The sequence below is a fragment of the Bufo bufo genome, chromosome 4 (assembly GCF_905171765.1).
Source record: "Bufo bufo chromosome 4, aBufBuf1.1, whole genome shotgun sequence".
Classification (NCBI taxonomy): domain Eukaryota; kingdom Metazoa; phylum Chordata; class Amphibia; order Anura; family Bufonidae; genus Bufo; species Bufo bufo.
Window position 1 is genome coordinate 31,652,070 of NC_053392.1, and position 144,179 is coordinate 31,796,248.

Sequence of the window (144,179 nt, forward strand, 5' to 3'; positions counted from 1 at the left end):
ATTCAGATAAACATAATCCTCAATTTTCCTAAGCACCATCATCCCCAAGTAAGGGGGAATCAAGAGTGAGGGTGCAAGCATCCAAAGGAAAATCAAGGGTAAAGTTGCCAGCATTCAAGAGAAAATCAAGGGTGACAGTGCCAGCATCCAAGGGGGAATCAAGGGTGAGGGTACCACCATCCAAGGGAGAATCAATGGTGAGGGTGCCAGCATCTAATGGGAATCAAGGCAGAGGGAGCCATCATCCAAGGGGAAATCAAGGGTGCGTGTGCTAGCATCCAAGGGGGAATTAAGCGCAAGGGTACCATCATCCAGGGGGAATCAAGGGTGAGGGTGCCAGCAATCAAGGGAAAATCAAGGGTGAGGTTGCCAGCATCCAAGGGGGAATCAAGGGCGAGAGTTCCAGAACCCAAGGGGGAATCATGGGAGAGGGTGCCAGCATCCAAGGGGGAATAAAGGGCGAAGGTGCCAGCATCCAAGGGGAATCAAGGGCAGGGGTGCCAGCATCCAAGAGAGAATCAAGGCCAAGGGAGCCAGCATCCAAATGGCAAACAAGGACGAAGGTGCCATCACCGCTTTAGAAATCAGGGGTGAGGGACCCCCATCAATCTAATAGTTATCCAGAATCCTGTAGATAGGGGAAGTTATACCATTAATGCCTGGTTTAATATTTACTTCCAGTGTTTAGTAGGATTCTTTATAAACATTCATAGGCTATCTTTAGGACAGTCCCCTGAGGAACCCTGTCAATCAGTACAGTGAAGAAGCCCCACATAAATGAAGGGGACAAGCTGCAGTTTGTGAAAGCAATGAGGGGCCTTGGCAGTGGACCAGCTGGCTGCTGTAACCCTCCTTGATCAGCTGATTCACTGGCAGTCGCTGTGTATAGTCTCCACTTACCCTCTAGTGACCACTACAGGGGAACTGTAGAACTACTTGGCAGTTGCCCAAATTAAATGTAATGCATTGGGTCCACCAAGCTGACACAGATGTGACAAGCAGGGGGCTCTGTTTATAATGTCCATATGCCCTAACAGAACATATTAACTGGGGTTGTCATGAGGAAACAACTGCTTTAACCACTTCCCGCAACTGTAACGCCGAAAGGCGTCATTGCGGCGGCTCCCCCAGGCTACGCTAACGCCAATAGGCGTCATCTCGCGTGAGCCGAGATTTCCTGTGAACGCGCGCACACAGGCGCGCGCGCTCACAGGAACGGAAGGTAAGAGAGTTGATCTCCAGCCTGCCAGCGGCGATCGTTCGCTGGCAGGCTGGAGATGTGTTTTTTTTAACCCCTAACAGGTATATTAGACGCTGTTTTGATAACAGCGTCTAATATACCTGCTACCTGGTCCTCTGGTGGTCCCCTTTGTTTGGATCGACCACCAGAGGACACAGGTAGCTCAGTAAAGTAGCACCAAGCACCACTACACTACACTACACCCCCCCCCCCCGTCACTTATTAACCCCTTATTAGCCCCTGATCACCCCTGATCACCCCATATAGACTCCCTGATCACCCCCCTGTCATTGATCACCCCCCTGTCATTGATCACCCCCCTGTAAAGCTCCATTCAGACGTCCGCATGATTTTTACGGATCCACTGATAGATGGATCGGATCCGCAAAACGCATCCGGACGTCTGAATGAAGCCTTACAGGGGCGTGATCAATGACTGTGGTGATCACCCCATATAGACTCCCTGATCACCCCCCTGTCATTGATTACCCCCCTGTCATTGATTACCCCCCTGTAAAGCTCCATTCAGACGTCCGCATGATTTTTACGGATCCACTGATAGATGGATCGGATCCGCAAAACGCATCCGGACGTCTGAATGAAGCCTTACAGGGGCATGATCAATGACTGTGGTGATCACCCCATATAGACTCCCTGATCACCCCCCTGTAAAGCTCCATTCAGATGTCCGCATGATTTTTACGAATGCACTGATAGATGGATCGGATCCGCAAAACGCATCCGGACGTCTGAATGAAGCCTTACAGGGGCATGATCAATGATTGTGGTGATCACCCCATATAGACTCCCTGATCACCCTCTTGTCATTGATTACACCCCTGTCATTGATCACCCCCCTGTCATTGATTACCCCCCTGTAAAGCTCCATTCAGATGTCCGCATGATTTTTACGGATGCACTGATAGATGGATCGGATCCGCAAAACGCATCCGGACGTCTGAATGAAGCCTTACAGGGGCGTGATCAATGACTGTGGTGATCACCCCATATAGACTCTCTGATCACCCCCCTGTAAAGCTCCATTCAGATGTCCGCATGATTTTTACGGATGCACTGATAGATGGATCGGATCCGCAAAACGCATCCGGACGTCTGAATAAAGCCTTACAGGGGCATGATCAATGATTGTGGTGATCACCCCATATAGACTCCCTGATCACCCCCCTGTCATTGATTACACCCCTGTCATTGATCACCCCCCTGTAAAGCTCCATTCAGATGTCCGCATGATTTTTACGGATGCACTGATAGATGGATCGGATCCGCAAAACGCATACGGACGTCTAAATGAAGCCTTACAGGGGCATGATCAATGACTGTGGTGATCACCCCCCTGTCATTGATTACCCCCCTGTAAAGCTCCATTCAGATGTCCGCATGATTTTTACGGATGCACTGATAGATGGATCGGATCCGCAAAACGCATCCGGACGTCTGAATGAAGCCTTACAGGGGCATGATCAATGACTGTGGTGATCACCCCCCTGTCATTGATTACCCCCCTGTAAAGCTCCATTCAGATGTCCGCATGATTTTTACGGATGCACTGATAGATGGATCGGATCCGCAAAACGCATCCGGACGTCTGAATGAAGCCTTACAGGGGCGTGATCAATGACTGTGGTTATCACCCCATATAGACTCCCTGATCACCCCCCTGTCATTGATTACACCCCTGTCATTGATCACCCCCCTGTAAAGCTCCATTCAGATGTCCGCATGATTTTTACGGATCCACTGATAGATGGATCGGATCCGCAAAACGCATCCGGACGTCTGAATGAAGCCTTACAGGGGCATGATCAATGACTGTGGTGATCACCCCATATAGACTCCCTGATCACCCCCCTGTCATTGATTACCCTCCTGTCATTGATTACCCCCCTGTAAAGCTCCATTCAGACGTCCGCATGATTTTTACGGATCCACTGATAGATGGATCGGATCCGCAAAACGCATCCGGACGTCTGAATGAAGCCTTACAGGGGCATGATCAATGACTGTGGTGATCACCCCATATAGACTCCCTGATCACCCCCCTGTCATTGATTACCCCCCTGTAAAGCTCCATTCAGATGTCCGCATGATTTTTACGGATGCACTGATAGATGGATCGGATCCGCAAAACGCATACGGACGTCTGAATGAAGCCTTACACGGGCGTGATCAATGACTGTGGTTATCACCCCATATAGACTCCCTGATAACCCCCCTGTCATTGATCACCCCCCCTGTCATTGATCACCCCCCCTGTCATTGATCACCCCTCTGTAAGGCTCCATTCAGACATTTTTTTGGCCCAAGTTAGCGGAATTATTATTTTTTTTTTCTTACAAAGTCTCATATTCCACTAACTTGTGTCAAAAAATAAAATCTCACATGAACTCACCATACCCCTCACGGAAACCAAATGCGTAAAATTTTTTAGACATTTATATTCCAGACTTCTTCTCACGCTTTAGGGCCCCTAGAATGCCAGGGCAGTATAAATACCCCACATGTGACCCCATTTCGGAAAGTAGACACCCCCAGGTATTCCGTGAGGGGCATATTGAGTCCATGAAAGATTGAAATTTTTGTCCCAAGTTAGCGGAACGGGAGACTTTGTGAGAAAAAAATTAAAAATATCAATTTCCGCTAACTTGTGCCAAAAAAAAAAAAATTTCTATGAACTCGCCATGCCCCTCATTGAATACCTTGGGGTGTCTTCTTTCCAAAATGGGGTCACATGTGGGGTATTTATACTGCCCTGGCATTCTAGGGGCCCCAAAGCGTGAGAAGAAGTCTGGTATCCAAATGTCTAAAAATGCCCTCCTAAAAGGAATTTGGGCACCTTTGCGCATCTAGGCTGCAATAAAGTGTCACACATCTGGTATCGCCGTACTCAGGAGAAGTTGGGGAATGTGTTTTGGGGTGTCATTTTACATATACCCATGCTGGGTGAGAGAAATATCTTGGTCAAATGCCAACTTTGTATAAAAAAATGGGAAAAGTTGTCTTTTGCCAAGATATTTCTCTCACCCAGCAAGGGTATATGTAAAATGACACCCCAAAACACATTCCCCAACTTCTCCTGAATACGGCGATACCACATGTGTGACACTTTTTTGCAGCCTAGGTGGGCAAAGGGGCCCATATTCCAAAGAGCACCTTTAGGATTTCACAGGTCATTTACCTACTTACCAAACATTAGGGCCCCTGGAAAATGCCAGGGCAGTATAACTACCCCACAAGTGACCCCATTTTGGAAAGAAGACACCCCAAGGTATTCCGTGAGGGGCATGGCAAGTTCCTAGAATTTTTTATTTTTTGTCACAAGTTAGTGGAAAATGCAGATTTTTTTTTTTTTTTTTTTTCATACAAAGTCTCATATTCCACTAACTTGTGACAAAAAATAAAAACTTCCATGAACTCACTATGCCCATCAGCGAATACCTTGGGGTCTCTTCTTTCCAAAATGGGGTCACTTGTGGGGTAGTTATACTGCCCTGGCATTCTAGGGGCCCAAATGTGTGGTAAGGAGTTTGAAATCAAATTCTGTAAAAAATGACCTGTGAAATCCGAAAGGTGCTCTTTGGAATATGGGCCCCTTTGCCCACCTAGGCTGCAAAAAAGTGTCACACATCTGGTATCCCCGTACTCAGGAGAAGGTGGGGAATGTGTTTTGGGGTGTCATTTTACATATACCCCTGCTGGGTGAGAGAAATATCTTGGCAAAAGACAACTTTTCCCATTTTTTTATACAAAGTTGGCATTTGACCAAGATATTTATCTCACCCAGCATGGGTATATGTAAAAAGACACCCCAAAACACATTCCTCAACTTCTCCTGATTACAGAGATACCAGATGTGTGACACTTTTTTGCAGCCTAGGTGGGCAAAGGGGCCCATATTCCAAAGAGCACCTTTCGGATTTCACAGGTCATTTTTTACAGAATTTGATTTCAAACTCCTTACCACACATTTGGGCCCCTAGAATGCCAGGGCAGTATAACTACCCCACAAGTGACCCCATTTTGGAAAGAAGAGACCCCAAGGTATTCGCTGATGGGCATAGTGAGTTCATGGAAGTTTTTATTTTTTGTCACAAGTTAGTGGAATATGAGACTTTGTATGAAAAAAAAAATAAAATCATCATTTTCCACTAACTTGTGACAAAAAATAAAAAATTCTAGGAACTTGCCATGCCCCTCACGGAATACCTTGGGGTGTCTTCTTTCCAAAATGGGGTCACTTGTGGGGTAGTTCTACTGCCCTGGCATTCTAGGGGCCCGAATGTGTGGTAAGGAGTTTGAAATCAAATTCTGTAAAAAATGACCTGTGAAATCCGAAAGGTGCTCTTTGGAATATGGGCCCCTTTGCCCACCTAGGCTGCAAAAAAGTGTCACACATCTGGTATTGCCGTACTCAGGAGAAGGTGGGGAATGTGTTTTGGGGTGTCATTTTACATATACCCATGCTGGGTGAGAGAAATATCTTGGCAAAAGACAACTTTTCCCATTTTTTTATACAAAGTTGGCATTTGACCAAGATATTTATCTCACCCAGCATGGGTATATGTAAAATGACACCCCAAAACACATTCCTCAACTTCTCCTGAGTACGTAGATACCAGATGTGTGACACTTTTTTGCAGCCTAGGTGGGCAAAGGGGCCCACATTCCAAAGAGCACCTTTCGGATTTCACTGGTCATTTTTTACAGAATTTGATTTCAAACTCCTTACCACACATTTGGGCCCCTAGAATGCCAGGGCAGTATAACTACCCCACAAGTGACTCCATTTTGGAAAGAAGAGACCCCAAGGTATTTCGTGATGGGCATAGTGAGTTCATAGAACTTTTTATTTTTTGTCACAAGTTAGTGGAATATGAGACTTTGTTTGAAAAAAAAAAAAAAAAAAAAAATCATCATTTTCCACTAACTTGTGACAAAAAATAAAAAATTCTAGGAACTTGCCATGCCCCTCACGGAATACCTTGGGGTGTCTTCTTTCCAAAATGGGGTCACTTGTGGGGTAGTTCTACTGCCCTGGCATTCTAGGGGCCCGAATGTGTGGTAAGGAGTTTGAAATCAAATTCTGTAAAAAATGACCTGTGAAATCCGAAAGGTGCTCTTTGGAATATGGGCCCCTTTGCCCACCTAGGCTGCAAAAAAGTGTCACACATCTGGTATTGCCGTACTCAGGAGAAGGTGGGGAATGTGTTTTGGGGTGTCATTTTACATATACCCATGATGGGTGAGAGAAATATCTTGGCAAAAGACAACTTTTCCCATTTTTTTATACAAAGTTGGCATTTGACCAAGATATTTATCTCACCCAGCATGGGTATATGTAAAATGACACCCCAAAACACATTCCTCAACTTCTCCTGAGTACGTAGATACCAGATGTGTGACACTTTTTTGCAGCCTAGGTGGGCAAAGGGGCCCACATTCCAAAGAGCACCTTTCGGATTTCACTGGTCATTTTTTACAGAATTTGATTTCAAACTCCTTACCACACATTTGGGCCCCTAGAATGCCAGGGCAGTATAACTACCCCACAAGTGACCCCATTTTGGAAAGAAGAGACCCCAAGGTATTTCGTGATGGGCATAGTGAGTTCATAGAAGTTTTTATTTTTTGTCACAAGTTAGTGGAATATGAGACTTTGTAGGAAAAAAAATAAAATAAAAAAAAATCATCATTTTCCGCTAACTTGTGACAAAAAATAAAAAGTTCTATGAACTCACTATGCCCATCAGCGAATACCTTAGGGTGTGTACTTTCCGAAATGGGGTCATTTGTGGGGTGTTTGTACTGTCTGGGCATTGTAGAACCTCAGGAAACATGACAGGTGCTCAGAAAGTCAGAGCTGCTTCAAAAAGCGGAAATTCACATTTTTGTACCATAGTTTGTAAACGCTATAACTTTTACCCAAACCATTTTTTTTTTTTACCCAAACATTTTTTTTTTATCAAAGACATGTAGAACTATAAATTTAGAGCAAAATTTCTATATGGATCTCGTTTTTTTTGCAAAATTTTACAACTGAAAGTGAAAAATGTCATTTTTTTGCAAAAAAATCGTTAAATTTCGATTAATAACAAAAAAAGTAAAAATGTCAGCAGCAATGAAATACCACCAAATGAAAGCTCTATTAGTGAGAAGAAAAGGAGGTAAAATTCATTTGGGTGGTAAGTTGCATGACCGAGCAATAAACGGTGAAATTAGTGTAGTGCCGATTTGTAAAAAAGGGCCTGGTCTTTAGGGGGGTATAAACCTGTGGTCCTTAAGTGGTTAAAGAGGACCTGTTACCTTTCCTGACATGTTTGTTTTAGTAATTTCTCTTGTAATAATTCTGGAATACGTTTTCTTAGGATGCTATATTGTTCAGTTCCTCTATTACTCCTACTAGAAGTTTATAAATGAATTGCCAGCAGTCTTCAATACAGTCCATCTGATGTTACCCATCAGCAGTACTGATTGGACAGTGTCAGACTGTCCATGGACACACTCACTACTGGTAACACCCAGCAGGATCTTTATTGTACACTGCCAGCAGTCAATTCATCTTCCTGTAGGTATAATAGAGGAACAGAATAACACAGATCCTCCATAATTGTTATTACGCAGGGAATGCAACTAGTTACTAAAACTGACCTGTCAGGAGAGGGGATGGCTCCTCTTTAAGTTCCAGAGAACCCAGTTACATCACCATTTACAATGCCAGATGGTTATTCCGCACCACTAGCATCCAGCCAACTGATAACAATAATGGCTTAGATATCACTATTTATTGATTATAACTGGAGCATGACCGCTGCTGTTTACTTAAGGGCAGCATGCGCTCCTGTTTGGGTGCGGCACCCTATAAACGCTCAAGAGGACATCAATCTCCCATAGAATATCATCAGCTTACAGTTCTTTATGACTTTCTTCCATCTGGCTAGTTTATTACCCTGTTCCCTTTTCTCCGTAGGGTGAGCTCAGGGTAAAGGGACCTCAAATTACTCAGCGATCGATGCTCTTTGTTGTGTGTAAGAGGATATGGGACCAGGGCCGGACTGGGATAGAAATTCAACCCTTGCATTTAAAAACACACAGGCCCACCTGCTACGTTGTGAATGTGAAATATGTATGTGCACGCCCGCCCAGTGCTAATGGCATATCTAATGACTAGAGTTGAGCGGAAACCTGGATGTTCGGGTTCGACGGGTTCAGCCGACCTTCACAAAAAAGTTTCGATGTTCTTTTCTGAGCCTACCATGTTGATCACGGTTAGCGGCGAATCAGGGTTCCACTCCGGAGAGGGAGCGTGAGAAAGGCAGACCACATCCAAGGGAGGTCAAAGGATGAAATTGAAATGTAATCGAGCTGAAATGTGCGACAAAGAATTTAAGCATAAGCTTCCTAGTTAAGGAGGGGGCGCGCGGCAATTACCCACTCCTGACTCGGAGAGGTAGTGAAAATAAATAACAATACAGCACTCTTAAGATGGCCTGTTATTTGAATGTTTAATTAAAAATTACAGGAAATGTCACTGCGGTATTTTGGATTAGGAAACGTTAGACAGGAGAGGCCCTGCTGTCGCTTTGTTGACTCTAGATAACTTCTGCCTGATCGCACGTCCCTGTGACGTCCACCATCCATTTGGATATCTTCTCTATCAACTTTCGATGTTCTTTTCTGAGCCTACCATGTTGATCATGGTTTTCAGAGAATCAGGGTTCCATGCCAGAGAGGGAGTGTGAGAAAGGGAGACCACATCCAAGGGAGGGTAATTGTTTCAAATTATATATGATAGAGCGGAAATGTGGGACAAACTATTGAAGTGCAAATGTGGGACAACTTGTTAAAGTTTAAGCATTGAATGAAAGGAGGTGGCGTGCATCAATTAAAGAAAAATTTCTGAAATTGGTGAATTTCACCCAAAAGTTTTACAAACAAATTAGTGAAATGACATAAAATAAAATCCGTACAAATAAAAAAAAAAATGTATTTATGAGGTAGAGGTCCATATGGAGTAGGAGTTTGAGGAGGCGGTGGACGTAGAAGCAGCAGTGAAGGAGGACGAGGTATCCAACACTGGATTTTGCTTTTAATTATTATTATTTTTTATTAGGGTACACTTCAAAAGAGTGTGAAATATCCAAAATCCAAGAATGAGCAATTGCGCTGTAGTATAAAATTGGCTGGGTAAGGCCGGTATACATGTCTATTCTGCACAAGGTACGGACAAGTCCTGTGGGATTCATGCCTGGTTCATTTTAATGAACGTGAGCTTGTCCACATTGGCTGTGGACAGGTGGCTGCGCTTGTCTGTGATGACGCCCCCTGCCGTGGTAAACACACGTTCAGACAATACAATGGCTGCAGGGTAGGCCAGCACCTCCAAGGCGTAAAGGGCAAGCTCAGGCCATTTGCCCAATTTAAAGACCCAGAAGTTGAAGGGGGCAGACCCGTCATTCAGTACGTGTAGGCGTGTGCACACATACTGCTCCACCGTGTTGCTGAAATGCTGCCTCCTGCTAAGACGTTCCATATCAGCTGGTGGTGCTGGTTGTTGTGGCGTGCTGACAAAGCTTTTCCACATTTTGGCCATGTTATCCCTGCCTTCTGAGGTTCTGGTGGTGCCCCAGCTGCGTTGGGGACCTTTTACTCCTCCTCTGCCTTCGCCTTGTGCTTCCACTGTGCCCCCGCTGTCAGGTGGGAATGCCACCAGCAGCGCATCTACCAACGTGCGCTTGTACTCGCGGATCTTACGATCACGCTCCAGTGACGGAATTAAGGTCGGTACGTTGTCCTTGTAACGGGGATCCCGCAGCGTGGCCACCCAGTAATCAGCACAAGTGAGAATGTGGGCAACTCGGCGGTCGTTGCAGAGACACTGCAGCGTGTAATCGCTCATGTGTGCCAGGCTGCCCAGAGGCAACGAAAAGCTGTCCTCTGTGGGAGGTGTATCATCTGTGTCCTCTGTATCCACCCATCCACGCACCAGTGATGGCCATGAGCTGGTCTGGGTGCCACCCTGCTGTGAACAAGGTTCCTCCTCCTCCATTTCCTCCTTCTCATCCTTCATATCGTCATTCTCCAGAACTGTGCCCTGGCTGGACAATTGTGCACCTGGTGTTTGTGGGTGCAGGAACCCACCCTCGGAGCCACTTGTGAATGACTGTCCGGAAACCCTACGAAATTATCCCTCTTCCTCCTCCTCCTCCTGTGCCACATCCTCTTCCATCATCGCCAGCAGCGTTTTTTCAAAGAGGCATAGAAGTGGGATAGTAACGCTAAGAACAGCGTTATCGGCACTGGCCATGTTGGTGGAGTACTCAAAACAGTGCAACAAGGAACACAGGTCTTGCATGGAGGCCCAGTCATTGGTGGTGAAGTGGTGCTGTTCCGCAGAGCGACTCACCCGTGCGTGCTGCAGCTGAAACCTTGCCTGGCACATGTGCTGTATTTGGTGGTGCAGAGGTCGCTTAAAAATTACCCCGATATGTCAGAGCTGCTGCATAAAGTGCGGGCAGACTGTGCGCACTTTCAGCGTTCTCACCCAGCTGCTGCTCGCCTGGCAGTGTTGCAGCGTAACTTCGGCCTTCCCACTCACCGCCTCTTATGCGACGTGCCCACAATGTGAAACTCCACCTTGCACATGCTGGCCAGACTGTGCAAGCAGCAGCAGGTGATAGTGGAGTTTCAGCTGCAGCACGCACGGGCGAGTCGCTCGGCGGAACAGCACCACTTCAACACCAATGACTGGGCCTCCATGAGAGACCTCTGTTCCTTGTTGCGTTGTTTTAAGTACTCCACCAACATGGCCAGTGCCGATAACGCCGTTCTCAGTGTAACTATCCCACTTCTATGCCTCCTTGAAAAAACGCTCCTGGCGATGATGGAAGAGGATGTGACACAGGAGGAGGAAGAGGTATCATTTCTTAGGGTTTCCGGCCAGTCATTCCCAAGTTGCTCCGAGGGTGAGTCCAGCCAGGGCACAGTTCTGGAGGATGACAAGGTGGAGGATTAGGAGATGGAGGAGGAGGAACCATGTTCACATCAGGGTGGCACCCAGACCAGCTCATGGCCATCACTGGTGCATGGCTGGGGGGATACAGAGGACACAGATGATACACAGTATTCTAACTTGTGCTGATTACTTTCATTCAGTGCTTAAACTTTAACAAGTTGTAACACATTTACGCTTCAATAACTTTTCTCACATTTGCGCTTCAGTAATTTGTCACACATTTGCGCCTCAATAACTTTTCCCACATTTCCGCTTCATCCCATTGCAACCATTGACCTCCCTTGGATGAGGTCTCTTTTTCTCACGCTCCCTCTCCAAGGTGGAACCCTGATTCACCGATAACCGTGATCAACATGGTAGGCTCAGAAAAGAACATCGAAAGTTGCTAGAGAAGATATCCAAATGGATGGTGGACGTCACAGGGACGTGCGATCAGGCAGAAATTAGCTAGAGTCAACAAAGCGGCAGCAGGGCCTCTACTGGCTAACGTTTACAAATCAAAAATACCCCAGTGTCATTCCCGATAAAAATGTTTTATTAATCATTCCAATAACAGGGCATCTTAAGAGTCCTGTATTGTTATTTATCGTCACTACCTCCCCGAGTCGGGAGTGGGTAATTGCCGCGCACCCCCTTTTTAACTTGGAAGCTTATGCTTCAATACTTTGTCCCACATTTCCGCTCGATTACATTTGACTTCATCCACAGGGGCGTAACTAGAAGTGACTGGGCCCCACAGCAAATATTTGTAAGGGCCCCTCCAGCGCGCTTCGCACCTCCCTCCTCCTGTGTAAACCCCACTCCTTTGGCACAGTGTAGAGGTATACTGTATATTGTGTGGCACAGTGTAGTGGTATACTGTATATTGTGTGGCACTGTAGAGGTATACTGTATATTGTGTGGCACAGTGTAGAGGTATACTGTATATTGTGAGGCATAGTGTAGCGGTATACTGTATATTATGTGGCACACTGTAGGCTATATGTGTATAACATAAACATATTTCATATGAAAACTTACAGTTACTTGACCCTTGGGGATCTCGGACACCACTTCAACACTTTGGCCGGGGGCTCGGCGGAGCGGATGTTGTGCTTTATCCTAATGAGAAAGATTTCATAATAAGGATTTGGAGAAGGGGCAGAGGGATAGCAGAGCAGGGAGAGGCTGGTGCTGCTACTAGGGGGTCATACCATGGGGGAGTAATAAAGCCCACTATAATGCCCCCCCCCAGTAGTAATAATTCTCCTTATAATGTGACAGTGCAAAAATACCCCCTTGTAATGCCCCCAGCTGAGCTAATGTCCCCATAGTGCCCCCATAATGTCCCAGTATAAAATACCCCTATATAGTGCCCCCAGTAAATTCCCCCATAGTGCTCCTCTCCCCCCTTCCTGCTAGTGCCCCCCATAATGTACCAGTATAAAATGCCCCAGTAGATGCCCCTCAGTGTCCGGCCTCTGATAGGCTGCCGGCCTAGTGTCCCCCATGATGCCCCCCAATAATGTGCCAGTAAGTGTCCCCATAGATGCCCCCCCCATGTGCCAGTATCAGGTGCCTCCCCCCCCCCCCCATGTGCCAGTATCAGGTGCCAACCCCCCCTCCCCCCCAGGTGCCAGTATCAGGTGCCAACCCCTCTCCCCCCCAGGTGCCAGTATCAGGTTCCAACCCCCCTCCCCCCATGTACCAGTATCAAGTGCCTCCCGCTCCCCCCATGGCAGTAACAGTCGGGTATTAAAAAAAAATAATAAACAAATTCTACTTACCTCCATGTCAGTGATGCGATGCAGCCTCTTCCTTTGTCCCGCCCTGTATGTCCATATATGGAGTCAGTGCTTGTATTTCAGAAAAGTTTCTTCTGGGATTCAAACCCACGACCTTTTGTATCAGAGGCAAAGCACCTAACCACAAGACCATAAGAGCTGCCTTGCTGCTGACTGAAAAAATATGAGACTTCTACTGTTATAGCTGGCTAAGTGTACATCTATATATTTCATATGAAAACTTACAGTTACTTGACCCTTGGGGATCTCGGACACCACTTCAACACTTTGGCCGGGGGCTCGGCGGAGCGGATGTTGTGCTTTATCCTAATGAGAAAGATTTCATAATAAGGATTTGGAGAAGGGGCAGAGGGATAGCAGAGCAGGGAGAGGCTGGTGCTGCTACTAGGGGGTCATACCATGGGGGAGTAATAAAGCCCACTATAATGCCCCCCCCCAGTAGTAATAATTCTCCTTATAATGTGACAGTGCAAAAATACCCCCTTGTAATGCCCCCAGCTGAGCTAATGTCCCCATAGTGCCCCCATAATGTCCCAGTATAAAATACCCCTATATAGTGCCCCCAGTAAATTCCCCCATAGTGCTCCTCTCCCCCCTTCCTGCTAGTGCCCCCCATAATGTACCAGTATAAAATGCCCCAGTAGATGCCCCTCAGTGTCCGGCCTCTGATAGGCTGCCGGCCTAGTGTCCCCCATGATGCCCCCCAATAATGTGCCAGTAAGTGTCCCCATAGATGCCCCCCCCATGTGCCAGTATCAGGTGCCTCTCTCCCCCCCCCATGTGCCAGTATCAGGTGCCAACCCCCCCTCCCCCCCAGGTGCCAGTATCAGGTGCCAACCCCTCTCCCCCCCAGGTGCCAGTATCAGGTTCCAACCCCCCTCCCCCCATGTACCAGTATCAAGTGCCTCCCGCTCCCCCCATGGCAGTAACAGTCGGGTATTAAAAAAAAATAATAAACAAATTCTACTTACCTCCATGTCAGTGATGCGATGCAGCCTCTTCCTTTGTCCCGCCCTGTATGTCCATATATGGAGTCAGTGCTTGTATTTCAGAAAAGTTTCTTCTGGGATTCAAACCCACGACCTTTTGTATCAGAGGCAAAGCACCTAACCACAAGACCATAAGAGCTGCCTTGCTGCTGACTGAAAAAATATGAGACTTCTACTGTTATAGCTGGCTAAGTGTACATCTATACACATGACAGCTGCTCATATATAGAGATATAGCAGAGCTAAGTGTGCTGGGACAGCTGTCATATAGAGATATAGCAGTGCTGGGTGTGTTGGGGCAGCTGTCATGTGTATAGATGTACACTTAGCCAGCTATAACAGTAGAAGTCTCTCTTTTCAGTCAGTTTCATTGCAGCCTTTATGGCTGTGAGGGTAAATTCTTTGCCACTGATACATTGGAGGTTGTGGGTTCGAATCCCAGACACATCAGGAAACTTTAGGAGACAGTAAGATTAGATCACATTAGCGAGGGGGCCTGGTCAGCCGCTGCTGCTGTGAAGGGGCCCTGAACATTAAGACAAGAATCGATATTTAACTAACTTGAAAATAAACGGTCACACACGCTGCCGGGCCCCCTTGGCAGCCCGGGCCCCGAAGCAGCTGCTTCCCCGGTAGTTACGCCACTGTCCATAGAGCTCCCTTGCATGTGGTATCCTTTTCTCAGGCTCCCTCTCCAGCCGGGAACCCTGATACCCCGCCACCCGTGATCACCATGGTAAGCGCATAAAAGAACATCGAAAGTTGATAGAGCAGATATCAAATTGGATCGTGAACATCACGGGGACGTGCGACATGGTGGGGCAGTAAGGGTGCACACGCCTACACGAACTGACTGACAGGGGTCAGCCCCTGCAACTTCTGGTTCTCCAAATCGGGCACATGGCCTGAGCTTGCCCTTTACCCCTTGGAGGTGCTGGCCTGCCCTGCATCCAGTGTATTGTCTGAACGTGTGTTTAGGACGACTGGAGGGGGTTATCACTGTAAGGAAATTATGTCTATATCCACACACGTTCACATATATATGTAATAATTCAGCCTTATATGCATGTATTAAATATGCAGAGTTCTTCTTTAAAGGAAATATTTTATACTCTTATGACAGCAAGGTCTAGTAACACAAGCTAAACAGGAAATAGAGGTCGGTAGCTTAAAACCGCATGGCTAGAAAGAGATATGCAGGCTTTAGCAAACAGATAGATTTTACATTGATACGGGTTATGTATATAAGCATTTTTGTATCTTGACGTTCACCTTTGGTTTAGATAAGTAAAGGACATTTTTTATCAGGTATATGTTGGTACAAAATAAACGAAGATAATTCCGCGAAGTATCTGAACAAAGCTAAAGTCAACAAAGATTATGGTTAGATATCTTAATTCCAAGAATTATAAATGCATCACATATGTATCTTGTTTCTAGGAAATTATCATGACTTTTTTACTAAGGTTGTATAGAGGTGAGATTAATAAATTCTTTACCTGATTGGATTAAGCTTAGGGGAGGTATATGATAATCTTGTGGTTTGTATCTATAAATTGCCTGCTATATCAAAATAAAGGACAACCATTTTAAACCTATCAACGTGTATTGGTCTTTAGTGGTTGCCCGGCCGGAGGTTCACCCACAGACAAACCAGGGGCCCTTTCAATTGGTAGCAGAGGATGGTTCACTGACTATCCAGGTGAGTAAATAATTTCTGCCACTATTTATGTTGTTTGGAATGTTTCTCTCCTGGATACAGTGAATGTCTGATGTATACTGGATGGCAGGTTAGTGACAGGTTAGTTTAGTGTTCATAGGACTGTGGGACAGACACGAGGCAGCACTCAGTGTTCTGCGTATCCTGATAGGAGCGGCGTCTCCTATAGGCACAGTGGTTGGCAGGGGATGTTGTTCCAGGAACATACATCATATTGATGGCAGGAAATTTTTCGAATGCAGAACTAGTCTCTTCGAACGTTGGCAGGGATTTTTCAAATGGGATTAGTCTCTCATTTGATGGTTTATTGAGTTAAAGGATAACTCTGGATTTATGTGATTGAGTTAAAGGATAACTCTGGAAATATGTGAAACAAGGTACCCGGAATATATGTATAAGGAAAAGGAATACATATGGAAAAAAAAAAGGGTGAGGGAAACGCATACATCTGAATGCAGATGTTGGTTTCTAACTCACTAGGATTGTCTGTGGAGTGAATTGTTTATTAAACATAACTGTACAGTTAAAACTTGGAAAGTGACATTGAATACTGCAGTCTATTAAGTTCGTAAATGGTGTTGCCCATATAAGATATTTTTACACGTGTTATAAGAGTATTGTGCTAGTGGAAAATCTGATTGTGCTGACTTAATTGATTCTCAACATAACAATACTAACACAATTACTTCCTGCTATTTGCTGCTATTTCCGCTTCATTGTTTGCTGCTTGAAAATATATGTATAGAGTTCATTGTCGATTTCATTATACATTATGGGTAACGGCGTGGGAAAGGATCTGGATGGTGAGCCAGAGACCAGACCCACACCGCTACATTTTGTATCAGGCACCTGTGGGATTAGTGTAACTGATCCATTTTGGGTAAATATCTGTGACCGCAGTCAGCAACTGCGTATTACGCAGATCAGCGATGTCGGTCCCCGCAATGAAAGTGACTGGGAAGAGGTTAAAAAAATGGTGGGGCTGCACCCAAAATATAACTATCCCGTTGGTGCCTGGGATGAAGAATATATGAAAACATGTTTTAAAAAATGGGAGAAGGCATTAAAAGAATACAGAAAGAGATTTCCACCAACCCATCACATATACCTAAAACAAAATAGAGAGACAATTAGTAAAAAGGAAGAAGTCCCATGGTCAGAAATTCTGCCCGCCTTGCCAGAAAAGCCACCGGCATATGATGTGACGGTATTAGAACCACAAAAGGCAATACTCCCAGCTGTCTCTACAGAAGACATGCTACAAGTCCTTTATGATAAGGTCCCCTGTCCAGAACAAGCAACCGCACCGGAATTATTATTTTCCGGTGAGAATCAAAAGAGAACCGGACTGTATCCAGATTTGGGGGATAGAGATTCCCTTTTGAGTACTGCAGTTATAGTGGCAGCAGCACTTATGGAACAAGCAGATGTGACTCCACAAGTCAAACAGGCTAAGGAAAAAAGAATTGAATATAGAGAAAGCATGGGCAGTTATGTACATGAGCTGATTCAACTGAGGGATAAACTAAGGAGAGACATAGTCTACATTAAACAACTTCCCCTTCAGGATGTCTTTCCCGTCATATATGATCACGAGGACCCAGATGATACAGACCTTCCTAGTGAGGAACAGATAGATGAATTAAAGGGCATTTTGGGAGGAGAGTGTGGCAGAACCAGAGCTGCAACTAACAAAAAAAAACAGCTGCTGACCGAGATAGGAAAACTAAGACAGGAGTACTGGAGGGTGAAGAAGGACTGGGAAACCAGGGCTCAGGAAGAGTACGATAGGAGGATAACAGGAATTGAAACACAGATAGAAGCGGACAGTTTAGAACATGGAATTCCCCTAGCAACCTCCAGTCCTAGAATACCTGGAATAATCCAACCCCTAGCAGATGAATTTTCCAAACTCACTCTAATACCTGAGGAAGGGAATAGAGAAGGCACACAACTGCGGCTTCCCATGATTACTGTGGGTAGCACTGAAGTCCATATCCCTCTTCCTTTAGGATTAATGAAGGAACTGAAAGATATGTGCCCCAATCCAAAAAAGGACCCTAGAGCAGCAACTATGTTTCTGCAGAAATATACCGCAGGGAGCCATTTAACTTTGGAGGATATTCAGATAATACTCTCAGCCATAGACCCAGACACTGGCTCTCAAATCGATCCAGAAAAGATAATGAAGGCATCAGAAAAAGAAGTTAGGGATGGAGGAGAAAGCGATAGGCCCAAGATTTGGAAGAAGTTTTGGGATAAGATAGGAGTAGAATGGATGAAAAGATACAAAGGGGATTCAGGCTTACACACAATGCTAAATACAAAACAAGAGCCGAAAGAGGATTTTTATAGTTTCTGTAAGAGACTGTTGGATCTCTACAGTAGTACAGGAATGAATTCACCTGAATTGTTCAAGACTACATGTATGACAAATGGGGACCCTAAGACGACACAGCTAATAAAATTAGTCAATAACGAATGGCTTACTCAAACAGTGACAGAATTTATGGATGACATAGCAAAACGCTCGGCTTCTGGTGTTTTCAATCAAAAGGGAGGAGTATTTCCATTGTTAGTGCAGCAGGACATACAACAAGAGTCTATATTGTCAGGTGGGGAAAGCAATTACATGATGATGTCAAGTTTCCCCCGGGGAAGGAATAATAGAAGAGGTCCGAAAAGTAGGGGCCAGGCAGATTACCTGGGAAGAGTAGAAAGAAATCAGAGACAGGGCTGTTTCATTTGTGGGAGTCTAGGTCACTGGAGGCGAGAATGTCCAAAGGTAAGAGATGAAGATAGGAGAGAATACAGAGGGAGAGGCGCCTCTGACTACCGAGGGGGGCCCAGACAACAGGAAAGACAGCAAGATATGACAAGAAGACAATCCCAGGGAGATCGTATTAACATACACTGGCCAGCACAGGATGGGGGGAGTAGACAACCCAATTTGCAATCAGACTTACAGAGGTGGTCTGAGCATGAACAGTACCCGTCCCCACGGGGGAACAATTACTACTAGGGGTGCCCAGAACAAGTCCCATCCTTCATTATGCATTTTGTTCCAACTGATTGGCAAGTCTTACCACAAGTACTACTGCAAATTGATGGTATTAAAGTTAAGTTATTGCTTGACACCGGAGCAACGACTTCAAGTGTAAACAAAATAGACTTCATTAATGATAAATGCACCGAAGGAAGTTCTATGGGTATAAATGGGACGACAGTGATACATAAGGTGACAGCACCGCTCCCGGTTTGTACTCTTACGGGGGAACTAGTGACGCACATGTCTTTTGCAGTCCTACTAGAGTGCCCCGTTTGCCTATTAGGAAGGGATTTAATGGCAGCATTACAGATTTCATTAGTCTTTGACAAAAAGGGCAGACTGACAGCAACCTCAATGAAATGTGACCTGACAAACCCAAAGAGACGTGACATGAATGGGTTCTTTTTAAGCATACCAATGTCCCTGGAAAATCATCCAATTTGGGCAAAATGTAAAGACTCAACAGGGAGGATTAACTGTGAGCCCTACCGGCCCTGTTTGAAGGAGGGGGTCATGCCAACCTTTCAAAAACAATACCCATTGAGTGAGGAAAAGTTAGAGGGTATAAAGCCACAAATTGAAAAATACTTGCAGATGGGAATTCTTAGGAAAATTGTCAGTCCCTGGAATTCCCCGATAAATCCCGTAAAAAAGGCTAATGGCACATGGCGGCTGGTACAGGATCTAAGGAAGGTAAACAAGGCAATTATCCCACTTCCCCCCTTGGTGGCAGATCTTACAGCTGTGTTCGGGGCCATTCCTGCGGGATCCAGATATTACACTGTACTTGACCTCAGTAATGCGTTCTTTTCCATACCAGTGCCTTGGGATGCACAAAATCTTTCTGCTTTTCAGTGGGCTGATAATGGTCAGGTGACTTGGACCCGTCTCCCTCAAGGTTTTGGGGATAGCCCAGCAGCCTTTTCTATTGTATTAAAGGCTACATTGGAAGATTGGGAACCAAAGAGGGGATCCACCCTAATACAGTACACAGACGACCTTTTACTCTCCAATTCGGAGTTAGAAGCCTGCGAAATAGATTCAGGGAGTTTATTAGACCACTTGGCAAGCAAAGGACACCTGGCCTCGAAGAAGAAAATCCAATATGCAAGTACCCAGGTAGAGTATCTGGGGTGCATAATAGAGGCAGGAGAGAGAAAGATCTCACCCGCTAGAGTCAAGGCAGTGACCTCCCTAAGCAGGCCGAGGGACAAAGCTACAATGCTGTCCTTTCTAGGGTCAATAGTGTATTGTAGGCAGTGGATTCCCGATTGCTCCCATTGGGATTCAATCCTAAGAAAAACTACACTCACAGAAGCACCAAAGGTAGTGGAGTGGACAGAGGACAGAGTAGAAGCCTTTGAGAGATTGATTCGGTCCCTGACCCAAGCCCCAGCCTTGGCCCTGGCAGATTATGGAAAGCCATTCAAATTATACTGCGTGGTATCTGGAGAAACCTATGCAGCGGTTTTGACACAGACACATGGGGGGAGAAACAGGCCAGTTTCATACCTATCAAAAAAATTACCTCCTGTAGTTCTTGGAATGCCTCACTGTCTCCAAGCATTAGCAGCCGCGGCTATGTCAGTAAAGGATGCTACCAAGATAGTCCATGGAAATACAATGGAACTTTTCACCACTCATACAGTCTTGTCCCTCCTTCAAAACATGACCACACAACACATGACAGCTCAGAGACTGTCCGGATATGAGACCATATTACTCAGTACGGCAAACCTGTTGATAAAGACATGTCCAGACACCTCACCAGTGATAAGATTGTTGCATACACTTTTGAGACTTAAGCGTGAAGGTTCTGACGAACAAGTAGACCCAATACCTGAACACAGATGTGATGAAATAATCTTGTCATGCACAACACCTAGGGAGGATTTAAAGGACACACCACAGACTGGCAGTATAGATGTTTTTGTGGATGGATCATGCACAAGACCAGATGACAGGACATACCAAACAGGTTACGCAGTAGTCATGCTCCCAAATCAAGTGATAGAAGCTGAACCAATTGTCACAACTTCAGCACAACAAGCTGAGTTGGTAGCGCTCACAAGAGCCTGTGAAATATTCGCAGGACACAAAGTGAATATTTATACTGATAGTAGCTATGCATTTGGAACAGTGCATGATTATGCATTAATATGGAAAAATAGGGGGTATATCTCAGCAGACGGGAAGAAGGTAGCAAATCAGAAATTGTCACTACCAGAGCTTTGGGACGTTCTCACAGCTCTGTTTCTCCACCCCTGTGATGATGTCACTACTAGAGCTGGGAGGAGTTCTCACTACTCTGTTTACTTTTGGTTTCTTTCACCACAGCTGTCCTTCATGTGTTTGATTTTCCTCTCTTTATATCACCCCTCCTCCTATGATAGGATGTGGATTATAGTTCTCACTTCAGTTGTAGCTCTGGCTTTAGTTTCTTCACTTGTAGCTATCAGTTCACTGGACCTGTGTTCTGCTGCAGCTAGCACTCTGGATATTGCCAGCCTGTCCTTGGATCCGTCTTCTCTGCGGCTGCAACACCTCCAGCTAAGTGTGCAGACATTGTTGTGTTCCTGTTTATTTTCTGACTGGATCTGAGGTGGCCACGGTTCCCTCCATATACTGAGTAGGGCACTGGTGGCCGTGCCCCTTCCACTATTGTAGGGGTTACAGTGGTCATTAGTCTTAGGCACGTGGGCATGCCTCTTTCCGCCATTTGGATCCGGGCATGTGCTTTAGCAGAATAGGGAGAGCGTTGAGGGTCGGACAGGGGTCACCCGTTATCCTCCCTAGTTCTGGGTCCAGTCAGTAGCTCTGTACTGTGTATTACTATTGTTGCCCACATACAGCCGTGACATTATAATCCACCAAAACCGTCCTTTTTTGACATGGATCCGCTTTCTGGCCTGGTTGACCGCATGCAGGGTCTTTCTTTGGAAGTAGCGGATCTCCGTCAATCTATGACTCAGCTTCAAGCATTGGGCCCTGCTCCGGCTCATGGAGTCTGTTGCGAGCCAAAGGTCTCACTTCCGGAGACGTTCTCCGGGGGCAGTGAGAATTTTGTTCGTTTCAGAGAGGCATGCAAACTCCATTTTTGCTTGTGTCCTCACTCTTCTGGTAATCAAGAGCAGAGGGTGAGGATTGTCATCTCCCTGCTCAGGGGTAATGCTCAGACTTGGGCTTTTTCGCTGCCATCAGGGGATCCCTCCCTTCGATCCGTGGAGGGATTTTTTGTGGCCCTGGGGCAGATTTATGATGACCCGGATCGTGTTGCTCTGGCCGAATCTAACCTACGTGTTTTATGCCAGAACAAACGGTCTGCGGAGCTTTATTGTTCTGAATTTCGGAGATGGGCAGCTGATTCGGGTTGGAATGATGCTGCACTCCGGAGTCAGTTCTGTCATGGTCTCTCGGAGAGATTAAAAGATGCGTTTGCTTTCCATGAGAGACCAACGTCCTTAGAGTCTGCCATGTCATTGGCGGTACGCCTTGACAGGCGTCTAAGAGAAAGAAACGAGACCTCTCTGTCCAGCCATTGTCAGTCTAGGGGAAGTGGTGCGGACTCATTCAGTGTGCAGGGGCCTCATCCTGTCTCGCTCCCCTCTGAGGAGGAGCCCATGCAGCTAGCTCGACTTGCCCCTGATAAAAGAGGATTTAGTCCTCAGAGTATGGTCTGTTTTTGTTGTGGGGGCATAGGTCATTTGGCAAATGTTTGTCCATCTAGGAGATTCTTGAACCGTACTAAGAGCGATAATAAGAGAAAAATCTCAAAAGGTAAATCATCAAGTTCTGCTTCATCTGCTACTTTGGGCAAAGTTGATGTAGGATTTGATGCTTTTCCTCTGACCTGCAGTTCCCGTTTTCTCCTGTCTGCCAGGGTGGCGCTAGAGAGCAAAGTCATTTCTTGTGAGATTTTTGTCGATAGTGGAGCGGCCGTCAATCTTATTGACACTCAATTTGTAGCCATGCATGGTTTTCAGGTTTGCACATTAGATAAAGATATACCTGTTTTTGCTATTGACTCTGCTCCGCTCTCACAGAGATCTCTGAAAGGCATTGTTCACAATATCCGGCTAGCTGTAGGTGACACTCATGTGGAGGATATATCTTGTTTTGTCCTTAACGGATTGCCGTCTCCTCTAGTTTTGGGGTTACCCTGGCTCACTAGACATAACCCCACTATTGATTGGCAAGGAAGGCAAATAAATGAGTGGAGTGACTTTTGTAGAGAGAATTGTCTCACAGCGACTTTTGCAGAGGTGTCTACTAAAACGGTGCCATCATTTCTCTCTGATTTCTCTGACGTGTTTTCCGAGAGCGGTGTTCTGGAGCTACCTCCTCACCGGGAGTTTGACTGTCCCATTAACCTCATTCCCGGCGCCAAGCTGCCAAAAGCACGCCTCTACAATCTCTCACAACCGGAAAGAATCGCTATGCGAACTTACATCTCCGAGAGTCTCGAAAAGGGGCATATTCGTCCCTCAAAGTCACCTGTGGCCGCGGGTTTTTTTTTTGTTAAAAAGAAAGATGGCTCTCTGAGACCTTGCCTAGATTTTAGGGAGCTGAACCGTATCACGATTCGCGATCCCTATCCCCTTCCTCTGATCCCGGACCTCTTCAATCAAATTGTTGGGGCCAAGGTGTTTTCCAAATTGGATTTGAGAGGCGCGTACAACCTGGTCAGGGTCAGAGAGGGGGATGAATGGAAAACGGCCTTTAATACCCCTGACGGGCATTTCGAGAATCTCGTTATGCCTTTCGGCCTGATGAATGCTCCGGCCGTCTTTCAGCATTTTGTTAATAGTATTTTCTATCATTTAATGGGGAAATTTGTATTGGTGTATCTTGATGATATTTTGATTTTTTCCCCTGATGTTCAGACCCATCAGGATCATCTTTTTCAGGTTCTGCAGATTCTGCGGGAAAATAAATTGTACGCCAAGCTGGAGAAATGTCTTTTTATGGTATCGGAGATTCAATTTCTGGGTTTTCTCCTCTCTGCTTCTGGTTTTCGCATGGATCCCGAGAAGGTCCGTGCTGTACTTGAGTGGGAGCTTCCTGAGAATCAGAAGGCATTGATGCGCTTTCTGGGTTTTGCGAACTATTACAGAAAGTTCATTTTGAATTATTCCTCTGTTGTCAAACCCCTCACTGACATGACAAAAAAGGGGGCGGATTTTTCCTCTTGGTCGGAGGAGGCGCTTGCAGCCTTTTCTAAGATTAAAGAGAATTTTGCGTCTGCTCCCGTCTTGGTGCATCCCGATGTTTCCTTACCTTTTATTGTTGAGGTGGATGCTTCCGAGGTGGGTGTGGGTGCGGTTTTGTCCCAGGGCCCTTCCCCTGCCAAGTGGCGACCCTGTGCCTTTTTCTCTAAAAAACTCTCCCCGGCAGAGAGAAACTATGATGTGGGCGATAGGGAGTTGTTGGCCATCAAGTTGGCTTTCGAGGAATGGCGCCATTGGTTGGAGGGGGCCAGGCACCCTATCACCGTTTTTACCGACCATAAGAATCTGGCATACTTGGAGTCGGCCAGGCGTATGAATCCGAGACAGGCCAGATGGTCTCTGTTCTTCTCCAGATTCAATTTTGTTGTTACATTCCGACCTGGGATAAAAAATGTGAAGGCTGATGCTCTCTCTCGCTGTTTTCCGGGAGGAGGAAACTCCGAGGACCCGGGTCCCATTTTGGCGGAGGGGGTAGTTGTTTCTGCTCTATATTCCGATTTGGAGGCCGAGGTCCAGGCTGCCCAGACTGAGACACCTGCCCGTTGTCCTTCTGGGAAGTTGTTCGTGCCTCCTGAGCTACGTCACAAACTCTTTAAGGAGCATCATGATACGGTTCTTGCTGGTCACCCCGGGAGTAGAGCCACGGTGGATCTTATTGCTCGGAGATTTTGGTGGCCGGCTCTTCGTAAGTCGGTGGAGGGTTTTGTGGCTGCTTGTGAGACGTGCGCTCGCGCTAAGGTCCCTCGTTCACGGCCTTCAGGTTCCCTTCTCCCGTTACCCACTCCTTCCCGTCCTTGGACACACCTGTCCATGGACTTTATCACGGATCTTCCTCGTTCCTCGGGGAAGTCGGTGATCCTGGTGGTGGTGGACCGTTTTAGCAAGATGGCTCATTTCGTACCTTTCCCTGGTTTACCCAATGCTAAAACGTTGGCGCAAGCTTTTGTCGACCATATTGTTAAATTGCACGGCATTCCCTCTGATATTGTTTCCGATAGAGGCACGCAGTTTGTGTCCAGGTTCTGGAAGGCTTTCTGTTCTCGCCTGGGGGTTCGGCTGTCCTTCTCTTCTGCTTTTCATCCGCAGTCGAATGGTCAGACTGAGCGCCTCAATCAGAATCTGGAGACATATTTGCGCTGTTTTGTTTCAGAGAACCAGGAGGATTGGTGTTCATTTCTCCCTCTTGCTGAGTTTGCTCTGAACAACCGTCGTCAGGAATCTTCTGATAAGTCACCATTCTTTGGTGCATATGGGTTCCATCCACAGTTTGGGACATTCTCGGGAGGGGCTCTTTCTGGTTTACCTGAGGAGGAGAGATTTTCCTCGTCTTTGTCTACCATTTGGCAAAAGATTCAGGGTAATCTTAAAAAGATGAGTGAGAGGTATAAGCGTGTGGCTGATAAGAGACGTGTGCCTGGTCCGGACCTGAATGTGGGTGATCTGGTGTGGTTGTCTACTAGAAACATTAAGTTGAAGGTTCCCTCCTGGAAATTGGGTCCCAAGTTTATTGGGCCTTATAAAATCTTGTCAGTCATCAATCCTGTTGCCTTCCGTCTTGATCTTCCACGGGTTTGGAAGATACATAATGTATTTCACAGATCTCTCTTAAAACCATATGTCCAGCCCACGGTACCCTCCTCTTTGCCTCCTCCTCCGATTTTGGTTGATGGCAATCTGGAGTTTGAGGTTTCCAGAATTGTGGACTCTCGCATGGTCCGCGGTTCTCTTCAGTACCTCGTTCATTGGAAGGGTTATGGTCCTGAGGAGAGGATGTGGGTTCCGGTGTCGGACATTAAAGCCACTCGCCTCATCAGGGCATTTCATAGGGCTCATCCTGAGAAGGTGGGTCCTGGGTGTCCGGAGTCCACCCGTAGAGGGGGGGGTACTGTCACTACCAGAGCTTTGGGACGTTCTCACAGCTCTGTTTCTCCACCCCTGTGATGATGTCACTACTAGAGCTGGGAGGAGTTCTCACTACTCTGTTTACTTTTGGTTTCTTTCACCACAGCTGTCCTTCATGTGTTTGATTTTCCTCTCTTTATATCACCCCTCCTCCTATGATAGGATGTGGATTATAGTTCTCACTTCAGTTGTAGCTCTGGCTTTAGTTTCTTCACTTGTAGCTATCAGTTCACTGGACCTGTGTTCTGCTGCAGCTAGCACTCTGGATATTGCCAGCCTGTCCTTGGATCCGTCTTCTCTGCGGCTGCAACACCTCCAGCTAAGTGTGCAGACATTGTTGTGTTCCTGTTTATTTTCTGACTGGATCTGAGGTGGCCACGGTTCCCTCCATATACTGAGTAGGGCACTGGTGGCCGTGCCCCTTCCACTATTGTAGGGGTTACAGTGGTCATTAGTCTTAGGCACGTGGGCATGCCTCTTTCCGCCATTTGGATCCGGGCATGTGCTTTAGCAGAATAGGGAGAGCGTTGAGGGTCGGACAGGGGTCACCCGTTATCCTCCCTAGTTCTGGGTCCAGTCAGTAGCTCTGTACTGTGTATTACTATTGTTGCCCACATACAGCCGTGACAGAAATACATAGATCACTTGCTACATGCAATTCAATTACCAGAAGCCATAAGTGTGATAAAAGTGAAAGGACACTCTGCAAAAGGAGATTATCAAGCTATGGGAAACAACCTAGCAGACAGAGCAGCAAAAATGGCAGCCAAAAGAGACACGAGAAGGGAAAGTAAGTTATTATTCATGACAGACTTTGAAAGTCAGTAGTATATCAACTTCAGAAACAGTCCACCAGTGAGGACATCAAGTACTGGAAATCTCAGGGACTGCAGACGACAGGTACAGGTATGTGGACAAAAGATCGGATATTGGGGGTTCCTACTGCATCAGCACCGCTCCTAATATCTTATCTTCATGGTCCTGGACATTTAGGAAAACAGTACATCTCAGAACATTACAAGTCACTGTTCTGTACACACCAGTTGCAGAGATTGATAGACGATCTGGTCGACTCATGCATGACTTGTGCACAGAATAATGTTCAAGGAAAAGCACACGGAAGACATGGGAATCTACCACCACCTACAGGCCCTCTGCAAGATTTGCAGATAGATTACACACACATGCCAAAGCAACCCGGGAATATAAGATATCTGCTTGTCATAGTCTGTAGGTTCTCTGGATGGTGTGTAGCCATACCTACTTCAGGAGAAACAGCTGGTGTGACAGCTAGGGCATTGATAAATCAATGGATTTCGCTGTATGGACTCCCTCGGGTAATTCATTCAGATCAGGGACCTGCTTTCCAATCCAAACTAATACAAGAACTGACAAAGATTTTGGGTTTCCAGTGGAAACTCAACATAGTCTACCATCCCCAAAGCGCTGGAGTAGTGGAAAGAATGAACAGAACCATTAAGGATAGGTTAAAAAAGGCTACTTCAGGAACATTGAAAGATTGGCTGAAATTTCTACCCGCCATTCTCTACCAAATAAGAACGACACCAAATAAACAAACAGGGTTGTCGCCTTATGAAGTGTTATTCGGTCGACCCCCTAATACCCGTGAAGAATCGGATACTGACAGTAACATTTTTGCCTTGCAGGAACATTACGTGAAACACTTGGTAGGTATACTCTCGGAAAATTATGATAAGGTTGCTGTCACCTTTCCTCCTCTTTCCACAGATCCAACTCATCCGTTCTTGCCGGGAGACAAAGTTCTGGTGAAACAACTAGCTGCCCGCCACAAGACTGGTCCAATTTACCAAGGTCCATTTGAGGTTCTAAGAGTGGCTCGAACGGCTGTCCTTACTGACCAGAGTCCACAGTGGATACACGCCAGCCGGCTCAAAAAGACGCCAGAAGTAGTCCTTAAGAAATTCCCCGGACAAACATGAGTCTTCCGGACAAGATGCCTACAAAGGAAATGGCTTTGATCATACCCCCGAGCCTGCAAAGTAGATATGAGCGATGGCTAAAAGGCTATCCAAAACCACTTAGTCCAAAGGATCCAAAGACTATGCTGGACTTGTATGAGGAAGAATTTATGTTCAGGGAGTATACCAATGAACTAGAAACTGATGAATTAAAAGATCAGAACTTTCCTGAACCGTTTAGTAAGCAGATGATTCAGAGAATGAAACTGTCAGATGGTGGGAGACAATGGATAAACCCTTTCTTCTTCCGAAGGGTACTGACATGGGGTGACAGGAGCAGGGTTGTCAAGGAAAAACCCCCTAAAAGAGAACTCCCCAGGCCACCCCAGTCTCCTTGTTCTACAACATCTTTTCTTGAAGAAACAGAGGAAAAAGAAACTCATACTGTTGATATAGACACTGAAGCAAAAACAAGTCGCAGGATCGGGATTATTAAGTGTCCATTACCCCTGTTGAACTGTTTGGCAATTATATGTACCCTCGCAATTCTCTATAGTCTAGTAGTGACAACTGTGAAAGTAGTTATGACACACACACCGATACAAGTGAATGAAACCTTACATGAGAGAACAAAAAGATCTATATCTATATTTAATAGGCCCAATTACAAAAAAGAGAAAATCACCTGTTGTACTAAAAGAGGAAATAAATTGTCACAATCAATGTTAGATAGAGTTATAGGTTGGCATGAGCAGAAGAAAGAAGGGGTATGTAAACTAGACGCTATAATCCTAATTATCAGGGCGTCCCCAAAGAATAGCTCCCTATGTCTATCACCCAATCCAAGTGACAAAGCCACTAGGAGGAAAATACAGGAATTAAAGGGACAAGGAACTCAGAAGAGAAGTCTCCTCTCCGAGACAACCTTCAAAATAGATAACATAGACACACCATCTTTCCCAAAAGATAACGTAGAATCATTAAACTGGCCAGACCCAAGTAATGTGCCACATCATTTCCTGCTAATGCATGAATTTGGTAAACAACAGTCAGAGGGAAAAGGAAACTGTTGGGTTTGTTCACACATGCATTCAGGGGAGCACATTTATCCAATGCTAGCAAAACCTGTGCGCCTTCCTTCCCTGATCGACATAACAGATCTAGAGACAGTACAAATCACAACAACTAACAAACCATTCTTAATACAAGGGTATTCCGAGTCTCCAAACTTTTGTTTTTTAAATGGTCATTATTATTCTAGGGATGTGAAATATTTTGCTAATGCTAAATTCTGTGCAAATACAGACGTTAACTTCACACTATTGGACATAGAGAGCTATATTACAAATCAAACAGTAGACATAAAAGGGCTCATAACAGTCGCCATTGCCGATGCCGATGAAAGAATAGAAAGAATGTTTCAGTACAATCTTACAGAATGTCCATCCTATAAGCCCCAGGTCAATCAAGGCCCATTAACCTCTTGGTTGAAGCAAATAAACAAAACGGACATTAAGTATGGAAGTACTGACCCTATTAACATAGTTCAATGGATGTGTTTAATGGGGCTAAGAAGTGGGCAAAATACCTTCAGTGATATTCCAGCACCTCGTCTACCAAAGGGCTGGATAGTGTGTTGTGGGTTATGGTGCCATACTACAATCCCTTTTCCTAAAGATACTAGTTCAAAAGGTTGGTGCACTATGGTCCAACTCTTCCCATACATGAGTGCTCGATCAGGAAAAGAAGTACGGATGGGACCAGCCCATGGGGTGCTCATGTTCCATAACACACACAGGAAAAAGAGGGCACTGACGAGCACATGGGAAAAGTTTTACATGAGCATCTTAGGTCCAACAGGAACTGCAATGGCCCTAGTAAGAGTAGATGCCTTCCAGGAATTAGTCGAGAGATGGGTTAATATCACCACAAAAGACCTGGGGATGATAAATGAGGAAATGAGAAAAATAAGGATGGAACAGGAAGTGATTAGGCAAAGACAGGAGAGACTAATGATGGCAGTCACGGGACTGTGTGATCAAACAGAAAACAAACAAATCTGTTGCATTTATTTCTCTAACTTCACCAAAGAGACAAGGGACATTGAGGTACCAGATTACTATGAAATAATCAACAGTCATCAAGAGGAAAGGGAGAGATTACAAGGGGAATTACATAATATGCCTGGGTCATGGAACCCTTTTGACTTGATAGGAGATTTCACAGGAGGTATCTTTTCCGGAATTTTCAACTTTTTCAGGAAAGCAGGCATTGTTATTTTAATGACTTTGGTATTTCTACTCCTTATATATTGTCTAATAAAGTTCACAATATGGGGAATGGGAAAAACCTCTCAATTGATAAAGCGTAAGAAACCACCAGAAGATTCAGGTGAATATGTCACCCTTAAAAAGGGAAGTACCCTGAGAAAGATACCGAGAATTGGTGTGTGGTATAAGGAGTGATCACATGGAATGGGAATTCCATATGATCAAAGAGGGGATTGTAAGGAAATTATGTCTATATCCACACACGTTCACATATATATGTAATAATTCAGCCTTATATGCATGTATTAAATATGCAGAGTTCTTCTTTAAAGGAAATATTTTATACTCTTATGACAGCAAGGTCTAGTAACACAAGCTAAACAGGAAATAGAGGTCGGTAGCTTAAAACCGCATGGCTAGAAAGAGATATGCAGGCTTTAGCAAACAGATAGATTTTACATTGATACGGGTTATGTATATAAGCATTTTTGTATCTTGACGTTCACCTTTGGTTTAGATAAGTAAAGGACATTTTTTATCAGGTATATGTTGGTACAAAATAAACGAAGATAATTCCGCGAAATATCTGAACAAAGCTAAAGTCAACAAAGATTATGGTTAGATATCTTAATTCCAAGAATTATAAATGCATCACATATGTATCTTGTTTCTAGGAAATTATCATGACTTTTTTACTAAGGTTGTATAGAGGTGAGATTAATAAATTCGTTACCTGATTGGATTAAGTTTAGGGGAGGTATATGATAATCTTGTGGTTTGTATCTATAAATTGCCTGCTATATCAAAATAAAGGACAACCATTTTAAACCTATCAACGTGTATTGGTCTTTAGTGGTTGCCCGGCCGGAGGTTCACCCACAGACAAACCAGGGGCCCTTTCAATCACAGGTTATATTTCCCAATGTTTTGGCGTGTACCCTAATTAAAAAAAAAAAAAAAAATTTAAAACCAAAGAGTAGTGTAGGCTACCTCCACTGCCGCTTCCACCTACACCGCCACATCCAACGCCTCCTCAACCTCCTACTCCATATGGACCTCATCCTCCTAGATCAAGATTATTATTATTATTTTTTTTACGTATTTTATGTTATTTAAAGTAATTTCCCTATCCACATTTGTTTGCAGAGCACTTGCCATGCTCTTAACCACATTTTGATGCCATTTGCAGCCCTCTAGCCTTTTCCATGACATTTTTACAGCCATTTTAGTGCTCAAAAGTTCGGGTCCCCATTGACTCCAATGGGGTTCGGGCTCAAGTTCGGGTTCTGAACTCGAACTTTTTTGTGAAGTTCGGCCGAACCCGTCGAACCCGAACATCCAGGTGTCTGCTCAACTCTATTCAAAATCCACTGTGGTAATGTACAGAAGAAAAATTAGAAAAATGTTGTCTGTCCAAATATATATGTTTTAGATTGCTTTTTAATTTATTTAGTTCAGCTAAAAGTATGTCAGACAGAGAAGTACCAGGCCATGCACAGAGGAGTGGCAGAGGCCTAAATGTATCTGATGCAGGCAGCAGTTGCAGCAGAGTAAGGGGGTGTGGCATCAGGAGTAGCAGCGAGAGGCCTGAGCATCTGGTGTCCTCGAGCGGTCATGTCTTGACCAGCAACCCAGCGGTTATTGATTGGTTAACTCTGTTATCCACTTAATCCCAAGTGACATCAGACACCCCCAGCCAACAGTCGTGGGTTCTTCAGACACAACCATTAGTTGGCATGGCCCGGTAGCATGCCCTGTGCCCTCACCTGTCCTCAAACTGCCTCTGTCCTTTGCTGTTTCCTCACCCAGAAAAGTATTGTATGCTGTGGGCTCAGCTCCACTATACAGCGAGGACGAGCAACTAGAGGACAGTCAGCAGCTACTGCCCTGCTAAGATCTGGAGGAGACATCCGCTGCTTCCTCCGCTAGGCGGGCAAGTAGTGATGACGAGAGTAGCATGGGAGGTGGTGTTGCGAGCGGTCAGGCTCCTGACCCAGACACCGTTGAGGATGACAACAGTGACGTCCAGACACTACTCGATGATGATGAAGCCAATTGCATTTGGGAGCCGGGTGAGAAGGGGCTTCATCATCATCAGGAGAAGAGGGTGGCAGCTTGCCTGTGAGGCAGCGGCTGATCCAGCATGGTTGTAGCATGGTTTGGAGTCAGCAGGTTGGCAGCAGTGGGAAGTCTGGAGCCAAACGTGCCCAGGGTAGACCATCTTCTTCACAGCAGCCTACCTGCCCGGAAGGTAGTTGTGCAGGGGTTCACAGAGGCAGTAGCAGTCAATCAGTGTGGACTGTTAGGAGGAAAATCACCTACTCGGCGGGTTTATTGTCAAGCCGCCCGAGGAGGTTAACATGGCCATATGTAGAATATGTGGGCTGAAGCTGAAGCGTGGCCAGGGTGCCAATGTTGGCACCATGGCCCTGCGTCAAAATATTCAGAATCACCTTGAAGTGGTGCGGGAGAACCATTGCTCCAATGTGGTGGTCCAGCCTGCTGCAGCAACAACTGCATCACCCAGTTGCACGCACCCGGTTTCAGAAAATCAGTGCTCAACCACCTCAGCTGAAGGAAGCTGTCTGTCATTCCCATCTTCTGTTGGTCCAGATGCTCCTGCTCCTCCTCCTCGTCAGTCATTCCGGCAGCAATCGATCACCGAAGCGATTGCCAAGAGACAGCAGTGTGCATGCACTCATCCAACGGCGCAGAAGCTGAATGTGCTCCTGTATAAGTTGCTGATGCTACAGCCCCTCTCTTTCCAAGTGGTGGACTCTGCATCTTTCAGAAAACTGTTGGCTTCTGCGAAGCCGAGGTGGAGAGTCCCAAGCCATCATTTCTTTGCGAAAAAGGCAGTACCAGCCCTGCACAAATATGTAGAACAGAAGGTGGGCCATTCCTTGAGCCTGTCTGTGTCTGCAAATGTGCACGGCAGCGCCAACGTGTGGAGCTGTAACTACGGTCAGGGACAATACATGTCCATTACGGCCCACTCGGTGAATGTGGTTCCTGCACAGCCACACCAGCAACTTGACCTCCACGCTTCAGCCTCCACGCTGTCAAGCTGTTGGTCCTGCGACAATGTCCACCTCTGCCTCCTCATCCTCCACCATGTCGTCAGCCTCCACTGCAGGAGCAAGTCACAGTGCCCTACCAGCAAACCACATGTGCAGGGCACGGTGGTGTCACGCTGTTCTGCACCTGGTTTGCCTTTGCGAAAGGAGTCACCCAGGGGAGGACATGCTCCATGTGATTAATCAAGAAATCGAATCCTGGCTTTCTCTGAGACAACTCAAAATCGGAACCATAGTGACCGACAACATGAAGAACATGATGTCGGAGCTGCGTCAAGGAAAGCTGAGGCATTCGCCCTGCATGGCACACGTGTTCAATCTGGTTGTCAAGTGGTTCATGAAGTCTTCCACCCATCTGCAAGACATCCTAAAAATGGCCAGGAAACTTTGCATGCACTTCTGCCACTCCTACACTGCAAAGCACACCATCCTTGGGCTGCAGCGGCAGAACGGCATCCACCAACATAGGTTCATATGTGACGTTTCCAACGGTTGGAATTTCACCCTGCATATGTTGGACCGACTATACGAACAGAGAAAGGCCATCAACTATTTCTTGATGATCCAAGCGGATAGAAGTACTCCCCTGTGTAAATACGATATCAGCCAGTAGCAGCTCATGCGTGACACCTGCCGCTTGCTCAGGCCTTTTGAGGATGCCATGTTATTTGTCAGTGATGAACGGGATGAACAACGTCATTCCACTGCTTCATGTACTAGAACAGATGGTGGTAACAATGGCTGGTCAGGGGACAGGAGACGTAAAGCCTAGATCACACGTCCACTTGAGCCCTGTGGGGGCTGAACTGGAAGAGGGGGAGGAGGGGGAGGAGGACATTAGAGCACAGGCAATGTGTAGTGAGTGGGATGACTTCTGGCTCTCCACCTTGTTTGACCCTTGCTACCGGTCCAAAATGGGGGCCTTTTTTAAACCTACTGAGAGGGAGGACAAACTAACCTACTGCAGAGACATCCTTTTTAGTCAGTTGGCCGCTGCCTATCTGCGCCATCGTCCATCCTCTTGCAGGTCTGACTGGGGGGGGCACTCTGCGCTCACGTTACACTGCCATGGCTGCTGGGGAGGGGTGGGGTGGCAGAAGCAGTACCAGCTCCATAAGCAGCATCAGTCGCTAATGAATAGTTTTCTTCACCCGCACAGTGAAGAAACTAATCACCAGCAGCAGCAGGTAGACCTTGAGCAGGACCTGAACCAGCAGGTGGTGGCATACTTGGACTCTGCCTCTCTGTTTTCTTCTCATGCTGCTCCAACCTCCACACTCTGTCATTGTGCCACTCTGAGGCCTCCTGATGCTGCCGACACCTTCAGACTCTGTCATTGTGCCGCTCTGTGGTCTCCTCATACTGTTGCCACTTCCACACTATGTCACCTTGCCACTCTGTGGTCTCCTCATGCTGCTGCCACCTCCACACTATGTCACCTTGCCACTCTGTGGTTTCCTCATGCTGTTGCCACCTTCACACTATGTCACCTTACCACTCTGTTTTTTCCTCATGCTGCTGCCTACTACACACTATGTCACCTTGCCTCTCTGTTTTCTTCTCATGCTGCTCCAACCTTCACACTCTGTCATTGTGCCACTCTGCCTCCTGATGCTGCCTCCACCTCCAGACCCTGTCATTGTGCCACTCTGTGGTCTCCTCATGCTGCTGCCACCTCCACACTATGTTACCTTGCCACTCTGCTTTCTTTTCATGCTGCTGCCACCTCCACACTCTGTCACCTTGCCACTCTGTGGTCTCCTCATACTGCTGCCACCTCCACACTATGTCACCTTGCCACTCTGTGGTCTTCTCATGCTGCTGCCACCTCCACACTTTGTCACCTTACCACTCTGTTTTTTGCTCATGCTGCAGCCAACTCTACACTATGTCACCTACCACTCTGTGGTCTCCTCATCCTGCTGCTGCCACCTCCACACTATGTCACCTTACCACTCAGTTTTTTTTTTTTACTCATGCTGCTGCCACCTCTACACTATGTCACCTTGTCACTCTGTGGCCTCCTGATGCTGCTGCCACCTTCACACTGTCATTGTACCGCTCTGTGGCCTCCTACGGATGCTGCTGCTGCCGCCACATCCACACTCTGTCATTGTGCCACTCTGTGGCCTCATTATGCTGTTGCTACTACCTCCACACTGTAATTGTGCAACTCTGTGGCCTCCTCATGCTGCTTCCACCTCACCACTATGTCATAGGGCCACTCTGTGAACTTCTCATGCTGTTCCCACCCTCCCCACTACATGACTGGGCCACTATTTTGCATTTCGGCCTGGCTGACATCATCATTTATTTGACCCTTTTTCTGATCTGTCAGAAGGAAGAAAAAGTGAGATGCACAACGGATTCTGACTGTGTAGCAGCTGTAAGGCCTGCATGGTCCCATAAGAATTGGCTTGTGATTTGTTAGCCAAAAGCAGGAGTGGGTAAAAAACCCAGAAGACATGCAAATATTCAATTTACGTGTCATCTCTGTTTTGGATCCACTCCTGTTTTCTTTGGCACTAGAAATACTGATGGATTAATGACTAAATGCTGACCGAGTGAAGGCGGATGCTCAACAGACAGGATCAGTTTTTTGGGGGTTATTGTTCTGATGGATCAGAGGAAGGGCAAAATAATCAGTGACATCAACACAAACTTTTTCCCCAAAAATCGGCAAAGCGGTCTAATCGAAGTTTTTAAAAATTCACTCGTCTCTATTGTTAATGCGTTCATAAGCTTAAAAGGTGGTGGAAAGTGGTCAGAGTGTCATAAAGCGATTTGCAAGCCAATTGGAACATATTTGATTTGTGTAGAATCAACGAAAATCTAATAAAAAATAAATAAATTGTCCCCATTGATCATGCAACAGTATAGACAGTGGCAATCAAAGACATCTAAAATGACAATAAAAGAAGAATTAAGCTAATCATTGGAAATCTTACGCAGTTCTTGTAACAGAAGCCCTCTGTTTGTCTGTTGGAATATTGTGGCTTTTGGGGTACTTTTTAATGCGTATTAAAAAAAATTGGGTTTTACTGTCTGGAGATGATTGGGTTACCTACAGTGTCTAACCTGATTATCTCCCAGTCAGGGGAGAGACATTGTGTGTCCAGTATGGGAGTCTTTATACACAATGTGGTTTTACTATCTGGAGATGATTGGGTTACCTACAGTGTCTAACCTGATTATCTCCCAGTCAGGGGAGAGACATTGTGTGTCCAGTATGGGAGTCTTTATACACAATGTGGTTTTACTGTCTGGAGATGATTGGGTTACCTACAGTGTCTAACCTGATTATCTCCCAGGCAGAGGGGAGACATTGTGTGGGACTGTCCCGGATTGCGTGATTATTTCCATTAGTCTGTGTGTTTGTCACAGAGTTCTCCATCAGGTCCATGTGGGAGGTCCCCTTCCATGGAGACTGGTATATAAGCCCAAGGGTGGTACCAATAAATGTTTTTCTTCTTACCCTCAACTCGCAGCCTCGTCTCGTGTTGTAGGGAACAGTTATATCACTACTAGCTCTTGTAAGAGCTGCACAGCTACTGGGAATCACCACTCGGCTTGGAAGTCTCTGAGACAGCTCTACAGCGCCACCCTGACCAGGGGAGAAGGATGTCGCCAACGGTTGATACCGTTACATGTCCTATATGTCAATTGTCTTTTGGTGCAGACAATTGACATGACACAGAGAAGCTTTCTGAGAGAGGTAGTGAAAACCGCAGCAATATGCACATAATATGCACCCAATGGTGTCTGTATATAATAAGATTGTTCTGTTTTTGGAATCGTATTCCCAGAAATTATCTTTAATAAATCATGAGAACCATCCCATGGTGGTGATTTTTCTTAGGAAATATTTTTGAACTTAGAATTTCCTGAGAATTTTTCTATTTACAGAATTACTCCTTTAGTTTGTTTTGAAATTAGAGATTAATCAGTAACTGAAACCACACCCCAGTCATAGAGATATAAGTAAGACTGGCTAAACCAGAGCATTTTTCTTAAGAAATATTTTAGAACTTAGAATTTCCTGAGAATTGTTCTACAGAATTACTCCATTATTTTGTTTTGAAATGAGAGACTAAACAGTAACTGAAACCACACCCCAGTCATAGAGATATAAGTAAGCCTGGCAAAACCAGAGCATGACTGAACCTCTGAGCCTGGACACAGAAAGCACTGAAGAGCCTTTGACAACCTCCAGAAGCACGACATCGCAGGTAAAAAAAAAGATGGAATGACCTCATGATATATATATATATACACACACACACACAGTATATATAGCTTTAACATAGGACTACATGTCTGTTATCTATGGTTTTACATAGGACTGCAGGTCTGTACTTAGAGTTAACAGGGTGTTATCCGTGTCATGCTGCAGATTCTCTCCATCATGGTCCAAACCTCAAACCAAAGAGACATTACAGTCCCACCATATATGTGATAGCTCCAATGACACACATACACTTCCAACAAGTATCTCAGTAAGAGCTAATTATTTTGTTAATCATGAGTGGTGTCTTGTTGCGGTACCCAAGACCAGGGGATACTACAATTGTATATAGTTATGTATATATTATGTATTGTTTTGTTGTTAACTGGTCGTTAGCTCCAGTTAAGGATATGGCTCACAAAAGTTGGCAAGGAACAGGGCTAACCATCCTGTTCCTCCCATCTTGTTAGGAGTGGACCAGTCCTGATTCCTTGCTAGGAGGGAAAGTTCCTGTTGAGTTACACAGTGGAGAGGAAGCACATGCCTGGAAGGATTCTCCAAAGAGAATTATAGCTAAAGACAGGCTCAAGTAAAACCTTGAGAAGACCAACAGTAGAGTGAACAGCTACAACCATCACTAAAGACACTGCTGTGAGGTGAGGGACTACGGCTAAGACATCCATCACTCAGAATACTACTAGGTTAGTACAACATAAGTGCTAAACTGTAACGATAAAGCCTGCCTTCAAATCCTTATTGGTACCAGAGAATTGCACTTGAAATCAGCTGCTATTGAATGTACCTGAAGTTCTATGTTGCACTTAGTAAAAGAGACTTTTATACATTTAATTCTAGCTTCATTCTTTAATATTGTATTCCCACTGCACTGATGCCCAGAGATTAATGACCTGAGGTAGTATACCATGACACAACACTTCATCTGGGCCACTACCATTCAATGTCAAAGGTATACAAAGTTTTGAAGCTGTTTTCTTGAATCAGGCAACCTCTAGATACAGTTTTGGGAACTTTTATAACAGAGGCTGTCATCTCTTTAGCATATGGCAATTTTTCCCCGAAGCAGATATATAGGTTGGGATAGGAGAGCACGAGATTAAATCCTGCAGTAGCGACCTACCAGTAAGGCCTCATGCACACAGCCGTTGTTTTAGTCCGCATCCAAGCCGCCATTTTGGCGGCTCGGACGCGGACCCATTCACTTCAATGGGGCCGTAAAAGATGCGGACAGCACTCCGTGTGCTGTCCGCATCCGTTGCTCCGTTCCGTGGCCCCGCTAAAAAAATCTAACATGTCCTATTCTTGTCCGTGCTTTGCGGACAAGAATAGGCATTTATATTAAAGGCTGTCCGTGCCGTTCCGCAAATTGCGGAGGCCTAAGGGATATTATTTTATGGGTCATATTTTTTGTAGTAAAAGGTCCTCGAGCATTCATGTAGAATGGCCATATTCACGTTCCTTAAAGGGGTTGTCTCACTTCATCCATTTGTCCATCACATTATACATTGCAATACACCCTGCAATGCTTACATACTATGGAAATCCGACATTCCTTATCATTCGACTGTTAACGAATCACATTTTTTCCTAAAATGGCTGCTGCATGTGTGAGGACATGGAGCAAGGAACTCTGGGAACGAGGTATTACCCATAATGCCATGCATGCAGCCAATCAGCCCTGTGATGTCACAGCCCTATAAATAGCCACAGCCATTTTGGATTCTGCCATTATCTAGTGTACTTAGTGGAGGGAGAGACATCTGCAGACGCTAGGGAAAATGCTAGGAATGACTTCTTTGTGCTTAAAACGGATTTATAAGTTCAGGGAAAGATTAGTCTAGGTGTAGGGAAAGGATAGGGAGGAATTATTACACAGTATTGAAGAAGAACAGGGTTCAGTAGGGGAGTTTACAGCCTGGGTAATAGGAACAATCCTATTACACCTTGCTGCACTGACTGCGGATCCAAATTGCCATCTTATAGCTCTGTAATTCCAGGTAGCCGTTCCTGTTATTGGGGTCATATTAGCCCTTGTAAAGTGCAGTTATATATATATATATATATGTTTATATATATGTTCTAAAGCCTTTTTTTGTCGTGTATTAGTGGCAACAAAAAAGTATTATTTGCCGTTCAGTGGTGCAGTTATATGTTTTAAAGCTTTTTGTTGCGTGTATACAGTAAGTGGGGAAAAATAGGGCCTATTTGCTGTTCAGCGGTGCAGTTATATGTTCTAAAGCCCTTTTTGGCGTGTATTAGTGGCAAAAAAATATATATTTGCTGTTCAGCGGTGCAGTTATATTTTCCAAAGCCTTTTGTTGCGTGTATTAGTGGGGAAAAAAAGGGCTTATTAGCTGTTGTGTGGTGAAGTGAGAAAATTACAGACTTTTTTTGGGGTGTTTTAATTTCCTTTTTATTTATTTTTTGATCTAACAGTATGTCATACAGTGCCAGGCCCTGCATATGGGAGTGGCAGAGGCTTAAATGTTTCTGGAGCAGGTACAGGTCTCAGCAGAGTAAGGGGCCGTGGTAGCACGGGTCACTTTGAGAGGCCTGAGCTCCCAGTCATCTAGCGGTCGTGTCTTGACCAGCACCCAGCGGTTCTTGAATAGTTGACTCGGTCATCCACTTCGTCAGAAGTGACATCAGACACCCCCAGCCAAGAGTCGATGGGTTCATCAGACACAACCCTTAGTTGGCATGGCCCGGGAGCAGGCACTGTGCCCTCACCTGTCCTCAACCTGCCTCTGTCCTTTTCTGTTCCCTCAGCCAGAGAAGTGTTATATGCTGTGGGCTCAGCCCCACTATACAGCGAGGACGAGCTACTAGAGTACAGTCAGCAGCTACTGGCCAGCCAAGATGTGGAGGAGATATCCGCCACTTCCTCTGCTAGGCGGGCAAGTAGTAATGATGAGAGTGGCATGGGAGCTGATGTTGCGAACGGTCAGGCTCCTGACCCAGAGACCGTTGAGGAGGACATCAGAGATGTGCAGACAATACTCAATGATGATGATGAAGCTGATCACACTTGGGAGCCGGGTAACGAAGGGGCTCCATTATCATTGGGAGAAGAGGGTGGCAGCTTGCCCGTGAGGCAGTGGCGGAGCTAGCAAGTCGCTAGCGTGGCGGGGGCGAGTCAGCAGGGTGGCAGCAGTGGAAGGTCGGGAGCCAAACGTGCCCTGTGTATAACACCCGCTTTTCAAAAGCTAACCTGACCGGAAAGTAGTGGTGCAGGGATTTATGGAAGCAGCGTTCGTAGCAGTCAGTGCGGAGTGTTGGGGGTAAAATCACCTACTTGGCGGTGTGGCAGTTTTTTGTTAAGCAGCCGGAAGAGGTGAACATTGCCATTTGTAGAATCTGTGGGCAGAAGGTGAAGCGTGGCTAGGGTGCCAATGTTGGCACCACAGCCCTGCATCAACATATGCAGCTTCACCAAAAAGTGGCCTGGGAGAACTGTGGCTCCGATGTGGTGGTCCAGCCTGCCGCAGCACCCGCTGTATCACCCAGTGCCACGCACCCGATTTCAGGCAGTCAAGGCTCCACCACCTCAGCCGAAGGGAGCTGTCGGTCCATCCCATCATCTGCTGGTCCTGATGCTCCTGCTCTTCCTCCTCGTCAGTCATTCTATCATCAATCGATCACCGAAGCAATTGCCAAGAGACAACAGTATGCGTGCACGCATCTAACGGCGCAGAAGCTGGACGTGCTCATGGCCAAGTTGCTGGTGCTGCAGTCCCTCCCTTTCCAAGTGGTGGACTCTGCACCTTTCAGAGAACTGATGGCTTCTGCCGAGCCGAGGTGGAGAGTCCCAAGCCGTCATTTCTTTGCCAAAAAGGCAGTACCAGCCTGCACAAATATGTAGAACAAATGGTGGGTCAGTCCTTGAGCCTGTCAGTGTTTGCCAAAGTGCACGGCAGCGCCGACGTGTGGAGCTGTAACTACGGTCATGGACAATACATGTCCTTTACGTCCCACTCGGTGAATGTGATTCTTGCACAGCCACAGCAGCAACTTGGCCAGGTGACGCCATTTCTGCCTCCATGTTCTAACACCGTTGGTCCTGCGACAAAGTCCGCCTCTGCCTCCTCATCCTCCACCGTGTCCACAGCCTCCACTAGAGGAACAATTCACAGTGCCCCTTCAGCATACCACATGTGCAGGGCACGGCGGTGTCACGCTGTTCTGCACCTCGTTTGCCTGGGCGAACGGAGTCACACAGGGGAGGAACTGCTCCATGTCCTTCATCAAGAAATTAAATCCCGACTTTCTCCGCGACAACTCAAAATCTGAACCATGGTGACCGACAATGGGAAGAACATGGTGTCGGTACTGCATCAAGGAGGGCTGAACCATGTGCCCTGCATGGCACACGTATTCAATCTGGTTGTTAAGCGGTTCCTGAAGTCTTCCATCCATCTGCAATACATCCTAAAAATGACCAGGAAACTTTGCATGCACTTCAGCCACTCGTACACCGCAAAGCACACCCTCCTTGAGCTGCAGCGGCAGAACGGCATCCCCAACATAGACTGATATGCGACGTTTCCACCCGTTGGAATTCCACCCTCCATATGTTGGTCTGACTATACGAACAGATAAAGGCTATAAACGATTTCTAGATTGCAAGGAGAGATGTGGAGGAAGTACTATCTGTACCTACCGTATGTCATTTACAAAGAGGGACAGAGAGGCAATGCTATCTGTACCTACATCATTTATAGAGACAGGAGGGCAGTATTTTCTGCACCTACATAATTTATAGATGCAGGGCGGCAGTACTATCTGTACCTACATAATTTATAGAGAGACACGGAGACAGTACTATCTGCACCTACATCACTTTCAAGGAGAGACAACAAGGAAGTACTGTCTATACCCACATCAGTTTATAGGTAGAGACAGGGAGGCAGTACTCTTTGTAGTACATTTTATATGAAGAAGCTCCAGTAATGTACGTGTATATACCAATATAACAATTTTGTATGTAAAAGATGTGTAGTTTTTCCTATCATGGCGGCACCACCACTTCGTGTTAAAAGTCACCTCGCAGTAACATGCAGTGTCCCCAACCATTGTAAATGCATGTAATTATATTAATAATTGTGTTTTACACAATTCAGTTATCCTTTATCAATGATAAGCGTTTATTATATAGAGCTAACATATTCCGCAGCGCTTTACAATCAGGACACAAACAGTCATAAATAACTTAGTAACAAGAGGAATGAGGGCCCTGCTCGCAAGAGCTTACATTCTGACAATGCCATTGACTTTTTTTTTGTAACTGGTAGGAGTCTCAGCCCCAGAGCATCAATGATGTTTTACAGCCAAAAGCCAGAAGTGTATATGTAAGGAATTGGAAACATTAAGGAAAGACTTAAAACTGCAGCACAATCGCCTTAACCTTCCCCCTCATGTAAAACCTCACGTAGACCTGGAAAAAAAAATTCAGATCGCCGAGCATGGTGTAAAAAAAAAAATGTATATTCACCTAATTGGGTCCTCCCAGTTATGGCGGCATGGCTCCTGCCCCTGACACTACCGGCCCTTCCAGACCAGAAGTGTAATTTGCCATTATCACCGTTGCCTGCCAATCAATGCCTTTAGTTGTGACATGTGTCGGAATGTGTGCAGGTGGGTTTTTCTGCTAATAAACATGTCCTTACCCAATTTTTTTCACGACTCAGCTAACCTTTTTACATTTGATGTCGATGGTCACATTTGTAGAGGAAGAGAGGAAATTACTGCCAGGAAATTTTAAATCATGATATACTGTAGCACATCCCCTTCTCACAGTATCTCCTTCTCAAAACCTTTCTGATGAACCCTCTTCTTCTACATGACCTCTGTACAATACATGTACAGAACAGAATACCAACCTGACAAAAATCTGAATTAGGGAGGGAAAGTAATGCAATGTATGAAGACAGTGACTCAGGAGCAATGTAGCATAAGTAATGTAATGTATGTACACAGTGACTGCACCAGCAGAATAGTGAGTGCAGCTCTGGAGTACAATACAGGATGTAACTCAGGATCGGTACAGGATAAGTAATGTATGTACACAGTGACTGCACCAGCAGAATAGTGAGTGCAGCTCTGGAGTATAATACAGGATGTAACTGAGGACCATTACAGGATAAGTAATGTAATGTATGTACACAGTGACTGCACCAGCAGAATAGTGAGTGCAGCTCTGGAGTATAATACAGGATGTAACTCAGGATCAGTACAGGATAAGTAATGTAATATATGTACACAGTGACTGCACCAGCAGAATAGTGAGTGCAGCTCTGGAGTATAATACAGGATGTAACTCAGGATCAGCACAGGATAAGTAATGTATGTACACAGTGACTGCACCAGCAGAATAGTCAGTGCAGCTCTGGAGTATAATACAGGATGTAACTCAGGATCAGTACAGGATAAGTAATGTATGTACACAGTGACTGCACCAGCAGTATAGTGAGTGCAGCTCTGGAGTATAATACAGGATGTGACTCAGGATCAGTACAGGATAAGTAATGTATGTACACAGTGACTGCACCAGCAGAATAGTGAGTGCAGCTCTGGAGTATAATACAGGATGTAACTCAGGATCAGTACAGAATAAGTAATGTGTGTACACAGTGACTGCACCAGCAGAATAGTGAGTGCAGCTCTGGAGTATAATACAGGATGTAACTCAGGATCAGTACAGGATAAGTAATGTATGTACACAGTGTCTGCACCAGCAGAATAGTGAGTGCAGCTCTGGAGTATAATACAGGATGTAACTCAGGATCAGTACAGGATAAGTAATGTAATGTATGTACACAGTGACTGCACCAGCAGAATAGTGAGTGCAGCTCTGGAGTATAATACAGGATGTAACTCAGGATCAGTACAGAATAAGTAATGTATGTACACAGTGACTGCACCAGCAGAATAGTGAGTACAGCTCTGGAGTATAATACAGGATGTAACTCAGGATCAGTACAGGATAAGTAATGTATGTACACAGTGACTGCACCAGCAGAATAGTGAATACAGCTCTGGAGTATAATACATGATGTAACTCAGGATCCAGAAACAGTCCTGATCAGTGACTGACAGCTGTCTATGTATATGCAAGAAACTTATACAAGGAATGCTATCAGTCATTTTTTAGAGACGCTCACATATTATCGAGCTCAGAAAGAGCAGGTCGACAACATGCTGCCTGCAGATTCACAGCATTTTCCTGGTGACCAGTTCCTTTTATGATTGAACAATTAGCTTATAGTAAATCAAATAAATAAAGTGCAAACGAAAGTAACAGTAAGTGAAACTAAAACCGTCCCAGACATTGTTATCTCGGACACAAGTGTTTCCTGGTGGCTCTCAGCTCAGCAGTCACACGAGACGCTCTGCTGCTGCGCTCTGTGGTTCCACTACCTTACAGGGACCCAGACGGCGGCTTCTCCTCTCGTTACTTATGTGACCCCAATCCTGTGAGTAATGAACCCCAGTCATTGATATTGTGCCCCATCCTCCATAACATGAAATCCTCAGCAGGACTGGAGGGTGGGAACCGCCACCTGTTATCAGTGTAGTTCTCTAGACTTTATTATTATAGACTCAGGTTACAGTGTTTATTTATTATTTTTGCAATTCTTTACTTTAATGTTAAAGGGAATCTGTCACCTGCTTTTACCATTTTAAGCTGTCACCATCGCCATGTTCACTAAAGTACCTTATTTCCAGCAGTCGACTTTATTTCGTTTTGTCCTTTTGATAAAAAAGCTCTTTTTATGATATGCTAATGAAGCTCCAAGGTGCCCAAAGGGCCGTTTTTTTCCCTCTCTGGTGCCCAGTGACGCCCCCCTGCAGTGCCCAGCCCGCCTTAATTTCAAGCCCAAGAACGCCTCCTGATCCTGAAATAGCCTCCCACAGCCCTGGCAAACGGTTCCGCCCCCTCCCCACGTCATCGTCTACCTTCTAGAAATGCCCCGTCCTTCTTCCTGTCAGCGGTCAGAAATCTCGCGCAGGCGCAGTACCGCCTGCGCGATCCTCAAGCTCCTGAGGGAAACAGCCTCAAAAGTCTGACTGGGCATGCGCCGAGCCCAGTGATGTAATCTGAGCGCTGTTGCCCTGAGGAGGTTGATGATCGCGCAGGCGCAGGCCGCAGGCGGTACTGCGCCTGCGCAAAATTTCTGGCCGCCGACAGGAAGAAGGACAGGGCATTTCTAGAAGGTAGACGATGACGTGGGGAGGGGGCGGAACCGTTTGCCGGGGCTGAGGGAGGTTATTTCAGGATCAGGAGGCATTCTTGGGCTTGAAATTAAGGCGGGTTGGGCACTGCAGGGGGGCGTCACTGGGCACCGGAGAGGGAAAAAAACGCCCCTCTGGGCTCCTTGGAGCTTCATTAGCATATCATAAAAAGGGCTTTTTTTATCAAAATGGCAAAACGAAATAAAGTAAGAAGACGACTGCAGGAAATAAGGTACTTTAGTGAACATGGCGATGGTGACGGCTTAAAATGGTAAAAGCAGGTGACAGATTCCCTTTAACATTGAGAGTATTATTATATTATCATAATCACCATTTTATTACTTTAGCATTCCTCTCACTGGGAATGTTATTAACGTCTTTTCTTATCAGTAGGTTTTGTCTGTTTTTAGACTCCTTATGTTTCCTGCTTATACTCCTTCTATATCGTCAGACTTCTGTATGACTGTGATATGTTCTGCTATAATGGCGTTGTACAGAAGGTATACACAGAGGCTGTCCTCATGTATCAGCTGCTCTATGATTTCCTCATACTGTATCAGATGTGTCCACACATTTTTAGAGGAAGTCAATGATCTTTTGTGTTTTGAGACATTTGGGTGGAGTCTCCAGAAGAATCCTACAGATAATGATATATTCTATGTTCCTGAGCCAGGACTGACATATTGACTGAGATCTTTGTCAGGTCTGTTTCATCTGCTAAATCCAGGAGGTTCTGTTTTTCCTTGAAGAGAGCACCAGAGCTGGCACAGGGAGTCTTATAGGCAGATTATATCTCTTCCAAGAGAAAAGCAGCCATCTCTGTAGTGCCACCAACTGGCGGTATACACTTTATAACTCAGCATCTGACCCTTTAGACACTAATCTGCCTAAAGGGCAAATATCTGTCTGATATGTTGGTATTAAGGAGGATCCGTCACCTCTCCTGATGTCCATTTTCCAAAATAAAGCAATGCTGGAGCATCTATTCTTATGACTCCACCTTGTAGTTTATGAAAGGTCCACCTGGGTGTAACCAGTTGGGCGTGTGCCCCTTCAAAGTCTGGCACTATCCAATCAGTGCTGCCAGTGTAAGGCTACATGCACACGACTGTATGTGTTTTGCGGTCCGCAAAAGCCATATGCCATCCGTTTTTTTTTGCGGATCTGTTGTAACAATGCCTAAAACGGACAAGAATAGGACATGTTGTATTTTTTTTGTGGGGCTACGGAATGGACATACTGATGCGGACAACGCATTTTTTGCGGACCCATTGAAATGAATGGGTCTGCATCCTACCAGCAAAAAAAACGGAACGGACACGGAAACAAACAACGTTCGTGTGCATGTAGCCTAAGACTGTGACAGGACAGCCCACCAACTGGTAACACCGAGCTGGACCCTTATTGCTGACTGCTAGTGATTCCTTCATAACTTCTATAAGGAATAATAGAGGAATGACACAACATTAAGTCATAATAATAGATGTTCCAGAATTGTTACATTACATGGGGAATGTAGGTAGTTACTAGAACAGACACGACAGGGAGTGACAGCTCCTCTTTAATAATCTTCCATACCATTACAGGTGAAGATGGGACCCGCGATCCTGACCGCCCTCTGTCTGTGGAGCTGTGTGCTGACTGTGACACCTATAAGCCAAGAGCAAGTAGGAAGAATCACAAATTACATTGAGCAAAACATCTTCAAGTAAGTTGCACTCACCTCGCTTACTTTATGTATCAGGAGAATTTCTTATTTTGGCAGTGCCATGAGAGGCTACATTCAGAGCTTCCATTACCAGTAGAGTTGAAGGAAATCTGTTGTGTGTTCAGGGTAACTATATGTCAAGCCACGATGGTGCTCTAATCCACCGTGATAGAAAATTCTGTACAAGAAAAACTATCAAAATGTTATTTTTATTTAAACATGTCAAACATACTTAACCCCTTCCCAACTTGCACCTTACATGTACTGCACAAGTCAGGGTTTTGAAGATGATGCCTGCTCAAGAGCTGAGTGGGCTCCCTAGCGGCTGAGTTTTACACATCAGATGTCCAAATGCAGAGTCCATGATTGGAAATAAGGCCGATCATGGATGTTTAACCCCACATATGGTGTGGTCAATGGCGACCACAGCATTTGAATAGCCTTTTTCCAGAAGCACTGTGCTCCCAGAAGATAAACGGCTACCCCATGCAGAGATTGAGGGAACTGACCAGTTGCTATGAGAATCTTGGGCAGTTGGAGGCTCCGAAGCCTGCTATAGTGAATCTCCTATAGGCTTCAATGTAAAGAGCAATTTCTTGAAATTTGTTTTGCATTCGATTTGCATAATCTTTCTAAAGAGTCAATTAGTGTCCGAATAGTTTCTACCTAAGTCAAAAGTTCTCCAGCTGGCTGATCACAGGTTTTAGCAGTTCGCAGGTCCTTAAATATTCAGTCATATGACGTAAGACGGCACAACTACACTGCTACATGCATGGGGGGAAGGGGCCACTGTTAAAGGGTAGAGATGTCCCAAACTATTCGCCGGCAAACAGTTCCTGGCGAACATAGCTTGTTCGTGTTCACTGCGGTGGGCGAACATATGCGATGTTCAGTCCGCCCCCTATACATCATCATTGAGCAAACTTTGACCCTGTACCTCACAGTCAGCAGACACATTCCAGCCAATCAGCAGCAGACCCTCCCTCCCAGACCCTCCCACCTCATATAAAAAAGCAAGGACAGCATCCATCTTAGATTCATTCTGAAGCTGCAGTGTTAGGCTACTTTCACACTGCCGTTCAGAGTGGATCCGTCTGGTGTCTGCTCAGACGGATCCGCTCCTATAATGCAGACTTGGGATCCGTTCAGAACGGATCCGTCTGCATTATAGCTTAGAAAAAATTCTAAGTGTGAAAGTAGCCTGAACGGATCCGTCCAGACTTTACATTGAAAGTCAATGGGGGACGGATCCGTTTGAAGATTGAGCCATATAGTGTCATCTTCAAACGGATCCGTCCCCATTGACTTACATTGTAAGTCTGGACGGATCCGCTTGCCTCCGCACGGCCAGGCGGACACCTGAACGCTGCAAGCAGCGTTCAGGTGTCCGCTTGCTGAGCGGAGCGGAGGACAAACGGTGCCAAACTGATGCATTCTGAGCGGATCCGCATCCACTCAGAATGCATTAGGGCAGTACGGATCCGTTCGGGGCCGCTTGTGAGCCCCTTCAAACGGAACTTAAAAGCGGAGCCCCGAACGCTAATGTGAAAGTAGCCTTAGTGAGAGCAGGGACAGTGCTGCTGCTGCTGAATTAATAGGGAAATCGTTAGCTAGGCTAGTGTTCTGTGTCCACTCCAGTCCTCAAAGGGCTGGTACATCAGTCTGCTTTAAAAAAAAAATTCTATATATATATATATTGCAGTTGCCTGCCCATGTGTGAGAGGCCACAGGCCCACAGACTGTACTGTGTGCACACCACTCATATCGGGTGGCACAGCACCTCACAGATAAAAAATTTCATTTAATTTTTTCTCTGTAATATAATTGCAGTTGCCTGCCAGTGTGTGTCAGGCCCACAGAGTGTACTGTGCCCACTGCCAGTGCCCACCATTCATATAGGGTGGCACAGTACCTTGCACGCATAGTACCACTAATCTAAAAAAAAATGACAGGCAGAGGCAGGCTACCCCGCAGGGGCCATCGTGGTCGTGGTGCTGTGATTTCCTTTGGCCCTAGAATAATGCCCAGTGTTCAGAGGCCACGTACCCTGAACTCGAAAAATTCTCAAGGAAATAGTTAACTGGCTTACAAAGGACACCCAATCTTCTACAGGTTCCGCACGGAACCTTGATGCACTATCCTCCTCCAGCTCAGCTTCGGGCACCTCTCAAGTTACCACTCGCCCGCCTGCCGCCACCACCAACACTAGCACCACCTCCGCTTCACTTGATCTGTCAGATGAGTTATTTACACATCAGTTGGACGTACGGTGTGATGATGATGATGTTGTACCCACTGCTGCCTCCTTTGCTGAGTTGTCAGATACAAGTGAAGCGTTTGATGATGACGATGTGTCCGTGGATGTCACGTGGGTGCCCGCTGGAAGAGAAGAAGAACAGGGGGAAAGTTCAGATGGGGAGACAGAGAGGAGGAGGAGACGAGTTGGAAGCAGGGGGGAGGTTGTCGCAAGGAGCTAGTGGTACAGTCAGACAGCATGCATCGGCACGCAGGGTCAGCCAGACAGCACACCAATCAACGCATGCTGTTGCCACCACCAGAATGCCGTCATTGCAAAGCTCAGCAGTGTGGCATTTTTTTTGTGTGTCTGCTTCTGATAACAGCGATGCCATTTGCAACCTGCGCCAAAAGAAACTGAGTCGTGGGAAGTCTAACACCCACCTAGATACAACTGCTTTGCGAAGGCACATGATCTCACATCACAAACGCCTATGGGATCAACACATGAGTACAATCAGCACACAAACTCAAAGCCACCATCCTCCTCCTGGTCCAGCATCTTCAGCCACGTCAACCACTGCTGTCCTCCTTGCCCCCTCTCAATTACCCGCCACTCCACCTCTCACCTTCAGCAGTTCCTGCTTATCTGCCCACAGTCAGTCTGTCAAGGAAATGTTTGAGCGTAAGAAGGCAATGTCACAGAGTCACCCCCTTGCCCGGCGTCTGACAGCTGGCTTGTCGGAACTCTTAGCCCGCCAGCTTTTACCATACAAGCTGGTGGAGTCTGAGGCCTTCAAAAGATTTGTAGCTATTAGGACACCGCAGTGGAAGGTACCCGGACAATTTTTTTTTCTTCACAAAAGGCAATCCCCAACCTGTACTCTATTGTGCAAAAGGAAGTCATGGCATGTCTGGCACACAGTGTTGGGGCAAGGGTCCATCTGACCACTGATATCTGGTCTGCAAAGCACGGTCAGGGCAGGTATATCACGTACACTGCGCTTTGGGTAAACCTGCTGACGGCTACCCAGCATGGAATGCGTGGCTCTGCAGCAGAGTTGGTGACACCGACACGACTTGCAGGCAGGCCTGCTGCCACCTCCTCTACTCCTCCTACTCCATCCTCTTAGCTAACCTCCTCGGCTGAGTCCTCTTCTGCTGCTGCATCTTGCTCCACATCAACTGCACCCCCCCAGCTCCCCATGGGCTATTCCACATCCCGGATACGACAGTGTCACGCCGTCTTGGGGTTGACTTGCCTGAAAGCAGAGAGTCACACAAGACCAGCACTCCTGTCCGCCCTGAACGCACAGGTGGATCAGTGGCTGACCCCACACCAACTGGAGATCGGCAAAGTGGTGTGTGACAACGGAATCAATCTGTTGGCGGCATTGAATTTGGGCAAGTTGACACATGTGCCGTACATGGCACATGTGTTGAATCTGATCGTACAACCCTTTGTGCATAAGTATCCAGGCTTATAGGACATCCTCAAGCAGGCCAGGAAGGTGTGTGGCCATTTCAGGCATTCCTACACGGCCATGGCGCACTTTTCCGATATTCAGCGGCGAAACAACATGCCAGTGAGGCGCTTGATTTGCGACAGCCCGACACGTTGGAATTCAACACTCCTAATGTTCGACCGCCTGCTCCAACAAGAAAAAGTTGTCAACGAGTATTTGTATGAACGGGGTGCTAGGACAGCCTCTGCGGAGCTGGGTGTTTTTTTGCCACGTTACTGGACGCTCATGCGCAATGCCTGTAGGCTCATGCGTCCTTTTGAGGAAGTGAGAAACCTAGTCAGTCGCACCGAAGGCACCATCAGTGACATCATCCCATTTGTTTTCTTCCTGAAGTGTGCCCTGCGAAGAGTGCTGGATCAGGCCGTAGTTGAGCGTGAAGAGGAAGAGTTCTGTTCACCATCACCACCAGAAACAGCCTTATCATCATCGCTTGCTGAACCTGCGGCAACGCTGGAAGAGGAGTCTGAAGAAGAGGAGTCAGAGGAGGAATGTGGCTTTGAGGAGGAGGAAGACCAACCACAGCAGGCATCCCACGGTGCTCATTGTCACCTATCTGATACCCGTGGTGTTGTATGTGGCTGGCGGGAAGAGCAGACCTTCAATGAGATCAGTGAGGACGAGGAACGGAACATGAGTAGCTCGGCATCCAACCTTGTGAAAATTGGGTCTTTCATGCTGTCATGCCTGTTGAGGGACCCTCGTATAAAAAGGCTGAAGGGGAACGACCTGTACTGGGTGGCCACGCTACTAGACCCCCGGTATAAGCAGAAAGTGGCTGAAATGTTACTGAATTATCGGAAGTCGGAAAGGATGCAGCAGTTCCAAAACAAGTTAAAAAGTATGCTTTACACAGCGTATAAGGGTGATGTCACAGCACAACGGGAATCTAATAGGGGAAGAAGTGAAAGTAATCCTCCTCCTACCACGACCACGCCGGCAAGGACAGGGCGCTTTACAGACGTGTTGTTGATGGAGGACATGCAGAGCTTTTTAAGTCCTACGCATCGCCACAGCCCTTCCGGATCCACCCTCCGAGAACGACTCGACCGACAGGTAGCAGACTACCTCGCCTTAACTGCAGATATCGACACTCTGAGGAGCGATGAACCCCTTGACTACTGGTTGTGCAGGCTTGACCTGTGGCCTGAGCTATCCCAATTTGCGATAGAACTTCTGGCCTGCCCCGCTTCAAGTGTCCTGTCAGAAAGGAACTTCAGCGCAGCAGGAGGTATTGTCACTGAGAAGAGAAGTCGCCTAGGTCAAAAAAGTCTAGATTACCTCACCTTTATTAAGATGAATGAGGCATGGATCCCTAAGGGACTGATAGTGGGGGATGCAGTTGACTAAAAAAGGCCTGATGAGATGCCTTGGGCTAAAAATGGTCCCCACGCTGCTGTATTTAATCTCTGCATGCCGGATGACTTGCATGACTTCTCCGCCACCAACTAGGGTTCAAGCCGCAATGTTTTAGTGCACTTTCTGCCTGGAAAGCAGCGGCTGCAACAATACCTAATTTTTCAGGCATGTGTACATGCCTAATTTTTCTGGCCGCTGGTGCTGCACTGTGGCTGCAAAAACAAAACAAAAAAAAAAGGCACATGCATGTGTCAATTCCCCTTCGTGATCGTTACCTTGTTGTGGTGAAGGGGCTTGCGTATAACAATGAAGCAATCACCTCTATGAGTGTGTTGGCAATGTTGGTACACCCCAGATGATAAGTTCGTTGCTTCATTGTGAACAGACCAAAAGCGATCGGCTGGATAATTTTTCATAGAAAAAACATAAATTTTCTTTGTGATCATCTAAGGTGATCATTAAAGCCTACTAGGCCAACAATGGGCCCACACTGCAGAATCATTGTTTTCTGGGTCACTTAACTGTCACTGAACTACCTCAGCACGACCATAGGCTTTGAAAAACCGCCATCGCCTGCAATCTCCCGAACATGCCCACGAGCACAGTCATCACTACACCAAGATTGACGCATAGAGGAATAAAATTTATGTCATGAGTGTGTCAACTACTGACAACTATTTGCGGTTGTTTGCGGTGCGTTAAACGGGGAGTTTGGTCTGTCACTGTGAAGCGGGCGTAACCCTTACACTACCTGATCGATACAACATCAAACCTGATCGTATACACACACTGGATGTTTTAAAGCACGTTATTCCAAACAATTTAGGAATGTTAGGTGATTTATGCCCTTTATGGATTAAAACCCGACTCTGCATCAACTACAGGGAGTGCAGAATTATTAGGCAAGTTGTATTTTTGAGGTTTAATTTTATTATTGAACAACAACCATGTTCTCAATGAACCCAAAAAACTCATTAATATCAAAGCTGAATATTTTTGGAAGTAGTTTTTAGTTTGTTTTTAGTTTTAGCTATTTTAGGGGGATATCTGTGTGTGCAGGTGACTATTACTGTGCATAATTATTAGGCAACTTAACAAAAAACAAATATATACCCATTTCAATTATTTATTTTTACCAGTGAAACCAATATAACATCTCAACATTCACAAATATACATTTCTGACATTCAAAAACAAAACAAAAACAAATCAGTGACCAATATAGCCACCTTTCTTTGCAAGGACACTCAAAAGCCTGCCATCCATGGATTCTGTCAGTATTTTGATCTGTTCACCATCAACATTGCGTGCAGCAGCAACCACAGCCTCCCAGACACTGTTCAGAGAGGTGTACTGTTTTCCCTCCTTGTAAATCTCACATTTGATGATGGACCACAGGTTCTCAATGGGGTTCAGATCAGGTGAACAAGGAGGCCATGTCATTAGATTTTCTTCTTTTATACCCTTTCTTGCCAGCCACGCTGTGGAGTACTTGGACGCGTGTGATGGAGCATTGTCCTGCATGAAAATCATGTTTTTCTTAAAGGATGCAGACTTCTTCCTGTACCACTGCTTGAAGAAGGTGTCTTCCAGAAACTGGCAGTAGGACTGGGAGTTGAGCTTGACTCCATCCTCAACCCGAAAAGGCCCCACAAGCTCATCTTTGATGATACCAGCCCAAACCAGTACTCCACCTCCACCTTGCTGGCGTCTGAGTCGGACTGGAGCTCTCTGCCCTTTACCAATCCAGCCACGGGCCCATCCATCTGGCCCATCAAGACTCACTCTCATTTCATCAGTCCATAAAACCTTAGAAAAATCAGTCTTGAGATATTTCTTGGCCCAGTCTTGACGTTTCAGCTTGTGTGTCTTGTTCAATGGTGGTCGTCTTTCAGCCTTTCTTACCTTGGCCATGTCTCTGAGTATTGCACACCTTGTGCTTTTGGGCACTCCAGTGATGTTGCAGCTCTGAAATATGGCCAAACTGGTGGCAAGTGGCATCTTGGCAGCTGCACGATTGACTTTTCTCAGTTCATGGGCAGTTATTTTGCGCCTTGGTTTTTCCACACGCTTCTTGCGACCCTGTTGACTATTTTGAATGAAACGCTTGATTGTTCGATGATCACGCTTCAGAAGCTTTGCAATTTTAAGAGTGCTGCATCCCTCTGCAAGATATCTCACTATTTTTGACTTTTCTGAGCCTGTCAAGTCCTTCTTTTGACCCATTTTGCCAAAGGAAAGGAAGTTGCCTAATAATTATGCACACCTAATATAGGGTGTTGATGTCATTAGACCACACCCCTTCTCATTACAGAGATGCACATCACCTAATATGCTTAATTGGTAGTAGGCTTTCGAGCCTATACAGCTTGGAGTAAGACAACATGCATAAAGAGGATGATGTGGTCAAAATACTCATTTGCCTAATAATTCTGCACGCAGTGTATGTAATTTTCCATGGGAGTTTTGCCATGGATCCCCCTCCGGCATGCCACAGTTCAGGTGTTAGTCCCCTTGAAACAACTTTTCCATCACTATTGTGGCCAGAAAGGTCACTGTTAAAGGGGCGAGCACTGTGGAAGTCACTGTTAAAGGGGTGGGCACTGTGAAGGTCACTGGTAAAGGGGCGGGCACTATGGAGGTCACTATTCAAAGGGCGGGCACTGTGGAGGTCACTGTTAAAGGGGCGGGCACTGTTAGACTACTTTTACACTCTCGTGTGTTGCGGATCCATCATGGATCTGCACAAACGTATCCCTTCAGATAATACAACTGCATGCATCCATTCAGAACAGATCCGTTTGTATTATCTGTAACATAGCCAAAACGTCTTGAACACCATTAAAAGTCAATGGGGGACGGATCAGTTTTCTATTGTGCCATATTGTGTCAGTGAAAATGGATGCGTCGCCATTGACTTACATTGTGTGTCAGGATGTATCCGTTTGCCTCAGTTTCGTCAGACGGACACCAAAGCGGAATGGAGGCGGAACGGAGCCAAACTGATGCATTCTGAGCGGATCCTTATCCATTCAGAATGCATTAAGGGCAAGACTGATCTGTTTTAGACCACTTGTGAGAGCCCTGAACGTATCTCACAAACGGAAACCAAAACGCCAGTGTGAAAGTAGCCTTAAAGAGACAGGCACTGTGGAGGTCACTGTTAAATGGGCCGCACTGTGGATGTATCTGTTAAAGGGACATGCACTGTGTAAGTCACTGTTAAAGGGGCGGGCACTGTGAAAGTCACTGTTAAAGGGACGGACACTATGAAAGTAACTTTTAAAGGGGTGGTCAATATTAAAGGGGCGGGCACTGTGCAGGTCATTGTTAAAGAGGCAGGCACTGTGGAGGTCACTGTTAAAGGGGCAGGCAATGTGGAGTTCACTCTTAAAGGGGTTGTCCGAGTTCAGAGCTGAACCCGGACATACCCTTATTTTCACCCAGGCAGCCCCCCTGAGGCTAGCATCGGAGAATCTCATGCTCTGATGCGCTCCCTTGCCCTGCGCTAAATCGCACAGGGCACGGGCTCGTTTGTTTATCATAACACACTGCTGGGCGGAAGCTTCCGCCCGGCAGTGTGTTCGGTGACGTCACCGGCTTTAATGAGCGGGCTTTAGAGCTACCCTAGCCATTTTACTGGCTAGGGCAGCGCTAAATCCTACCCATCAGTGCCAGTGACGTCACCGGGCTTCCTGGCAGCCCCATGGAGAGCGCGGTTGCGTCACCGGATCTCCAAAAAATGCCTTTGTCCTGCGCGATTTAGCGCAGGGAAAAGGAGAGCATCGGAGCATGAACTGCTCCGATGCTCAAGTCAGGGGGAATGCCTGGGTGAAAATGGAGGAATGTCCGAGTTCAGCTCTGAACCTGGACAACCCCTTTAAAGGGGTAGATACTGTGGAGGTCACTGTTAAAGGGGCGATCACTATTAAAGGGATGGGAAATGTGGAGGTCACTGTTAAAGGGGTGGGCACTGTGGAGGTCACTGTTAAAAAGGCAGGCAGTGCGGAGGTCACTGTTAAAGTGGCGGACACTGTGAAGGTCACTGTTAAAGGAGCAGGTACTGTGGAGGTCACTGTTAATAGGGGCGGGTACTGTGGAGGTCACTGTTAAAGGGGTGGGCACTGTGAAGGTCATTGTTAAAGGGGCGGCCACTATGAAGGTCACTGTTAAAGGGGTGGCCATTATGAAGGTCACTGTTAAAGGGGCGGACACTATGAAGGTCACTGTTAAAGAGGTGGTCAATGTTAAAGGGGCGGGCACTGTAGAAGTCACTGTTAAAGGGAGGGCAGCCACTATGAAGGTCACTGTTAAAGGGGCAGGCAATGTTAAAGAGGCGGGCACTGTGGAGGTCATTGTTAAAGGGGCAGTTACTGTAGAGGTCACTGTTATGGGGGAAACTCTTGATATATTTTTACGACACACAGAAACATAAAATAAAACAGATGAAATATACCTGTGCGAAGCCGGGTCCTTCTGCTAGTATATATATATATATATATATATATATATATATATATATATATAATATAGTGAGAGAGAGAGAGAGAGAGATACTGTATGTGTAAATGCATGTTATGTTAAAAACAGCCTGTTTAAAAACACACTGTGCTGTTTCACACTTTTTCATGTTAGAATTTTCCCAAAATTTGGGGCAGATGGTGTTTAAACACACATGGTGTTGTCAGAAAAACAGTGGCTTGTTCTGAACAAACATCCCCAAATTATGCCTTAACAGGGACAGACATCCACCTGAATTTATACAAATAAAATTAATTGTTAATTGTCAGAAGAAAGAGTAGCTTGTTCTTGAGGAGCCTGGAAAAATGTTCCTTTTTTTTTGGGGAGCAGCAATAGTACAGTGTGATTGTGGAAAGGGTAAGGTAAGGTCTAAGATGTTTAGATATAATAGTGGCATGTGGCTGAAAAACACTCATGGACGTGTGAATGGACCCTAAGGCAGAGCCCTATAAAATCCTTATCCCATGCGGACACTGCCATTTTCCTGTGAGCTGAGCATAGGGAGAGATGTGACAAGACGCTCGTGCACTGGGGACATAGTTGCTGCAAACACTTAACAGCGAGTGTAGGACAATAATGAAGAGAGATAGGGCAGGGGCACTGCAGGGAGAGTTCAGGGACAGTGAACGGATAGCTTACGAGACTGATGAAATACAGACTCTGCTACATAAGTGTGCAATGCACCAATATTCATAGTTAATCCATTCCGTTAGCTGTAGAGTTACTGTTACTGTGCATCAGTATTACAGGTCACTTTTACTTTTTGGCCGATTGGCCTGGGTATTCCTGATAGCGATTTGTGACAAATTAATTAGTAACTAATTGAATTTCTTGTAAAAATTTTCAAAACTTCACTCATCTCTAGCAGGAATGCATGACAACAGATTGCCTAGCATCTTCGTGGCTTCCCTGATAGAGTAAATGGATATTTTCTGGAACTGGTGGATCTGGGATTGCAGATTCTGTATCTTCTGAAGTGCCAGAAAAGATCTTTGTAAATTGGAGTATAGCAGAATTCCTTTAAAGAGGACCTTTCACCATAATAAAACCTCTAAACTAACTATACAGACGCGTAGAGCGGCGCCCAGGGATCAACCTGCACTTACTGTTATACCTGGGCGCCGCTCCGTTCTCCCGTTATGCCCTCTTGTATCTTCATAGTTAGGCTCCACCCAGGGGAACCTGCCGGCGTCTTATTCTTCCATGCTGTAGCGCTGGCCAAACGCAGCGCTCAGCTCATAGCCTGAGAGAAAAAAAAAACTCTCAGGCTATGAGCTGAGCGCTGCGATTGGCCAGCGCTACAGCATAGGAGAAAGAGACCGCGGCAGGTTCCCCTGGGTGGAGCCTAACTATGAAGATACCGGAGGCTATACCGGGCGAACGGAGCGGCGCCCGGGGATAATAGTAAGTACAGGGGGATCCCTGGGCGCCGCTCTACACGTCTGTATAGTTAGTTTAGAGGTTTTAGAAGATTGAAAATGGCATAATGCAGTCTGCAGATGATCTTGGAGTTGATCCCTGGAGTCCACTGCAATCAGAAGATTGTCTAGGTATGGAATCACTAGTATCACTTTTCAGATCTGAGCCCTACCACCACCTTTGCCATGATCTTTGTAAAAAAAATCTGAGGAACCTTCTATATGATATTATGCGTCCCTCAAATCTATCATAGCAAATAGCCATCACTACTCCTTTCCATATCAGTTTTAAAGGGAATCTGTCACCTAGTTTGAGCATATTAAACTGTTACCATTGCAATGTTCAATAAACTTCCTTCATTCCAGCAAGGGTCTTCTTTCTTTTATTCATGTTGTCATTTAGATAAAAAAAGCGATTTTTCAGATATGCTAATGAACCTTTAAGGTGCCCAGAGGGGCGTTATTCCTCTAGAGCCCAGTAACCCCCCCCTGCAGTGCCCAGCCCGCCTTTATTTCAAGACCAGCACGCCTCCTCATAAATAAATTTCCTCCCCCAGCCGAGCCGAACGGCGCCACCCCCTCCGCTACGTCATATGATTTATTCAACAGACGAACCTTGCTCCATCTTTTCTTGCCCGTGAAATCTCACGCAGCCGCAGTATCGCCGACTGCCTGCGCCTGTCCGATCCCATGGCTCCTGAGGGCAACAGCGCTCTGATTACATCACTAGGCTCGGCACATGCCCAGTGACACTATTGAGGCTGTTGCCCTCAGGAGCCGTAGGATCGGATAGGCGCAGGCAGTCGGCGATACTGCGGCTGCGCGAGATTTCATGTGCAAGAAGAGATGAAGCAAGGCAAACTCTCTAATATCGGATCCCTACAGGTTTTGTTGATCAAGTGTAACTCCAGTTGTATTAACAATAAGTTAAGGGTTTGAGCAACGCAGGTGGCCGCTACTCCTGGCTTAAGTGACGCTCCTGTGGCTTCCCATGTCTTTCATAATAAACTTTCTGCCTTCCTATCAATGGGGTCCTTAATTTGAGGACCAGACGTTTTGCCGCCTTAGCAACTGGGGTGTCTACTATAGTTACTGACTCTCAGTCTATGCAATTTTCCTCATCAAATGGATAACACGTCTTGATACCTTTTGGAATAAAAGATCCCTTTTCAGATTTTTCCCATTCTCACCGGATTACTTATTGTACATTGCATAGAACAGGAAAGATGGACCTATGTTTTTCCCCCAGACCCACGAAAATCTCCTCCTGTACTGATTTAGGTTCTTTTGGAATCTCCATCTGAATAGTCACTCTGATTACCTTTATAAATTCATCTATGTCATCTGGATTGAACAGAAACCTGTTTTACTCATAATTTTTTAGAGATGAGCGAATCGAAGCTGACGAAGGAATTATTCGATTTGCACCAAATCCAAATTTCCTCACGCTTTGTGGTAACAAATCACATTTTTTCCTAAAATGGCTGCTGCAAATGTTAGGACATGAAGCAAGGAAGGAGGGATCACCCACTATGCCATGCATGCAACCAGCCGGTCCGTGATGTCAAAGCCCTATAAATAGCCTCAGACATTTTCCAGTGTACTTAGTGTACCATGCTGCACTGACTGCAGATCCAAATTGCCATTATACTGCTGCTCATTTCAGGTTTGCAATACCTCTGTAATTCCAGCAAACCGTTCTTGTTATTGGTGTCTTATTAGCAATTGTGCGGTGCAGTTATATTTTCTAAAGCCTTTTTTTGTCGTGTATTAGTGGGGGAAAAAAAGGGGGTTATTAGCCATTGTGTAAGAAAATTACAGCCCTTTTTGACATGTATTAGTTCACAAGTTCCATTATACTACAGCCATTTACGGGGGTGTATTAATAGGATAGATACGTACATACTAGCTGTTCTGTGGTGAATTTTGATTGTTATTTTTATTTTCTTGGGGTGTATTAATAGGAAAAAGAATAAGTCTTGTTAGCCGGTCTGCATTGAACCGACATTGTTATACAGCCATTGTTGGGGTGTATTAATGGGAAAAATAAGTACCTGTTATTAGCCGTTCTGCGATGAATTTACATTGTCATACAGCCATTGTTGGTGTTTACTAATATGAAAAATAAGTATTTCTTATTAGCCGTTCTGCGGTGAATTTACATTGTCATTCAGTGGTGAATTTTTTTTGTGATACAGCCTTTTTTGGGAAAATTGGTCGGTGAATGTAGACTTTCTTCTGTAGGGACTGAGTAAATGTGTTGATTAGCCATTAAGTGGTGACATTTTTTTATGAAACAACCTTTTTGGGGAAAATTGATGGGTGATTGAAAAGTATCTTCTGTAGGGACTAACAATTTGTCAATTAGCCATTCAGTGGTGAAATTTGTTTGTGATACAGCCTTTTTTGGGAAATTTGGTCGGTGAATGTAGACTTTCTTCTGTAGGGACTGAGTAATTACGTTGATTAGCCATTCAGTGGTGAAATTTGTTTGTGATACAGCTTTTTTTTGGAAACTTGGACGGTAGCTGTACTACGGTCAAGGACAATATATGTCCTTTACGGCCCACTGGTTAAATGTGGTTCCTGCCCAGCCATACCAGCAACTTGACCAGGTGACGCCGCTTCCGCCTCCACGTTCTCACACTGATGGTCCTGCAACAATGTCCGCCTCTACCTCCATCGTGTCCTCACCCTCCACTGCCGGGACAATTTACAGTGGTCCTTCAGCATACCACATGTGCAGGGCACGGCAGTGTCACGCTTTTCTGCACCTCGTTTACCTGGGCGAATGGAGTCACACAGGGAAGGAACTGCTCAGTGACCTGCATCAAGAAATCAAATCCATGGTGACCAACAACGGGAAGAACATGGTGTCGGCGCTGCATCAAGGAGTAGAGTTGAGCGAACACCTGGATGTTCGGGTTCGAGAAGTTCGGCCGAACTTCCCGGAAATGTTCGGGTTCGGGATCCGAACCCGACCCGAACTTCGTCCCGAACCCCATTGAGGTCAATGGGGACCCGAACTTTTCGGCACTAAAAAGGCTGTAAAACAGCCCAGGAAAGAGCTAGAGGGCTGCAAAAGGCAGCAACATGTAGGTAAATCCCCTGAAAACAAATGTGGATAGGGAAATTAATTAAAATAAAATAAATAAAAATTAACCAATATCAATTGGACAGAGGTCCCATAGCAGAGAATCTGGCTTCACATCAGCAGAGAATCAGTCTCTTCATGCCATAGCAGAGAATCTGGCTTCATGTCAGCAGAGAATCAGTCTTCATGTCATAGCAGAGAATCAGGCTTCACGTCACCCACCACTGGAACAGGCCACTGTCACATATTTAAGCCCAGGCACCCAGGCAGAGGAGAGAGGTCCCCTAACAGAGAATCTGGCTTCATGTCAGCACAGAATCAGTCTTCATGTCATAGCAGAGAATCAGGCTTCACGTCACCCACCACTGGAACAGGCCACTGTCACACATTTAGGCCCCGGCACCCAGACAGAGGAGAGAGGTCCCGTAACAGAGAATCTGGCTTCATGTCAGCACAGAATCAGCCTTCATGTCATAGCAGAGAATCAGGCTTCACGTCACCCACCACTGGAACAGGCCACTGTCACATATTTAGGCCCCGGCACCCAGGCAGAGGAGAGAGGTCCCGTAACAGAGAATCTGGCTTCATGTCAGCAGAGAATCAGTCTTCATGTCATAGCAGAGAATCAGGCTTCACGTCACCCACCACTGGAACAGGCCACTGTCACACATTTAGGCCCCGGCACCCAGACAGAGGAAAGAGGTCCCGTAACAGAGAATCTGGCTTCATGTCAGCACAGAATCAGTCTTCATGTCATAGCAGAGAATCAGGCTTCACGTCACCCACCACTGGAACAGGCCACTGTCACATATTTAGGCCACGGCACCCAGGCAGAGGAGAGAGGTCCCGTAACAGAGAATCTGGCTTCATGTCAGCACAGAATCAGTCTTCATGTTATAGCAGAGAATCAGGCTTCACGTCACCCACCACTGGAACAGGCCACTGTCACATATTTAGGCCCTGGCACCCAGACAGAGGAGAGGTTCATTCAACTTTGGGTTGCCCCGCAATATAATAGTAAAATGAAAATAAAAATAGGATTGAATGAGGAAGTGCCCTAGAGTACAATAATATATTGTTAAGAGGAGGTAGTTAATGTCTAATCTGCACAAGGGATGGACAGGTCCTGTGGGATCCATGCCTGGTTTATTTTTATGAACGTCAGCTTGTCCACATTGGCTGTAGACAGGCGGCTGCGTTTGTCTGTAATGACGCCCCCTGTCGTGCTGAATACACGTTCAGACAAAACGCTGGCCGCCGGGCAGGCCAGCACCTCCAAGGCATAAAAGGCTAGTTCTGGCCACGTGGACAATTTGGAGACCCAGAAGTTGAATGGGGCCGAACCATCAGTCAGTACGTGGAGGGGTATGCACAGGTACTGTTCCACCATGTTAGTGAAATGTTGCCTCCTGCTAACACGTTCCGTATCAGGTGGTGGTGCAGTTAGCTGTGGCGTGTTGACAAAACTTTTCCACATCTCTGCCATGCTAACCCTGCCCTCAGAGGAGCTGGCCGTGACACAGCTGCGTTGGCGACCTCTTGCTCCTCCTCTGCCTTCGCCTTGGGCTTCCACTGGTTCCCCTGTGACATTTGGGAATGCTCTCAGTAGCGCGTCTACCAACGTACTCGCGCATCTTCCTATCACGCTCCAGTGTAGGAAGTAAGGTGGGCACATTTTCTTTGTACCGGGGATCCAGCAGGGTGGCAACCCAGTAGTCTGCACACGTTAAAATGTGGGCAACTCTGCTGTCGTTGCGCAGGCACTGCAGCATGTAGTCGCTCATGTGTGCCAGGCTGCCCAGAGGTAAGGACAAGTTGTCCTCTGTGGGAGGCGTATCGTCATCGTCCTGTGTTTCCCCCCAGCCACGCACCAGTGATGGGCCCGAGCTGCTTTGGGTGTCACCCCGCTGTGAACATGCTTCATCCTCATCCTCCTCCACCTCCTCCTCATCCTCGTCCTCCTCGTCCTCCAGTAGTGGGCCCTGTCTGGCCACATTTGTACCTGGCCTCTGCTGTTGCAAAAAACCTCCCTCTGAGTCACTTCGAAGAGACTGGCCTGAAAGTGCTAAAAATGACCCCTCTTCCTCCTCTTCCTCCTGGGCCACCTCCTCTTCCATCATCGCCCTAAGTGTTTTCTCAAGGAGACATAGAAGTCGTATTGTAACGCTGATAACGGCGTCATCGCCACTGGCCATGTTGGTGGAGTAATCGAAACAGCGCAACAGGGCACACAGGTCTCGCATGGAGGCCCAGTCATTGGTGGTGAAGTGGTGCTGTTCCGCAGTGCGACTGACCCGTGCGTGCTGCAGCTGAAACTCCACTATGGCCTGCTGCTGCTCGCACAGTATGTCCAGCACGTGCAAGGTGGAGTTCCACCTGGTGGGCACGTCGCATATGAGGCGGTGAGCGGGAAGGCCGAAGTTACGCTGTAGCGCAGACAGACGAGCAGCGGCAGGGTGTGAACGCCGGAAGCGCGAACAGACGGCCCGCACTTTATGCAGCAGCTCTGACATGTCGGGGTAGTTGCGAATGAACTTCTGCACCACCAAATTCAGCACATGCGCCAGGCAAGGGATGTGCGTCAAACCGGCTAGTCCCAGAGCTGCAACGAGATTTCGGCCATTATCGCACACCACCAGGCCGGGCTTGAGGCTCACCGGCAGCAACCACTCGTCGGTCTGTTGTTCTATACCCCGCCACAACTCCTGTGCGGTGTGGGGCCTGTCCCCCAAACATATGAGTTTCAGAACGGCCTGCTGACGTTTACCTCGGGCTGTGCTGAAGTTGGTGGTGAAGGTGTGTGGCTGACTGGATGAGCAGGTGGAAGAAGAGGAGGAGGAAGCTGAGTAGGAGGAGGAGGAGACAGGAGGCAAAGAATGTTGCCCTGCGATCCTTGGCGGCGGAAGGACGTGCGCCAAACAGCTCTCCGCCTGGAGCCCAGCCGCCACTACATTTACCCAGTGTGCAGTTAGGGAGATAAAGCGTCCCTGGCCGTGCTTACTGGTCCACGTATCTGTGGTTAGGTGGACCTTGCCACAGATGGTGTTGCGCAGTGCACACTTGATTTTATCGGATACTTGATTGTGCAGGGAAGGCACGGCTCTCTTGGAGAAGTAGTGCCGGCTGGGAACAACATACTGTGGGACAGCAAGCGACATGAGCTGTTTGAAACTGTGTGTGTCCACCAGCCTAAATGACAGCATTTCATAGGCCAGTAGTTTAGAAATGCTGGCATTCAGGGCCAGGGATCGAGGGTGGCTAGGTGGGAATTTACGCTTTCTCTCAAATGTTTGTGAGATGGAGAGCTGAACGCTGCCGTGTGACATGGTTGAGATGCTTGGTGACGCAGGTGGTGGTGTTGGTGGTACATCCCATGTTTGCTTGGCGGCAAGTGCCAACGTCCCTCCAAAGGCGGAGGAAGAGGCCGAGGCGGCGGCAGCAGCAGAAGAGGCCGAGGCGGCAGTAGCAGAAGAGGTAGCAGGGGGAGCCTGAGTGACTTCCTTGTTTTTAAGGTGTTTACTCCACTGCAGTTCATGCTTTGCATGCAGGTGCCTGGTCATGCAGGTTGTGCTAAGGTTCAGAACGTTAATGCCTCGCTTCAGGCTCTGATGGCACAGCGTGCAAACCACTCGGGTCTTGTCGTCAGCACATTGTTTGAAGAAGTGCCATGCCAGGGAACTCCTTGAAGCTGCCTTTGGGGTGCTCGGTCCCAGATGGCGGCGGTCAGTAGCAGGCGGAGTCTCTTGGCGGCGGGTGTTCTGATTTTGCCCACTGCTCCCTCTTTTTCTACGCTGTTGGCTCGGTCTCATCACTGCCTCTTCCTCTGAACTGTGAAAGTCAGTGGCACGACCTTCATTCCATGTGGGCAGGGCCGGATTAAGAGCATCATGGGCCTGGTGCAGAAGATTTTAATGGGCCTTTTTATAGAAAAAACGCAACGCAGAACAACTTTTTATAGCACAAATAAAGTGTGAATTTACGCAAAATTACACATGTGAAAATACGCATGCATAAAGTTTGAAGTGTGAACGCGTCTGCGTAATCCCATTCAAGTCTATTGGACTAAAGTTCATGCGTAATTTTGAAGCAGATTTACGCACGGGTTTGCGTGTGAAAAATCTGCTGTGTGAACTTAGCCTAAGTGTACATCTCTGGCCACAGTTTAAATATACAGCCATCTATATAGATGGATGTATTATGTATAGCCACCCCCCAAGGAGTTAACTAGTGCTGCTGGATATGTCATTCAGGAGCATGAAAAAGCTATTCACGTCTAGCTTTTCCATGCTCCTGAATGGCATATGTGTTTATAAAAGCTAATCTATTATAAGCAGATATGCCATTGAGGAGCTTGGAAAAGATAGGTAGGCAAGAAATAGTCACCTAGCTTTTCCATGCTCCTGAATGGCATATCTGCTTATATGCATACATGTTTATAATAGCCAAGCTATTATATGCAGATCTGCCATTCAGGAGCATGGAAAAGCTAGGTGAGAAACAGTCGCCTAGCTTTTCCATGCTCCTGAATGGCAGATCTGCCTTTAGGCATATCTGTTTGTAATAGCTGAACTACAGTATTATAAGCAGATATATCATTCAGGAGCATGGAAAAGCTAGGTGACAGTTTCTCACCTAACTTTTCCATGCTATGCTCCTGAATGGCAAATCTGCCTTTAGGCATATCTGTTTATAATAGCTGAACTATTATAAGCAGATATACCATTCAGGAGCATGGAAAACCTAGGCAAGAAATAGTCACCTAGCTTTTCCATGCTCCTGAATGGCATATCTGCTTATATGCATACATGTTTATAATAGCCAAGCTATTATATGCAGATCTGCCATTCAGGAGCATGGAAAAGCTAGGTGAGAAATAGTCACCTAGCTTTTCCATGCTCCTGAATGGCAGATCTGCCTATAGGCATATCTGTTTATAATACCTGATCTATTATAAGCAGATATACCACTCAGGAGCATTGAAGAGCTAGGTGACTATTTCTCACTTAGCTTTTCCATGCTCCTGAATGGCATATCTGTTTATAATAGATCAGGCTCAGCTATTATAAAGATATATATGCCTATAAGCAGATATGCAATTCAGCAGCATGGAAAAGCTAGGTGAAAAAAATCATCACCCAGTTTTTCCATGCTCCTGAATGACATGTATAAATTATACAGTATACAGTGTAATAGGTGAGGTGAGCCAATGCTGACGCCTATGAGTTGTTTTCTGGGCAGTACACTGAAGGCTGCTGAACGCGACTCACCGCTGGCTGCACCCCTGACTCCACGCAGGAAGAATTTTGAACTTCCCGCGCGCAGCAGCCATCACGGTCTTTCACTTTACGGCATGGCCTAGGCCCTAGGGGAGGAGTCTGACGTGACGACGCAGCGCGGCGTGCACAGCTGACTTGTCACCTGACCTGATCTGTCAGCTGTCACTGTCCTGGGGAGTTCTGTAAAGGGCCGGCCTGGGAGATTTCTCCTTGCGCGCTGGCCCTGTCATCATCTGACAGTCGGCACAGTTCGGTCCTACTAAAGGGTTGCGGGGCGGCCGCCAGACAACCTCAGCGAGGCGGCCTATATGGGCCTAGCTCCGGTTGGCCTATGCGGGCTGCTGGGCCTGTTTTAATGCAGGGGCCTGGAGCTGCAGCTCCATCCGCCCCTACGTTAATCCGGCCCTGCATGTGGGGGTCTAGGACCTCATCGTCCCCTGCATCGTCTTCCACCCAGTCTTGATCCCTGACCTCCTGTTCAGTCTGCACACTGCAGAAAGACGCAGCAGTTGGCACCTGTGTTTCGTCATCATCAGAGACGTGCTGAGGTGGTATTCCCATGTCCTCATCATCAGGAAACATAAGTGGTTGTGCGTTAGTGCATTCTATCTCTTCCACCCCTGGGGAAGGGCTAGGTGGATGCCCTTGGGAAACCCTGGCAGCAGAGTCTTCAAACAGCATAAAAGACTGCTGCATAACTTGAGGCTCAGACAGTTTCCCTGATATGCATGGGGGTGATGTGACAGACTGATGGGCTTGGTTTTCATGCGCCATCTGTGCGCTTTCTGCAGAAGACTGGGTGGGAGATAATGTGAACGTGCTGGATGCACTGTCGGCCACCCAATTGACTAATGCCTGTACCTGCTCAGGCCTTAGATCCTTGGGCCCCACCAAATATCCCTGTAAATTCTGGCGGCTACTGGGACCTGAGGTAGTTGGTACACTAGGGCGTGTGGCTGTGGCAGAACGGCCACGTCCTCTCCCAGCACCAGAGGGTCCACTAACACCACCACGACCATGTCCACGTCCGCGTCCCTTACTAGATGTTTTCCTCATTGTTACCGTTCACCACAATAAGAAAAATATTATTCGGGCCAATGTATTGAATTTAAATTCAGGCCTTTTTTTACAGACACCTAACACTGTCTGGCTATCTATTTAGGTACCGTATTACACTAATACAGGCACACCAGTAATGACAGATTTAGCTGAATATAAATGTGAGGCCTATTTTTTAGGCGCTGTGTGACAGTTATAGGTTTAATCACAGAATTAGACTTGTATCTGCACTGTAGCGTGTGTGTTAAGTTTTTCAGAATGACCCTATCAGCACCTTGAATCTAATCTACCCTTTTAGGGATAGATTTAAAGTAGGCCTGATATAGCAGAAACCACTAATATTGAGAATTGCAAATTTGGGAATTGTTTTTCAACCCAGAACAAAAACTGTGCTTTTACGGTCACTAAAAATAACTTGACCAGCTAAAACAGTACTGATTTGGAGGAATATAAATGTCAGGCCTATTTTTTAGGCGCTGGGTGACAGGCTCAACTTGCCCCTGATGTAGTATATGGCCAAAAAATAACCACACTATTGATGGTTAAATGCACTTGGGTGACACAGGCTCAACCTGCACCTGATGTAGTATATGGCCAAAAAATAACCACACTATTGATGGTTAAATGCACTTCGGTGACACAGGCTCAGCCTGCAGCTGATGTAGGATATAGCACAAAATAACCACACTATTGATGGTTAAATGCACTTGGGTGACACAGGCTCAGCCTGCACCTGATGTAGTATATGGCCAAAAAATAACCACACTATTGATGGTTAAATGCACTTGGTGACAGGCTCAGCTTGCCCCTGATGTAGGATATAGCAAAAAATAACCACACTATTGATGGTTAGATGCACTTGGTGGTAGCTTGTGCTTGTGCTGGCGCACCACAAGCCACAAAATGGCCGCCGATCACCCCAGAAAAAAGTGATATAAAAACGCTCTGGGCAGCCTAGAAAAAGTGAGCAATTGAATATCAGCACTTCAATGATCCACTGCTGGAGATCGATCACTGAATGAAGTCTTTTGGAGGAGTTAATCTGCCTAATCTCGCCCTAACGTCGCAGCAGCAACCTCTCCCTACGCTTGTATCAGCAGAGTGATGTGCAGCGCTACGTAACCCAAGCTTATATAGAGGCTGGGTCACATGATGCACTGGCCAATCACAGCCATGCCAATAGTAGGCAAGGCTGTGATGGCCTCTTGGGGCAAGTAGTATGACGCTTGTTGATTGGCTGCTTTGCAGCCTTTCAAAAAGCGCCAAGAAAGCGCCGAACACCGAACCCGAACCCAGACTTTTACAAAAATGCTCGGGTTCGGGTCCGTGTCACGGACACCCCAAAATTCGGTACGAACCCGAACTATACTGTTCGGGTTCGCTCATCCCTATCAAGGAGGGCTGAGCCATGCGCCCTGCATGGCGCACGTGTTCAATCTGGTTGTAAAGCGGTTCCTGAAGTATTCCACCCATCTGCAAGACATCCTAAAAATGGCCAGGAAACTTTGCATGCACTTCAGCCACTCGTACACAGCCAAGCACACCCTCCTTGATCTGCAGCATCAGAACAGTGTCCTCCAACATAGGCTGATATGTGACGTTTCCACCCATTGAATTTCCACTCTCCATATGTTGGACCAACTATGCAAACAGAGAAAGGCCATAAACGATTTATTGATGATCCAAGCAGATAGAGGTACTCCCCTTGTGCAATTTCAATGTTAGTCATAGGCAGCTCATGTGTGACACCTGCCGTTTGCTCGTGCCCTTTGAGGAGTCCACTTTATTTGTCAGTCGCCAGGACTACGGGATGAACAACGTCATTCCACTGATTCATATCCTGGAAAAGATGCTGGTAAATCTGGCTGGTCAGGGGACTGGAGACGTGGCGCCTTTATCTCACGGCCACATGAGCCCTGTGGGGGATGAACTGGAGGAGGAGGAGGACATTGGAGCACAAGCAATGTGTAGCGAAATGGGTGTTTTTTCTACACAGGCGACGGGAGAGGAGGAGCAGGAGCAGCCAGAGTTGCAAGAGGGAGATGAGGAAGACGAGGCCGATGACCCAGGGACACAACGTTGCAGTATGCAGTGGAGATGGAGGCAGGGAGTGCCTCCAAGTCACTTGCACAAATGGCCTGATGCATGCTCACGTGCTTGCCTAGTGACAGCCGAATTGTCACCATTCACCAGAGGGATAATTACTGACTCTCCACCAAGTTAGACCCTCGCTACCGGTCCAAAATGGGGGCCTTTTTAACACCCGCTGAGAGGGAGGACAAACTGAACTACTATAGAGACATCCTATGTAGTCAGTTGGCCGCTGCCTATCTGTGCCATCGTCCATCCTCTCGCAAGTCTGACCGGGGTGGGGGGGGGCTCTGCGCTCATGTTCCACTGCCATGACTGCTGGAGGGGGGTGGCAGGAGCAGTACCAGCTCCATCAGCAGCAGCCTGAGTCTAGAATCGCTGATGAGCAGCTTTCTTCACCCGCATAGTGAAGAAACTACTCACTAGCAGCTAGACATAGAGCAGAACCTAAACCAGCAGGTGGTGGCATACTTGGAGTGCACCCTGCCACCCGTCATCGAAGATCTGCTGGACTACTGGGCAGCCAAACTGGATTTATGGCCGCAACTGGCCGAGTTTGCCCTGGAAAAGCTGTCCTTCACTGCCAGTAGTGTGGCATCAGAGCGGGTGTTTAGTGCAGCAGGCGCCATAGTAACTCCAAGGAGAACTCGCCTGTCCACCCAAAATGTGGAGAGACTGACCTTTGTCAAGATTAATCAGGCATGGATCAGACAGTATTTCCACCCACCAATGCCTGATGCATCAGATTAGATCATCCACGCTGCCTCACCCAAACCTTGAAAAAAGAGAAGGGTTTCTTATGGTTACCTGCCTCAGCTACTATTCTGATGTTGCCACCCACCTGATGCCACACATCTGATGCCAAGTGCTCCTTCTTACACCCAGCATTGTTAGCAAGTACTGTTATTGCCACCCACCTCCCAATTCTGTCTCCGGATAACTGTGTGGTCTCCTCATGCTGCTGCCACCTCCACACTATGTCACCTTGCCACTCTGTGGTCTTCTGTTGCTGCTGCTACCTCCACAATATGCCACCTTGCCACTCTGTGGTCTCCTGATGCTGCTGCTGCTACCTTAACACTATGTCACCTTGCCACTCTGTGGCCTCTTCATGCTGCTGCTGCCACCTCCACACTGTCACCTCACCACTCTGTGGTCTCCTGATGCTCCTGCTACCTCCACAATATGTCAACTTGCCACTCTGTGGCCTCCTCATGCTGCTGTTGCTGCGACCTCAACACTATGTCACCTTGCCACTCTGTGGTCTCCTCATGCTACTTCCACATCACCACTATGTCATAGGACCACGTTGCAGAATTCTCATGCTGTTCTCCCACCCTCCCCACTCCATGACTATACTACTATTTTGCCTTTTTGTCCTGGATGACATCAAAATTTATTTCACCCTTCTTCTGATCTGTCAGAAGGAAGGAAAAATGAGACGCACAATGGATCCTGTCTGTGTGGAAGCTGTAAGGCCTGTATGGTCCCATCAGAATTGGCTTATGATTTGGTAGCCAAAAGCAGTAGTGGGTACAAAACATAGGAGACATGCAAATATTCCATTCACGTGTCATCTCTGTTTTGGATCCACTCCTGGTTTTTTGGCACTAGCAATACTGATGGATTACTGACCAAATGCTGACCGAGTGAAGGCGGATGCTCAACATACAGGATCCATATTTTGGGGGTTATTGTTCTGATGGATAAGAGGAAGGGCAAAATAATCAGTGATGTCAACACAAACTTACTGCTGACACCCTCTCCACCCTGTCGGGGGACTCTATTTGTATAAGTGTTTAATAGACCAGGTTCTGTAGACATCTATGTGGAATCAGCTGATGACAGTGTAAAAGGAATGCACTTCTTTTTGGCGCTAACATCGACCTGTAAGGCTGAGTTGATACTTCAGTTATTTGGTCAGTTTTTAGCCCCGTAACTGCCCAAATAAGTGAAGTGTGCAGTGATTCTAAGAGCAACGCCTGTCATCTATGTGTCATACTGACTCACAGTATTGTTTCACTACCACAGCAGACTCCCTATGCGTGTTACTGCAAGGCAGTGTTCTACACAACTATGCAGTCTCTCTGCAGCTAGGAAATAGCTGTTTTCTTAACGCGATTGACCGGAAATAAATTTGTATCGAATCAAAAAATTATGTTCTCTCACATGCCCCAATATCAGATAAATCCAGATTTTTAGAATCAGAGTCACTACTTACATTCTGAAAGTCTTTAATGTTTACAGGATGGGCCCTGGAGGAGAAGGCTTAATCCCGAGAGGAAAGGGCAGATTGAACTTCTTCTCTGACCAAGGAAGCTGTACGCCTGTCACCGCCAGTTCTGTGAGAATGTCTGGCAGACGTTCTCTTCTACCTGTTGTATGACGTTCTTTGTTTTGGTTTCACTTTGTCATCTCCTTTCCTTCTGCCAGGTGTCAATTATTTAGACTAATCGTCTTCCTTTATATTCCCTCCCATACTGCCTCACTTTGCGGTTTATACTACTTCCTGGATGAAGTGTTCACTGCTGGAGGCTGCTGCTGCTGTTTGCTCAGATAGTCTTTTCCTTTATTGTGTTTCCTTGTTGGCTTCACTCTAGGTGACCCTGACTCCATTCGTATTAAGTGCAGGGAGCCGGTGGTCGTGTCCCTTCACTATTATAGGGTTTTCAGGTGTCACACAGTCTTAGGTATGTGGGCATGCACTCGTCTACCATTGAGACCCTTGCATGTGCATAGCAGTCAGGGAGAGCTCTTAGGGTTTTAAAGGGCTCGCCTATATGGATCAAGCCAGTCGGTCGTTTATTTATACGTTCCAGCTATCTGCAACGTCATCCTTGACGCCATAACCGTCTTAAGCATGGATCCGGTTTCAGCCTTGATTGACCGCATGCAAGGTCTTTCGCTGGAGGTAGCAGATCTTCGCAAAACTGTGTCTCAGTTTCAGGTGACCGGTTCTGCTGGCGTTCATGAAGTTTGTTCCGAGCCTAAGATCTCGCTTCCAGATACGTTCTCCGGGGGGAGTGAGAATTTTGTTCACTTTAGAGAGGCTTGCAAACTCCATTTTCGCCTACTTCCCAATTCCTCTAGTGATGAGGAGCAGAGGGTGGGGATCATCATCTTGCTGCTCATGGATAACGCTCAGTCTTGGGCCTTATTGCTGCCGGTGGGGGCACGGCCCCGCCGATCGGTGGATGAATTTTTTGTAGCCCTGGGGCAGATATATGATGACCCGGATCGTATTGCTCTGGCTGAATCTAAACTGCGTCTTTTATGCCAGGGTAAACAGTCCGCAGAGATATATTGTTCTGAATTTCGGAGATAGGCAGCTGATACTGGTTGGAATGATGCTGCACTCCAAAGTCAATTTTGCCATGGTCTTTCAGAAAGATTGAAAGATGCATTTGCTTTTCATGAGAGACCAGCGTCGTTAGAGTCTGCCATGTCTCTAGCTGTTCGTATTGACAGGCGTCTTAGAGAGAGAGAGGAGACTACTCTTTCCTGTCATATTCAGCCCAAGGACAGTGGGGCTGTCTCATTCAGTGCGCAGGGGTCTCAGTCTGTCTCAATCCCATCTGAGGAGGAGGCCATGCAGCTGGGTTTTCTTTCCTCTGATAGTAGAGGATTCAGCTCTCAGAGGAGGGTTTGTTTCTGTTGTGGGGGTATAAATCATTTGGCTAATGTTTGCCCCTCTAGGAGATTCATGGAGTTTTCTGAGGGTAATAGAAAAAAAAAAAAAAAGAGAAATCCTCCAAAAACGTTCCATTTGCTACTATTGGCAAGGTTGATGCGGAAATTGAAGGTTTGCCGTTTGCTTGTAGCTCCCGTTTTCTCCTAGCTGGCGCTAGACAGCAAGAACATTGTTTGTGAGATTTTTGTAGATAGTGGAGCAGCTGTCAATCTCATTGATAAATTGATAATCAATTTGCAACAACGCATGGTTTCCAGGTGTGCACTTTGGAAAAGGATATTCCTGTTTTTTCTATCAATTCCGCTCCACTTTCTCAAAGATCGTTAAAGGGCATAGTTCACAATATCCGTGTGACTGTGGGTGACGCTCATGTTGAGGATATGTCATGTTTCGTCTTAAGCGGATTACCTACTCCTCTAGTGTTGGGGCTACCCTGGCTCACTAAACATAACCCCACCATTTATTGGCAAGAATGGCAAATTAATGGTTGGAGTGAGTTTTGCAGAGAGAATTGCCTCACGGCGTCTCTTTCAGAGGTTTCTACCAAGACTGTGCCATGTTTTCTCTCTGAATTTTCTGATGTGTTTTCCGAGAGTGGTGTCCAGGAGTTGCCCCCTCACCGGGAGTACGACTGCCCTATTAATCTCATCCCAGGCACCAAGCTGCCAAAATCACGATTATACAATCTGTCCCAACCTGAAAGAGTCGCTATGCGTACTTATATCTCTGAGAGCCTGAGAAAGGGACACATCCGACCCTCGAACTCACCTGTTGCCGCTGTTTTTTTTTTTGTTAAGAAAAAAGATGCTTCTTTAAGACCTTGTCTGGATTTCAGGGAGCTGAACTGTATCACGATTCATGACCCATATCCGCTTCCTCTGATCCCGGACCTGTTTAACCAGATTGTTGGGGCTAAAGTTTTTTCTAAGTTGGATTTAAGAGGGGCATACAACCTAGTCAGGGTCAGGGAAGGGGACGAATGGAAGACGGCCTTCAATACCCCTGAGGGTCATTTCGAGAATTTGGTTATGCCCTTTGGTTTGATGAATGCTCCGGCCATCTTCCAACATTTTGTGAACAGCATTTTTTATCATTTAATAGGGAAATTTGTACTGGTGTATCTAGATGACATTTTGATTTTTTTCTCCTGATTTCAACACTCATCGGGACCACCTATGTCAGGTCTTGCTGATTCTGCGGGAGAATAAATTGTACGCTAAACTGGAAAAATGTGTGCTTGTGGTTCCGGCGATTAAATTTATTGGTTTTCTTCTCTCCGCTTCTGGTTTCCGGATGGACCCTGAGAAGGTCTGCGCTGTGCTTGATTGGGAGCTTCCTGAGAATCAGAAGGCGTTGATGCGGTTTTTGGGTTTTGCCAATTATTACAGAAAGTTCATTTTGAATTATTCCTCTGTTGTTAAGCCACTCACTGATTTGACTAAAAAGGGGGTGGATTTTTCCTCGTGGTCGGTAGATGCGCTTAAAGCCTTTTCTAGTATTAAAGAGAGTTTTGCTTCCGCTCCCATTTTGGAACAACCTGATGTCTCTCTACCTTTTATTGTTGAGGTTGATGCTTCTGAGGTGGGTGTGGGTGCGGTCTTATCTCAGGGTCCCGCTCCTGCCAAATGGCGACCGTGTACCTTTTTCTCAAGGAAACTCTCCTCTGCAGAGAGAAATTACGATGTGGCAGATAGGGAGTTGTTGGCCATCAAATTAGCTTTTGAGGTATGGCGCCATTGGTTAGAGGGAGCCAGACACCCCATTACCGTGTTTACCGACCATAAGAATCTGGCCTACTTGGAATCGGCCAAGCGTCTGAACCCGAGACAGACCAGATGGTCTTTGTTCTTTTCTAGGTTTAATTTTATTGTTACGTTCTGCCCTGGGGTTAAAAATGTGAAGGCGGATGCCCTGTCATGTTGTTTTCCGGGAGGGGGGAACTTTGAAGACCCGGGTCCCATTTTGGCTGAAGGGGTGGTCATCTCTGCTTTTTATCCTGATTTGGAGGCAGAGGTTCAGGCAGCTCAGGCAGAGGCTCCTGATCTTTGTCATCCTGGGAGGTTGTTTGTGCCTCTCGCAATACGACACAAGGTTTTTGAGGAGCACCACGATACTGTCCTTGCTGGGCACCCGGGGAGTAGAGCCACAGTGGGTCTCATTGCTCGGAGATTCTGGTGGCCGGCTCTTCGTAAGACGGTTGAGGGTTTTGTGGCAGCCTGCGAGACCTGCGCTCGTGCCAAGGTCCCTCATTCACGGCCATTGGGTCCTCTCCTCCCGTTACCCATTCCTTCCCGTCCTTGGACACTTTTTTTTATCATTTAATGGGGAAATTTGTACTGGTGTATCTAGATGACATTTTGATTTTTTCTCCTGATTTCAACACTCATCGGCACCACCTATGTCAGGTCTTGCTGATTCTGCAGGAGAATAAATTGTACGCTAAACTGGAAAAACGTGTGTTTGCGGTTCCGGAGATTCAATTTATTGTTTTTTTTCTCTCCGCTTCTGGTTTCCGGATGGACCCTGAGAAGGTCCGCGCTGTGCTTGATTGGGAGCTTCCTGAGAATCAGAAGGCGCTGATGTGGTTTTTGGGTTTTGCCAATTATTACAGAAAGTTCATTTTGAATTATTCCTCTGTTGTTAAGCCACTCACTGATATGACTAAAAAGGGGGTGGATTTTTCCTCGTGGTCGGTAGATGCGCTTAAAGCCTTTTCTAGTATTAAAGAGAGTTTTGCTTTTGCTCCCATTTTGGTACAACCTGATGTCTCTCTACCTTTCATTGTTGAGGTGGATGCTTCTGAGGTGGGTGTGGGTGCGGTCTTATCTCAGGGTCCCTCTCCTGCCAAATGGCGACAGTGTGCCTTTTTCTCAAGGAAACTCTCCTCTGCAGAGAGAAATTATGATGTGGGAGATAGGGAGTTGTTGGTCATCAACTTAGCTTTTGAGGTATGGCGCCATTGGTTAGAGGGAGCCAGACACCCTATTACCGTGTTTATCGACCATAAGAATCTGGCCTACTTGGAATCGGCCAAGCGTCTGAACCCGAGACAGACCAGATGGTCTTTGTTCTTTTCTAGGTTTAATTTTATTGTTACGTTCTGCCCTGGGGTTAAAAATGTGAAGGCGGATGCCCTGTCATGTTGTTTTCCAGGAGGGAGGAACTTTGAAGACCCGGGTCCCATTTTGGCTGAAGGGGTGGTCGTCTTTGCTCTTTATCCTGATTTGGAGGCAGAGGTTCAGGCAGCCCAGGCAGAGGCTCCTGATCTTTGTCCTCCTGGGAGGTTGTTTGTGCCTCTCGCTTTACAACACAAGGTTTTTAAGGAGCACCATGATACTGTCCTTGCTGGGCACCCGGGGAGTAGAGCCACAGTGGATTTCATTGCTCAGAGATTCTGGTGGCCAGCTCTTCGTAAGACAGTTGAGGGTTTTGTGGCAGCCTGCGAGACCTGCGCTCATGCCAAGGTCCCTCATTCACGGCCATCGGGTTCTCTCCTCCCGTTACCCATTCCTTCCCGTCCTTGGACGCATCTGTCCATGGACTTCATTACGGACCTGCCTCAATCATCGGGGAAGACTGTGATTCTGGTGGTAGTGGACCATTTTAGCAAAATGGCGCATTTCATTCCCTTTCCTGGGTTACCCAATGCTAAGACGCTGGTGTAAGCGTTTGTTGATCACATTGTTAAATTGCATGGCATTCCTTGAGACATCGTTTCTGATAGGGGCAAGCAATTTGTTTCCAGATTCTGGAAGTCCTTCTGTTCTCGCTTGGGGGTTCAGTTGTCGTTCTCTTCTGCTTTTCACCCGCAGTCGAATGGTCAGATTGAACGCGTCAATCAGAATCTGGAGACATATCTGTGCTGTTTTGTGGCGGAAAATCAGGAGGATTGGTATTCTTTTTTGTCCCTTGCTGAGTTTGCTTTAAATAACCGTTGCCAGGAGTCCTCTGATAAGTCACCATTTTTTGAGACCCTTGCATGTGCATAGCAGTCAGGGAGAGCTCTTAGGGTTTTATGCTCCTTAGTTTGGGATCAAGCCAGTCGGTCGTTTATTTATACGTTCCAGCTATCTGCAACTTCATCCATGACAACGCCTCTCCCTTAACCTCGTTAGCCAAGCATTCCTTACGTAAGTGTTTAGCTTGGTAAGCGTTTGGAGCACAACCCACATTTCCTTGATTTAGTCTTAACAGTAGAGGATGATTTATTTTCTCCCTGAAATATATAAGGGAGAGAAGTATCAGCCATAACAGCCATAACAGGGTGAATACACAAAGAAGGAGCCTGATGTCATGATGCATGGTCCCTTCTCCCAGGGTCCAACGTCATCACCTGGAGGGATCGCGTCATGGAGTCACTCTGGCCGCCATCTTTCCTCTCCGCATGTAATCCCTCTGGGCCACCACTGGAGGGATCTTTGCCAGGGACTGCATGCCTGGGCACAGGCCATATGGGAGGAGGGAGAGCCGCCCTGCCAGATCTAACCTCAGTCTGCAAGAGAAAGGTACACACTGCCAGGAACCCCATAAAGCTCCCAGAACCTCTCTGGTCTACATTCCTTTGGTTGAACAAGGAAAAACACTTTTGATAGAGGGAAGAGGTTGTGATTTAAACCTCTCTGTGTATTTTCCTGTCCTATCAGAGTAAGTAAGTCTCTCGGGATGAGCTGTCATGGAGACAACTGGGGAAATAGCCAAGGTTAGTAATGACAAATCCTTTTGTTTGTCTCAGTAGCAGGTGTGTGGAAAGCCTCATAGATCCAAGCCTCATTCATTTTGACAAATGCAATGACAAGTTTGTCCATTTTCGTGTGAGGACTTCACCCGCTGTTCTGAAAACCCTCTCTGAGATGACACTGGAGGCTGGACAAGACAGTACAGTGAGAGCAAAATGGGGCAGTTCTGGCCACTGTTCCAATCTGCCTGCCAAGAAGTCAGGGAATGGAATGAAATTCAGTCCTGTCAATTTTAAAACAGACAGGCCCACTAGTTGTTCTGCTTCAAGAGGACATAGTTTTAAATTAGAGGGGCAAAGGTTTAAAAGTAATATCAGGAAGTATTACTTTACTGAGAGAGTAGTGGATGCATAGAATAGCCTTCCTGCAGAAATGGTAGCTGCAAATACAGTGAAGGAGTTTAAGCATGCATGGGATAGGCATAAGTCCATCCTTCATATAAGATAGGGCCAAGGGCTATTCATAGTATTCAGTATATTGGGCAGACTAGATGGGCCAAATGATTCTTATCTGCCGACACATTCTATGTTTCTATGTTTGGTGAATGTGAAATATGTTTGCACCTCCACCACCTAAGTGCAAATGATATATTTGGGTGGAGATTACATTCACCACTATTTAACATCCAAGATAATAGAGCACTACAAACCTATTACTTTCAGTGACATCTCCTCTGATGTAGATGTTCTCCTTCCTCATCTTCTCCATTGGGAGCAGACCATAATGATGACATCTTTCAGCCGTCTCGTCAGAATTTAACACACAGACATCTTTCCTCACTTTTTCAAAGTCTTTCCCTACTGGTGCTCCAACAATGCCGTCCTGATTATCCCAATACTGTGCCCACTGTTCTAACCAATGCCCTCAAACACTATACTTCAGAAAGAACAGTATCATACAGATAGTCTGCCCATACTAATTGTGGTCCCTCTAAAACTCCAGCTCTGAAGTACTGTATAATGCAGGATGTAACTTGGGATCAGTACGAGATAACTAATGTAATATGTGTACACAGTGACTGCACTGACAGAATAGTGAGTGCAGCTCTGGAGTATAATACAGAATATAACTCGGGATCAGTACGCGATAACTAATGTAATGTATGTACACAGTGACTGCGCCGGCAGAATAGTGAGTGCAGCTCTGGAGTATGATACAGTATAAGTACTGTAATGTATGTACACAGTGAGATCACAGACAAAATACATATAGTACAAACAGGGATAAAAAAAGAATATACACAAAATTGAAAAAGGCTCCGGCACCAGAAGGACGTAGTGAAAAATCCCGGTCTTTATTTTTGTCACCAAAATACAGGTACAATCAGCAACAGTGACACTGGAACCCACTGATCCCCACGATCTACGCGTTTCGAACGATGTTGTTCTTAGTCATGATCTGGGGTGTCTAGCGTGTATCGGGCTGAAATAAGGCTCACCTCCGAGACATCCGCCCATAAGGAGGGATCTCAAGAACCAGGGCAGGCCAAAAATCAGTCCGGTAAACGCGGGACACCTGTGCAAACAAATTCACCTGTGACATAAAAAAGTTTCTATACCCCAAGTGCTACAACATATAATACAATGTATGTATAATACAATATAAAACAAAAATGTAGTTACTCTTCTCCAGAAAAGCATATAAGTTGGAAAAATATATATATACATATAATTCATGATTTGACAACCCAATATGGTATGTGTGCATTAATATTAATGCGTTTCCCCAGTTGATGGTATACAAGGGGTTCATCAGGAGACTGATAAAAATACAAATAAATATAAGGAAAAAAATATAATGGCAACCTAGATAATGTGGACACACCCACATATTTAAAGGTGCCCCCATTTATAGTTCTATGGTCTGCACAGCTTGAAGCACGTGGTTAACCTTCGGGCCGATGACGCACTGACGGTCATGGTAAACATAAGTTGTGGTCCAGCAAAATGAAAAAGAAGTAGATGATCCTCATATAAATTCACAAATATAGCTATCCGCCATCCACACATAAAAAAATATATATATTAACAGGCCTAACTAGGAGGCATAGAGGCAATGTGTCACGGCTGTCAAGAGCATGCACAGAAAATAGAGCTACTGACCGGACCCAAACTAGGGAGGATAAAGGGTGACCCCTGTCAGACCCTCAAAGCTCTCCCTATGCTGCTAAGCCCATGCCCGTATCCAAATGGTGGAACGAGGCATGCCCGCGTACCTAAGACTGATGACCACTGTAACCCCTACAATAGTAGAAGGGGCACGGCCACCGGTGCCCTGCTCAGTATATGGAGGGAACCGTGGTCGCCTTGGATCCAGTCAGAAAACGCACAGATACACTACAATGTCTGCACACTTAGCTGAAGGAGCTGCAGCCGCAGTGAAGACGGATCCAAAGACAGGCTGGCAATATCCGGAGTACTTGCTGCAGCAGAACACAGGTCCAGTGAAAGGATAGCATACAAGGGAAGATACTCAAGCAAGAGCTACAACTCAAATGAGAAATATAATCCACACCCTACAAAAGGAGGAGGGGTGATTTAAAGGCAGGGAAATCAAACGCAGGAGGAACAGCTGGGAGGAAGGAAACAGAAAGTAAAGAGCTCATCACAGGGGCGGAGAAACAGAGCAGTAAGAACTCCTCCAAGCTCTAGTAGTGACATCATCACAGGGGTGGAGAAACAGAGCTGTGAGAACGTCTCAAAGCTCTGGTAGTGACACAATGGAACACACAGTGGGGTCCGTCACATCGGAAGTGCATCATACAGCCATGAATGAAGTGCGTAAGGAAAGATATGCCAAGCTGGTGGAACGCAAAATGCGGTCCATCGAACTGGAAGAACGCTTATAATTACAGATGAGCGAATCGAAGTTGACGAAGTGGAATTCGAATCGCATTTTTTCCTAAAATGGCTGCTGCACATGTGAGGACATGGAGCAAAGAACTCTGGGAAGGTCGGATCACCCATAATGCCATGCATGCAGCCAATCAGCAGCCAGCCAGCCCTGTGATGTCACAGAACTATAAATAGACTCAGCCATCTTGGATTCTGCCATTTTCCAGTGTACTTAGTGCAGGGAGAGACCTCAGCAGGCGCTAGGGACAGTGCTAGGAAAGACTTCATTGTGCTAAAAGGGGAGGTTACAGCCTGGGTATTAGGAACAATCCTAACACCTTGCTGCACTGACTGGGGACCGAATTGCCATTATAAAGCTCTGTAACTCCAGCAAACCGTTCTTGTTATTAGGGTGCAAGTGCTGTTTGATACAGCCATTACCAGGGTTTATTACAAGGAAATATTTATACGTCTTATTTGCCCTTGTGCGGTGCAGTTATATGTTCTAAAGTATTTTTTGGCTTGTATTAGTGGGGAAAAAAGAGCTTATTAGCCGTTGCGTGGTGAAGTGCAAAAATTACAGCCCATTATGTCGTCTATTAGTGGCAAAAGAAAAATATATTTGCCGTTCACCTGTGCAGTTATATGTTCTAAAGCCTTTTGCGGAGTGTATAAATGGAAAAAAATAAGGCCTATTTGCCATTCAGACTGTTCTAAAGCCCTTTTTGCCATCTATTAGTGTCAAAAGAAAAATACTTGTGGTTCAGCTGTAAAGATTTATTGTACTACAGCCATTTACAGGGTTTATTAATAGGATAGATACGTACATCCTATAAGCCGTTCTGCAGTGAATTGTGATTGTTATATATTTTTTTTGGGGTGTATTAATAAGAAAAAGAATACAAGATAATTGATGGGTGATTGCAGACTTTCTTCTGTATGAACCGAATTACGTTGATTAGCGATTCAGTGGTGAAATTTGCTTGTGATACAGACTTTTGGGGGAAAATTGGTCGATAGCTATAACTATGGTCAAGGACAATATATGTCCTTTACGGTCCACTTGGTAAATGTTGTTTCTGCCCAGCTACACCAGCAACTTGGCCAGGTGACGCCGCTTCCGCCTCCATGTTCTCACGTCGTTGGTCCTGCGACAATGTCCACCTCTACCTCCTCATTCTCCACCGTGTCCTCAGCCTCCATTGCAGGGACAATTCACAGTGCTCCTCCAGCATACCACATGTGCAGGGCATGGCGGTGTCATGCTGTTCTACAACTCAATTGCCTGGGTGAACGGAGTCACATAGGAGAGAAACATCTCCGTGTCCTTCATCAAGAAATCTAATCCTGGCTTTCCCCGCTACAACTCAAAATTGTAACCATGGTGACCGACAACGGAAAGAACATGGTGTCGGCGCTGCGTCAAGGAGGGCTGAGCCATGAGCCCTGCATGGCACGTGTTCAATTTAGTCAAGCGGTTCCTGAAGTCTTCCACCCATCTGCAAGACATCCTAAAAATGGCCAGGAAACCTTGCATGCACTTCAGTCACTCGTATACCGCAAAACACACCTTCCTTGAGCTGCAACGGCAGAACAGCCTCCCCCAACATAGGCTGATATTCGACGTTTCCATCCGTTGGAATTTCACCCTCCATATTTTGGACCGACTATACAAGTATGGACAGAGAAAGGCCATAAAATATTTCTTGATGATCCAAGCGAACAGGGGTACCCCCCTGTGCAATTTCAATGTCAGCCAGTGGCAGCTCATGCGTGACACCTGCCGTTAGCTCAGGCCCTTTGAGGAGCCCGCGTTATTTGTCAGTCACCAGGATTACACAATGAACAACGTCATTCCACTGCTTCATGTCCTGGAACAGATGCTGGTAAATATGGCTGGTCAGGGAACTGGAGACGTGGCTGCAGAGTTTGATACATTTGTCTGTCAAGATCTCTGTTTACAGTCAGTGAACATCATTTATCGCAAGGATATGCAAACACCTACCGATGGGGTGTTAATCCTCAGAAGTAGGTCATCGGCATGAAGGAGCAGTCATTTTCACAGCTCCAGTTATCCCCCTGGGAGATTGACCTGTGCACGTTGACGGTCTGCATTGCAAATCTTGTCTAAAAGAAAAATCCCACTGTGCACCCCCTTGGAGGAAACTCTTGATCATGCACAGGCTGCTTTGCTACTTCAAAAACAATGGACTCTGTACAGCATGACACCGATGTATAATTTCTCGTACACCAGACTTAAAGAGTATTCCAAGCACCTGTCTGCCCACATAGCTGCCGAGAAGCAGAAGGGTCTTACCATTGAAGTGGTCTCAGAGCTGAACCTAAAAGCCAAATTTTCCTGTTTTCCTGGACTCAAAGGAAAGGACAGAGATCCACTGGCTGTGCTCAAACAAATTTCATCCAAGCCTCCACTCACCAAGGCAAGCACAGAGGACCGGATTGTGTCTACAGGTTGGTTCCGCGGGTTGTACACAGAGGATGATCTATTGGAGGTGTCACCAGAGACATTTACTTGCCGGGAGGCTCAGTAATGGCTCAGAGGTGCTCAAGGCTATCGTAGGGACGTGGTTCCAAATAAACTTTGACTGTTGTTTCGGTAAGCTGGTGATCAGTTCTCAGGACTGTCATGCTTTGGTGAGGGAGGGAAACACCACACCGAGCATAAGAGGGAAGGGGGGAACAGGGAATTTGGTCCGAGAACTAGGGAAGGAAGATGGACACCTCCTAGTAAAACCATAACCAAAATCCTGACTGACTACCACTATGAACAGACCCCAGAGGTAGGTGTGTTCATACGAAGGAATACCTAGAGTCCTATCTAGCCCTATAGGACCCTGGTACTAATGGAAGGGACGAGACTACCTTTTTCTCCAAAAGGAAGGACGAACAGGAGTCTCCTTCGGGCCTAATACAAACAATAGGGAAAAGCAACACACCGAACCCAAACAAAATACAAAAAGGGAAAGGAAAAACTTTGCTTCAAAGGGGCTATGGAAGCACCAGGAACTTTGCCAAGATCCACACACCAGCAATCCACAACTGAAACTGAAGCTTTATTCTACACAGCACTGTGGGAGAAACAACTATAAATAAGGAAGGTTAAATGACCACATTAGCAACACCTGAGGCAAGGGGTGTGGCCATTACCAGAAACAACACAGACGCATATTGATCCACAAGGAAAACCTGTCAGATCAAACCACGTGTTGCCAGTCTCCCCAATCTCCTGCCATCTGTCGCGGGAACCTCCATGACAAGGACATTACTGTAACTGTCTCTAACGTGACAGGTGTCATAAGATCTAAGAGATTGGCTGCATGTGATATTATCTAACAACCTCTTTGGTTGCTTTTTTTTTAGTGTTGTTGCTGGTAATGACCACACCTCTTGTCTCAGGTGTATCTATGTGGTCATTACTACTCCTCTATTTAGTCTGGTTTCACCCATCATGCTATGCGGTTGATAGCTTCAGTTTGGTATTGGAAGTGCTGGTGTGTTGTCCCCTTCTGAGTTCCTGCTCCTCCAATTTCTTCAGAAGTTAAGTGTTACTTCCCTTTCATATTTTGTTGTTTCCCTACTGTCTTTGTTACTAGGCCTCAGGGAGATGCTGGTTCTTTCGTATTGGAAGGAACAGGTCGTCTCTAGCCTAGCTACTACTCTAGGGTGATTCAGGGTTTCCAGGCTCTTGGGTTCCAGTGTATGACCATTCCTACCCACAAGGTCTGTTTATACGGATAGGTCAGGGCTAGGATTAGGGTTTCCATAGGTGATGTCCGTTTCTCTTTTCCCTAGCTTTGAGGCCTATTTCCTTTTCCCTTCCCTCCTGTGGTCGGTGTGGTGTTCCCTCCCTCAACACTGCGTGACACTTACATGGCTAGCAGCGATGTGGACCGAGTATGACGTGTCTGGATCAGTGCCGGCCACAAAGCTTGTTTTCTCTGTGTCCGTTGAACCTCACATGGACATTTCTTATGCCATCCAAGCAGAGGACTTCAAGACTTTATGGAATGATATTCATAAATCAAAGGACGAGGTCACATTGGCGGAAGTGGACAATTTATTCCAATGTCTTTACTCGCATTTCTTCAGACACTTTAGAACCCACTTATCAGCAACCCAGCTCGTCAAGGTGACGCCATCTGTGGCATCAGCGCATTGTGAAGGAAAAGTTCCTCAGTAAGGACTACCTAATCCAAGTGCTGGGATTCATCATGGAGCTGGCCATCAATAACATCCAGTATTGAACACATGGACGACTCTCATCTCGGACCTTGTCCACAATGTTCGAGACCCCCCGGACATTTTACATGTCTTAGACATGATCCTTGCAGTGCTTACTACATGTTATGCACCTTCATACCATTCTGTAACAGTGGCTGTGAGACCTTCACATACTAAGAGTCATTTATGACGTTTTTTGGGTGTTGCCTGTACCGACCAGTTGCCTTCCAGCTGTGATTGTGTAGCCTGCTCTGTAGGAATGAGCTGGAGTCTGCTTGTTTGCTGGACTGTCCTCCAGTTATCAGCCATAGCCCCATACATTTCATGATCAATATGCATTACCATCGTGGTCACCCCGACACTGGTCGTCAATCCATTCTTGTTGATGAAGCACTTTTTTTTTTTTCAGTTTGTCTTTTAAATCTTGTGGTTTTGCCCCTTCTGTGCCTGCTGTGTCCTGTTTGTGAAATAAACGTTTTTTTTCTCCCCCGTTCAAAAAAAAATAAAAAAATAGGCTTGTGATTTGGTAGCCAAAAGCAGTAGAGTGTACAAAACACATAAGACATGCAAATATTCCATTCACGTGTCAGCTCTGTTTTGGATCCACTCCTGTTTTTTTTACATTAGTAATACTGATGGATTACTGACCAAATGCTGACCGAGTGAAGGTGAATGCTCAACAGACAGAATCCGTTATTTGTGGGTAATTGTTCTGAGGGATCAGAGGAAGGGCAAATTAATCAGTGACATCAACACAAACTTACTGCTGACACCCTCTCCACTCTGTCGGGGGCTCTACTTGTATAAGTGTTTAATAGAGCAGCTTCTGTTGACATCTATGTGGAATCAGCTGACGACGGTGTAACAGGAGTGCGCTTCTTCTTGGCGCTAACATCGACCTGTAAGGCTGAGTTGATACTTCAGTTATTTGGTCAATTTTGGCCCCTTGACTGCCCAAATAAGTGAAGTGTGCAGTGATTCTAAGAGCTACGCCTGTCATCTGTATGTCATACGAACTCACAGTATTATTTCACTACCACAGCAGACTCCCTATGCGTGTTACTGAAAGTCAGTGTTCTACACAACTATACAGGCTCTCTGCAGCCAGGAAAGAGCAGTTTTTTTAACGCGATTCGCTGCAAATAAATTCGGTTCTAAGCAAAACCGGTCAAATCTAATTTTTTTAAAATTCGCTCATCTCTACTTAAAATGCTGATCTCAATTCATATGCTCTAATTGTTACTAGCGATTGGAAGAAAGTAGAGAGGCATTCCAACCTGAGACACATGCTATAGAGAGAATGACTAAAAAGAAATAGACCAAAGGTGTAGGCTATTATTGTGCCAGGAAAACAAAAAAGGGATAGCCCCAGGATAGCTCAGAATCATAAGAGCGCCTAGGGGGTCCCAAAAGGATATAGGTCTATATTATTAACCATTTATGGTTAGAAGCAAGGCAGGAATTCAACCTATACCCTGTAAGGATACCAACATTGAAAGCTAATACTAAACAATACAGTAGTTGGTTAAGTACAGTTACAGAAAACATGGAAAGCCCAGAGGACTCACAGTTTTAAGGTGGTGAATCCACTGGGCCTCCTTGCAGAGAATCCTCTTTTCCCAATCACGGCGGGATTTACACACCACCTCTATCACCTGGAACTTCAACACTCTATAGTCCCCATGATGATACTCGAGAACATGTCACGCAATTCGTTTTTCCCTCTGGTTATTAATATCACCAATATGATCACCCACCCTCCGTCTTTGCTTACATTTGCTTACATTTTGTCTTACCCACATAATTCAATGGGCATTGCCACGTATATAAATAGACAACTGCATGGATTATGCAATTCGCTAAATACCTAATGGAGTAACTTTTACCTGTGAAAACACTGGAAAAGCTGGTAGATTTGAGAATAATGGGACAGCATATGCAGTCATTTCCACATTTAAAAGTACCGCATGGTCTGCGGTTAAGCCATATACCTTTGTTTTGAGGTCGTTGTTAATGGCTACGTACCAATCTGTCCTTAATAGATCTTCCTCTCCTGTATGTGATAAATGTTTAGGGGGGATACAATCCCTTGAATCGGGGTCCCATAAAAGTATACACCAAAACCTTCTCAGGATACCCAGGATTTTTTGGTTTTGAACATCATAGGTGCCAATAATCCTCATTGTATTATTCCCGTGATCTAGACATGTATTGGAGGTGAATAAGGAATGCCTATCCTGATTAAGAGAATAATTAAAGGCTTACTTGAGGGAAAAAACCAATTGCACGACATGTTCTCGAATATCATCATGGGGACTATAAAGTGTTGAAATTCCAGGTGATAGAGGTGGTATGTAAATTCCCCCGTGGGGGTGATTGGGACAAGAGGATTCTCTGCAAGGAGGCCCAATGGATCCACTGCCTTAAAACCATGAGTCCTCTGGGCCTTAATGAACAGATCTCCTTTGCATGTTTTCTGTAACTGTACTTAACCAACTACTGTATTGTTTAGTATTAGCTTTAAATTTTAGTATCCTTACCAGTGTATAGGTTGAATTCCTGCCTTGCTTCTAACCATAAATGGTTAATAATATACACAAATATCTTTTTGGGACCCCCTGGGGCTGTATAGTCCCTTTCCTCCCCCTTTTTTGTTTTCCTGACACAATAATAGCCTAACTTCGGTCTGTTTCTATTTTGTCATTCTCTCTTATCTATAGCATGCGTCTCAGGTTGGAGCGTCTCTCTACTTTCTTCCAATCGCTAGTTACAATTAGAGCATGCAAACTGATATCAGCATTACAGGGAGTGCAGAATTATTAGGCAAATGAGTATTTTGACCACATCATCCTCTTTATGCATGTTGTCTTACTCCAAGCTGTATAGGCTCGAAAGCCTACTACCAATTAAGCATATTAGGTGATGTGCATCTCTGTAATGAGAAGGGGTGTGGTCTAATGACATCAACACCCTATATCAGGTGTGCATAATTATTAGGCAACTTCCTTTCCTTTGGCAAAATGGGTCAAAAGAAGGACTTGACAGGCTCAGAAAAGTCAAAAATAGTGAGATATCTTGCAGAGGGATGCAGCACTCTTAAAATTGCAAAGCTTCTGAAGCGTGATCATCGAACAATCAAGCGTTTCATTCAAAATAGTCAACAGGGTCGCAAGAAGCGTGTGGAAAAACCAAGGCGCAAAATAACTGCCCATGAACTGAGAAAAGTCAAGCGTGCAACTGCCAAGATGCCACTTGCCACCAATTTGGCCATATTTCAGAGCTGCAACATCACTGGAGTGCCCAAAAGCACAAGGTGTGCAATACTCAGAGACATGGCCAAGGTAAGAAAGGCTGAAAGACGACCACCACTGAACAAGACACACAAGCTGAAACGTCAAGACTGGGCCAAGAAATATCTCAAGACTGATTTTTCTAAGGTTTTATGGACTGATGAAATGAGAGTGAGTCTTGATGGGCCAGATGGATGGATTGGTAAAGGGCAGAGAGCTCCAGTCCGACTCAGACGCCAGCAAGGTGGAGGTGGAGTACTGGTTTGGGCTGGTATCATCAAAGATGAGCTTGTGGGGCCTTTTCGGGTTGAGGATGGAGTCAAGCTCAACTCCCAGTCCTACTGCCAGTTTCTGGAAGACACCTTCTTCAAGCAGTGGTACAGGAAGAAGTCTGCATCCTTCAAGAAAAACATGATTTTCATGCAGGACAATGCTCCATCACACGCGTCCAAGTACTCCACAGCGTGGCTGGCAAGAAAGGGTATAAAAGAAGAAAATCTAATGACATGGCCTCCTTGTTCACCTGATCTGAACCCCATTGAGAACCTGTGGTCCATCATCAAATGTGAGATTTACAAGGAGGGAAAACAGTACACATCTCTGAACAGTGTCTGGGAGGCTGTGGTTGCTGCTGCACGCAATGTTGATGGTGAACAGATCAAAACACTGACAGAATCCATGGATGGCAGGCTTTTGAGTGTCCTTGCAAAGAAAGGTGGCTATATTGGTCACTGATTTGTTTTTGTTTTGTTTTTGAATGTCAGAAATGTATATTTGTGAATGTTGAGATGTTATATTGGTTTCACTGGTAAAAATAAATAATTGAAATGGGTATATATTTGTTTTTTGTTAAGTTGCCTAATAATTATGCACAGTAATAGTCACCTGCACACACAGATATCCCCCTAAAATAGCTAAAACTAAAAACAAACTAAAAACTACTTCCAAAAATATTCAGCTTTGATATTAATGAGTTTTTTGGGTTCATTGAGAACATGGTTGTTCAATAATAAAATTAATCCTCAAAAATACAACTTGCCTAATAATTCTGCACTCCCTGTATAAGCACTCTTCCAGTACGATGGACCTCATTTTGCATTCCACCAGCCTGGCATATCTCTCCTTACCATTGCACTTCATTTATGGCTGTATGACGCACTTCCGGTGCGACGGACCGCACTGTACGTTCCATTGCTTCTATGCCTCATAGTTAGGCCTGTTTATATATTTTTTTTAATTTGTGGTTGGCGGATAGGTATATTAGTGAATTTATATGAGGATCATCTACTTCTTTTTTCATTTTGCTGGACCACAACTTATGTTTACCGGGACTGGAAGTGAGTCATCGGCTGGAAGTTTAACCACGTGCTTCAAACTATGACCATTGAACTATAAATGGGGGCACCTTTTTAATATGCAGGTGCGCCCACATTATCTAGGTTGCCATTATATTTTGTTCTTTATATTTGTATTTTTATGAGTCCCCTGATGAACCACTTGTATAACATCAACTGGGGAAAAGCGTCAGGACTGGCCTGTTAATGCCAAACGTGAAGATTCTTCTATGGCCTTCCAGGGGTCATCCTAGGGTATAGCCACCGATAAGTGGGGTCGCCCCTTTCGGGGCGGGTGCTCCTCTTTCAGGCAGGGATAGCCGTGGGGCTATTTTAAGGATTTAATCATCTCCCAACTCCACTTGTCGAATTAGCATCCCTTTGGACACAATTGGGTATCAAGTAACCGTAAGTCAAAAGCTAGATATTCACCTGTTATCCAGTTTATCTTTATTATACCAAGATCAGTCTTATAGGAAGGTCTCCTTATTAGTTTATTCCTCACTATAGCGTTGTCATTCATTCTTTGTGGACACAAGATCATTTGTGTGGTTTATATAATCATCTAATGTTGTGGGCTTTATTTATATATTTTTAAACAATAAAATAAAAGTTATATTTTAGAGGAAGATTTTCTTTCAGTGATATTTTGTATGTACACAGTGACTGCATCGGCAGAATAGTGAGTGCAGCTACGGAGTATAATACAGGATGTAACTCAGAATCAGTACAGGATAAGTAATGTATCTACACAGTGATTCCACCAGCAGAATAGTGAGTGCAGCTCTGGAGTATAATACAGGATGTAACTCAGGATCAGTACAGGATAAGTAATGTATGTACACAGTGACTGCACCGGCAGAATAGTGAGTGCAGCTCCGGAGTATGATACAGGATGTGACTTAGGATTAGTACAGGATAAGTAATGTAACGTATGTACACAGTGACTCCATCAGCAGAATAGTGACTGCAGCTCTGGAGTATAATACAGGATCTAATTTAGGATCAGTAGAGGATAAGTAATGTAATGTATGTACACAGTGACTCCACCAGCAGAATAGTGAGTGCAGCTCTGGAGTATAATACAAGATGTAACTAAGGATCAGTACAGGATAAGTATTGTAATGTATGTACACAGTGTCTGCACCAGCAGAATAGTGAGTGCAGCTCTGGATTATACTAAATAATTTAACTCGTAAGAAGTATGAAATAAAAATTACTTTTAACAGTAATTACTGTACTATTTTATTAATTTTACATGAGTATAAAATAGGTTTTAAGTATATAATCGGGTTTGTTTTATTATCTGACAGGGGTTTGCAGGATCAGTATGCCTATTTTGTTAAGTTTACTGATGAAGAATGCAACAAAGATTTACAAACCAAAGATTTTGACGAGACTCTGAAAGAGGATAAATCTGCCGGCATAAGTAAAAAAGTGGCTGATAAAGAAATCTATAATGGAATTCGAATGGTGGCCGCATCCTACAAAAAGGAGAAGAAATATGACATACATGCCGAATCTCGCCTATTAAACCCTGATCCTGAAATGTCTCCCATCAGCAAACTACTGGAGGGGACCCCCGCTGCTGGTTGTGTTGTATTTTTCTCCCTGAACTCCCCTTGTGTACAGACCTGCACTGATCCCAAGGGGAAGTACAACATTATCGACAAACTTAATAAACACAACCTTCCCACGAGCCGAGCCTTCGCTTACACCAAAGTGTTCGAGAAGGATAAGAAGAAACCAGAGGACGAGGTTTGGAAAAACTGGGGAGTTCTCGATGGCAAAATGACTTTACTTCGGTGTAGCGGAAATAACTGCATTAAATGCTTTAATAATGGAGTCAAAAATGAGGCCTGCTATAAGGATTAGTCTAGATCAGTGGTGGCGAACCAATGGCACGGGTGCCAGAGGCGGCACTCAGAACCCTCTCTGTGGGCACCAGCACCCTGGAAAAAGTCTATGGTGTACCAATATGCCTTAGAATTTTCCTGCCATTCATCAGCGCAGGGAGCACTATGAACAGCGCAGGCAGCGCACTGATTGTAGGCAGCTATTATAGCTAAATGATAAAGTACATAGAAGATATACTATATTGGTATTCAGGTTAAATTGCCTTTTGGCACTTTGCAATAAATAAGTGGTTTTTGGGTTGCAATTTGGGCACTCGGTCTGTAAACGGTTCGCCATCACTGGTCTAGATGATCAGATTACGTTGCTGCTTTGCTTAGACCTATTACAAATCTTCCCAGTAGCATATTAACTATATGATTTGCTTTTCCTTTTTAATTTAGCATTTTTTGTATACCAAATGAAATAAAGACATAAATGAATACCTATAAAATACTAGTAGTTGAGGAGAGACGGCTGGTGGTCACGCTCAAAGTTTATATCTTTATGACAACATATAACAAGCGTAATAAATAAACTGCTGAAATTTGAACCTCAAAATCTCAGATTTTTAATTTCCATTTCACTGCACTTAGGGGGTTATTTAGTATCCAGTAATGCACCTATATTAGGCGTATTTCCGGCAGAGATTGCAGCGAAAAGGTTATTTGCGCCATAATATGTGACTTTTCCCAACCAGGTCTAAAAAAAGTGGCCATGGAGTGGCGGCAGAGGGGTCAGGCCGGCAGGCCTGTCTCATTCATCATTTTTTACGCCTGTTTTAGGCGTACAAAATGGTCTAAATGTAAGACAGCAAGGAAGCTGTATTACATTTAAAACTGGCAGCGCCTCTTCATAACTCCACCAGATCCACCGGCAGCTATAGGGGTTATTAAGACCAGCGTCTAAAACCGACTGGTGTTCATAAATGACCCCCTTAACCACCTCCCGTCCTCCCGTTGACTATAAACGTCTGGGAGGTGATTCTCTATCTCTGAATGGACGTTCTGGAATGTCCATTCAGAGATCGCGGCTGCACGCTAATCGTGCAGCTGCAGAGCGGGTTGCTGCTGTCAGTGACAACAGGGCAACCCAGAGAGAAGGCAGGGACAGTTCCCAGGTGTCCATGCTTTCTAGATCGCTGTATACAAAGCGCTCACCGAGCTATGCGCTTCCTGTCCCAGCCTGGCGGTCATGTGAGAGTGCAGGAACTGCTTTGAGGCTGTACAGCGCTGAATTATGCTGTACAGCCTCTCTGGGGGTGTATTTCTCCTGTAATTGGGGCTACTATGTCAGCCCCAGTTACAGGAGAAATCAATAGCGAAAAAAAATAAGAAAAGTGAAGTTAAATGTCCCCCAAAGGTCTTGTATGACTTTATGGGGGACGCAAAGTGTAAAAAAAAAAAAAATTCCCCAAGTAAGGAATAAAAAAAGTAAAAAAATAGAAATAAAATAATAAAATAGACATATTTGGTATTGCCTGTCTGTGACAGTCGGCTCTATAAATATATCACATGATCCACCCAGTTCGATAACCACCATAAAAATAAATAAATTAAAACTGTGTCCAAAAAAGCCATTTTTGTCACCTTACATCACAAAAAGTGCAAGACCAAGTGATCAAAAAGGTGTATGTCCCACAAAATGGTACCAATAAAACCGTCACCTCATACCTCAAAAAATGAGCCCCTACATAAGAAAATAACACAAAAATTATAAAAAAATATAGCTCTCCGAACATGGACACATTAAAACATAAGATTTTTTTTTCAAAAATGCTATTATTGTGTTAAAGTGAAATAAATGAAAAAACAATATACATATTAGGTATTGCAGCGTTCGTAACAACCAGCTCTATAAAAATGTCACATGAACTAACCCCTCGGGTGAACACCATAAAAAATAAAAATAAAATCTGTGTAAAAAAAAAAAAGAATAATAGTTGTTAGTGATGGCTCACCTAACTATTGCGCATGGAGTGGGTGCCCCAACCGATATAGACACACCCAGTCTATAAGATAAAAGGTAAATATAAATTATAGAATGGTTGTGCACACCTCATTTGGAGGAATACAACTAAAGTATTAGTGTGAGTCAAATTGGTATGAATCGGATTGCTATAGTGTGATGGTAATAAAATGGTTTTATTTTCATGTAAAAAATATAAGGATAAAAAACAAAGCAATATCTCATATATATTGAGTTATTTTTGAAGAATGTCAGAGATGTTCAGCAACAGGGACCGTGGTCAAGGAGGTAAACCATGGGTAGTAAGGGTCTCCGCAATGGATATCTCGGACAGTCTTCAAATAGCCAAATAATGCCCTGATTGTTCAGGATGATAATAATTACAGCTCATCAAATAAACATAAGCTCATCAAATAGATTATAATGTAAACATCAATCGACTCGGGATGTAGTTGATCCAGCAAATAGTAGACAAACAAATAGTGAACAATTCATCCACTGAAGCACTATAATAAATCAAAGTAAAAAAGTGAGTCCACTTGTTAAAAAATCAGTTAAAAAGTCATGCGCAAAAAAGAGGAGGTTGCACCTACAGTCAGGTCCATAAATATTGGGACATTTTTGGCTCTCTACACTACCACAATGGATTTGAAATGAAACAAACAAGATGTGCTTTACCTGCAGACTGTTAGCTTTAATTTGAGGGTATTTACATCCAAATCAGATGAACGGTGTAGGAATTACAACAGTTTGCATATGTGCCTCCCACTTGTTAAGGAACCAAAAGTAATGGGACAGAATAATAATCATAAATCAAACTTTCACTTTTTAATACTTGGTTGCAAATCCTTTGCAGTCAATTACAGCCTGAAGTCTGGAACGCATAGACATCACCAGACGCTGGGTTTCATCCCTGGTGATGCTCTGCCAGGCCTCTACTGCAACTGTCTTCAGTTCCTGCTTGTTCTTGGGGCATTTTCGCTTTAGTTTTGTCTTCAGCAAGTGAAATGCATGCTCAGTCGAATTCAGGTCACGTTATTGACTTGGCCATTGCATAACATTCCACTTCTTTCCCTTAAACTCTTTGGTTGCTTTTGCAGTTTGCTTTGGGTCATTGTCCATCTGCATTGTGAAGCGCCATCCAATGAGTTCTGAAGCATTTGGCTGAATATGAGCAGATAATATTACCCGAAACACTTCAGAATTCATCCTGCTGCTTTTGTCAGCACTCACATCATCAATAGATACAAGAGAACCAGTTCCATTGACAGTCATACATGCCCACGCCATGAGACTACCACCACCATGCTTCACTGATGAGGTGGTATGCTTAGGATTATGAGCAGTTCCTTTTCTTCTCCATACTCTTCTCTTCCCATCACTCGGGTACAAGTTGATCTTGGTCTCATCTGTCCATAGGATGTTGTTCCAGAACTGTGAAGGCTTTTATAGATGTCGTTTGGCAAACTCTAATCTGGCCTTCCTGTTTTTGAGGCTCATTAATGGTTTACATCTTGTGGTGAACCCTCTGTATTCACTCTTGATTGTTGACTTTGACACACATACACCTACCTCCTGGAGAGTGTTCTTGATCTGGCCAACTGTTGTGAAGGGTGTTTTCTTCACCAGGAAAATAATTATTTGGTCATCCACCACAGTTGTTTTCCATGGTCTTCCGGGTCTTTTGGTGTTGCTGAGCTCACTGATGCGTTCCTTCTTTTTAAGAATGTTCCAAACAGTTGTTTTGGCCAGGCCTAATGTTTTTGCTATCTCTCTGATTGTTTTGTTTTTTCAGCCTAATGATGGCTTGCTTCACTGATAGTGACAGCTCTTTGCATCTCATCTTGAGAGTTGACAGCAACAGATTCCAAATGCAAATAGCACGCTTGAAATGAACTCTGGACCTTTTATCTGCTCATTGCAATTGGGATAATGAGGGAATAACACACACCTGGCCATGGAACAGCTGAGAAGCCAATTGTCCCATTACTTTTGGTTCCTTAACAAGTGGGAGGCACATATGCAAACTGTTGTAATTCCTAAACCGTTCACCTGATTTGGATGTAAATACCCTCAAATTAAAGCTGACAGCCTGCAGTTAAAGCACATCTTGTTTGTTTCATTTCAAATACATTGTGGCGGTGTATAGAGCCAAAAATGTTAGAATTGTGTCCATGTCCCAATATTTATGGACCTGACTGTATATAATGGATAATTTCACCTATAGAAAGGATAGTTACAACCATAAACAGGATAATTCCACCTGTAAAAGAGAGAATGATTCCATCTGTAGGAAGACTTCTCCAGTGAATAGTTCATCCACAGTATGACTGCAATGGGTTAAAACATCCACAGTATGACCGCAATGGATTAAAATGCACAAGGTTTTGAAAAATTTGCTTAATTAATGATTCATCTAGCGATTCATTCATCTATTGTAAGACCGTGTTATTTGTTGAAGTAAATAGATGTGAGTACTCCCGATTATGCAACAATGCATCATGTGACAGACACTAACATCACCAGCGTGTCACTCCAAACATCGTGATGCTGACAGTATAATCTGTGGCATACATGTATTACACTGAGGGAAATCCTCCAATCTCCCATCTGTTACGATTCAGCCGGGCCGTTTCCTTGTTGGGACAACTAACCATGAGTAAGGTTATATTATCCAGCCTTATCGCCTACGTGATTAAAACTTATCAAACCGGTATATAAAAATTGCAGGAGTCTATCAAAATTACAGAAATATATAAGGAATCTAAATTGAGCAACATATTCATTTTTATAGACTCACTTACAATGTTCATGTTACCCTATTTAGAGCAATGAAATGATAAATTGTTGCATAATCGGGAGTACTCACATCTTCAACATATAACACGGTCTTACAATAGATGAATGACTCACAACTATTTACTTCAACAAATAACACGGTCTTACAATAGTAACTTGAGGGGTGTAGTTTCTATAATGGGGTAATTTATGGGGGTATCCACTATGTAAGCCCCACAAAGTGACTTCAGACCTGAACTAATCCTTAAAAAGTGGGTTTTGGCAATTTTCTTAAAAATTTAAAGAATTGCTTCTAAAATTCTAAGCCGTAAAAAAAATGACATTTACAAAATGATGCCAACATAAAGTAGACATATGGGGAATATTAAGTAATAAATATTTTATGGGGTATCACTTTCTGCTTTAAAAGCTTTTTTTTCAAAAATAAAGGTGAAATATATTGACTCAAATTTATGACTATCATGAAGTACAATGTGTCACGAGCAAACAATCTCTGAATGGCTTGGATAAGCAAAATCTTTCCAAAACTATTACCACATAAATTGACATACAGTGGATATAAAAGTCTACACACCCCTGTTAAAATGTCAGGTTTCTGTGACGTAAAAAATGAGACAAAGATAAATCATTTCAGAACCTTTTCCACCTTTAATGTGACCTATAAACTGTACAACTCAATTGAAAAACAAACTGAAATCTTTTATGTAGAGGGAAGAAAAAATATAAAAATAAAATAATATGGTTGCATAAGTGTGCACACCCTTAAACTAATACTTTGTTGAAGCACCTTTTGATTTTATTACAGCACTCAGTCTTTTTGGGTATGAGTCTATCAGCATTCAGCATGACACATTTTGACTTCTTTGCAAAAACACTCCAAATCTGTCAGATTGCAAGGGCATCTCCTGGGCACAGTCCTCTTCAGATCACCCCACATATTTTCAATCGGATTCAGGTCTGGGCTCTGGCTGGGCCATTCCAAAACTTTTATCTTCTTCTGGTGAAGCCATTTCTTTGTTGATTTGGATGTATGCTTTGGATATACCTGTTTCCACTAAATATTGATTGAGGCCTGCGATATACCTGCTTCCACAAAATGCTGATTAAGGGGTTTGATATACCTGCTCCCACAAAATACTGATTAAGTGTCATGACCGGTGTGCCGATCACATACGTGACGCAAGGGGAGGGAAAAGGGAAGGCCCTGTCCAAGGAAGAGGGAAAGGTGGTGACCCCTGACTCACCTTGAGGCTGGCACCTGACTGCCCTGACGTCCCTAGATGGGTTCCTCACCCGTACGCCGATCACGTGCGTAAACCCTGGCTTTCCCTAAGATGAGCCCTACGTAGTGAACGGGGCGGTGGGAACACTAGTCCGCACCACTGACACTAAAAGGAAAACACCAAGGAGAGGACAGACAACACAGACAAAACATATAATCCCAGGTGGACGACAACAGCAGACAACAAAAGTCCAACAGGGATCCGGAGGGTAACGTTCTGGAACAACAACCAGGGAACACAGCTACACAGCTCCAGTGGGTCAGTATAGAAGTCCAGGCAGGAAGCTCTATATCTGGCAACCAGAGAAGTGGGAGAGGGGAATATAAGGAGGTTGGGAGTGCTGGACAAGAAACAACTGAGGAGAAGGAGCTACGGATCCCTGAGTGAGCCAAAAAGGGTTGCAAGGCAAACCCAGAAAGCTACCATTAAGGAACAGAACCATCTTTACACATAGAGCGCGCAGCCACCCGCTGCGACTTCCTGACCCCGGGTATAACGGAGTCAGGCGTGGCTCTTGACACCCTCGTGACATTAAGGGGTTTGATATACCCGCTTCCACAAAATACTGATTAAGGGGTTTGATACAGGCCTTTTTTTCTGCCGACTCGCCCCGCCCCCCTTTAGTTACTGCAGGGCCGTTTCTTGGGGCGGGCGGGCCGGGCAGCCGCCCGGGGCGCTGTCAGACGGGGGGCGCCGGCAGGGCACAGCAGGAGATGAGTGCTGCGCTTCCATTGTGGAAGCGCTCACTCATCTCCAAAGTCATCTCATCTGTATCGCCGTCCTCAGGACGGCAATACAAATGTCTGTAATGCGGCAGGGCAGGGAGAGGTGTGTCCCCTCCCTGTTCCTCTGATAGGCTGCCAGCACTAGGCCGGTAGCCTATCAGAGGCCGGTGAGCCAGCGAGGGACACAGGCCGGAAGAGGCTTGCATCGCATCCTGGAGGAGGTAAGTAAGTATAAGTTTATTTTTTATTTTTTATATGTAAAAATGACAATCCTGGCACATAAGGGGGGCTGCTGGGCTGGCACAGACATAAGGGCGGCTGCTGGGCTGGCACAGACATAAGGGGGGCTGCTGGCGCATAAGGGGGGATACTGACTACTGGCACATAAGGGGGGCTGCTGGCACATAAGGGGGGCTACTGGCTACTGGCACATAAGGGGGGCTGCTGGCACATAAGGGGGGCTTCTGGCACAGACATAAGGGGGGCTGCTGGCACAGACATAAGGGGGGCTGCTGGCACATAAGGGGGGCTATTGGCTACTGGCACATAAGGGGGGCTGCTGGCACAGACATAAGGGGGGCTGCTGGCACAGACATAAGGGGGGCTGCTGGGCTGGAACAGACATAAGGGGGGCTGCTGGCACATAAGGGGGGCTACTGGCTACTGGCACATAAGGGGGGCTACTGGCACATAAGGGATAAGGGCACATAAGGGGGGCTACTGGCACATAAGGGATAAGGGGGGCTACTTGCACATAAGGGGGGCTACTGCCACATAAGGGGTTGACATTAAGTCAACGTAACAAGGGATTCCCAACCAGTCTCCCAAGCTGGTAATTGCCAAGCTTTAAGCTGCTTATCTTCTGTGATCTGACAAGTGCAGGTACATTCAGCTTAGAATAACCGTTTACATAAGGGGGGCTGCTGGCACAGACATAAGGGGGGCTGCTGGCACATAAGGGTGGCTACTGGCACATAAGGGGGGCTGCTGGCACAGACATAAGGGGGGCTGCTGGCACAGACATAAGGGGGCTGCTGGGCTGGAACAGACATAAGGGGGGCTGCTGGCACATAAGGGGGGATAATGGCTACTGGCACATAAGGGGGGCTGCTGGCACATAAGGGGGGCTACTGGCTACTGGCACATAATGGGGGCTGCTGGCCCATAAGGGGGGCTTCTGGCACTGACATAAGGCGGGCTGCTGGCACAGACATAAGGGGGGCTGCTGGCACATAAGGGGGGCTACTGGCTACTGGCACATAAGAGGGGCTGCTGGCACAGACATAAGATGGGCTGCTGGCACAGACAAAAGGGGGGCTTCTGGGCTGGAACAGACATAAGGGGGTCTGCTGGCACATAAGGGGGGCTACTGGCTACTGGCACATAAGGGGGGCTACTGGCACATAAGGGATAAGGGGGGCTACTGGCACATAAGAGGGGCTACTGGCACATAAGGGGGGCTACTGCCACATAAGGGGGGCTACTGGCACATGATAGGAGGCTACTGGCACTTGATAGGGGGCTACTGACACTTGATAGGGGGGCTACTGGCACTTGATAGGGGGACTACTGGCACATGATAGGAGGGCTACTGGCACATGATAGGGGGGCACTCAGGCTACTGGCACATGATGGTGGGGGGCTCTTATTACTGGCACATGATTGGGGGGCATCTATGGGGCACATCTTACTGGCACATTATATGGGGGCACATCTTACTGGTACATGATTTGGGGGCATCTATTGTGGCACTTATTACTGGCACATTATTGGGTGGCACTATAGGGACATCTACAGAGGCTAAAAAGAAGGAGTATTTTATATGGGGGCTCTGTATAGGGGCATTTTATACTGGGAGGGAAGGAAGGGGCCAGGCCAGGCTGCGCTGCCCATGTGTGGACTAGGGTGGCGGCGGCCGCGGACACTGGCAGCCTGGCTGTCACGACCATCACTGGCAATTTTACTTGCATCCCTGTTCTCTAAAGGGTCGGTTTTAGGGGGCGGTCCTAGGGGTGGGTAGGGGCGTGGCCAGGGGAGGGGGGGTGAGTTCCACCACCTTTTCTCTGAGAAAAAAAGCCCTGGATATACCTGATTAAGGGGTTCGATATACCTGTTTTCACCAAATATTGATTGAGGCCTGCGATATACCTGTTTCTACATATACTGCTCTTCACTAGGGACTTAGGCACAGGGTCATTTTTACAAATGACAGGCAGAGGAAGAGGCAGGCCATTCCATAGGGGTGGTAGGGGTCGGGCAGGTGCACAAGGCCGGAGCATAAGTTGGAAGCTGGGGAAGGCGCATGCAATTGCTTCAAAGGGCGCACCAGAGTTGGTTGAGTGGCTCACTCAATCTTCCGCTTCTGCACCCACAAATACACCACCATAGCCCCTACACTCGAGTCAGAGGAATTATTTTCCCATCCATTCCCAGATCTTACCGATGCACAGCCATTCTTGACATCGGATGAGGATTGGGAAGAGGAGGTAGCATCAGCCGCCACCCAGATCAGCCCAAGGAGGGAGGTCCCCATTGTTGCTGTCTACTCCGATATCTCAAATGTCAGTGGTGGTAAAGGTAACTGCGATGACGTGTCGATGGACCTCACATGGGTGCCCTCAAGAGAGGAAGAGAAGGGGAGTTCAGAGGGAGAGACGGAGCAGCAGAGAGGCAGGAGAAGGAGGAAAAGAAGACAGAGCTCGCAGGGCACAGGAGGCAAAAAGCAGACTACAAATGTATCTGGAGCAAGCCATCCACCATGCAAGGTCACTTCTGGCGCTCCCAGGACGCCGACACATGGCTCTGCAGTGTGGGCTCTTTTTAACGTGTCAGCTGTAGTGTTGAGTGAGCATGCTCGGCAGAACACCAGTTCGGCTCGAGCATCGCTATGCTCAGCACATTGCGGAGTTCGGCCAAACACCGCGTGTGCTCGAGTCAGTGTATTTAAATCTAATTTAGCCTCTATTTCTACGCAGAAGATCACTGTACAGTGCGGGAATCCCTCACTGTGAGTCTGCGGCTTAGGAGTCCCTGCTCTTACTTCATATACAGCTATGTCCATATATGGAATCAGTTCTTGGGGACACCCCAATAGAGATGGCTTTGCGTGTTCGCGATTCGCCGAACATGCGAACATATGGAGATATTCGCGCCCGCCATATTATTTTACATTGTGAAGAACTTTGACCCATGACACATCCATCAGGTGGTACAGGACAGCCAATTGAAACGTTTCAGCACATGGACATACCCCCTACCTTATAAATAAACCTGATCGGGCCGCCATTTTACATTCAGTGTTTTGCCAGTGTAGGGAGAGGTTGCTGTTTGGAGCAGGGACAGACTGTTAGGGACACCAAACACTAGCTAATAGGGCCGCAAAAGTCATTTTAAGGACTAGTATAGGTGTGCTATCGATAGGTGTGATACACAGAGGGGTGTGATATACTTATAATATACTTTTATAATGAGTCAAAAACACATACATATATGTAGTGATCACCTGGAAGTCCGGGACCTAGCGGCTAGGGGCTTACTAGGGCCATTTTCATATAGGGTAAGGTTTCGGACAGGGTCGCTCTTATCAGGGCGGGTGGTCTGTGGTTAGGCTATCAGGGCCAGAATAGCACCCCCCTGTAGGGCAATATCAGGGACAGTTCTTTGCCAAACTTGTCCTTCAATACCGCATCATCATCTATCCCAGGGATAGATGTTTTTTTGCTTTCCCTCTGGGAATCATGGATGTGCACTGGAACCCCCCGGATTGTGGTAGGACATATGGTTTCTGATTTGGTGCCGCCGAGCACCTGATTTAGTGCCGCCATGCATTTGTTATTGCCGACCACATCTATGCTTTTTGCTTAACTTTAATAATTAAATTTATTTTCATTTTGAGGGATATCTTTTGCATTCACACGTCCGCAAAATGGGTCCGCATCCGTTCCACAATTTTGCGGAACGGGTGCAGACCCATTCATTTTCAATGGGGCCAGAATGTGCTGTCCGCATCCGCAATTGCAGACAAGATTAGGCATTTTCTATTATAGTGCCGGCGATGTGCGGTCCGCAAATTGCGGAATGCACATTGCGTGTGTCTGTGTTTTGTGGATCCGAAAAACACTTACGGACATGTGAATGGACCCTCATAGTAACATTATTAAAGGTTACGTCTTATCTTTATGTATATTCTAATGGATTGCCTTCCTTGTACAATGTTATAATATACTTTCTATGTTAGAAAGTATATTATAGTGCATTTGTATTGTGCGGCAGCTGTGTGCGGTTCTGCTGCGATACTGGAGGTATATAGAGGGACAAGCGTTATTGGAACAAATAATTTCTACTGGTGTGATATACCAGTCGCCCCCCAAAAAAACTGATTGAAGCGGGGTGTAATATACCAATATACTTTCTTTATAGTACATTTGGGTACTGTATAGTGCATTTGCGCATGCGCGTACGCGAAAATTATATTGCCGATATTTCGCATTGAAAAAAATGATGAATGGAGATCGCAAATTTGAATAATACATCTGGTATGTCACTGTCCATGTTGTAGGACTATTTGTGCACTTCTAGTAATTATTTCTTGGCTGCAAATATGAGCTGAAGGTTTTTCAGGTCCGCCTGCCATTAAAATGAATGGGACCCGCCGCGAACTTGCGGTTCGCAAACATTTGATCGTGTTTGCGAACCGTCCAGACAGATGTTCGTCCATCACTACACCCCAATGTATTTAGAGACATAGAATGTGTTGGCAGATAAGAACCATTTGGCCCATCTAGTCTGCCCAATACACTGAGTACTATGGATAGCCCCTGGCCCTATCTTATATGAAGGATGGCCTTATGCCTATCCCATGCATGCTTAAACTCCTTCACTGTATTTGCAGCTACCACTTCTGCAGGAAGGCTATTCCATGCATCCACTACTCTCTCAGTAAAGTAATACTTCCTGATATTACTTTTAAGCCTTTGCCCCTCTAATTTAAATCTATGTCCTCTTGTAGCAGTTTTTCTTCTTTTAAATATTCTCTACTCTTTTACCTTCTTGATTCCCTTTATGTATTTAAAAGTTTCTATCATATCCCCTCAGTCTCGTCTTTCTTTCAAGCTATACATGTTAAGGACCTTTAATCTTTTCTGGTAAGTTTTATCCTGCAATCCATGTACCAGTTTAGTAGCTCTTCTCTGATCTCTCTCCAAAGTATCAATATCCTTCTGGAGATATGGTCTCCAGTACTGAGCACAATACTCCAAATGAGGTCTCCCTAGTGCTCTGTAAAGCGGCATGAGCACCTCCCTCTTTCTACTGGTAATGCCTCTCCCTATACACCCAAGCATTCTGCTAGTATTTCCTGCTGCTCTGACATTGTCTGCCTACTTTTAAGTCTTCTGAAATAATATAGAAACATATCTAATTTAGACTATATTTCAGAAAAGTTTCTGCCGGGATTCAAACTCACAACCTTCTGCATTAGAGGCAAGGCACTTAACCACTCCGCTATAATAGCTGCATATCCAGTTACTAAAAAAACTAAATATGAGACTTGTACTGTAGAGGAATACTTACTACTAGTCAGTATTCCTATACAGTAAAAGTCTAATATATATATATATTTTTTTAAGTGACTGTCTATGCAGCTATATAGTGTAGTGGTTAAAGTTCTGGGCTGTTATGCAGAAGCGGTGAGTTCAAATCCCATCACAAACCTTTTCAGAAATAGAGGTTAAATTAGATTTATTTATTTAACATTTCTTTTAGTAATTGCAAAACATGTATGACACAAAATAAATGTGTAATAAAAAAAAAAATATATATATATATACAGTGAATATAAAAAGTCTACAAACCCTGTTAAAATGTCAAGTTTCTGTGATGTAAAAAAATGAGACAAAAATAAATTATTTCGGAACTTTTTCCACCTTTAATGTGATCTATAAACCGTGCCACTCAATTGAAAAACAAACTGAAATCTTTTAGGTGGAGGGAAGAAAAGAAAAAAAAAAAAAAATAATGTGCTTGCATAGTCTTATAACTGGGGATGTAGCTGTGTTCAGAATTAAGCAATCACATTCAAAATCATGTTAAATAGGAGTCAGCATACACCTGCCATCATTTAAAGTGCCTCTGATTAACCCCAAATAAAGTTCATCTGCTCTAGTTGGTCTTTCTTGAAATTTTCTTAGTCACATCCCACAGCAAAAGCCATGGTCCACAGAAAGCTTCCAAAGCATCAGAGGGATCTCATTGTTAAAAGGTATCAGTCAGGAGAAGGGTACAAAAGAATTTCCAAGGCATTACATATACCATGGAACACAGTAAAAACAGTCGTCATCATCAAGTGGAGAAAATATGGCACAATAGTGACATTACCAAGAACTGGACGTCCCTCCAAAATTGATGAAAAGACGAGAAGAAAACTGGTCTGGGAGGCTACCAAGAGACCTACAGCAACATTAAAGGAGCTGCAGGTATATCTGGTAAGTACTGGCTGTGTGGTACATGTGACAACAATCTCCCATATTCTTCATATGTCTGGGCTATGGGGTAGAGTGGCAAGACGAAAGCCTTTTCTTACAAAGAAAAATATCCAAGCCAGGCTACATTTTGCAAAAACACATCTGAAGTCTCCCAAAAGCATGTGGGAAAAAGTGTTATGGTCTGATGAAACCAAGGTTGAACTTTTTGGCCATAATTCCAAAAGATATGTTTTGTGCACCGTACCCACAGTGAAGCATGGTGGTGGCAGCATCATGCTTTCGGGCTGTTTTTCTTCAGCTGGAATTGGGGCCTTAGTTAAGCTAGAGGGAATTATGAACAGTTCCAAATACCAGTCAATATTGGCACAAAGCCTTCAGGCTTCTACTAGAAAGCTGAACATGAAGAGGAACTTCATCTTTCAGCATGACAACGACCCAAAGCATACATCCAAATCAACAAAGGAATGGCTTCACCAGAAGAAGATTAAAGTTTTGGAATGGCCCAGCCAGAACCCAGACCTGAATCCGATTGAAAATCTGTGGGGTGATCTGAAGAGGGCTGTGCACAGGAGATGCCCTTGCAATCTGACAGATTTGGAGTGTTTTTGCAAAGAAGAGTGGGCAAATCTTGCCAAGTCAAAATGTGTCATGCTGAATGCTGATAGACTCATACCCAAAAAGACTGAGTGCTGTAATAAAATTAAAAGGTGCTTCAATAAAATATTAGTTATGCAACCATATTATTTTATTTTTATATATTTTTTTCCCTCTACCTAAAAGATTTCAGTTTGTTTTTCAATTGAGTTGTACAGTTTATAGGTCACATTAATGGTGGAAAAAGTTCTGAAATGATTTAACTTTGTCTCATTTTTTTTACATCACAGAAACCTGACATTTTAACAGTAGACTTTTTATATCCACTGTAGCTGTGGGATGCCCTTCTGGGAGAAATATTTCCTACCGGGGAATTTCCATTGTGGTTTTCCAATGGCCACAAATTTTTTAAAGGCCTCCAAGTCCACTAGTTTATATGGCAGTAGTTGGCGGGCTAGCAGTTCCGACAAGCCATCGGTGAGCCATTGGGCAATATTGTTATCCGGCGTCAACAAATTTTTACACTTGAACATTTGGGCCACTGAAGCCTGCCTTCTGCCAGATGAACGCGATGACGGCACGGTGGAAGGTGGAGTGGAGGAAAAATGGGAGGAGAAGAAGAGGCAGGACGTGGAGCGCCGGGAGTGTGGCTTTGTTGGTTCTGACGACGTTGCTTCCACTGGGCTCGGTGATGGGAGGCCAGGTGCCTTCTTAAGGCGGTCATCCCTAGATGAGTGTTGGGCTTACCGTGACTTATACGTTGACAGCACAGGCTGCAGATGGCAACACTATTGTCAGCAGCTGACTAGTGTTGATCGAGCACCAAAGTGCTCGTGTGCTTGGGTTCTTGAGTAGAACACTTTGCGATGCTTAGGTGCTCTACCGAGCGGAAAAGAATGGTGTGGCATTAAACAAGCAGGAAGTGCTCAAACCCACATGCAGTTGTGCATATATATATAGGGGAGCAAATCCTGCACTTGTGGCCCGTTGCTAATGACGATCCTCAGCAAAAATGCATACAGTGGAGGATGCCCGCAGCAAACCACAAGTTCCACAATAGACATCCTACACAAGATAGCAATTATGTGGATGTGATAATCAATATAGCAATATAACAAAATAATAGCAAAGACAGGTGCACTCTGCGGTCTTACTAAACCCTCAAACTGATTTTAAAATTGAGAGATTAGCCAACATATCCTACGGTGTAGGACATGTCTGATCCCGAGCACCGCGCCAAGGTTTCTCAAGTAGCTCGGGGACCTAACACTCACCTACCTGTGCCGTATGGGCAATACCAGGAGCCAGTGGGCAAATTACAGGAGCATGAGGCCGACTCACAAACAACTCACCAGTTACCTCCAGCATGTAACCATGCAAGCAATGGGAGGAGGGAGGAGTCTGCAAGTCCCACTCAAGACTGGCTTATAAGGCCCAGGCCTCACAGGTGCACCTAAATGTAGCCTGTAGATGGAAAGCAGGCACATTTAAATTGGAGTTTATACACCTCCAGGCATCTCTATAAATACAAACTGAAAAGAATGGCGTGGCATTAAACAAGCAGGAAATGCTCAAACCCACATGCAGTTGTGCATATATATATATAGGGGAGCAAATCCTGCACTTGTGGCCCGTTGCTAATGATGATCCCCAGCAAAAATGCATACAGTGGAGGATGCCCGCAGTGAACCACAAGTACCACAATAGACATCCTACACAAGATAGCAATTATGTGGATGTGATAATCAATATAGCAATATAACAAAATAATAGCAAAGACAGGTGCACTCTGCGGTCTTACTAAACCCTCAAACTAATTTTAAAATTGAGAGATTAGTCAACATATCCTACGGTGTAGGACATGTCTGAGCCCGAGCACCGCGCCAAGGTTTCTCAAGTAGCTTGGGGACCTAACACTCACCTACCTGTGCTGTATGGGCAATACCAGGAGCCAGTGGGCAAATTACAGGAGCATGAGGCCGAGCACAATGGAAGTCAATGGGAGAACCCGAGCATTAAACCAGGCACCCCCTGCTCTAAAGAGGAGAGGGTGTCGGGACTCTAATTTGGCTTAGGAGTCCCTGCTCTGAATCCATATATAGCTACAGGTATGTCCATATATGGAGTCAGTGCTTGGGGACACCCCAGTGTATTTAAATATAATTTAGCCTGTATTTCAGAAAAGTTTCTGCCGGGATTTAATCTCACAACCTTCTGCATTAGAGGCAAGGCACTAAACCACTCAGCTATAATAGCTGCATAGCCAGTTATTTAAAGAAAAAAAAAAAAAAAAAATATGAGTCTTCTACTGTAGAGGAATACTTACTACTAAGTCTCATATATATTTTTTTTTTTTTAAGTGACTGGCTATGCAGCTATATAGTGTAGTGGTTGTTAAAGTTCTGAGCTGTGATGCAGAAGCTGTGAGTTCAAATTCTGTCAGTAGAAAAGCCCCAGAGGGGAGAGTGTCAGTATCTAAAACATAACTTTTAATAAGATATAACAATAAAAAACACCACTGTGATGCAATATGCCAAATAAATTAGAGGTCGAAGCCTGGTACCCCAGCACTGGTAGATAAATAAAAATCCTGCTCCACCTAGGATAGGTACGAGCAGTCTTTCCAGACCAATATGTATGGTGGGACCAGGAGAGGTTTCAAGGGAGGCAAATCCGGAGGACATCAGATGTAGGTCCACTGGATAGCCAAGGTGGCCGACGGGGTCTGTATAGATGAAGGAGATCTGTGTACTAATATACCCTATTCAAGGAGAAGTGGCCGAGTTTCATTCTACCTATCTATACAGAGCACCTGCACTGATAGGGGTGACCTCGTCCGGATACCTATCCCTTCTCGAGCCTAATCCCTAAATCTTAAGGTAATCGTGACCAGCTAGATGAGCTCCTGATGACGTCCCGACGTGGCATGTTTCTGTCCGTGTCGACTCTTCAGGGGAAATCATACAAAAGGGAAAAAGGAACGCCGCAGGTATACAGCCTGCAGTGGCTAATAGGTCAAAGCTAAATGCCCCTCGGGTAGGAGGATGCATGCGTCCAAAGGACCCGCACAATTTAGGATTATCACATCCTCCTGACCCATTAGCTTAGGATTATCATATTATTTGGACGCATTTAAGATTTAGGGCCAGGTATTCAGACGGGGTCGCCCCTATCTGGGCAGGTGCTCTGTATAGATAGATAGAATGAAACTAGCCCCCTTCCCCTTGAATAGGGTATATTAGGGCACAGAGCTGTTTCATCTATACAGACCCCGTCGACCACCTTGGCTATACAGTGGACCTACAGTGCTGCCCATAATTATTCATACCCCAGGCAAATTTTGACTTAAAGTTACTTTTATTCAACCAGCAAGTAATTTCTTGACCTTTGCAAAAGCTCATCTGGACAAAGAAGAAGACTTCTGGTCTTCTGTGTTATGGTCAGATGAAACAAAAATTGAATTGTTTGGTCACAATGATGTTTCCTTCATTTGGCGTAAAAAAGGAGAAGCCTTCAACCCAAAGAACACCATCCCCACTGTCAAAAATGCTGGTGGGAACCTAATGCTTTGGGGGTGTTTTTCAGCCAATGGACCAGGGAGCCTAATCACAGTAAACAACACCATAAAAAAAAGAGCAATACATGAGGATTCTCAACGACAACATCAGGCAGTCTGCAGAGAAACTTGGCCTTGGGCACCAGTGGACATTTCAGCATGACAATGACCCAAAACGCAAAGCAAAAGTGGTGAAGAAATGGTTTGCAGACAGGAACATTAACGTTTTGGAGTGGCCCAGCCAGAGTCCAGACTTGAATCCAATTGATAATCTGTGGAGGGAGCAATAGATCAGGGTGATGGCAAGAAGACCCTCCAATCTGAAAGATTTGGAGCTCATTGCTAAAGATGAATGGGCAAAAATACCTGTGGAGACATGCAAAAAGCTGGTCTGCAATTATAGGAAGCATTTGATTGCTGTAATAGCCAATAAAGGCTTTTCTATTGATTATTGAGAAGGGTATGAATAATTTTGGACTGGACACTTTTTTTGCTCAAATGTAAATAAAAGCTGAAATTTTTTTTTTCCCTCCACAATAATGCATCTTGTACATCGTCTTATTATCTATTGGGAGACACCTATGTCATTTCCCGTCAAAAAATTACTTGCTGGTTGAATAAAAGTAACTTTAAGTGAAAATTTGCCAGGGGTATGAATAATTATGGGCAGCACTGTACCTCTGATGTCCTCCGGATTTGCCTCCCTTGAAACCTCTCCTGGTCCCACCACACGTATTGGTCTGGTAAGACTGCTCGGACCTATACTAGGTAGGGCAGGATTTTTCTTTATCTATCAGTGCTGGGGTACCAGGCGTGGACCCCTAATTTTTTTAGGATATTGCATCACAGTGGTGTTTTTTATTGTTATATCTTATTAAAAGTTATGTTTTAGATACTGACACTCTCCCCTCTGGGGCTTTTCTACTGCTTGTATATTGGAGTGCTTTATTGAGCCTATACACATTTAGAGCTCAATTTGTTGATACTATTTCAAATCCTGTCACAAACTTTTTCAGAAATAGAGGCTAAACTTAATTTAAATAATATTGGAGATATGGCACTCAATATCTGGAAAATTTTTGCTCAAAACAAGTCACTTTATTGGTGCAATAAAATATTTAAAATGTCATACAAAGTACGTAATTTGTGCAGAATTTAAATAACATAATAATAAAAAGTCACAATCGACAATATAAAAAATCACTTATAGTGTATATATAAACACACATCAGACAGCAAATGGGTACTTGTCTGTAATCTGATTGAATAGGTCCAGAAGGTTAAATTCTCAACACTAGAGCACTGAATGTGTTATTGCTCAATAGTTTTCAATGAGAAATGTCACCATTGATTCGGTATATATCACCGATTATCATTATTATAGTGCAGTCGCAGGATTTTCTGATTTAATAATAGGAGTTATTCCGAATATATATATATCACAGTTCATGGAACTTATCGGATTAAAGTTCAGAAGATGTTAGCTTTAGGTGGCGTCCCACCTTTTGTTTCAAGCTATTTAAATCCCTTACCTCCACTTCTCAATGCGGTTTTTTCAATCACCGTTTCCTCAGCGTCCCAAATATTCGATTTCTCCTTACTTGTAAATCAGAATGTCTCACTCTGAGGAGTTTTTGAACTTGATATAGGACGAGTTTATCACTTAGGAGGTTATTGGTAAGGGAGGTGTAGCTGTAGATCTCCTTGCGTACGCCAAAAATGGTGGTAATGTCGGGTCCAGGTTCCTCCCAGACGCGTTTCGAAGTCCCAAGGGGTGCTGACTTCTTCCTCAGTGGTGACCTGGCTCCCCCTAAACCACCTTTTTTATACCATCTTTGTTGATTGGTTCCAAATATCTCAAAGATCAGTCCTGGATCACAATCCAGGTACCATAGTGACAAAATCTGGTCTGGATTATTACAATGTACTATACTCAAAAATTGAATATTTTAATGATGAAGTAAATTCAATCAGCAATATAGCTCCCACATTTCTTCCATCAATATAATACATCGAAATCTTGCTATTTTTGAAAAAAACGCATATGCGGTAATGATGCGATTTCCATGCGTTTTTTTTTATTTATTTTTTTTATGGTCGATGCGTTTTTTTCAGAAAAGCTGCTGAAATTACATCCTTAGTCATTTACATAAGGGATTTAATGTTATTTGCTTCCTTACTCTCATTATTCACAATAACATGAATTAAAATGTATAAATGAATATAAAAAAATATTTAATTAATAAAAGATGTAATAAATAAGTGCACCTTCGCATATTTTTTCATCTGAGAATAGGTGAATCAAACTGACACAGTCCAATATGGAGGACTGTTGTCAGATTAGATGAACACAAGATTGTGGCTGAATGGGCGGTGGGTGCCGTCCACCAAGGCACGGGCAGATGTACGTACTTAATATACCATCTGACCATGTGTCGGTGGAAGGCAACCACCCCAGGCTTTAATCTGCTACAAGAAGCCAAAGATTTCTAACTCTGCATTTAATCCATGTGGTATAAGGGTGTCCAGTTCAAAAATCCATCTCGATTCTATTCTGGACATTTTCTCCACATGGTTACCTCCTCTCCAATCTACTTCCACTTTCTCTATTGCTGCAAAACATAGATCTGTTTGTTGACCATGATGTTCTTTGAAATGTTTTGACAGTGGGTGGTCCATGTGGCCTTTCCTGATATTATTGAGATGTTCTGCAATTCTTTTCTTTAATGTTCTTTTTGTCCTTCCCACATAGATTTTATTGCATGGGCAACTTATTGTATAAATGACACTAGTAGTATTACATGTGAGGTATTCTTTTATTTTATGTCTGAGTTGATTAGTCGGGGATATTATTTCCTGTGTCTTTCGTGGGAACTTAGTCGATCGGCAGTTAATACAGGTGCCACATCTATAGAAACCTTTGATATCTAACATTGCCTGTATCGTGGGTTTGTTGATTTTCTCCTTTTTTATTGTAGGGGCTACCTTTAATCCTAAATTGGGGGCCTTACTGTACACAATGTGTGGTGTAATCGGGATCAATGAGCCTATCAATCTATCTTCTTTAAGAAAATGCCAATGTTTTTTAATTATATGTTGTATTTTTCGGTATTGGGCATTAAAGGGTAAGACCATTCTCATAGTCCCCTCATCTTTATTTTTCTTTTTCACTTTAGTTGGATTGAAGAAGGATTTTCTGTCTAATTCTCTCACCTTACTTAGTGATGAGTCTACTAAAATTTCCGGGTATTCTCTAGTTACAAATTGTTCCTTCATTTTGCATGCTTCCTCTTCAAATTGCTCCTCTTTAGTGCAATTACGTTTTATGCGTCGGAACTGTCCATATGGTATATTTAGTAGCCATCTAGGTAGATGTCCGCTGGTATAGGGGATAATACTATTTTTCGCAACCTCCTTCAGAAAGGTATTACAGATTACTTTCTCTCCTTCAATTTGGATATTTAAGTCCAAGAATTCGATGTTTCCATCATATATCTTGGATGAAAGGTGTATATTTCTGTCATTCCTATTTAATCCATCTATGAAGGAGGCTAGCGAACTAGTGTCCCCATTCCATACTAGAATAATGTCGTCAATGTACCTATACCATAGTACCAGGTCCGTCCCCAGTCGTGGTAAAATACACCTCTCCTCCCAATCTGCCATGAAGAGGTTCGCATAACTGGGGGCGAACCTGGCGCCCATGGCGGTACCGCACTTTTGCACATAAAAACTTGAGCCAAAACAAAAATAATTATGAGACAAAATGAAGTTTACACTTTCTTCTAGGAAGCTTATCTGTTCTTTTTTGAGTCTACCTTCCATTAATAATTGATCCTTCATAGCTATCGTCCCTTGTTGGTGGTCAATAATTGTGTATAATGACCGTACATCTAATGTGCACATTGTCCACTTGGGGTCAAATTTTAACTTCTCTAGAATGTCTATAACTTGTGTCGTATCTCGGATGTAAGTTTTCATATTTTTTACTGTTGGCTGTAGATGGGTATCAATATATTTTGACAAATTACTTGTGATAGAACCAATTCCGGAAATTATGGGTCGGCCGGGTGGTTGTGTTGGGTTCTTATGTAACTTCGGCAGACAGTAAAAAATTGGCATTCTTGCCTGTGTATCACATATGAATTCATACTCTTGTCTATTTATTATATTTTGGGAGAGTCCTCTTTCACACAATTGTTTCAACTCCTCTTGATAGACTTTAGTCGGATAAACTTTTACTCTCATATATGTACTCTCATCCTCCAATTGTTTAAGACATTCCTTGTTGTAATCTTCCTCACCCCAAATAACAATGGCCCCTCCCTTATCTGCCGATCTAATCACTATTTTTTCTTTCATTTGTAGTTCCTTTATAGCTTTTATTTCTTGATTCGAAATATTACATCCCCTATTGTTATTTTTGATCTTTCTTAGATCATATTCAACTGATTGACGGAAAGCAATTATTTCCTGACTTAATTCCTGTATAGGATACTTCTTAGATTTCTTTTTTAAATCCGTGCGGGTATATTCTTGTATAACCGTCACTGGTCTCTCCACAGGGTTTTTAAGGTGGTATTTTTTAAGACATAACTTTCTAACAAATTTCTCGACGCCAATATAGGCATCGAAATGGTTTAATTTCTGCGTAGGTGCAAACTTAAGCCCCTTATTTAATAAACGCATCTGTGCTTCTGTAAGTGTTGTATTACTTAAATTGACCACTAAATTTTGTGTCATATCTTCTATCTGTGTTTTCGTGCCCCTCTTCCCCTTTCCCTGTCGTATCTTCTTCTTTTTCCCTCCCAATGTGTATCTCTCTATCTCCATTGGGAGGGAAAAAGAAGAAGATACGACGGGGAAAGGGGAAGAGGGGCACGAAAACACAGATAGAAGATATGACACAAAATTTAGTGGTCAATTTAAGTAATACAACACTTACAGAAGCACAGATGCGTTTATTAAATAAGGGGCTTAAGTTTGCACCTACGCAGAAATTAAACCATTTCGATGCCTATATTGGCGTCGAGAAATTTGTTAGAAAGTTATGTCTTAAAAAATACCACCTTAAAAACCCTGTGGAGAGACCAGTGACGGTTTTACAAGAATATACCCACACGGATTTAAAAAAGAATTCTAAGAAGTATCCTATACAGGAATTAAGTCAGGAAATAATTGCTTTCCGTCAATCAGTTGAATATGATCTAAGAAAGATCAAAAATAACAATAGGGGATGTAATATTTCGAATCAAGAAATAAAAGCTATAAAGGAACTACAAATGAAAGAAAAAAGTGATTAGATCGGCAGATAAGGGAGGGGCCATTGTTATTTGGGGTGAGGAAGATTACAACAAGGAATGTCTTAAACAATTGGAGGATGAGAGTACATATATGAGAGTAAAAGTTGATCCGACTAAAGTCTATCAAGAGGAGTTGAAACAATTGTGTGAAAGAGGACTCTCCCAAAATATAATAAATAGACAAGAGTATGAATTCATATGTGATACACAGGCAAGAATGCCAATTTTTTACTGTCTGCCGAAGTTACATAAGAACCCAACACAACCACCCGGCCGACCCATAATTTCCGGAATTGGTTCTATCACAAGTAATTTGTCAAAATATATTGATACCCATCTACAGCCGACAGTAAAAAATATGAAAACTTACATCCGAGATACGACACAAGTTATAGACATTCTAGAGAAGTTAAAATTTGACCCCAAGTGGACAATGTGCACATTAGATGTACGGTCATTATACACAATTATTGACCACCAACAAGGGACGATAGCTATGAAGGATCAATTATTAATGGAAGGTAGACTCAAAAAAGAACAGATAAGCTTCCTAGAAGAAAGTGTAAACTTCATTTTGTCTCATAATTATTTTTGTTTTGGCTCAAGTTTTTATGTGCAAAAGTGCGGTACCGCCATGGGCGCCAGGTTCGCCCCCAGTTATGCGAACCTCTTCATGGCAGATTGGGAGGAGAGGTGTATTTTACCACGACTGGGGACGGACCTGGTACTATGGTATAGGTACATTGACGACATTATTCTAGTATGGAATGGGGACACTAGTTCGCTAGCCTCCTTCATAGATGGATTAAATAGGAATGACAGAAATATACACCTTTCATCCAAGATATATGATGGAAACATCGAATTCTTGGACTTAAATATCCAAATTGAAGGAGAGAAAGTAATCTGTAATACCTTTCTGAAGGAGGTTGCGAAAAATAGTATGATCCCCTATACCAGCGGACATCTACCTAGATGGCTACTAAATATACCATATGGACAGTTCCGACGCATAAAACGTAATTGCACTAAAGAGGAGCAATTTGAAGAGGAAGCATGCAAAATGAAGGAACAATTTGTAACTAGAGAATACCCGGAAATTTTAGTAGACTCATCACTAAGTAAGGTGAGAGAATTAGACAGAAAATCCTTCTTCAATCCAACTAAAGTGAAAAAGAAAAATAAAGATGAGGGGACTATGAGAATGGTCTTACCCTTTAATGCCCAATACCGAAAAATACAACATATAATTAAAAAACATTGGCATTTTCTTAAAGAAGATAGATTGATAGGCTCATTGATCCCGATTACACCACACATTGTGTACAGTAAGGCCCCCAATTTAGGATTAAAGGTAGCCCCTACAATAAAAAAGGAGAAAATCAACAAACCTACGATACAGGCAATGTTAGATATCAAAGGTTTCTATAGATGTGGCACCTGTATTAACTGCCGATCGACTAAGTTCCCACGAAAGACACAGGAAATAATATCCCCGACTAATCAACTCAGACATAAAATAAAAGAATACCTCACATGTAATACTACTAGTGTCATTTATACAATAAGTTGCCCATGCAATAAAATCTATGTGGGAAGGACAAAAAGAACATTAAAGAAAAGAATTGCAGAACATCTCAATAATATCAGGAAAGGCCACATGGACCACCTACTGTCAAAACATTTCAAAGAACATCATGGTCAACAAACAGATCTATGTTTTGCAGCAATAGAGAAAGTGGAAGTAGATTGGAGAGGAGGTAACCATGTGGAGAAAATGTCCAGAATAGAATCGAGATGGATTTTTGAACTGGACACCCTTATACCACATGGATTAAATGCAGAGTTAGAAATCTTTGGCTTCTTGTAGCAGATTAAAGCCTGGGGTGGTTGCCTTCCACCGACACATGGTCAGATGGTATATTAATTACGTACATCTGCCCGTGCCTTGGTGGACGGCACCCACCGCCCATTCAGCCACAATCTCGTGTTCATCTAATCTGACAACAGTCCTCCATATTGGACTGTGTCAGTTTGATTCACCTATTCTCAGATGAAAAAATATGCGAAGGTGCACTTATTTATTACATCTTTTATTAATTAAATATTTTTTTATATTCATTTATACATTTTAATTCATGTTATTGTGAATAATGAGAGTAAGGAAGCAAATAACATTAAATCCCTTATGTAAATGACTAAGGATGTAATTTCAGCAGCTTTTCTGAAAAAAACGCATCGACCTTAAAAAAAAAAAAAAAAAAAAAAAAAAACGCATGGAAATCGCATCATTACCGCATATGCGTTTTTTTCAAAAATAGCAAGATTTCGATGTATTATATTGATGGAAGAAATGTGGGAGCTATATTGCTGATTGAATTTACTTCATCATTAAAATATTCAATTTTTGAGTATAGTACATTGTAATAATCCAGACCAGATTTTGTCACTATGGTACCTGGATTGTGATCCAGGACTGATCTTTGAGATATTTGGAACCAATCAACAAAGATGGTATAAAAAAGGTGGTTTAGGGGGAGCCAGGTCACCACTGAGGAAGAAGTCAGCACCCCTTGGGACTTCGAAACGCGTCTGGGAGGAACCTGGACCCCACATTACCACCATTTTGGCGTACGCAAGGAGATCTACAGCTACACCTCCCTTACCAATAACCTCCTAAGTGATAAACTCGTCCTATATCAAGTTCAAAAACTCCTCAGAGTGAGACATTCTGATTTACAAGTAAGGAGAAATCGAATATTTGGGACGCTGAGGAAACGGTGATTGAAAAAACCGCATTGAGAAGTGGAGGTAAGGGATTTAAATAGCTTGAAACAAAAGGTGGGACGCCACCTAAAGCTAACATCTTCTGAACTTTAATCCGATAAGTTCCATGAACTGTGATATATATATATTCGGAATAACTCCTATTATTAAATCAGAAAATCCTGCGACTGCACTATAATAATGATAATCGGTGATATATACCGAATCAATGGTGACATTTCTCATTGAAAACTATTGAGCAATAACACATTCAGTGCTCTAGTGTTGAGAATTTAACCTTCTGGACCTATTCAATCAGATTACAGACAAGTACCCATTTGCTGTCTGATGTGTGTTTATATATACACTATAAGTGATTTTTTATATTGTCGATTGTGACTTTTTATTATTATGTTATTTAAATTCTGCACAAATTACGTACTTTGTATGACATTTTAAATATTTTATTGCACCAATAAAGTGACTTGTTTTGAGCAAAAATTTTCCAGATATTGAGTGCCATATCTCCAATATTATTTGAAATTCTTTACTTTCTGGTGTTTGGAGTTTACACCTAGATATTGAGCACCTCTCCACCCTACGGAGCAGTAGAGCCACTCCATTTTTGTTAAAATTAAACTTAATTTAAACATCTATATATATATATATATATATATATATATATATATATTTTTTTTTTTTTTTCGTTTTTAGCCATAATATATTTACACATATTATTATATATTTATAATATATTATAATATATGTAAATATATTATGGCTAAAACATCAATAGTAGTTTCCCACAAATTATGCATTCATATATATATCAAAAGAATGATTATATATTGTGACAGAGTGTCTGGAGAAGTAGTGGACGGGGTCTATGTGTGCCCAAGATTCCTCACTTCTGTCATTTAAAAGCAACCAGCGAAATGTTCAGGAGAGGTCTCTGCAATTCGGGTCTGCATAAAACCTGTTTTTAGGGCCTGTGTTGCTGGAGTGGGGAGAGAAGGGTGGGCCCCACTCCATCCGGACAGTCCGGGTTTTGGGCTGTCAGGTAATTACTCTTCAGGTGTGTTAGCCTGATATAAGGCTGAGAATGCAGACACAGCTCTCTCAGCCTGGGAACAGGTTACCTGCATGGAGCCTGTGAGAGCACTTCAAGAGGTACGGACTTTGCTATATTGTTTGGGTGCTTGGTATTAGGCCGGCACTTGGTCAGGGAGGTTTCATGCTGTATAGTTAGAGCCGGACAGGCTTAGGATTTTTGTTTGTTATATTTTATGTTCTGTACCTCAACCTGACAATAAAACTGGCTGGGGTCAGTAAAACGAAGTTCCTGCCGTGTGGACTGTAACTGCTTCGGTGTGCCTGCTAAACTGTGCCTGTCTACCCAGGAGACGACAGCCCCGCTACCTAATCCCTTACTAACTATATATATATATATATATATATATATATATATATATATATACAGTGGATATAAAAAAACACCCCTGTTAAAATGTCAGGCTTCTGTGATGTAAAAAAATTAGACAAAGAGCTCTGCCTGCTTCTCCTCCTTCTCCTGCCTCTCTGCTACGTCTCTCCCTCTGAACTCCCCTCCTCTTCCTCTCTTGAGGGCACCCACGTGAAGTCCATCGACACAACATCACTGTACTCTTTACCACCACTGACATTTGAGATCTCATAGTAGGCAGCAACAACGTGGACCTCCCTCCTTGGGCTGATCTGGGTACTGTCGTCAGACCGCTGGGTGGCGGCCGATGCTACTTCCTCATCCAATGTCAAGAATGGCAGTGCATCGGTAAGGTCTGGGAATGGATGGGAAAATAATTCCTCTGACTCGAGCGGAGGGGCTATGGTGGTGGTGGTGTATTTGTGGGTGCACACAGCAAAGAGTGAGGATGGTGCAGAAGCGGAAGGGTGAGTGAGCCACTCAACCAACTCTGGTGCGCCCTTTAAAGTAATCGCATGCGCCTTCTCCAACTTCCCACTTTGGCTCCGGCCTGGTGCACCTGCTCGACCCCTACCACCCGCATGGATTGGCCTGCCTCTTCCTCTGCCTATCATTTGTAAAAATGACCCTGTGTCTAAGTCCCTAGAGAAGAGCAGTATTTGTGGAAGCAGGTATATCATAGGCCTCAATCAATATTTGGTGGAAACAGGTATATCGAACCCCTTAATCAGTATTTTGTTGAAGGAGGTATATCAAACCCCATAATCAGTATTTTGTGGAAGCAGGCATATCGCAGCGCTCAATCAGTATTTTGTGGAAGCAGGTATATTGCATCCCTCAATCAATATTTGGTGGAAACAGGTATATCAAACCCCTTAATTAGTATTTTGTGGAGGCAGGTATATCGTAGCCCTCAATCAGTATTTTGTGGAAGCAATTATTTCAAACCCCTTAATCAGTATTTTGTAGAAGCAGGTATATCAAACCCCTTAATCAGTATTTTGTAGAAACAGGGATATTGCAGGCTTAAACCAATATTTGTTGGAAACAGGTATATTGAACCCCTTAATCAGTATTTTGTGGAAGCAGGTATATCGCAGCCCTCAATTAGTATTTTGTTGAAGCAGGTATATCAATCCCCTCAATCAGTTTTTTGTGGAAGCAGGTATATCGCAGCCCTCAATAAGTATTTTGTGGAATCAGGTATATCAAACCACTTAATCAGTATTTTGTGGAAGCAGGAATATTGCAGCTCTCAATCAGTATTTTGTGTAAGCAGGTATATCGCAGGCCTCAACCAATATTTGTTGGAAATAGGTATATCAAACCCCTTTATCAGTATTTTGTGGAAGCAGGCATATCGCAGCCCTCAATCAGTATTTTGTGGAAGCAGGAATATCACAGCCCTCAATCAATATTTGGTGGAAACAGGTATATCAAACCCCTTGATCAGTATTTTGTGGAAGCAGGTATATCGCAGGTCTAAATCAATATTTTGTGGAAACAGGTATATCGAACCCCTTAATCAGTATTTTCTGGAAGCAGGTATATCAAAATCCTTAATCAGTATTTTGTGGAAGCAGGTATATCAAACAACTTAATCAGTATTTTGTGGAAGCAGAAATTTTGCAGCTTTCAATCAATATTTTGTGGAAGCAGTTATATTGCAGGCCTCAATCAATATTTGGTGGAAACAGGTATATTGAATCCCTTAATCAGTATTTAGTGGAAGCAGGTATATTGCAGCTCTCAATCAGTATTTTGTGGAAGCAAGTATATCAAACCCCTTTATCAATATTTTGTAGAAACAGGGATATTGCAGGCTTAAACCAATATTGGTTGGAAACCGGTATATTGAACCCCTTAATCAGTATTTTGTGGAAGCAGGTATATCGCAGCCCTCAATTAGTATTTTGTTGAAGCAGGTAAATCAAACCTATTAATCAATGTTTTGTGGAAGCAGGTAAACCGCAGCCCTCAATCAATATTTGGTGGAAACAGATATATCGAACCCCTTAATCAGTTTTTGTGGAAGCAGGTATATCAAACCCCTTAATCAGTATTTTGTGGAAGCAGTTATATTGCAGCCCTCAATCAATATTTTGTAGAAGCAGGTATTTCAAACCCCTTAATCAGTATTTTGTGGAAGCAGGTATATCGCAGCCATCAATCAGTATTTTGTGGTAGCAGGCATATCAAACCCCTTAACCGCCTCTGGACCGCCTAATGCAGGATCGCGTTCCGGAGGCGGCAGCCCTGCGCACAGTCACGCATATATGCGTCATCTCGCGAGACGCAAGATTTCTTGTGAACGCGCACACAGGCGCGCGCGTTCACAGGATCGGAAGGTAAGCGAGCGGATCTCCAGCCTGCCAGCGGCGATTGTTCGCTGGCAGGCTGGAGATGCGATTTTTTTTTAACCCCTAACAGGTATATTAGACGCTGTTTTGATAACAGCATCTAATATACCTGCTACCTGGTCCTCTGGTGGTCCCTTTTGCTTGGATCGACCACCAGAGGACACAGACAGCTCAGTAATAAGTAGCACCAAACACCACCTCACTACACCCCCCCGTCACTTATTAACCCCTTATTAACCCCTGATCACCCCATATAAACTCCCTGATCACCCCCTGTCATTGATCACCCCCATGTCATTGATCACCCCCCTGTAAGGCTCCATTCAGACGTCCGTATGTTTTTTACGGATCCACTGATACATGGATCGGATCCGTAAAACACGTACGGACGTCTGAATGGAGCCTTACAGGGGGGTGATCAATGACGGGGGTGATCACCCCATATAGACTCCCTGATCACCCACCTGTCATTGATCACCCCCCTGTCATTGATCACCCCCTTGTAAGGCTCCATTCAGATGTCCGTACGTGTTTTGCGGATCCGATCCATGTATCCGTGGATCCGTAAAAAACATACGGACGTCTGAATGGAGCCTTACAGGGGGGTGATCAATGACAGGGGGGTAATCAGCCCATATAGACTCCCTGATCACCCCCTGTCATTGATCACCCCCCTGTCATTGATCACCCCCCTGTAAGGCTCCATTCAGACGTCCGTATGTGTCTTACGGATCCACGGATACATGGATCGGATCCGCAAAACACGTACGGACATCTGAATGGAGCCTTACAGGGGGGTGATCACCCCATATAGACTCCCTGATCACCCCCCTGTCATTGATCACCCCCCTGCAAGGCTCCATTCAGACGTCCGTATGTTTTTTACGGATACATGGATCGGATCCGCAAAACACATACGGACATCTGAATGGAGCCTTACAGGGGGGTGATCAATGACAGGGGGGTGATCAGGGAGTCTATATGGGGTGATCAACCCCCTGTCATTGTTTACCCCCCTGTAAGGCTCCATTCAGACGTCCGTATGTGTTTTGCGGATCCGATCCGTGGATCCGTAAAAAACATACGGACGTCTGAATGGAGCCTTACAGGGGGGTGATCAATGACAGGGGGGGATCACCCCATATAGACTCCCTGATCACCCCCCTGTCATTAATCACCCCCCTGTAAGGCTCCAATCAGACATTTTTTTGGCCCAAGTTAGCAGAAATATTTTTTCTTTTTTTCTTCTTACAAAGTCTCATATTCCACTAACTTGTGTCAAAAAATAAAATCTCACATGAACTCACCATACCCCTCACGGAATCCAAATGCGTAAAAATTTTTAGACATTTATATTCCATACTTCTTCTCATGCTTTAGGGCCCCTAAAATGCCAGGGCAGTATAAATACCCCACATGTGACCCAATTTCGGAAAGTAGACACCCCAAGGTATTCGCTGAGGGGCATATTGAGTCCATGAAAGATTGAAATTTTTGTCCCAAGTTAGCAGAAAGGGAGACTTTATGAGAAAAAAAAATAAAAAATCAATTTCCGCTAACTTGTGGCAAAAAAAAAAAAAATTCTATGAACTCGCCATGCCCCTCATTGAATACCTTGGGGTGTCTTCTTTCCAAAATGGGGTCACATGTGGGGTATTTATACTGCCCTGGCATTTTAGGGGCCCTAAAGCGTGTGAAGAAGTCTGGGATCCAAATGTCTAAAAATGCCCTCCTAAAAGGAATGTGGGCCCCTTTGCGCATCTAGGCTGCAAAAAAGTGTCACACATCTGGTATCGCCGTACTCAGGAGAAGTTGGGGAATGTGTTTTGGTGTGTCATTTTACATATACCCATGCTGGGTGAGATAAATATCTCGGTCAAATGCCAACTTTGTATAAAAAAATGGGAAAAGTTGTCTTTTGCCGAGATATTTATCTGACCCAGCATGGGTATATGTAAAAACACCCCAAAACACATTGCCCAACTTCTCCTGAGTACGGAAATACCACATGTGTGACACTTTTTTGCAGCCTAGGTGGGCAAAGGGGCCCACATTCCAAAGAGAACCTTTTGATTTCAAACTACTTACCGCACATTAGGGCCCCTAGAATGCCAGGGCAGTATAACTACCCCACAAGTGACCCCATTTTGAAAAGAAGACACCCCAAGGTATTTCGTGATGGGCATAGTGAGTTCATGGAAGTTTCTATTTTTTGTCACAAGTTAGTGGAATATGAGACTTTGTAAGAAAAAAAAAAAAAAAAAAAAAATCATCATTTTCCGCTAACTTGTGACAAAAAATAAAAAGTTCTATGACCTCACTATGCCCATCAGCGAATACCTTAGGGTGTCTACTTTCCGAAATGGGGTCATTTGTGGGGTGTTTGTACTGTCTGGGCATTGTAGAACCTCAGGAAACATGACAGGTGCTCAGAAAGTCAGAGCTGCTTCAAAAAGCGGAAATTCACATTTTTGTACCATAGTTGGTAAACGCTATAACTTTTACCCAAACATTTTTTTTTTATCAAAGACCTGTAGAACAATAAATTTAGAGAAAAAATTATATATGGATGTCGTTTTTTTTGCAAAATTTTACAACTGAAAGTAAAAAATTTCATTTTTTTGCAAAAAAATCGTTGAATTTCTATTAATAACAAAAAAAGTAGAAATGTCAGCAGCAATGAAATACCACCAAATGAAAGCTCAATTAGTGAGAAGAAAAGAAGGTAAAATTCATTTGGGTGGTAAGTTACATGACCGAGCAATAAACTGTGAAAGTAGTGTAGGTCAGAAGTGTAAAAAGTGGCCTGGTCATTAAGGGTGTTTAAGCTATGGGGGCTGAGGTGTAGAGATGGCCCGAACTATCCGACGGCGAACAGTTCCCGGCGAACATAGCTTGTTCGCGTTCGCCTCTGCCGGGCGAACACATGCGATGTTCGGTCCGCCCCCTATACATCATCATTGAGCAAACTTTGACCCTGTACCTCACAGTCAGCAGACACATTCCAGCCAATCAGCAGCATACCCTCCCTCCCAGACCCTCCCACCTCCTGCACAGCATCCATTTTAGATTCATTCTGAAGCTGCAGTCTTAGTGAGAGGAGGGAGACTGTAACTGCTGCTGATTTAATTGGGAAATCGATAGCTAGGCTAGTGAATTCAGTGTCCACTCCAGTCCTGAAAGACTCATCTGATCTCTGCTGTAAGGACAGCGTCCTGACAGCACCCCAAAAAGCCCTTTTTAGGGCTGCAACATTAGTCTGCTTTTTTTTTTTCCTTTATATACATATTGCAGTTGCCTGGCCTGCCTGTGTGTGAGGAGCTGCAGGCCCACAGACTGTAGTGTGCCCACTGCCAGTGCTCACCCCTGTCATTCCGTGTGGCACAGGACTTTGCTTAAAAAAAGGCACTTAATTTTTACACTTTAATCTAAGGTTAGTTGCCTGCCAGTGTGTGTCAGGCTGACTTCCACTGACTGTAGTGTGCCCACTGCCAGTGCCCACCACTCATACCGGCTGGCACAGGACTTTGCATAAAAAAGGCATTTAATTTTTACACTTTAGTGTAATTTCAGCTGCTTGCCTGCTGCTAGTGTGTGTCAGGCCGACTTCAACTGACTGTAGTGTGCCCACTGCCAGTGCCCACCCCTGTCATCCCGTGTGGCACAGGACTTTGCTTAAAAAAAAGGCACTTCATTTTTACACTTTAATCTAAGGTTAGTTGCCTGCCAGTGTGTGTCAGGCCGACTTCAACTGACTGTAGTGTGCCCACTGCCAGTGCCCACCCCTGTCATCCCGAGTGGCACAGGACTTTGCTTAAAAAATAGGCACTTAATTTTTACACTTTAATCTAAGGTTAGTTGCCTGCCAGTGTGTGTCAGGCTGACTTCCACTGACTGTAGTGTGCCCACTGCCAGTGCCCACCACTCATACCGGCTGGCACAGGACTTTGCATAAAAAAGGCATTTAATTTTTACACTTTAGTGTAATTTCAGCTGCTTGCCTGCTGCTAGTGTGTGTCAGGCCGACTTCAACTGACTGTAGTGTGCCCACTGCCAGTGCCCACCCCTGTCATACCGAGTGGCACAGGACTTTGCTTAAAAAATAGGCACTTAATTTTTACACTTTAATCTAAGGTTAGTTGCCTGCCAGTGTGTGTCAGGCTGACTTCCACTGACTGTAGTGTGCCCACTGCCAGTGCCCACCACTCATACCGGCTGGCACAGGACTTTGCATAAAAAAGGCATTTAATTTTTACACTTTAGTGTAATTTCAGCTGCTTGCCTGCTGCTAGTGTGTGTCAGGCCGACTTCAACTGACTGTAGTGTGCCCACTGCCAGTGCCCACCCCTGTCATACCGAGTGGCACAGGACTTTGCTTAAAAAATAGGCACTTAATTTTTACACTTTAATCTAAGGTTAGTTGCCTGCCAGTGTGTGTCAGGCTGACTTCCACTGACTGTAGTGTGCCCACTGCCAGTGCCCACCACTCATACCGGCTGGCACAGGACTTTGCTTAAAAAAGGCATTTAATTTTTACACTTTAATGTAATTTCAGCTGCTTGCCTGCTGCTAGTGTGTGTCAGGCCGACTTCAACTGACTGTAGTGTGCCCACTGCCAGTGCCCACCCCTGTCATACCGAGTGGCACAGGACTTTGCTTAAAAAATAGGCACTTAATTTTTACACTTTAATCTAAGGTTAGTTGCCTGCCAGTGTGTGTCAGGCTGACTTCCACTGACTGTAGTGTGCCCACTGCCAGTGCCCACCACTCATACCGGCTGGCACAGGACTTTGCATAAAAAAGGCATTTAATTTTTACACTTTAGTGTAATTTCAGCTGCTTGCCTGCTGCTAGTGTGTGTCAGGCCGACTTCAACTGACTGTAGTGTGCCCACTGCCAGTGCCAAACACTGATACCGGGTGGCACAGTAGCTTGCCGATAAATAAGGCATTTAATTTTTAGACAGTAGTCTAAATTCAGTTGCTTGCCTGCTGCCAGTGTGTGTCAGGCCCGCTTCCACTGACTGTAGTGTGCCCACTGCCAGTGCCAACCACTGATACCGGGTGGCACAGTAGCTTGCCGATAAATAAGGCATTTAATTTTTAGACAGTAGTCTAAATTCAGTTGCTTGCCTGCTGCCAGTGTGTGTCAGGCCCTCTTCCACTGACTGTAGTGTGCCCACTGCCAGTGCCAACCACTCATACCGGGTGGCACAGTAGCTTGCCGATAAATAAGGCATTTAATTTTTACACTTTAGTGTAATTTCAGTTGCTTGCCTGCTGCCAGTGTGTGTCAGGCCCGCTTCCACTGACTGTAGTGTGCCCACTGCCAGTGCCAACCACTGATACCGGGTGGCACAGTAGCTTGCCGATAAATAAGGCATTTAATTTTTACACTTTAGTGTAATTTCAGTTGCTTGCCTGCTGCCAGTGTGTGTCAGGCCCGCTTCCACTGACTGTAGTGTGCCCACTGCCAGTGCCTACCACTGATACCGGGTGGCACAGTAGCTTGCCGATAAATAAGGCATTTAATTTTTACACTTTAGTGTAATTTCAGTTGCTTGCCTGCTGCCAGTGTGTGTCAGGCCGACTTCAACTGACTGTAGTGTGCCCACTGCCAGTGCCCACCCCTGTCATCCCGTGTGGCACAGGACTTTGCTTAAAAAAAAGGCACTTCATTTTTACACTTTAATCTAAGGTTAGTTGCCTGCCAGTGTGTGTCAGGCCGACTTCAACTGACTGTAGTGTGCCCACTGCCAGTGCCCACCCCTGTCATCCCGAGTGGCACAGGACTTTGCTTAAAAAATAGGCACTTAATTTTTACACTTTAATCTAAGGTTAGTTGCCTGCCAGTGTGTGTCAGGCTGACTTCCACTGACTGTAGTGTGCCCACTGCCAGTGCCCACCACTCATACCGGCTGGCACAGGACTTTGCTTAAAAAAGGCATTTAATTTTTACACTTTAATGTAATTTCAGCTGCTTGCCTGCTGCTAGTGTGTGTCAGGCCGACTTCAACTGACTGTAGTGTGCCCACTGCCAGTGCCCACCCCTGTCATACCGAGTGGCACAGGACTTTGCTTAAAAAATAGGCACTTAATTTTTACACTTTAATCTAAGGTTAGTTGCCTGCCAGTGTGTGTCAGGCTGACTTCCACTGACTGTAGTGTGCCCACTGCCAGTGCCCACCACTCATACCGGCTGGCACAGGACTTTGCTTAAAAAAGGCATTTAATTTTTACACTTTAATGTAATTTCAGCTGCTTGCCTGCTGCTAGTGTGTGTCAGGCCGACTTCAACTGACTGTAGTGTGCCCACTGCCAGTGCCCACCCCTGTCATACCGAGTGGCACAGGACTTTGCTTAAAAAATAGGCACTTAATTTTTACACTTTAATCTAAGGTTAGTTGCCTGCCAGTGTGTGTCAGGCTGACTTCCACTGACTGTAGTGTGCCCACTGCCAGTGCCCACCACTCATACCGGCTGGCACAGGACTTTGCATAAAAAAGGCATTTAATTTTTACACTTTAGTGTAATTTCAGCTGCTTGCCTGCTGCTAGTGTGTGTCAGGCCGACTTCAACTGACTGTAGTGTGCCCACTGCCAGTGCCCACCCCTGTCATACCGAGTGGCACAGGACTTTGCTTAAAAAATAGGCACTTAATTTTTACACTTTAATCTAAGGTTAGTTGCCTGCCAGTGTGTGTCAGGCTGACTTCCACTGACTGTAGTGTGCCCACTGCCAGTGCCCACCACTCATACCGGCTGGCACAGGACTTTGCTTAAAAAAGGCATTTAATTTTTACACTTTAATGTAATTTCAGCTGCTTGCCTGCTGCTAGTGTGTGTCAGGCCGACTTCAACTGACTGTAGTGTGCCCACTGCCAGTGCCCACCCCTGTCATACCGAGTGGCACAGGACTTTGCTTAAAAAATAGGCACTTAATTTTTACACTTTAATCTAAGGTTAGTTGCCTGCCAGTGTGTGTCAGGCTGACTTCCACTGACTGTAGTGTGCCCACTGCCAGTGCCCACCACTCATACCGGCTGGCACAGGACTTTGCATAAAAAAGGCATTTAATTTTTACACTTTAGTGTAATTTCAGCTGCTTGCCTGCTGCTAGTGTGTGTCAGGCCGACTTCAACTGACTGTAGTGTGCCCACTGCCAGTGCCAACCACTGATACCGGGTGGCACAGTAGCTTGCCGATAAATAAGGCATTTAATTTTTAGACAGTAGTCTAAATTCAGTTGCTTGCCTGCTGCCAGTGTGTGTCAGGCCCGCTTCCACTGACTGTAGTGTGCCCACTGCCAGTGCCAACCACTGATACCGGGTGGCACAGTAGCTTGCCGATAAATAAGGCATTTAATTTTTAGACAGTAGTCTAAATTCAGTTGCTTGCCTGCTGCCAGTGTGTGTCAGGCCCTCTTCCACTGACTGTAGTGTGCCCACTGCCAGTGCCAACCACTCATACCGGGTGGCACAGTAGCTTGCCGATAAATAAGGCATTTAATTTTTACACTTTAGTGTAATTTCAGTTGCTTGCCTGCTGCCAGTGTGTGTCAGGCCCGCTTCCACTGACTGTAGTGTGCCCACTGCCAGTGCCAACCACTGATACCGGGTGGCACAGTAGCTTGCCGATAAATAAGGCATTTAATTTTTAGACAGTAGTCTAAATTCAGTTGCTTGCCTGCTGCCAGTCAGTGTGTCAGGCCCTCTTCCACTGACTGTAGTGTGCCCACTGCCAGTGCCAACCACTCATACCGGGTGGCACAGTAGCTTGCCGATAAATAAGGCATTTAATTTTTACACTTTAGTGTAATTTCAGTTGCTTGCCTGCTGCCAGTGTGTGTCAGGCCCGCTTCTACTGACTGTAGTGTGCCCACTGCCAGTGCCAACCACTGATACCGGGTGGCACAGTAGCTTGCCGATAAATAAGGCATTTAATTTTTACACTTTAGTGTAATTTCAGTTGCTTGCCTGCTGCCAGTGTGTGTCAGGCCCGCTTCCACTGACTGTAGTGTGCCCACTGCCAGTGCCAACCACTGATACCGGGTGGCACAGTAGCTTGCCGATAAATAAGGCATTTAATTTTTAGACAGTAGTCTAAATTCAGTTGCTTGCCTGCTGCCAGTCAGTGTGTCAGGCCCTCTTCCACTGACTGTAGTGTGCCCACTGCCAGTGCCAACCACTCATACCGGGTGGCACAGTAGATTGCCGATAAATAAGGCATTTAATTTTTACACTTTAGTGTAATTTCAGTTGCTTGCCTGCTGCCAGTGTGTGTCAGGCCCGCTTCTACTAACTGTAGTGTGCCCACTGCCAGTGCCACCACTGATACCGGGTGGCACAGTAGCTTGCCGATAAATAAGGCATTTAATTTTTACACTTTAGTGTAATTTCAGTTGCTTGCCTGCTGCCAGTGTGTGTCAGGCCCGCTTCCACTGACTGTAGTGTGCCCACTGCCAGTGCCAACCACTGATACCGGGTGGCACAGTAGCTTGCCGATAAATAAGGCATTTAATTTTTAGACAGTAGTCTAAATTCAGTTGCTTGCCTGCTGCCAGTCAGTGTGTCAGGCCCTCTTCCACTGACTGTAGTGTGCCCACTGCCAGTGCCAACCACTCATACCGGGTGGCACAGTAGCTTGCCGATAAATAAGGCATTTAATTTTTACACTTTAGTGTAATTTCAGTTGCTTGCCTGCTGCCAGTGTGTGTCAGGCCCGCTTCTACTGACTGTAGTGTGCCCACTGCCAGTGCCTACCACTGATACCGGGTGGCACAGTAGCTTGCCGATAAATAAGGCATTTAATTTTTACACTTTAGTGTAATTTCAGTTGCTTGCCTGCTGCCAGTGTGTGTCAGGCCCGCTTCCACTGACTGTAGTGTGCCCACTGCCAGTGCCAACCACTGATACCGGGTGGCACAGTAGCTTGCCGATAAATAAGGCATTTAATTTTTAGACAGTAGTCTAAATTCAGTTGCTTGCCTGCTGCCAGTCAGTGTGTCAGGCCCTCTTCCACTGACTGTAGTGTGCCCACTGCCAGTGCCAACCACTCATACCGGGTGGCACAGTAGCTTGCCGATAAATAAGGCATTTAATTTTTACACTTTAGTGTAATTTCAGTTGCTTGCCTGCTGCCAGTGTGTGTCAGGCCCGCTTCTACTGACTGTAGTGTGCCCACTGCCAGTGCCAACCACTGATACCGGGTGGCACAGTAGCTTGCCGATAAATAAGGCATTTAATTTTTAGACAGTAGTCTAAATTCAGTTGCTTGCCTGCTGCCAGTGTGTGTCAGGCCCGCTTCCACTGACTGTAGTGTGCCCACTGCCAGTGCCAACCACTGATACCGGGTGGCACAGTAGCTTGTCGATAAATAAGGCATTTAATTTTTACACTTTAGTGTAATTTCAGTTGCTTGCCTGCTGCCAGTGTGTGTCAGGCCCGCTTCCACTGACTGTAGTGTGCCCACTGCCAGTGCCAACCACTGATACCGGGTGGCACAGTAGCTTGCCGATAAATAAGGCATTTAATTTTTAGACAGTAGTCTAAATTCAGTTGCTTGCCTGCTGCCAGTGTGTGTCAGGCCCTCTTCCACTGACTGTAGTGTGCCCACTGCCAGTGCCAACCATTCATACCGGGTGGCACAGTAGCTTGCCGATAAATAAGGCATTTAATTTTTACACTTTAGTGTAATTTCAGTTGCTTGCCTGCTGCCAGTGTGTGTCAGGCCCTCTTCCACTGACTGTAGTGTGCCCACTGCCAGTGCCAACCACTGATACCGGGTGGCACAGTAGCTTGCCGATAAATAAGGCATTTAATTTTTAGACAGTAGTCTAAATTCAGTTGCTTGCCTGCTGCCAGTGTGTGTCAGGCCCACTTCCACAGACTGTAGTGTGCCCACTGCCAGTGCCAACCACTCATACCGGGTGGCACAGTACCTAGCACGCGTAGTACCACTTATCTAAAAAAAAAATGACAGGCAGAGGCAGGCCACCCCGCAGGGGCCGTCGTGGTCGTGGTGCTGTGATTTCCACTGTCCCTGGAATAATGCCCAGTTTTCAGAGGCCACGTACCCTGAACCCGAAAAATTCAGAGGACGTAGTTGACTGGCTTAGACAGGACACCCAATCTTCAACAGCTTCCGCTAAGAACCTTGACGCACCATCCTCCTCCAACTCAGCTTCGGTCACCTGCTCTCAAGTTACCACGCACCCGCCCGTCGCCACTACCACCACAGCCACCACAGCCGCTTCACTTGATCCGTCAGAGGAGTTATTTACACATCAGTTGGATGCAATTAGTGATGCGCAACCATTATTGCCAGATGATGTAGATTACGGGGATATGTCTCAGTCAGGCAGGATTACACACATGGACGTACAGTGTGATGATGATGATGTTGTACCCGCTGCTGCTTCCTTTGCTGAGGTGTCAGATACAAGTGAAGCGGTTGATGATGACGATGTGTCCACGGATGCCACGTGGGTGCCTGCTCGAAGAGAAGAAGAGGGGGAAAGTTCTGAAGGGGAGACAGAGAGAATGAGGAGACGAGTTGGAAGCAGGGGGAGGTCGTCGCAAGGAGTTAGTGGCACAGTCAGACAGCATGTATCGGCACCTGGGGTCAGCCAGACAGCACGCCAGTCAACGCATGCTGTTGCCACCACTAGAATGCCGTCATTGCAAAGCTCAGCAGTGTGGCATTTTTTTTGTGTGTCTGCCTCTGATAAAAGCAATGCCATTTGCAACCTGTGCCAAAAGAAACTGAGTCGTGGGAAGTCCAACACCCACCTTGGTACAACTGCTTTGCGAAGGCACATGATCTCACATCACAAACGCCTATGGGATCAACACATGAGTACAAGCAGCACACAAACTCAAAGCCACCATGCTCCTCCTGGTCCTGCATCTTCAGCCACGTCAACCACTGCTGTCCTCCCTGCCCCCTCTCAACCACCCGCCACTCCATCTCTCACCTTCAGCAGTTCCTGCTCATCTGCCCACAGTCAGGTGTCTGTCAAGGACATGTTTGAGCATAAGAAGCCAATGTCACAAAGTCACCCCCTTGCCCGGCGACTGACAGCTGGCTTGACGGAACTCTTAGCCCGCCAGCTTTTACCATACCAGCTGGTAGAGTCTGAGGCCTTCAAAAAATTTGTCGCTATTGGGACACCACAGTGGAAGGTACCCGGACGAAATTTTTTTTCAAAAAAGGCAATCCCAAACCTCTACCATGTCATTGAAAAGGAAGTCATGGCATCTCTGGCATACAGTGTTGGGGCAAGGGTCCATCTGACCACTGATACCTGGTCTGCAAAGCACGGTCAGGGCAGGTATATCACGTATACTGCGCATTGGGTCAACCTGCTGACGGCTGACAAGCATGGAATGCGTGGCTCTGCAGCGGAGTTGGTGACACCACCACGACTTGCAGGCAGACCTACTGCCACCTCCTCTACTCCTACTCCATCCTCTTTAATTTCCTCCTCGGCTGAGTCCTCTTCTGCTGCGGCGTCTGGCTGCACATCAACTGATTCCCCCCAGCTCCCCAGGGGCTATTCCACATCCCGGATACGACAGTGTAACGCTATCTTGGGGTTGACTTGCCTGAAAGCAGAGAGCCACACAGGACCAGCACTCCTGTCCGCCCTGAACGCACAGGTGGATCAGTGGCTGACCCCGCACCAACTGGAGATCGGCAAAGTGGTGTGTGACAATGGAAGCAATCTGTTGGCGGCATTAAATTTGGGCAAGTTGTCACATGTGCCGTGCATGGCACATGTGTTGAATCTCATCGTACAACGTTTTGTGTCTAAGTACCCAGGCTTACAGGACGTCCTCAAGCAGGCCAGGAAGGTGTGTGGCCATTTCAGGCGTTCCTACACGGCCATGGCGCACTTTTCCGATATTCAGCGGCGAAACAACATGCCAGTGAGGCGCTTGATATGCGACAGCCCGACACGTTGGAATTCAACACTCCTAATGTTCGACCGCCTGCTCCAACAAGAAAAAGCCGTCAACGAGTATTTGTATGACCGGGGTGCTAGGACAGCCTCTGCGGAGCTGGGAATCTTTTTGCCACGTTACTGGACACTCATGCGCAATGCCTGTAGGCTTATGCGTCCTTTTGAGGAGGTGACAAACCTAGTCAGTCGCACCGAAGGCACCATCAGCGACCTCATCCCATTTGTTTTCTTCCTGGAGCGTGCCCTGCGAAGAGTTCTGGATCAGGCTGTAGATGAGCGTGAAGAGGAAGAGGAAGAGTTGTGGTCACCATCACCACCAGAAACAGCCTTGTCATCATCGCTTGCCGGACCTGCAGCAACGCTGGAAGAGGAGTATGAGGAAGAGGAGTCAGAGGAGGAATGTGGCGGCTTTGAGGAGGAGGAAGACCAACCACAGCAGGCACCCCAGGGTGCTCGTTGTTGTCACCTATCTGGGACCCATGGTGTTGTACGTGGCTGGGGGGAAGAACAGACCGTCAATGACATCAGTGAGGACGAGGAACGGGAAATGAGAAGCTCTGCATCCAACCTTGTTCAAATGGGGTCTTTCATGCTGTCATGTCTGTTGAGGGACCCACGTATAAAAAGGATAAAGGAGAACGATCTGTACTGGGTGACCACGCTACTAGACCCCCGGTATAAGCAGAAAGTGGCAGAAATGTTACCAAATTACCGAAAGTCGGAAAGGATGCAGCAGTTCAAAACCAAACTAAAAAATATGCTTTACACAGCTTATAAGGGAGATGTCACAGCACAACGGGAATCTAACAGGGGAAGAGGTGAGTGTAATCCTCCTCCTACCACGGCGGCAAGGACTGGACGATTTACAGATGTGTTGTTGATGGAGGACATGCGGAGCTTTTTCAGTCCTACTCATCGCCACAGCCCTTCGGGATCCAGCCTTAGAGAACGACTCGACCGACAGGTAGCAGACTACCTCGCCTTAACAGCAGATATCGACACTCTGAGGAGCAATGAACCCCTTCACTACTGGGTGTGCAGGCTTGACCTGTGGCCTGAGCTATCCCAGTTTGCGATAGAACTTCTGGCCTGCCCTGCTTCAAGTGTCCTGTCAGAAAGGAGCTTCAGTGCAGCAGGAGGCATTGTCACTGACAAGAGAAGTCGCCTCGGTCAAAAAAGTGTTGATTACCTCACCTTCATAAAGATGAATGAGGCATGGATCCCGAAGGGACTGACAGTGGGGGATACGTTTGACTAACAAAAGGCCTGATTACATGCCTTGGCCTCAAAATGGTCCCCACGCAGCTGTATTTAATGTCTGCATACCGGATGACTTTCGTGAATTCTCCACCACCAACTAGGGTTCAAGCCGTAATGTTTTAGTCACTTTTCTGCCTGGAAAACATAAATTTTTCCGGCCGCTGCTACAATAGCGTCTGCAACAGTGCCATTATTTTTCAGGCATGTGTACATGCCTAATTTTTCTGTCCTATGGTGCAGCACTGTGGCTGCAAAAACAAACCAAAAAAAAAAGGCACATACAAGTGTCAATTCCCCTTCGTGATCGTTACCTTGTTGTGGTGAAGGGGCTTGCGTATCACAATGAAGCAATCATCATCACCTCTATAAAAGTGTGTTGGCAATGTTGCCACACCCCAGATGATAAGGCCGTTGCTTCATTATGGTCAGACCAAAAGCGATCGGGTGGCCACGCTACTAGACCCCCGGTATAAGCAGAAAGTGGCAGAAATGTTACCAAATTACCAAAAGTCGGAAAGGATGCAGCAGTTCAAAACCAAACTAAAAAATATGCTTTACACAGCTTATAAGGGGGATGTCAATGGGGGATTCGACAATGGTTAATCAATTCGACCGGATAGGGTCCGTAACAGGGATTAAACTGATAGCAATAGTACTAGTTAAGACACCACTCATATAGGGTGTCACAGCACATTGCTCTGTGCACGCGCAGTGCCCCAATTTGGGAGTAAGAGGACCGACCAAGCTGCTTTTTCCATCTCCCGGTTCCTGAAATCAATTCAGTTTAGTGTATGAGAGTTTGGTCTGTCACTGTGAAGGCAGTCGAAGGTACCCCGCCTAAATTTTTTTTCATAAAAGGCAATTCCTGATATGGGACGTAACAGGGATTAAACTGATGAGAATAATACTACAGAAAATACCACTCATATCGGTGGAGGGAGCCAGCGTTTTTTTAACCATCTCCCCGTTCAAAAAATCTATTTAATAAATGGCCCCCAGATTGGGGATGTTAGAGGGATTAAACTGATGAGAATAGTACTACAGAAAATACCACTCATATCGGGTGTGACAGTAAATTGCACGGCGCAGATGCAGTCACCGTGGTTTAAAACAGAGTGGAGGGAGCCAGCGTTTTTTAACCATCTCCCCGTTCGAAAAATCTATTCAATAAATGGCACCCAGATTGGGGACGTTAGAGGGATTAAACTGATGAGAATAGTACTACAGAAAATACCACTCATATCGGGTGTGACAGTAAATTGCACGGCGCAGACGCAGTCACCGTGGTTTAAAACAGAGTGGAGGGAGCCAGGTTTTTTTAACCATCTCCCCGTTCGAAAAATCTATTCAATAAATGGCACCCAGATTGGGGACGTTAGAGGGATTAAACTGATGAGAATAGTACTACAGAAAATACCACTCATATCGGGTGTGACAGTAAATTGCACGGCGCAGACGCAGTCACCGTGGATTAAAACAGAGTGGAGGGAGCCAGCGTTTTTTTAACCATCTCCCCGTCCGAAAAATCTGTTTAATAAATGGCCCCCAGATTGGGGAGTCGGGGACGTTAGAGGGATTAAACTGATGAGAATAGTACTACAGAAAATACCACTCATATCGGGTGTGACAGTAAATTGCACGGCGCAGACGCAGTCACCGTGGATAAAAACAAAGGGGAGGGAGCCAGCGTTTTTTTAACCATCTCCCCGTTCGAAAAATCAATTCAATTGACCTTTCGGGGACCCTTGGTGTTGTACGTGGCTGGGTGGAGGAAGAAACCTTCAATGACATCACCGGGACGTGGCTAGCTTGGTATCCAACCTTGTGCAAATGGGGAGTTTGCGGTTGTGCAAATGAACTGTTTGCGGTGCATTAAAAGGGGAGTTTGGTCTGTCAATGTCTGTGATGCGGGCGTAACCCTTACACTACCTGATCGATACAACATCATACCTGATCGTATACACACACTGGATGTTTTAAAGCACGTTATTCCAAACAATTTAGGAATGTTAGTTGATTTATGCCCTTTATGGATTAAAACCCGACTCTGCGTCCACTACGTAATTTTCCATGGGAGTTTTGCCATAGATCCCCCTCCGGCATGCCACAGTCCAGGTGTTAGACCCCTTGAAACAACTTTCTCATCACTATTGTGGCCAGAAAGAGTCCCTGTGGGTTTTAAAATTCGCCTGTCTATTGAAGTCTATGGCGGTTCGCCCGGTTCGCCAGTTCGCGAACATTTGCGGAAGTTCGCGTTCGCTGTTCGCGAACTGAAAATTTTATGTTCGCGACATCACTACTGAGGTGGTTAATTAGTATTTTGTGGAAGCAGGTATAATGTAGGCCTCAATCAATATTTGGTGGAAACAGGTACCGGTATATCGAACCCCTTAATCAGTATTTTGTGGAAGCATGTATATCTCAGCCCTCAATCAGTATATTGTGGAAGCAGGTATATTACAGCCCTCAATTATAATTTTGTGGAAGCAGGTATATCAAACCCCTTAATCAGTATTTTGTGGAAGCAGGTATATTGCAGCCGTCAATCAGTATTTTGTGGAAGCAGGTATATCAAACCCCTTAATCAGCATTTTGTGGAAGCGGATAAATCGTAGGCCTCAATCAATATTTTGTAGAAACAGGTATATTGTACCCCTTAGTCAGTATTTTGTGGAATCATGTATATCTCAGCCCCTGATCAGTATTTTGTGGAAGCAGGTATATTGCAGCCCTCAATCAGTATTTTGCAGAAGTAGGTATATCAAACCTTTAATCAGTATTTTGTGGAAGCAGGTATATTGCAGCCCTCAATTAGTATTTGTTGAAGCAGGTATATCAATCCCCTTAATCAGTTTATTTTGTGGAAGCATGTATATCGCAGCCCTCAATCAGTATTTTGCAGAAGTAGGTATATCAAACCTTTTAATCAGTATTTTGTGGAAGCAGGTATATTGCAGCCCTCAATTAGTATTTTGTTGAAGCAGGTATATCAATCCCCTTAATCAGTTTATTTTGTGGAAGCATGTATATCGCAGCCCTCAATCAGTATTTTGCAGAAGTAGGTATATCAAACCTTTTAATCAGTATTTTGTGGAAGCAGGTATATCGCAGCCCTCAATTAGTATTTTGTTGAAGCAGGTATATCAATCCCCTTAATCCGTTTTTTTTGTGGAAGCAGGTATATCGCAGCCCTCAATCAGTATTTTGTGGAAGCAGGTATATTGCAGCCCTCAATCAATATTTTATAAAAGCGGGTATATCAAACCTTTTTAATTAGTATTTTGTGGAAGCAGGTATATCGCAGCCCTCAATCAGTATTTTGTGGAAGCAGAAATTTTGCAGCTCTCAATCAGTATTTTGTGGAAGCAGGTATATCAAACCCCTTAATCAGTATTTTGTGGAAGCAGGTAAACCGCTTTCCTTAATCAATATTTGGTGGAAACAGGTATATCGAACCCCTTAATCAGTATTTTGTGGAAGCAGATATGTTGCAGCCCTCAATCAGTATTTTGTGGAAGCAGGCATATCAAACCCCTTAATCAGCATTTTGTGGAAGCAGGTATATCGTAGGCCTCAATCAATATTTTGTAGAAACATGTATATCGCAGCCCTCAATCAGTATTTTGCAGAAGTAGGTATATCAAACCTTTTAATCAGTATTTTGTGGAAGCAGGTATATTGCAGCCCTCAATTAGTATTTTGTTGAAGCAGGTATATCAATCCCCTTAATCAGTTTATTTTGTGGAAGCATGTATATCGCAGCCCTCAATCAGTATTTTGCAGAAGTAGGTATATCAAACCTTTTAATCAGTATTTTGTGGAAGCAGGTATATCGCAGCCCTCAATTAGTATTTTGTTGAAGCAGGTATATCAATCCCCTTAATCCGTTTTTTTTTGTGGAAGCAGGTATATCGCAGCCCTCAATCAGTATTTTGTGGAAGCAGGTATATTGCAGCCCTCAATCAATATTTTATAAAAGCGGGTATATCAAACCTTTTTAATTAGTATTTTGTGGAAGCAGGTATATCGCAGCCCTCAATCAGTATTTTGTGGAAGCAGAAATTTTGCAGCTCTCAATCAGTATTTTGTGGAAGCAGGTATATCAAACCCCTTAATCAGTATTTTGTGGAAGCAGGTAAACCGCTTTCCTTAATCAATATTTGGTGGAAACAGGTATATCGAACCCCTTAATCAGTATTTTGTGGAAGCAGATATGTTGCAGCCCTCAATCAGTATTTTGTGGAAGCAGGCATATCAAACCCCTTAATCAGCATTTTGTGGAAGCAGGTATATCGTAGGCCTCAATCAATATTTTGTAGAAACAGGTATATCGTACCCCTTAGTCAGTATTTTGTGGAATCATGTATATCTCAGCCCTTAATCAATGTTTTGTGGAAGCAGGTAAACCACTTTCCTTAATCAATATTTGGTGGAAACAGGTATATCGAACCCCTTAATCAGTATTTTGTGGAAGCAGGTATATTGCAGCCCTCAATCAGTATTTTGTAGAAGCAGGTATATCAAACCCCTTTATCAATATTTTGTAGAAACAGGGATATTGCAGGCTTAAACCAATATTTGTTGGAAACAGGTATATTGCAGCCCTTAATCAGTATTTTGTGGAAGCGGGTATATTGCAGCCCTCAATCAGTATTTTGCAGAAGTAGGTATATCAAACCTTTTAATCAGTATTTTGTGGAAGCAGGTATATCGCAGCCCTCAATTAGTATTTTGTTGAAGCAGGTATATCAATCCCCTTAATCTGTTTTTTTTTTGTGGAAGCAGGTATATCGCAGCCCTCAATCAGTATTTTGCAGAAGTAGGTATATCAAACCTTTTAATCAGTATTTTGTGGAAGCAGGTATATCGCAGCCCTCAATTAGTATTTTGTTGAAGCAGGTATATCAATCCCCTTAATCAGTTTTTTTTGTGGAAGCAGGTATATCGCAGCCCTCAATCAGTATTTTGTGGAAGCAGGTATATTGCAGCCCTCAATCAATATTTTATAAAAGCGGGTATATCAAACCTTTTAATCAGTATTTTGTGGAAGCAGGTAAATCGCAGCCCTCAATCAGTATTTTGTGGAAGCAGACACGGTGCAGACCAAAAGTTTGGACACACCTTCTCATTCAAAGAGTTTTCATTATTTTCATGACTATGAAGGCATCAAAACTATGAATTAACACATGTGGAATTATATACATAACAAACAAGTGTGAAACAACTGAAAATATGTCATATTCTAGGTTTTTCAAAGTAGCCACCTTTTGCTTTGATTACTGCTTTGCACACTCTTGGCATTCTCTTGTTGAGCTTCAAGAGGTAGTCCCCTGAAATGGTTTTCACTTCACAGGTGTGCCCTGTCAGGTTTAATAAGTGGGATTTCTTGCCTTATAAATGGGGTTGGGACCATCAGTTGTGTTGAGGAGAAGTCAGGTGGATACACAGCTGATAGTCCTACTGAATAGACTGTTAGAATTTGTATTATGGCAAGAAAAAAAGCAGCTAAGTAAAGAAAAACGAGTGGCCATCATTACTTTAAGAAATGAACGTCAGTCAGTCATCCGAAAAATTGGGAAAACTTTGAAAGTAAGGGCTATTTGACCATGAAGGAGAGTGATGGGGTGCTGCGCCAGATGACCTGGCCTCCAGTCACCGGACCTGAACCCAATCGAGATGGTTTGGGGTGAGCTGGACCGCAGAGTGAAGGCAAAAGGGCCAACAAGTGCTAAGCATCTCTGGGAACTCCTTCAAGACTGTTGGAAGACCATTTCAGGGGACTACCTCTTGAAGCTCATCAAGAGAATGCAAAGAGTGTGCAAAGCAGTAATCAAGCAAAAGGTGGCTACTTTGAGAACCTAGAATATGAAACATATTTTCAGTTGTTTCACACTTGTTTGTTATGTATATAATTCCACATGTGTTAATTCATAGTTTTTGATGCCTTCATAGTCATGAAAATAATGAAAACTCTTTGAATGAGAAGGTGTCTAAACTTTTGGTCTGTACTGTATATCAATCCCCTTAATCAGTTTTTGTGGAAGCAGGTATTTCGCAGCCCTCAATCAGTATTTATGTGGAAGCAGGTATATCGCAGGCCCTCAATCAGTATTTTGTGGAAGCAGGTATATTAATCCCCTTAATCAGTTTTTGGTGGAAGCAGGTATTTCGCAGCCCTCAATCAGTATTTTGTGAAGCAGGTATATCAAACCCCTTAATCAGTATTTTGTGGAAGCAAGTATATCGCAAGCCGTCAATCAGTATTTTGTGGAAGCAGGCATATCAAACCCTTAATCAGTATTTTGTGGAAGCAGGTATAATGTAGGCCTTAATCAATATTTGCTGGAAACAGGTATAGCGAACCCCTTAATCAGTATTTTGTGGAAGCATGTATATCTCAGCCCTCAATTAGTATATTGTGGAAGCAGGTATATTACAGCCTTCAATCATAATTTTGTGGAAGCAGTATATCAAACCCCTTAATCAGTATTTTGTGGAAGCAGGTATATTGCAGCCCTCAATCAGTATTTTGTGGAAGCAGGCATATCAAACCCCTTAATCAGCATTTTGTGGAAGCAGGTATATCGTAGGCCTCAATCAATATTTTGTAGAAACAGGTATATCGTACCCCTTAGTCAGTATTTTGTGGAATCATGTATATCTCAGCCCTCAATCAGTATTTTGTTGAAGCAGGTATATTGCAGCCCTCAATCAGTATTTTGTGGAAGCAGGTATATCAAACCCCTTAATCAGTATTTTGTGGAAGCAGGTATATTGTAGGCCTCAATCAATATTTGGTGGAAACAGGTATATCGAACCCCTTAATCAGTATTTTGTAAAAGCAGGTATATAGCAGGCCTAAATCAATATTTGGTGGAAACAGGTATATCGAACCCCATAATCAGTATTTTGTGAAAGCAGGTATATAGCAGGCCTCAATCAATATTAGGTGGAAACAGGTATATCGAACCCCATAATCAGTATATTGTGGAAGCAGGTACAGTAGGTGAACCCGATTTTGTGTCAATCTCGCTGTATTTCTCGGCGAGATTGAGCACATACGAGCCCCATCGCGGGAGCCAGCGCCGAGCTGGCTTGCCGCGATGGAGACAGAGCCGTCATAGAAGCGACGGGAGATCCGACTTGGATTCCCGCCAATTCTACAACGTGTGCGGCGTTTGTTATGAATCCTGAGGGGGAGTCCCCGCCGGATTTTAAATAAAAATCCGGCCTGGGTCCCGCCCTCAGGAGCATACCGTGCCCTTAGGTCTGTTATGGGTTGTAAGGAGAGCCCCCCCTACGCCGAAAAAAACGGCGTAGGGGGTCCCCTACAATCCATACCAGACCCGTATCCAAAGCACGCTACCCGGCCAGCCAGGAAGGGAGTGGGGACGAGCGATCGCTCCCCCCCCTCCTGAGCCGTACCAGGCTGCATGCCCTCAACATGGGGGGTTGGGTGCTCTGGGGCAGGGGGCGCACTGCGGCCCCCCCACCTCAGAGCACCCTGTCCCCATGTTGATGAGGACAGGGCCCCTTCCCGACAACCCTGGCCGTTGGTTGTCGGGGTATGCGGGCGGGAGGCTTATCGGGAATCTGGGAGCCCCCTTTAATAAGGGGGCCCCCAGATACCGGCCCCCCACCCTAAGTGAATGAGTATGGGGTACATCGTACCCCTACCCATTCACCTGCAAGAAAAGTGGTAAAAACACAAATAAACCACACAGTGTATTAAAATATTTTATTTTTCTGCTCCGGAGGCCGCCCCCTGTCTTCTTTATTAGCTCTTTTACCAGGGGGGGGCTCTTCTTCTTCCGATATCCCGACGGGTCCTTCTCCGCTATCCGGGGGGGTCTTCACAACTCTCCGGGGTTCTCCTTCTGTCTTCTCCTTCTGTCTTGTTGTCTCCTTCTGTCTTCTGTCTCCGGGTTCTCCTTCTGTCTTCTCCGCTATCCGGGGGGTCTTCTCAACTCTCGGGGTTCTCCTCTGTCTTCTCCTTCTGTCTTGTTGTCTCCTTCTGTCCTTCTGTCTCCGGGGTTCTCCTTCTGTTTTCGCCTCTATCTGTTGTTGACTCGGCGCACCCCGGTTCTTCGTCTCGCGAGACTCGGCGCACCCCGATTCTTCGTCTCCCGAGACGTCTCGCGAGACGAAGAATCGGGGTGCGCCGAGTCTCGCGAGACGAAGAACCGGGGTGCGCCGAGTCAACAACAGATAGAGGCGAAAACAGAAGGAGAACCCCGGAGACAGAAGACAGAAGGAGACAACAAGACAGAAGGAGAAGACAGAAGGAGACAACAAGACAGAAGGAGAAGACAGAAGGAGAACCCCGGAGAGTTGAGAAGACCCCCCCGGATAGCGGGAGAAGACCCGTCGGGATATCGGAAGAAGAAGAGCCCCCCCCTGGTAAAAGAGCTAATAAAGAAGACAGGGGGCGGCCTCCGGAGCAGAAAAATAAAATATTTTAATACACTGTGTGGTTTATTTGTGTTTTTACCACTTTTCTTGCAGGTGAATGGGTAGGGGTACGAAGTACCCCATACTCAATTCACTTAGGGTGGGGGGCAGGTATCTGGTGGCCCCCTTATTAAAGGGGGCTCCCAGATTCCGATAAGCCTCCCGCCCGCATACCCCGACAACCAACGGCCAGGGTTGTCGGGAAGGGGCCCTGTCCTCATCAACATGGGGACAGGGTGCTCTGAGGTGGGGGGGGCCGCAGTGCGCCCCCTGCCCCAGAGCACCCAACCCCCCATGTTGAGGGCATGCAGCCTGGTACGGCTCAGGAGGGGGGGGGGGGGCGCTCGCTCGTCCCCACTCCCTTCCTGGCTGGCCGGGGTAGCGTGCTTTGGATACGGGTCTGGTATGGATTGTAGGGGGACCCCTACGCCGTTTTTTTTCGGCGTAGGGGGGGCTCTCCTTACAACCCATAACAGACCTAAGGGGCCCGGTATGCTCCTGAGGGCGGGACCCAGGCCGGATTTTATTTAAAATCCGGCGGGGACTTCCCCCACAGGATTCATAACAAACGCCGCACACGTGTAGAATTGGCGGGAATCCAAGTCGGATCTCCCGTCCGCTTCTATGACGCGCTTGCTGGGATGTGCTGTCCACTATCCCAGTGAGTGCGAGATCTCGGCAGCATGTCGCGAGTATCAGCGCGACGCTGTCGTGCTAAAAACACATGTCAGAAACACCTACTGTATATTACAGCCCTCAATCAAAATTTTGTGGAAGCAGGTATATCAATCCCCTTAATCAGTATTTCGTATGTAAGCAGGTAAATCGCAGCCCTCACTCAGTATTTTGTGGAAGCAGGTATATCAAACCCCATAAACAGTATTTTGTGGAAGCAGGTATATTGCAGCCCTAAATCAGAATTTTGTGGAAGCAGGTTGTCACGATCAGTGTGGGGGAAAACGACCACACTGAACATATTAGGGAAGGGGAACATTAACTGGGCCTGGAAACTAGGGAAGAAACAGGACACCTCCTAAACATCCCTGATTCGGGCCCTAACTACCTATCAATATTAATTTACCTTGAAGGTAGGAATATTCATATGCAGGATACCTAGGCCCTTATTTTCCTATAATGCCCTTGAATAAGGTTAGGACTAGGGTTGAGCAAACCCGAACTGTAAAGTTTGTGTTCCTACC

General features: G+C 45.1%; 1 protein-coding gene, 1 long non-coding RNA gene and 1 pseudogene across 2 annotated transcripts; 2 read left to right on the forward strand and 1 right to left on the reverse strand.

Moving 5' to 3' along the window:
• Positions 1 to 28,493: 28,493 nt before the first annotated feature.
• Positions 28,494 to 36,067, reverse strand: LOC120997111. Its single transcript, XR_005778091.1, has 3 exons — positions 36,056 to 36,067; positions 34,551 to 34,557; positions 28,494 to 28,807 (listed from the first exon to the last, which is right to left on the reverse strand). It is a non-coding gene; the product is annotated as an uncharacterized LOC120997111 (long non-coding RNA).
• Positions 36,068 to 37,383: 1,316 nt separating this feature from the next.
• LOC120998935 lies at positions 37,384 to 92,561 on the forward strand. The gene is made up of 4 exons (XM_040429811.1): positions 37,384 to 37,458; positions 47,291 to 47,412; positions 91,429 to 91,989; positions 92,314 to 92,561. Coding segments are annotated over exons 1-4 (759 nt in total). The 3' UTR covers positions 92,315 to 92,561.
• LOC120997104 lies at positions 83,241 to 85,514 on the forward strand (annotated as a pseudogene).
• Positions 92,562 to 144,179: the final 51,618 nt, after the last annotated feature.

Coding starts and splice junctions, on each gene's coding strand:
- LOC120998935 (XM_040429811.1), top strand. CDS start 37,384: ATGACTGAACCTCTGAGCCTGGACACAGAAAGCACTGAAGAGCCTTTG. Junction 37,459..47,290: donor CCAGAAGCACGACATCGCAG/GTAAAAAAAAAG, acceptor ATACCATTACAG/GTGAAGATGGGACCCGCGAT. Junction 47,413..91,428: donor ATTGAGCAAAACATCTTCAA/GTAAGTTGCACT, acceptor ATTATCTGACAG/GGGTTTGCAGGATCAGTATG.